Source organism: Rhea pennata, chromosome 1 (assembly GCF_028389875.1).
Source record: "Rhea pennata isolate bPtePen1 chromosome 1, bPtePen1.pri, whole genome shotgun sequence".
In the NCBI taxonomy this organism is placed as follows: domain Eukaryota; kingdom Metazoa; phylum Chordata; class Aves; order Rheiformes; family Rheidae; genus Rhea; species Rhea pennata.
The window spans coordinates 50,395,219-50,538,960 of NC_084663.1; the positions used below are offsets into that span (position 1 = coordinate 50,395,219).

General features: G+C 45.1%; 3 protein-coding genes, 1 long non-coding RNA gene and 2 other non-coding genes across 8 annotated transcripts in view; 3 read left to right on the plus strand and 3 right to left on the minus strand.

Moving 5' to 3' along the window:
• Nucleotides 1-579, minus strand: part of USP44 (ubiquitin specific peptidase 44) — a 19,282-nt gene extending 18,703 nt beyond the window's left edge. The window contains exon 1 of the mRNA XM_062585548.1: nucleotides 498-579. The gene's annotated coding sequence lies outside the window, so the exon portion shown is untranslated. The remainder of the gene's footprint in view (nucleotides 1-497) is intronic.
• A 4,531-nt stretch (nucleotides 580-5,110) lies between these two features.
• Nucleotides 5,111-5,182, plus strand: TRNAA-UGC (transfer RNA alanine (anticodon UGC)). Its single transcript has one exon. It is a non-coding gene; the product is annotated as a tRNA-Ala (tRNA).
• A 32,440-nt stretch (nucleotides 5,183-37,622) lies between these two features.
• On the minus strand, nucleotides 37,623-85,459 carry NTN4 (netrin 4). Of its 3 annotated transcripts, none has more exons than XM_062585571.1 (11): nucleotides 85,359-85,459; nucleotides 84,450-84,481; nucleotides 81,758-82,278; nucleotides 63,349-63,627; nucleotides 56,376-56,502; nucleotides 54,366-54,554; nucleotides 47,845-48,058; nucleotides 47,102-47,214; nucleotides 45,257-45,325; nucleotides 42,974-43,144; nucleotides 37,623-39,221 (listed from the first exon to the last, which is right to left on the minus strand). In XM_062585571.1, exons 1-11 carry the CDS (start codon nucleotides 85,436-85,438, stop codon nucleotides 39,085-39,087), a joined length of 1,932 nt encoding a protein of 643 aa, XP_062441555.1. In that variant the 5' UTR covers nucleotides 85,439-85,459; the 3' UTR covers nucleotides 37,623-39,084. The 3 variants fall into 3 exon arrangements, with proteins under 3 accessions (XP_062441555.1, XP_062441547.1, XP_062441565.1); XM_062585563.1 differs by having other exon boundaries at nucleotides 47,102-47,217; XM_062585581.1 differs by lacking the exon at nucleotides 84,450-84,481 and having other exon boundaries at nucleotides 47,102-47,217; nucleotides 85,359-85,457.
• On the minus strand, nucleotides 42,828-42,940 carry LOC134135767 (U5 spliceosomal RNA). The gene has a single exon (XR_009957355.1). It is a non-coding gene; the product is annotated as a U5 spliceosomal RNA (small nuclear RNA).
• Nucleotides 85,460-104,761: 19,302 nt separating the features above from the next.
• On the plus strand, nucleotides 104,762-108,800 carry LOC134145738 (uncharacterized). The gene is made up of 2 exons (XR_009959673.1): nucleotides 104,762-104,846; nucleotides 108,550-108,800. It is a non-coding gene; the product is annotated as an uncharacterized LOC134145738 (long non-coding RNA).
• Nucleotides 108,801-125,393: 16,593 nt separating this feature from the next.
• Nucleotides 125,394-126,845, plus strand: SNRPF (small nuclear ribonucleoprotein polypeptide F). The gene is made up of 4 exons (XM_062568329.1): nucleotides 125,394-125,537; nucleotides 125,663-125,788; nucleotides 126,082-126,146; nucleotides 126,725-126,845. Exons 1-4 carry the CDS (start codon nucleotides 125,535-125,537, stop codon nucleotides 126,789-126,791), a joined length of 261 nt encoding a protein of 86 aa, XP_062424313.1. The 5' UTR covers nucleotides 125,394-125,534; the 3' UTR covers nucleotides 126,792-126,845.
• Nucleotides 126,846-143,742: the final 16,897 nt, after the last annotated feature.

The window sequence follows — 143,742 nt, forward strand, 5'->3', positions numbered from 1 at the left end:
ACTCTTGCTTAGCCTGCATATACACCTGACAGCTCTGCTAACTTAGAAAACGCTGGACTATTCCGCCGGCTCTTCGGGCGGGGGCGGCTCCGGCCCAGCCGCTGCGGGATAAAGGCGGCCCGAGCCAGTCACCGCACCAGCTGCCGCTAGAAACCCCATTTTTCAGCCCAGGGGCGACACTACCCCCCCCCCCCGCCCAGCTCCCGCGGGGAACAACCGGCACTGAGCAGGCGCCCATGGGGCCGCTCCCCGGGGACGGGGGAGCCGCCGCGCCGGCTCTTCGCCCCGCGGGTGGCCGAGGGGGGCGGCAGAGCCGCCGCCGCCGCCCGCACCCGTCACCCGCCGCTGCCGCCATCTTGTGCGCCCCGCGCCGCCGCCGCCTCGGAGCGGCCCCTTGGCGACGTCAGCGCCGCCCGCGCGGGGACCCCCCTCGCCCCCTCCCCCAGCGGCGCCCAACGGCCGCGCGCGCCCCCAGGCCGCCGCCGCCCCGCACCCACCTGCCGCCGCGGCGCGGGCGGGAAGGGCCGAGCGCCATGTGCCGGGCGCGGCGGGTTGTCACCAGCTTTGTAGCAGCAATCAAAGTCCTCCCACGTCTCCTCCCACCTCCCCCTTCCCCGCCCGCGCCGCTCCCCGGGCCGGGCCGGGCAGGGGGCGGCGGAGGGCGGGGGCTGCCACGGCGGGCGGCGCCCCCCCCCCCCCCCCCCCGTATCCCCGGCGGAGCCCGCGGCTGGTGGGCGCGGGTGTCCCTGGCCGCTTCGTTCGGGCACCCCAAATCCCCTTCGCTCGTTTTGGAGCGGGCTCCCTCACCCTCCCACCCGAGACTCGTTTCTGATTTTGGGGGCGAGTGTCCCCCCCCCCTGCCCGCCATCGCGGCGGGACCCCCCGGCAGAGCCTGCGGCGCTCTGGCGGCCTCTCCGCCGGCTTCCCCGGCTTTCCGCGGCCACCTCGGCTGTGGGAAGTGCGGACCTGGACCTGGCGGGGGTGCTGGAAGTCCCGTCACGGAGAGCTGCCAAAACAAACGGCTCATGAATTATCGGCCAGATCTGTTAAATCCATTGGAATTTGGTGGCGACCGGGCTGTTATTTACAATATCGTTTTACCTTTTCTCCTGGTGGAACAGCGTAGGCTTTTAACACTTGGCTAATAACCTACAGAAAATACGTTTTGGCCGAGACAGGTCTGTACCATGCCAGGAAGCATTAGGGATCTTGGTCTTTTCCACGGTGGGTCTCCGTCTTCCCTACGTTTTGCTCCTGTTTTGTCTTTGATGGCATCGTGATTGCTCAGTGAGAACAAGCTCCCTCAAGCCAAAAAAGCGTTTTTGTATTTCCCCAAATTAACCGGAAAATGCAGCTCTGAGCTGAGGGGTAAGGGCCAAGCGAAATGCTGCACCCGTGGCCCTGAGCAGACTTCGGTCTCCGAAGCACTGCTGCGGCTCATGAACATTAACTTCCCAGCAGTCTGGGGTATTACCTGGTTAGACGTGACAAAAACACACTTGCTCAGCCTTCGGAATCACTTCACGTCGTTCTGCAGTTTTTTGCATGATTTGGCGAAACCTCTGTAAGCAAGCTCACACTAAAAAAAAAAAAAAAGAGAGCGAGAGCGAGCCTTAGCAGGCCTATATTGTGCATGGATTGAGTAATTCTTCAGTCCTCAGTTTCCATTAAACACAGAAAAACTTGTAAACTCACATGTAGGCATCCTAGCTTTTAAACTTTGATCACCTTTATGCTGTCCTTTTTAAACTGCAGTTCCTGAAATATTATCGGCTACTTTTAGCTGATTTCTAGTGCTGCATGTTCACGATTAACTTGAACTTGCAGATAACTTCTGCTGTGTCCTGGGATATACTGGGCAGTGGTACACAGTGTATGTGCGTGTGGCCAGGCGCTGAGCGGCTGCTAAGAATAGGTGTGTGGTGAAACTTGCTTTTGATGCTGGGCTGGTTTAATTTTTTGCATGCCTGCTCAGGCAGGCTTGCCTTTGTTTTATGCGAATATATCCTAAAAGGCAGCGCACTGCGCTGCTAAAGGCCTTCAGGACATGCTCGTGGTGTGTGTTCGCTGCTTATTAGCACCGATAAACAAGAGGTTGTTTGATTCAGAAGGTGAGGCCACGCTCTCCTTTTGAATCTGTTATCTGCCAGGATGTTTTCATGATGGCACTGAAGTCTCAGACATCTGTTTCTGTGTTTCTAATTGTGTCATCGCAGAAAATGTGTTTCAGTTTAAAACTTGAAATGAAATATATAAGGCCTGGTTGTCTCAGTTCTCCTCCAGTAGTGCTTTTCAGGGCTTGCTGTTTCTAATGAGACTGCTGAGACATAGCTAGCAGAATGTGGCCGAGAGAGACACAAACCAGGTTTTTCCTCAGGGTCATTTTATCTCGGTGCTTTCAGAAACTCACATAAAGGGTATATGGACAGGTAATCTCACTAGGTTTCTTTTTCACAGTTTCAGTCTGTTTCTAACTTGCAATTTTAAAATAAGGAGTGATGTTGCCTAATTAAAATATTTATGAAAATTAACTGTTCATGAACAGTAATTCCTTGCATTTACACATCCTTATTAGGTACTTTTAAAACACCTTTCACTATTTTCAAATAACTATCATTTATTTTTGCCAAGTTAGTACCTACATCTTTATTAGTGGCATTTTTTTCATAGTTGGGAGCTAAACTGTCCCATCATGGTGCATCACGGGTATCCTCGTACAATATTCGCTGTCTCCATATCTAAATGTTGTTCTGTGTGCATGTCTCTGTGTCAGCTAAGTGTATGCTGAATATACTCTTGAGACCAGACCTACCCACCATCCATCCTGTAACCTCTCAAGCTGTGCTGGTGGGCTGCTTTCATCAGCACTTATGACTCTATCCAGCGGGAGGATGCAGGAGTAGTCTCAGCACGCACTTGAGCTGTTGTCCACGGGGTCAAGGTGGACCACATCTAGGTGAGACTCAGGGTATTGCCGTTCGAGACATGGAAAGATATCCTGAGCCCTGCATTTCCTAAGCATCGCATGGAGACTTTGATGCTGAGCAGCTTATAGGCAGGTTTGAGCCAACAATGTAAGTGTAAAACAGTGGGTCTTAGCTGTGCATATACTTAACCCCGCTCCTGAGCCCTTTATTTGTTTGGCTGCAGCCTGACAGCCTGTCACCACCCCCCTCCCTCCTGCCCTAGATGGCCACTTTTACCAGCCATTCCCAAAGCGCTTTTGACCCCAACAAATTCCATTTTACTTATGCTATTTTCTGTATCTTGGCAGCCTATCACATCTCTGATGCACAGTGCTACCCCATTCTCCTTCACCAAAGAGTGGATATCTTCCAAAACCCTGTTGTAGTGATAACAGAGATTTGCCATGTATCTGATTTCACACAGAATTGATTAAGTTCCTCCTTTTCTCGTTTGTTTGCTTTCTTTTTTTGCCTAGATTTCCTAAACAACATTTTAGCTGATTTTCCCTAAGCACATGTCATACTATTACTGGATTACAGCAGTCTTCAATCTCCGTTCCTGCATGTCGGCTAATCCATTACAAAGTATTGATTTGGAATCAGGATTTGGCTCCGGCATAAGAGATAAATCATTGAATTGCTGTGTGCTACTCATACCATATCTCCTCCTGCTTTGTGTAAGCATTTAGTGATATCCCACTTATATTTTGTGGCCTTCCTTCAACCTTTCTCACAACCATACATTTGTTCTTCTAAGTAATGGTTACATTGAAAACAATCCAGGCTGGTAAGAAAATTCCTGAGCCTTAGGGACATATAAGATGCAGCTCCTTTCCACCATCCAGACATTATAGCTAGAATGTTTGTGATTTATGGAGACAGCCAGAAATTGATTTCCCAAATGTAATCTAATTTTAAATTCATTGAGAATTCATGAAAATGGTTCGCAGGTATGTAATATATTGTCAAGAAACAAGCAAATGTAATAAATTCTTGAAAGTAATGTAACCTTATATCTTCCTATTATATGTAAAAATATTCTCTGGAGAGGAAAATACCACCTCTGACTCAATGTTATAAACTTTCTAATATGGCAAAGCATTTTAATGTATTTTTAAATGGTCCCTAGCATTATATATATATCGTGCGCACTTACTGCATTACTAAAACTGATGAAATATTTACTTAGCCCATTTGATGGATGGAGACATCAAGAGCTGTTCTTTCAAAAGAGGCATCTGAACTCCTGAAAATGCTTGAAATTTCAAATTTCTGTCAAACGCAAGCATTATTATAAAACAACAATAGGTTTTCATACTTAAGAACCACAAAGAGGTAAGTTAAGCAAACCTTTTGAATGTATCTGAGAACAGAGTTGAAATGATAGAATGTATCAACAACGACTTGACACAGATGTGCATCTTTGTTTCCACAAGATTTACCTTGCTTTGGATCCATTTTTATATTTTGAATGTTCAAAAATAATGAAAAGGGAGGTGGAGACAAAGAGAAAGCTTCATATAAGCTAAAGAAGTGAAAAGCAGGCTTTAAAGAAGTGGGAGGCAACCTTTTGCTCTTGTTGAGATGAACGTTAATATTTGTTTGCACCATAGCAGCGCTCAGGCTCCACACTTAGGATCGGTGCCCCTATACATCAGGTGGTGCAATGCAAACACAGATGCAACCCACAGCCATGGTGTCTGCTAGTCAGGCAGTGCGGGAGGTGTCTCTGGCACCCACACAGCTTATAGGACTGTTGTGCCCTTCTGGATCAGCAGCTGGTGATGAGATGGGATAGCCTATGACCTCTCAAATGGCATGGGATATCAATGTGTAGACAGCTGAACTGAGCCTTGGAGATGCTCATCAGGCTGACCCTATGCAGATAGCATATATACTTATCTAAGTTGATTTCTAGACTCCTTTGAATGCACCAGCCGAGAGCTCAACCATTTTATAAACTTAAACATCTGATGTCATTTGAAAGGTGGTGGGGCAGCCTAGCTAACCTTGAGTTACACATCTGGAGAGGCGTGAGTTTTCATATCTCCTGGGTCATGTCTGCCAGCTCCAGGTAGAGGTCTCCCACACCTTAGGAGGATTTTTCTTGCTTTAGATGCCTATGTGGAGGCAACTGAATCAAGGGGGATGTAGCTCAGTGGGAGAGCGCTTGCTTTGCATGTAAGAGGCCCTGGGTTCAAGCCCCAGCATCTCCACATACCTTTTCTCCAGACTGCCATCCACTCACAGTGGTGGAAATGGCTGTGCCCTGGGAGGAAACTTCCCTTCTTCCCCCATCTAACATGCTCTAGGTGACCCTGCCTGAGCAGGGGGGTTGGACTAGATGATCTCCAGAAGTCCCTTCCAACCTTACTGTTTATGATAGCCTACTATATTCCCGGAGTGTTCACTCCATTCATTTGGGGGCAGGTGTAGCTCAGTTGATTAGAGCATGCTGCTGCTAAGGCCAAGGTTGTGGGTTCAAACCTCGTGCTATGCTGAGGGTTAGACTAGATGACCTCCAGAGGTCCCTTCCAACCTTACCATGCTATGATAAGCCCCGGATCTCTATTAGATTATAATAGGAAATGAAATACTTTGGGAAGCATCAGTTTTCCTGAATGCAGGCCCCTTGGGCCATGTGTACCCAAGGCACCTCAGAGGCTGGCAGCATGTTACAGGATCTGCAGAAAAAATGTGCTGTCCTGGGTCAGCCTGTGGGGCTGAGGTACACCATGACAGTGCTGGCAGGCGCCTCATGCTAAGGCAGCTGAATCCTGCCCCAAGCTCATGCATGGACACTTACGTTTAGAAATCTGACTCACACAATATATCCCACCCTGCTGACTTCAGTTGAACATGGATTGGGCCAGCAAGTGAAAGATGCTTTTGCAAATATGTATTTGTCACGAATGGGATAAATGTTTGGGAGAATTCCTGAGTGCCAAATAATCTGCAGGTTTAAAAACAGAAAAAAAAGAAATGCTGCCAGTCAGTCACTGAACATGTGTAAATATGAAATTATGAATCACTGGGTATTTTTCCAAGGGTTTCCTGAGTTTCTGCATTAGAACACAGAAAACAGCAGATACTCTTTCTAATGGTGATTTGAAGGAAATCTGTCATTGTCAAGGTTAATGCTATGCTTATTCCACTTCCCTTCTTCACATTCAACATCCCTTCACTTCTTCACACTTTTTCAGATAAATGAAGACAAACTCATTCCTGTGGCTAAAATGGTTTAACATTACAGAATTATTTAGGCCCAGGATTCTCAAGGCCTATTGGCAAGTGGTAGCTGCAATAAAATGCTTGACAAGACTTTGGGTTTTTTTCCTATTTTTTCTCATTTTTAAATAACTTGAAATAAAAGTGGAAATCAAACAAAACAGTTGTTTAGGAAGTTGTTACTGTTTTTAATGTAAAGGAATAAAGTTCTATGATTCTATTTCATTATTTCTCATTTGGGTTTCTGTCCTTGAGCTTACGCTAGGCTTCTCAGTAATGGTTCTAACACAAATACTTTTACTAACTATGCTCAAACAGATCTTCTTTTTTTATCAGTCATCCCTGTGAACAAAATAAACATGCTTTGGACAGTCCAGAGACAAAATTTAATGCAACAGGAATGAATCAGTCCATTCTTGCTCCTTGTAAGGACAACTGTACAGTGAAAAACACTTTTCCTTTTGAAAATCAGGAGCAGTCCTCTGATGTTTTTAATCCAATAAGAGTAATATTCAGCCACTCTGTAAATCAGCTTACTTTTGTCAGAGTCATTCAATGATTCTAGGCTGATTTTTTTCCTGAATGTTGTCTGCAATGAGAGAAGATAACTCTTTGCCTCTAACAGTTTCAGTGTGATTCATGACTGTAAAGAAAAAAAAAAAAAAAAAAAAAAAAAAAAAAAAAAAAGAAGAAGAAGACAAGCAAAAACATGCATACAACAACCAATACATCCTTCTGGTGAAAACCTGCTTGTCAGTATTTTATTGATCTTCTCTAGTAGGATCTGCCCTGCTATTCTGCACATGGGGTGCTGTGAAGGAAATGTAACATGATGGATATGTTATTTTATGTTGACATTGGAGCTGACATTCGCTCCAAATACCAGCATATGCAGATTGCTTAGTAATTTTGGAGTTGATATTGCTCTCAATTACCTTTTAATTCAAGGTCAGTTTTGCACTCCTGGTATCGTACCTGGTGGAAGGAAAGGTAAGTGCTCTTCTCTGCAGCCACCATCCATATGCCTCTTCATATTGAGTATCAGACTGCCAGATGAGATGGTGCTTATACTCTTTCCCATTTTGTTTTTCTCTAAATCCCATATTCTGCTGCATTTTCTCTGTGTGAGACTGGAGAGCCATCATCCCACATCCTCCCCAGAATACAAAGCCCTCCTAGTGCATGACCCCACTGCTTGGCCAAATGCTGAGTCCTTTTCTTCTGCACTCAGAGCTTGTTCTGCATGACAGTGCTTGTGCCTTAACAAGTCTTTTGTGTAGCAAGTTCTGCACTAAGATTTGCTGTGGATCTCCCATCGAGGTCAATGGATGTGGTAAGCACGTCTGTATAGTTCAGTGCTGCTTTACAGTAAGTGCAAAGAAAGCAAAGTGTTCAGATGTGATAAATGTGTCACTCTTTTGTGGAGGCTGGATATCACAGCTACTGTAGTTCACTGGCTCTTCAGTGGGAAGAAAGAGTGCACAGCTTGCCTTCCCTCCAGCCCTCCTCCTGGTCTCATCCTCCCAGGACTCCGACGGAGATACTGTGTGACTGTCACAAATGTCATTATTCCTTTTCCCAAATCAAACCAGATCCACTGGTGGGTTTGAAGTTACAGATATCACCTGAGGCCATAGAGTTTATTTCAGCTTCAGCTAAGCTGAAAATCCAGCTTCAGCTTCTTTTATCTGTAAGCATGTACGTCCATGGGCTTCAGTGAGAGCTGTGTCTGTGAGTAGATCTACCTGCAGTTTTTCAAACTTTCAAATGAAATTGGACTTGCTTTGGCCCCAAACACAATTTAATTGCATTTAAGAGTTAGAAGGGTGTGTTTATCTCTCCCGCCTTTTTTTTTTTTTTTTTTTTTTTTTTTTTTTTTTTTTGTTACTGAGTGCTTTTCTGTTGCTTTGTATCCACACATCTAGGAATTTTTTCCTTTATTTTGATCTGGTGCCTATCATCTTCATTGCACTGAACATGGACTGTACCCTTAAACACTTTTTTTAAGCTTTAATAAGCTTTTTTTTTAATAAGCTTTTTGTTACAAAGTATCTCTGGCTTTGCTTGCTATCTCAGTCAGAAGCAGCTCATTAAAATATCTCTGCAACTGGAAAAATAATATGTGCAAAAAAGTTATTTGGATTTTGGGGAATTATTGCTGCCATTACACTGCATGTTTCAATGACAGCATTTCTGCCTTCAGATGTAAATGTCTGTGCAAATGCTGCTTTTAAATTAAACTGTAGTACAATTCGTTGAAGTTTAGCCAAAGAATGTCTTTGAATGGAAGCACTTAAACGACACATTAGGATTTAGTTACAGACTTTGCATTTGTTTTCTCAACCAAATGTAAAACAATTGTGTAGTGGGTCCGTCGGAGAGAAGATTGGATTTGGTTTTTGTTTGAGCGGCTGTGTTAACGATTGGTGCTCAAGCGTTTTAGATTTCAATCTTAAATTAGCAATTTAAAGACAACAAAGCATGATTTTCATGCTTGTCAGCCCTGATTAATGTAACATTAACCCCTGGAGAACAGCACGTTGCTGCAGCACTTTATTTCCAGTTGCAGGAGACCAGCCCTGGGAAACAATGGAAGGCTGTTTCGGCCTTTTTTTTCTTTCTTTCTTCTTTTTTTTTCTTCTTTGAACTTGAATTGTAAACATACCTTTATCTACTGCTGCTATCACTTGTAGTTATTATGGGTCTTGTGGTTGCTATTTTCCAAGGCATGTGATAAGGAGAGATTTCCTAAATTCCACCTGTAACAAGTTAATGCAATTTCATTGCTTCCTACAGATTACGGCCGCTGATTTTGCTGCTCATGTGTTGATCCGAAGGAGCTCTGGTTTACTGCATTCTCATTGGATCTTTCCAGGGAAAACTGCTTGGAGCACGCACAGGAAATTTATACACGTCTCCCCTGCTGAGTAAATTACAGAGAGAGGAAGGAAAAACAGAATGTGCAAGTGGCACATAAAATAATAACTGTAATGTCACTGTAAAAATGTTTGCTTTTTGATAGCCAACTGTGAAATTAAATTTTCCTGTCGTTTTCCCAACTGTTGAACAGTAGTTTGCTTGGTCCCCGTTCGTTATGCCCAGTTTAGAGTTGGCGAGATGGGTGCGTGAGGAGGACGGCACAGCTGCATTTGTCATGTGCTGTGGATTATGGCATGAATGGGAACCCGCCACTTCCCTTTGTCCCTTGCTTGGGCAGGGCCAGACAGAAAGTCTAGATTAGATAGTGCGAGATGTGCCATTGGCATAGACGTTGTCACCCTGAACAGGCTGGTTGTCACCCTGAACAGGCTGTTACAAACCTAGAGCTCCATCTGCGGTGGCTCCTCCAGGTTCTGGAGAGGAAAGAGCTCTGCAGGCATGTCTAAATCATGACTTCAAGTTTGGAAAAAGCAGCTGCATAGGTGGTGGGGGGGGAAGCCCTGGAAAGTTTTAGCTTTCCAAATTGCTGCAATTAGATTAACAGTTTTGTATACAGACTTTGTATGTCTTCCAAATAGTTCAAATATGTCTTCTGGTGGCTGCAATATCTCACCCAGCAATCCCTCTGCTGAAGAAGCAAAGACCATAAAATCTCAGCTGGGTTATGGAAAAATGAGTTCTCTTCCATCCCAGCTGTTTGTATTGACTTGTGTGTTTTCAAGAGTTAGTCCCTAAACATTGTCAGTGGAAAGCCAACAACTGCCTCACCTGAGACCAACAAGCAAGACGCTGATGAAGATGAAGAAATATCTACAAGACAATGTGCATTTTTTGTGCTTGCTGGATTTCAACTGAATCCAGTGGGAGTTTGAAGAACTACAAGGATCCCAGAACTGATCTTTAAGGATGATTTATGCTTCATATCTTTATTTGGAAACATTCAGGTATTTTTATGTAGAATGGTTGCACGCTTATATACACACGCATGTGTGTATATTTAAGATGGTATGTAATCTATACAACGGATCATTATCATTTTTTATTTTTATCAGAACAACAGTTAAGAGCTCCAGATATTGGCCATGCATCTTCTGTGTGACCTGTCTGAGACCCCGTGTGGGCTGTACACCAGGAGTGGGCAACCAGCAGCAGAGCCTGGGGGAGGATGCCCCGAGGGGAGCACCTCCCCCGAGGATCTCTCATCCAGGCTCCTCCAAAGACACTGGCAAGGCCCATGAGAACTGCATATTCCCAGATGCTATTGGCTCAGCTTCTCCCCTTTCCATTTTGCCTTACCACCTTCAAGGTGTTGGCGTATCCCTGCCAAGAGTGGGCAGCTGGCTCCCTACAGGAATTTGTGGGGCGAGTGAGGAGCCACCGAGCAGCACTGCAGAAGTGTAAAAAGAGGGCAAAGAAGGAACCAGAGAAATTAAATCTCACACAAAATGCATGCAATGGGACAGACCAAAAGCAGCATCCTGCTCTATTAGACATTGTACAGATATGTAGAAAGAGGAAATTTCTACAGTGAAGAGGCTGCATTTTAAATTGGTGATATGGACACAAGAGATAGGAGAGGAAATGTATACTATTAATTTATTTTATTTGTCATGCTCCCTGGGCTGCTTCACCTGCATGGGGCTAAGCACTAGTAAAATTTTCTGGGTTGAAATTGACTTTCCAAAACTTGAAGTGCCTTTCAGAAAGCTCTCATAAAAACAAACAAACAAACAAAAAAAACCCAAAAAACAAATAAAAAATAAAAAAAAAGGAGAGAGAGAGAAAAGAAAAAAAGGAAAATAATGTTTCCAGCAATCTACTGGGAAGCTAATTATGTTTTCTCTATACAGAAGAACTTCCCTCTCCATATAAACCTGGTTTGGATGGCATGTTATATGAGGCAATGCCTTCTCAGGCTGCTTCCGTGCTGGGCCAGAGGAGTGGGAATGAAGCTGGGGATCCGACGCAGAAGGCATTCAGCAGGCTTCAGCCCATTGGCTCAAGGGAGCCCTGGCTGGCAATATGTTGGGAAGGGGGAAATAAAGGTGTGGACATTGCCAGAGCAGGAAAGCAGCTTGAAGGAGAAGGAATTTTAAGACTTGTCCCAGCAAGTCTTAAAGCCCAAGTAGTGGAACTGGCGGAGCAGTGACAGCCCGTGGCAGCCAACTCCACTAACTCCACAAGGTTCTCCTCTGTTCTCAGGGCTTTCTCAGGAACCTCTGTTGCAAAGACTACATCTGGGGCATAGAAAAGCAGAAAGCAGCTTTCCAAGAGTGGGATTCAGCCACACAGAAGGGAGGTATTTTTTCTGGCAACACTTTTCTCTGCCTTCCTAATTTTGACTTTGACAGGACTTGGGGACCATGTACATACACTGCACCTTTCTGGCTAGAGCCAGGAATGGGTATGATCCTTCACCTGGGTTCGAATGCCCCCATCACTGGAAGCAGAACACCTGTAGCTAAATGCAGTATTTCTGGTCTTAAGAAGGCAACCCCAGCACAACCATCTAGAAATCCCACCTGCCTTGCAGTGTACAACGTGAGACTTTCTGCAAAGCAGCCCACATCCACCTGGTCAGTCCAGTACCAAAATCACTGTAAAGATAGGTGAGACATGTATCTGCGAGCTGGTCATTTGCTAATGCACTGAAAAGGCTGTCAGGACCCTTCAGTGAGACATTCCCTCGCCAGTCTGGAAGGGACCTGGTAGGAGTTAATGGTGCTTGGAGCAGTGTTTATAATTCTTCCAAAATATCCTTCAGATGGTGCAATGGGCATCCTTGACCTCCATGCTGTGAAGTCCAGTCACTCTCTGGTCTCAGCTCATGAAACCTGTCCTTTGTAGGAATGTAGGAAGGGATTATAATCCTCCTTCCACTCTCTTGCCCGTGCATAAACACATATACACTCTTCTACTTACATCTACTTTCTCTACCCTTTAAATACATACCTGAAGCTATTTGAAGATTATTTTAAAACACTAACACTAGAGTATTTTATATCTATATTTCACTTCTAATAAACTGTTTAGAAGTTTCCCTCTCCTCCACCATCTGTTGTTCACAGGGAAAACATAAAATATTCACCTAACCTAGGATTTTGACAATTTCTGGTTATACAATGATGGCATTTGGCACAGTTTATTTTGTAGTCACTCAGTGGTACGGCTGAGAAGTTTTATAAAAGCTGCAATTACAAAACAAATGAGAAACTCTGGTTTACAAAAAGGTGGTAGTGGTATAACTTTCATGGACCTACTGCCACAATACTCAAGCACCAAAGCCTGTTGCAGACTGTTGTACTGTTTGTAGGCAGCAGCTGTGAGGTCTGAGATGTCACTTTAAGAAAAACCAGTTGAAAACTCGTTTCTGAAAATGTTTTACCTAATACAGGTACATCTACCTCTGCAGATTACTAGAACTTAAAGCAAGTCAAGAAAATGTCTTTCCTATTTGCTCACTTTAAACTTTCAACAATACGTTCAATATAATGAGATTCATTGCTCGTTTCCTCTCTTTAGTTGTTTAGCTTTTTGGTGCTTCATTGTATGAGTGAGTCTTTCATGTGATAAAAGTGAGAAAATAATGCAATAAAATGAGAGGAAAAGATTGTGAAACCACAGAAGGTGGCAAAGTGCATCCAGCAGGCAAGACCTTTGAAATCACTTTGATTTTTTTTAAAACTGGCTAGATTTCAAAGTGATTTTTTCTTTCTGACTTCCCAGGCTTTTCACGAAACTATTTTTTTGATAGATTTCTCCATGAAGCATACACTGATGGGGAAATAAAGTACTAAATTAATCCTCCTATGCCCTCATGAGCACTCTTGGCAAACATCTCTCTGCTTGAGATTTAAATGTATATTCTCTGAGAAGGAAAGCATATACAGCATATGCATTTGATTTTGTCATTGCTGTCATCCAGAGATCCCCAAATCACAGGTTAATTCAGTTGGAAGGGACCTCAGGAGATCTGCGGTCCAACCTCCTGCTCGAAGCAGGGTCAGCTCTGCTATCGCACCAGGCCGTTTAGGGCCTTGGCCAGTTGGATCTCAAAATTCTCCAAGGATGGAGACTGTTGAACCCCTCTGGGCCCTTGTCCCATTGCTAGACTGTCCCTATAACAGGGGAAAAGTTTCTTCTTATATTCAATCATAACCTTTCATATTTCAGCCTATGTCTGTTGAGTCTTGTCTTCCCACCACACACTGCTGTGAAGAGCCTGGCTCTCTCTCCTTGACACCCTCGTAGGCACTGGAGGGTTGCTGGTGGGTCCCCCCGAAGCTGTCTGTGCTCCAGGCTAGAGCAGCCCCGGTCCGTCAGTCTCTCCTCATGGAGCAGAGCTACCTGAGACTAATCAACGGGAGCTGATCAGGTGAGGTGAGGCGAGTCTTGTGTTCTCTGGTTGTCCTCACTGCCAGCCAGGGCCAGCAAGGGCTCAGCTACTGTGCCCAGTTCTGGGCACTGTAATGTCAGAAATATGGTGGGTGGGCTGAAAGAGTAAGAAAAACATTCGATCTGTTAGGAAAGGCTGAAGGAAAGGGATTCATTCACCCTAGAAATGAGTGGAGTGCATGTAGAGCAGGAGTGTGAGGAAAGGGTAGCAGAAGTCTTCTCATAGGCAAAGGTTTGTTATATAGCCAGTGGCAGTCACTGATACCCACTGGGAGCAGGAAAAAAAATTACACATTTTTCAACGTAGGTGGTGTAGGTTGGATATAGGGAAAAAACTTTCAAATGGACAAGCAGTCACGTGGTGCATGGTACTAACCAGCCTAGTCATGGACTTGCTGTCACTGACTTTTTTTAAAAAATAAATTAGATATTAATATATCAGAGCAGACCTGGTAATGATTTACTCCTATCTCTGAGCAGGATTTCCTTATAGTCCTACTGCTCTCCAATTCGCTGTAGGAGCACTAGGAGTCAGGAGTCTGGATATGGTTCTTGCCTCTGCTAGTAACTTATCTCCCCACTATAAAGGCCCCCTGTCTACAACGTCTACTCTACAACTGAGTTTTCTTCTGTGCAAGACGGGATCCTGCTCATGTAACCTAATGTTGCAGACTTGATGGTGGGATTTGGAGGTTGGAGACTCAGAAAAGGAGACAAGACTGTGCTACTTTTACACTGCAGGAGCTAAATCTTAACGAAATAGATGTATTTTGGGATATTAAAAAAACCCTATTTTTCTAAAAGTTAAACCAGGAGATAGAGAAATAGCTCTTATACTACTAGGCTTGAAGTACTCTTGTTTAATGCATTTCTTCTGTACCGTTGCAATCTTCTCAGACTCCAGCAACATATACTGGAGGCCTCTGTAGAAGTCGGTTTATAATTTGGATTACTGGCAAAGCCAGCCTGATGGTGATCAGATTTGCTGTGCTGTGTTGAATAATCAGTGCTTGCTCTTTGGTGCTACAGCCAGGACGGCAGTTATTAACCTGGAGTAGTTTTCTTGTGATTGTGCTAGCCAGGCCTGGGGCCTCTTTGTGCTGTGACCGTAGGACGAAGAAGTGGTCCCTCCACTGAGACACCTACAAGCTAAATGAAAAGTAAGAAATGAAACATCAGCACAGATGTACTACAGATGTCTAGTACAAAGAAAGAAAGAGAAAATTATGCTGCTCTTGCAACCCAACTAGGCTTGTAGAGGCAACGTAATTCCTTGAGTGAGGCAGCAGCAGCCTCTCTCAAGCAGCAGGAGAAAGGAAATTATTTGTAGTGTTTGCCATAGCAATGCCACAGGCATTTCCTGCTCTAATTATAGACAGTGTGGTATCTTGGGCATGATACTGGGAGCACCACACAGCCTTGCCAGTCTGCTCCCACACAGTGAGTTGCAGTGCACAGGCTGTAAATGGTGTGGCAACTGGTGCTGAGCGCTGGGGCTTTCCAGTAGTGACCACTGTAGCTTTTTGTGGTCGGAAGGATGATAACCACAATGAAGAGCTTCAAAACAAGATCATTTAAAGTGAAGCATAAACTATCAGGAGTTTCTGGGCATTAGCGAAGACCTCCAGGTCCTTCAATGGGAAACAAGGGTGTCACTGCTGCTGGACGGTGGGTGCGACTTCTTAGAAAGTGTCTGCGGTTAGCAGGACTATTTTTAAAAATGAATGTGATCATTCCTTTTGTTTTGTTTTGTTTTGCATACCATTTTGTTTAACACTAACTACCGTTATGAAATTCTGACTTTGTTTCTTTGGGTATAAACTGACCCCTATGGGTCCGCAACTGCAGCTACGGCTCCAGGTTACTGGCAAAAATGTCAGGGCAAGAGCAGTGTAGGCTCCCAGGTACACATGTCAAGCAGAGATTTTAACCTTAGTTCACTTTGTAAAGAAGAGATGATGTTTTCTCTTGCGTTTTTCATCCAGGGCTCTCAAAACACTTGAGAAACGTTAATGGCTGCAGCTTCATGGATGTTAAGGAGTACGAGAAAGTCCAACAGCTCCCAGCGTTCCCGGGCGATCTGGGCAGAGCCAGGTTTGTGTGTGGTGGATATCACATGGGAGGCTAGTCTAGAGCTTCATCCCTGGCGTGAGCTGCACCTCGCCCCACGCTGAATTGGTTTGCTCTGGATTTAGGAGTTACACATAGGGCTTTGCTGTTTGTCCCATATTTTCTTTATCCCTGGCATAGGTTTGGAACAGGCCTACTTGGAAATTTTCTCAGAAATGAAGAAATACCTTTTCTCTCGTGTGCACACTTTGCCAGTGTTGTGTTTCTTTTGAAACAGGAATGTAGGGTCAAAAGTGAGAGATTTGGGTCACCGAAGTCAGAAAGAGAATGGACATCGAAGAATCGTGTTGTGCAATTCATACTTCCAATCATTTAACAACCTTTTCCCAACTTTCTCTGCCCTGGGACCCCGTGGGCATAGATTTCCCCCAGTCCTACACAGAGGCAGCATATGATGCTGCCAGGCTGCTGCCCCTTGCCGGCCTCCCCAAAAGGCCATCAGAGCCTCTGAGCTGCTCCACTGAGAATGAAGATGAGGGCAGACACCACTCTGCTTGTGTCCAGCCCGGCTTGGTGGAAAAGAGCTTCGAAAAGCCAAAGCACATGAAAGCCAGATCTCTGCTACTTTGCCTGCAGGATCCCCAGGGCAGCAGTGAACCTCTTTAACGGGTAGGTGGGAAGAGAAGCCTGGCTTGTGGGCCGGAGCAAAACTGCGGGTCCTGTGTGCAAACACTCACCGTTCACTAGATCTCAGTTGGGGCGTTTGAGGACATGAGAAGCACCAGGAAATGAGCTACTCCCAGTGGCTTGATGAGGAAACAGCTGGAAGAAGGACTTGGGGGACCTCACAGAGCACCTGCTGCGTGACGGGGAGCCATGCTTTAATCCTTAATATTCAAACCTGCTGCTCTTTGGGGGAAGTGTGGTGGGGCTTGGAGTCTGGATTTAATGGGCTAAAGCTGACATTCTGCAAATGAAGGAATGTTATATTCCCTGCACGAGCAGCGTAGAACTGTAAAAGTTCCTAGGCTCATGGAATCCACCATGAACACAGATCAAAGCGATAAAGGTAATGACTATCATCTTTGATTTATATACAGGAAAACAGATCACTGAAGAAGAGAAATGACTTATTCAAAGCCCCTGCAGCCAGCACAGTGGTAGTACCTTGATATCCTAGCTGAGAATTTAGCATGTATTTAGCAAGTATCTCCTGGCAGCAATAGTTTTAGCAGCAGGGGCACCTGCTCATTAAAAAGAAACTAGATTTTTAATTACATTGCTTCCTCAGTGGTTTCATACTTTGAATGTTGGTGGCTTGGCAACTCAGTGCTTTCTTGTTTATATTCTGATTTCAAAGGAAGGTGTTTTGCTATCACTTATACGGTATAGCTGTTTCTCACACCAGATCCTCAGAATTGTTTTGAAGCTGTAGTTTGGTGATATGAATGTTCTCCCTCCTCACAGCAAGCAGGACTGTAATGTGTAAACCAGATGCTGCTCCTGATTTAGAAATAAAAAGTCAGTCTAGAGTATTGTTCTTCTAGACTGAACACCTAAATAAAAGAGGTCATGCAAAAGATCATAACCCAGGAAAGGTAACATACACTAAGAGCTGGGAGCCAAACGGGACTAAAAGAAATGTAGATGAGTCAAGTATGTATTTACCTTTTTGAGCTACCTTGCCATCAATAAATCAATTGTGAGAGAAGATAACTCTCCAGAGGGCTGTAGTGTCATGCAGGGAATACAAGTCCCTTCAGCAAGGTGTGAGTTGGTGCCATGAGGGGACTGCTCTGCCTCAGAAATGCAGATGCTGCTTGGAAGGATGTAAATATATCTATGGATTATATTATGCTCTGAATGGCTGATGAGAGTGAAAGGAAAGACTGAGTTTTTTCCCCGGGTCACCAGTTAGTACAATTAATGCTGCTACTATAATGTCCTTGCTCTACCTGGGCATTGGAGCACCCTGCAAGAGTCTGTAAAGGTACCGGTGAAGTCCTTGGCCTTCTTCATGGTCACACACCTAAGAGCCAGGCCACTATTCTCAAAGAAAAGAAGACTCAGGGCACTATTCTCAAAGAAACAAGCCGTGACTTGAGCTGGGACAACTTTGGGCAGAGGCTTTTTTTGGCTCCCTCCTTTACAAAGGAAGCCCAAAGACAGCAAAGGACTTCTGTCTTCTCATTGGGAAGCTCTGCCTGGGATCCCAAGACCAAAATGTCAAGCCAGCTTCCAGTTACTTGCAAACATCCACACGTATTTCGTTCTGCTGTTTTCAGTATGCTTATACATCTTTGGGCATGCATTAGCCATGTCTGTTTAGATGTGATGAAGAACTGGTTACATGACACACTCCTACTGTCCTCTAGTGGGCGGATTCAGAAGAGCTCAGATACATGCTACAAGATCTTAACACTGCTTTAAATTGAGAGTAACAGCTGTCATAGCTGTAGGACATGAGGCATTAAGAGTGTCACCATCAGAAGCCTCTGAATGTCCTGGCAGATATCACAGCACTGGCTGGAAAGGCCGGGATGGCTGTGAAAGTCTGAGCTCTGGCTCTCCCTCTCTCAGTCGTTATTTTAGATCGTGTGTTTAAAATGAGTGACTGCCATATTTTTAAATGTTTGCACACTGAATGGTCACCAGGAATCCTCAGGTTAGATAGACTTCTCCCCAACCTTGCATCAAAATGGTTAAAAAATTGTCCCTTTTGCACATAGCCATGCAAACATCCTGGGGCGCACAGAGCTCCTTGAGGAGGAGCAGCCATGACCAATATGGGCAGAGCAGTTTTGAGGGACTGGTTGCAGACTCCCTTGCTCAAAGATACCATCTCCGGCTGGTTGTTTCCGCTCGTGTTCGGGATCGCTAATGCTGTTGAGCTCTCCCCTGTTGGGGCACTTATTAGCAGCCAGACGAGAAGGGCTCTGGGATCATTTTGGTGGTCAGCAATTTGGCTGCCCTTGTTTTCCTGAGTTTTCTGCAGTAGGGTACAGCTCAGCTACTGGTCTGGCAAAACCTTGCCAGCATCTGTCCCAGACTTTGATAAACTCCTCCAGGATTTGGAGATCATTGGAAACCTCCATCCTAAATGAAAGACACATTTCTGTGGTCAGGCCTTTTCTGGCATATATAAAAAACAGTGGGTATGTGTGCATGTGTGCACTGCTGCATTGTGAAGTTTCCAAAACAAGTTCATCCCACCGGGCATACTTCTGCTGGAGGAGCAATGCTGGGACAACACATGTGTAGCAGATGGTGGCCAAACTGCTGAACACAACTTTGGTCGTACTTGGACACTGCAGAGATCAATCCATGGAAGAACATGTGCAGAACACAAATGAATCTGGCCAGTATGATTTCCACTGGCTCTTGGCTCAGTAATTTTTAAGACTAGAGTTTTCAACAGCTGAACTTAGAAATCTTTGAAAAACTAATGAACCCTACAGTTTTAAATTTTGCCGTAAGAGGGCAGTCTGAGATAACCACACAAGTATTTTATCTTGCACAGACTTAGTTTTTCTTAAAAAAAAAAAAAAAGACTCATAGGAATAAATGATTTGTTTCAAAAGTGAGTCTTCTGTTTAAACTCAAAAGGGTTTTTTGCAACTGGTTACACAGAATGGGTGTAAGTAGAACCCTTACAGTAAATACTGCCAAATTCCTAGCTTTCCTGTGAAAGAAATAAAATGGATGCTGCGTCTTGAGCTCAGAAGTCATGGGGATGAGATTCATCTGTGTTCTGACATCAGGAATAAGATGCCCACATTTTCTCTTCAAAGAAAGAGCTGGGTAGTCTAATGTGGCAATTGCACCACGGCAGCACGTGATCATTTTGCAATGGCAAAGCACAGAACTACTGTATGGCCAGAAACGGGGTGCTGCAGCATTTTTAGAGGAGTGTGTATCAGGAGATCCCAGGCCTGGCAAAGCAGTAAGATATCGCCGAAAGGGAACTGACACCCACCAGCCTCCCATCTCCTGCTGAGTGTTCCCCAGTGCACGTAGCCTCTAATGTAGGAAGAGAAAGACTGGCCTGGTGCAGGGCTTTGAAAGGTTGCCCACTGCTAGTCTGATTGCTTCAGTCTGGAAGAGAAAATCTAACCCTCTTTAACTCCAAACGTGTCTTCCTGCGGTGCTGGCCAAGTCCCTTGACTCCTCTATGCATAAGCCGCTAATAAATAGGCACAGGAATACTCCCCACAGTGCTGTTCATGCACGACCTCTTGCAGAGCGCTCTAAAACCCTGATGCTGCCCTTCCATGGCAGGTGCAGTCACTTCAGCCATTGCTGGCCATTCTTGCCCCATCTCCTGGCACGAAAGGGAGAAAAAGAGTTACTGCTGTGGAGGCTGCTGCCTTCTCAGGGACGATGGAGGGAGTGGTGGGGCAGTCCTGGAGCAGACAGCCCCGGAGGCAGCCACAAGCCAGCCCTGGCCCTGGAAGGCTCCAGGACAGGAAAGCTGCTATGATGGCACCTTGTCCTTCCTCCTCCACTTGGGCATCACAGCAGCTCAGCCACAACCCAAAACTGCTTCAGCAGCCAGAACAGCCTTTCGCTATGCTCTTTATCAAACACGGAGGACATTTCATGCTTTTATGAGCTCAGACAAATACATTTGCTTCATGACACAGCTCAAGGGCAGCTGTTCAGTCAGAACAGCTGTATATTTGACCCCTGAAGAGGGATCAAATGTTGTTTGTGTCCCAGTACCACACTGGAGGGTGAAGATAATCAATCATCTCAGTCTTTCCTGCAAGGAGAACCACGAAAGGAGCCAAATACTAGAGATGGCTGGTGACACAGCAACACTGGAGCACATGTGTTGGCTCACGGTCCAGCCACAGCAGCACTGACAGGTTTGAGACCTCAACACTGGTCTCCAGATGCAGTGTGCGAATTACTCATGCAGAAATTAAGGACCTGCACTCTCTAGGCTGGGCTATCAGAGCATCAGACTGAGAAAACTTCAGTAGGTCTTTCTGATACTATTGAAGCTAAATTGAATTGTTGAGCAGGGAAGTTTGAGCGTGCTCTGGGAGAACTTGTACTCTAATGTTGAAGAAAAATGTCCATATGCCTGTTATGCTGAAGAATCTCTTGGATACAATTTATCTTTAAGGAAATACAGCCCCGGTAAACCTGCCATGGTCGCCACAGCCTTAGGTGTTTGCTAGGTAAGTGCCACTGCTTAAATTAGAAGTGCTTCGGGTTAGAGTTTAGCCTGAGCGGTGAAGGCTGGCTCAGCACACCACGGAAGTCAGATGGGAGCTTGGGGTCAGGCCCAATTCTGGTTTAAGTTGCTCCTTCTGGGTTTGTCCTATTTCAGCAACGTTTGATGATGCAGATAGAGGCTGTGTGCGTTCACCCCCCATGCCCAGGCTCGGGGCGTGCATGAAGCACCCAGCACATGGTGGGTATCCCTGGGTGAGCGCCTTGCTCCCCACTGTGCCTTGACGTCATCAGCAGAGCCCATTGGAGTGGCTCTTTGCTGCAGTGACCAGATGACAAGAACTTGACCTCTGCTAATGTGCCCCAAGGGTCTCCTCATCTTCAGCGTCATCTCTCCGGCATAGCTCAGCCTAGGGCTGACTTTATCTGAGACGAGCTATTTACACAGAAATGGGCAGGGTTGTAGTGAACCAAAACTGGGCTCTGGCAAAACTTTCTGATGTGAAAAGAGCTCTGATTTGGTTAGTTCTAACTAAAGATCGTTTGCTGTGCCTTTTTCAAAGTTGGTTTTTGAGAAAGAAAACAGAAAATACCTAAAATATTTAATGTTCATCCTCAAGTCTACCTTTACCATCACGTATAATGAAATAACCTAAATCATTAAAGGTAAAACACCAGATACTCAGAAACAGCAGACTGTGGAAGGGAGCAAATTGAAAACTTCACAAATCATTCCAACATGAACAATCTGAAAAAAGGACTAATTTCAAGTTTTTGGAGGGGAGATAGAAGAAATGGGATATTTGACCCAAGCAATCAATGTAGTTTATTGTCTGTCATCACAAAAAAGAAAAAAAGAAGAAATAAAAATCCTTTTATTTTGAGTGGAAGGTCACTACATAGAGTATTTGATTAAGTTCTTCATGGGAATGAAGAATCAAACGTACATTCTCAGTCTTGCAATAATTATTGCTCATCTTAAATATAACTATTTAATCAATATTTAGAAATAGAGGTGATGTTGCTGTCCGACTTTTAATGACTGTGATATTTTGCCATCTCTTGAGCCATGAAGAGAGAGGGAAGGCAAATAGCCTCGCAGTTTGCTAGAAACGCAGGAGGTGGCTTCGTAAGAGCAAGCAGAATTCCTCAGCTGTATATGGAGAGATTCCTGAAATCAGTGCAGTCATGCTCACAGAAGTAAAAAATGGCTCTGTCATCTCTGAGGAGCAGTTAGTTCACTGGTTCACTCCCATGGGAAAGGGAAAAGCAACTTTCCCAACTGAAGGAATCGCTCCACAACATGAGAGACCATTGAAATGCGAGAAACAAACCAAGACAGAGGAAATATGCATAAAGCAAATAGATCAAAGCCACTGAGATAATTAATTGCCAGTGATCCAGTTCTCCAAGAAAGAATATCCACTCATGAAGCAGCCGCTGACCCCGACACTTCCTAATATTGATGTTAACATCACAGATTTGTTGCTGTTTGCTGAGGATTAAAACCAGAATTATTATGCCAGAAAACTGGCAGGTTTAAAAGTTTATATTCTGACCCAATAATGCCTTTGCCTACCAATAAACTTGATGGCATTCATAACATTTTCGTTAAAGAAAACGTGTCAACTCCATCTTTGTATTTACTAATGTCAAAGTTTTGATCTCTATCTGCTAACCACTTGTATGCTTATACAGCCGTTTCAAAAGCAAACGCGACTGCACGGCTTTCTGGAACACGATTCTCTTAATTCTTAGCCCCTGGTTACTGATCTTTTTAATCCCATTAGCACAGCAGGAACATTTCTGCCGTAATGACTGTGAGCGCGGAAAGGATGAAACACTGCATTAGCGCTGGGTCTTTCTCTGCCCGCACACCAAGGTGGGGGCATCTCCCGAGGAATCAAGAAAAGACGTGAAAAATGGGGCTGAACTTATTTTATCAGGCGTTGCATGCTTTAGTCTGACGGGCAGCCGAGCACCTTGAAGGCGCACGAGGATCTGTGGCCGGGAGGCTACTTCTGCGAGGGGCAGTGTGCTACGAGCCCGACACGAACAGTAATGTTTATTTACCTGCGTCTGCACCACAAGAGGTTTGCGAGACTGATTGACACACTGGGAGGAGGCACTAACCTGAGAAGCACCAGGATGGGAAGAGTGAAAGATGCTGACTGCTACAGCCCGCAGGCCCCCACCTCCCGCCAAAATAGCAAAGAGCCCGATTGAGGTACGAGGTGTCTAAACCTCTTTGGCCGCTGGCTTTTGAACGAGGCCGTGGATGTGGCACGTTCCTCAGAAGGTTTCCAAGGGGTGCTAGGCGGGAGTTGAGGGTGTTTGTTTCTCCCTTATCCTCAGTGCTGGCACCACTGTGCCCCTAATTTTTACTCCTGGGCACATTATGGGTGGCTGACAGCACTGTGCTGGAGCTCCTGCCTTTGCTCTTCGTCCTGCTCCCTGGAAGAAAGCAAAACAATCCCCTGGAGAGAGGGCTGGGACGGCACATTTCTTGTTGCAAAAGCTCACGAGGGTCCTTGCTGTGCTGCCCGGACTTGTAGCAGCCCCTGTGGTCACCGTGGACCGCTGCCCACAGGATGACCACCTCGGTGTTTCTGCGGCTTTGTGGCATCTGGTGATGGCAGCATGGACATTTGCCGGGGCAAAGGAGTTGGGACAAAGATGGGGCGACTGGGGCAAGGATGAGGCAGACAGGGTTCATAAATAGGCAAATCTTTGCTGTTTGGGACTTTGAATATTCCAGCTAAAACACCAAGGCCCTTGGAGGCTCAGGCTTGAGACCCCTGTGTTGTGCACCTGCCTGAAGAACATGTTTTGTCATGGATTAGAGCTTCACGGTCATTGGACAATAGGGTCCAGGTGAGCTTCAGACTACAGTGTGAAACCCAGAAACACCAGCCTCACAGCTGAAACCCCTGTAAACACAGAGCAGACCTGCAGGCCACTTAGCACGGCCCAATGGATCCCAGGCTTTCTCCAGTGCAGCTTTGGGACTGGCCATTTCAGACAGCTACAGGGAAGATGAAGGAGTGTGCCTCAGCAGCAAGGACAACTTCAGAAGAAAACATCCGTAACTGAGCTTCTTCTCCAGTGTCTGCAAGTGCAAGTCCACTGGCTTCAATGGAGTTTCTTCCACTTACATAACAGCTGTCTCCAATAATTTACGCATCTTCAGAAATGGGTCATTGAATGTGTAGTCATGGTTACATTCTCTTCTGAAGATGCTAACCATTAAAGTATTCAAGTTTACCAAATGCAGATTTTTGCTGTATTTCAATTATTGGCAGCCTTCAAGAGAGGCAGCACATCTCCCTTTGCTTACGGCTAAACTAAGTGTGGGTTTTCTGGACTACATCTCCTTTTGCTCTCCTCAGTCTGCCACCTAAATGCATTGTTTATAATTAGAGTCTGTATTCAGGTTTTAAATTCCTTACTAGGAAAAAAAATGAGGCTCTTTCTTTCCTGTGAGCCAGCTAAGGGGACAGACCATTTCTCTGCTCTACTACTATGGGACCTTACGTCTCCATGCAGAGGACTGTTGGTCTTGCCCACTCAGGCCTCCTGGTTATTCTGTCCTTCTCTTCTCCTCTTCTTTTTCATTTCTTTCTCTTTTTTCTTCCTTTCTTTCTTTTTCTTTTTTTTTTCCTTTTTTTCCTTTTTTTTTTTGCCAGAAATATGGCAGCCCTCACATGGATAGATGGGTATTTGGTCAAGGGTGAGTGGGTCTCTCTGTTTCAGGATTACCCCTAAAACAATTATATTGCAACCAAACATGTTGAAAAGAGAGGGATTTACAAGTGTTTTTCTATGAGAATTTGTCACAGATTCTCTCTCGTTTTTTATGGTATCTCGGCCGCTATAAGAAACAGGATAAAAGCGCTATCCATCTAATCGTATGAACACGGGGGCTGTAGCACCTCAGCTGGGAGGCCGTAGGCTTTCACCTGGGATAGGACCCTGCTGTTGGTGGCGCGTAACTGCAGCTCTAGTTTTAACACTCTCAAAATAGTGTTCTCCCACCTGGTTATACGCCTAAGCCAAGTGATTTAAGGAGCAGAAAGTGATAGGGGACAAGTGTGAAGGCTTAGTTTCCTTACGTTAGTACAGCTCTTTAATTTTAGCTACCACAAACATAATAAGGCCTTTACTCATGCAGCCGTGGAGCAGAAAGGGCAGAGAAGCTTAAAAGGCCTGCTCCTGCAAGCAGAGCTGGTGTGCTAAGTCAACTATTTACCCGCTGCAAATGTGTTTCTTTCCCATTAACGCAGCACAGGGTAAAAAGGATGCAAATCAGGTGTCTCCATCCCCGTGGCAGGGGGCCTAAAAGTACAAAGAAAGACCAGAAGTTTTTAGTTTGTATTCCTCAAAATGGAAGACTCACCTAGGCAATGAAGTAAATGGTTTTTCTAAACCACCACAACAGAACAAAATTTACACAAGGCCTCTGGATCAGAAAAGACTGCTAAAAAAACAATTCTCCATCATCTCTCTGCCCGCACTATTTTAAGCAGAATGATTTCCTAGCCAAAAGGGCGAAGATAGTTCGAGATATTATTAGCATTTGCAGGAATTCCTGCCTCCACTCTTCTGTTGTGCCAGGCAAATTTGTTTTGCTGACCTTCAGCGCAGTTTATACAGCATATTTAAAGGTGTTACCAACAGACGTTCCGGCTGTAGCGTGGGGAAATCTAGCTACAAGACCAGAATGAAAGCAAACTCCAAAATCTTCTTTGCAAGCTGTGCACCTGAAGCAGTTTAACTGCGCCAATGCACCTCCATCCCATTGGTATGGGCAAGCCCGAAAGGAAACGTGATTTCACGATTACACGAGTGCGAAAAATCCATCCCCTGAGCAAAGCCCTAAAAGGGTGCAAATACGCCGCCTGGGAAAGCACCCTGGGGATTCACCGTGAGCTGGAGGCGATGGCAGCGACGGGAAGGAGCCCGGAAAGGGGCCGGCGGAGCAGCTGGGGCACCGAGCCCTTCGCCGCCCTCGGCGCCCGGCAGCGCGGTGCCGCGCCGTCCGTCGGCTCCGATGCCGGCCTCCGCAGCGAGCCGAGCGCACCGTTGCACCGGCGGCTCTGTGGCTGCCATAAAAACGCCCGCCCGACCTTTCCGTCCTCTGCAAGCCGCTCGCTTAAAATGCAAGCGCTGTCCTCGAGCAGCGGTCGTTAATACGGGGCAGCAAATTCTTTTCTTTGTTCTTTATTGCTGATTTCCCCCCGCCGGGGAGCCGGGTGGCGGGAGAGCTGCATAGCTGCAGGAGCACGTTGCTAATTGCATACTTTGAAATACTAATTTGAACGGGTTGGTTTGGTCACAGAGGGAAAAAGAAACAAGCTGGGGGGGGGATAAAAAAAATGTCAAGGTTATAGACCTCACAGAAGCGCTCTGGCCTGGAATTTTTATTAATTCTTTAATTGCAAATTCCAGGGCAGCGGCTGCACATCCCGCACCTCCCGCGGAGCGCCAGGTAGCACGTCGCCCTTCGCCCCGCTGGCCTCCAGCGCCGCCCTGAGCACGAGGGGCCAAGCGCTGCCCTCAGCCTCCTGGGAGTGGGAGCTGCCAGGAGCCGCTGGCCAGGCTGCTGTTCCCGTTCGAGGAGTCGCTCCGAGCTGCCTGCGGGCATGAGCTGGACCTTGACCAAAGCAGGAAAAAAGCATTGCGGTGGGTGGAGAAGCCATTTCTGCCTTCAGACAGCTACAGTTTGGAGACTGCCCATCACGGCAATGTTGCATCTGTCAAAGCTTAAGCAAAGAGGTGAAATGAGGTGCATAGGAAGAGGCAATAATTTTTTATTAGGGCAAAAGACAGAGCTGAAAAAAAGATGAGTCTTTTGGCACTGGAGCTGGAGGTGGTGCAGTTCTCAGTTCCCATATATGCTGAGATCACGGCTCAGGATTTGCCCGGGCACGTGAGCCCCTCAGCCCGTGCAAGGCAACCACTTCCTGAACCTGAAGTGCAGGCCTTCAAGTCTCTGTAACACAAGTGAAAATTTATAATGGAAAGCCAAATAAGACTTACAGAAATTCAACTCTGTTAAATGTTCAGGCTCTTGGGTATCAGCTCTTGCTAGGTTCTTAGAGGTGTCTTTGAGTAGTTCTCCTTTATGCCCACTTCCAGTGGTTTTGCCATGTTTCATGTCTTTCTGTACGTTCTTCCTGACCACCAGCCTACCACATCTCTTCTCTCTTTTGAAAAGGACATTTTTACATGCTCTCTTCTGAGGAGCTTAGGATGCCCTGCATGGTTTGCATGCATGGTGGGGTGCCCTTGGGCCTGAGGCAATCAGCTCTGTCCGTCTGGAAGTCACCATCACCCTTGGCCTTCATCGCTTTCTCCATGGCTGCTGCTGGTGCTGGGCCTTAGCACTTCCCTCGCCACCTCAGATGGCAGCTGTGGGCACCCCTCGTTCCCAGGAAGAGCATGGTGGAAATGCTACAGAGAAGCAGAGCTTCAGCATTCAGTGTGAGGGACATGCCGAGGGCCAGCAGGGCCCTCCCTGGGGCAGCAAGGGCCAACGGGAAGAGCAGAGCGCCTGATCCAGCAGGCAGGATCCACCGCTGGCTCGCCCCGAGCAGCCACATATCAGCAGCTAAAGATACCAGAGGGCTTCAAGGCTGTGAACTCGAGGGAGGCAAAGTCAAGGAGAGGTTTTATTATCTGTGTTGTTCTGTGTGTGTTTGCGCTGGGAGGGTAGCTACTCCTGGCCTGTTCAGCCTTTTATTGTCACATAATACATGATACAGAGTCAAAAATGGATTTTAATTGGTGCCCCTTACATTTTTTTTTTTTTTAAAAAAAGCTTTTCCTGGAACACAACACAATGGACCGCTGTTGTCGTTTCCCCTTGGGCTTAATAAAGTAGCCATGGTTGCATGACAGCACCAAGGAAAAAAAAAGCATGCAGATACACAAGCTCTCTCAAAAATAACTTATATTGTATTTCATTGATGAGAGAAGGTCAAAGCCGCTGTCTAAGTCACATGGCTTGAGTGAGTTTCCAGTATAGCTGCAGGACTGCACGGCAGCAAAAACAAGGCGCTGGTTATAACACATACAAATACAAATACTGTTGCACTGTCTGGGAACTCACACCTGAAGGTGGTTTCTCAGTTTACAGTGGGTAACACAGCGGATCCCTTGACAGGAATCTTTATTTTTCTGAGTTATGTGATGGTAAGATAATTGACCACTTCATTTTCTTAACTGGAAGAGAGAGGATGAGTTACTAGCCTTTATGGCTCTTTATTACTAAGTTAGTACTTACTCAAGTAGCAGTAAGGAGAGAATTGGACTAGAAGTCAGTGCTCAGCAGCTTGCCAGTCATTAGGACAAAATCACCCAACCTCAGCAAGTAAGGTCCACTGCGTCTCCAGTTTTTAGTAGGTGACCTCTACTGGTTTCAAACCTTTGCACTCCTTCAGTAGAAGGTTCAGTCCCTTCCCTAAGCCTATAAGAAGCGGACTGCAGCAGACTTTGGACCCACACTTTAAATTTTATTGTGGCTTTCATATGTTCTAGAAAATAGAAAGTGGATGGATTTAAAAGCCATCCAGGGTTTGAACTGCCTTACTGCAATATTTCCCTGGTTCTTATCAGCCTGCTAACACAAGTGCTCCCTGAGACCTGGGTTTCTGCTGTCACTCAGTGGGCTTCACATCTGTCAGAGTGGCGTTTCCTACCAGTTGGGTGGCCTACGGGTGGCAGGGAAACATTGTCCTACCTTCTGGAAAAGCTGTGTCACTGCTGCAACAAGTAAGAGTGCTGCCTGCCATGAAACCTCACTGCTGTTCCTTTCCTGAGCCCTTACTCCTTACTCCCTGCCGAGGGAGTAATACAAGATCCTCCTAGTACGACCAAGGAGATGGTGTTTCTTCTCCCCAGCCCTGATCTCCCCAGAGCCTTCAGGCTCTGCAGTCTTTGAGGAATGAACTCTCTGGGCAGGACCCAGCAGAGACTGGATGCAATTGCTGTTCAGCCTGGGGGGAAGGAACTGGGAGAAGAAGGGCTGCTACAGCTTTGCTAGTCCCCAGCCTTTTCCCATGAATGCATCCCCATTGACTACAAATAGTAATAATGAACAATGAAGAAACTCTATGGAAATCACAGTCCCTCTGAGTTATCAGCAAAGCAACTGGCTATCTTCATTGCAATTCACTCAGAAAAGCCTTCCTTAACATAAAGAAGCCAGACTGAATGCAAAATCATGTCTTTTCCCAGGTGAGGGAAGCTCAGGGATTTGCCATACAGGTTCATTTTTCAGAATACCTTCATACAAATTGTGCTGCAGAATACATTGCGTTGCTACTCCAGACAACAGCATTAGCAGGAAAAAGAATAGTGCAGAAATTGCAGAATGAAGCAAAAGGTTGTATCAGCTGTGGATTTGAGCTAGAAATTGGCATCAAGCTCACAGAAACTGGATGGCTGTTAAATATGTTGAAAGCCACAGATAAATGCCGGGATAGCCCTCCGGACAGGAACTCCTTATGGTATTATCTATTATATTGCCATTATTTTAGTTCTATTTCAGTTCTTTTTTCTGTTTTGGACATAGTATGGCACAGCTATAGGTACTAAAGGTAGAGGAATAAGTATGCATGCAGATCATTCCTTCCTTGCTCCTGGGTAATATACTTGACTCTTTCCAAATCACAGTGGGTTTAAATGGCAGGTATGGTATGTCTTCAGTGTATGTCATCATCTACCGGGTATTCAAGGATTTCTAAGGATTTAAGCTTGCTTGCTGTCCGAATACACAACAAACACTGATCCATATTCTCCGGAATGTACAGAGCTTCCCTGAGGGTGGAAAGGGGGGCTGGAATTTAGGGTGACTCTGAGTTACTTAGTATTTCCCTGTACAAAAGCTGGGAGTTTTCCAAAGCTGTTGCAACCTAACTGGAGTGCAGTCAGTTGTGGAGAACAACCCGTGGCTGCTACCTGGGTTATATTGGCATGTAACAATACCTGTCTGACTCACGAACGTCAGACAAAGCTGTCATAAATCTTTAAGCCCAGCATTAAAATTAATGGGAATTGCAGAGAGCAGGACCTTGTCTGCTTCATAATAGGTCTGTGGGTGGAAGAAAAATTCTCGTGCTTTCCTTCAGGCATTAGGCAACCCAGCAACTGATGCTCTGTGGCCATTATCCAATTATAAGTGCTTTTTGCACAGAAGAATTCAGCAGTTATTACCTTTAATGTGTCAAAGTTAAACAGTCACTAGCACAGAGTGAGGCTGAAGAAGCAGAGCCTGCTGCAGTCTGGCTGTGGCTGAAGTCACCCATGCCATTCCTCCCATCCTTAGATCTTGAAGCTCATTGCAGCATTGGTCATATTTTATTCTCCCCCTCTCCCCAGTAGATAAGAAAAAGGAGGAACAGTCTGCAGACACTACCCACGCCTGTGGATGTGTCTGAGGAAACCGCTGGCTGCTCCCCCGTGTCATTGCCGTGCTCCATAGCCATTGAGGGGACCAGCCCGGCCTATGAGATGACCGTGTTTGGAGTCATCTCCAGCAGAGCGATGCAGGGCCACCCAGCATCGAGGGTGCAGGTGGAAATCCAGCCTTTTCCCCCTCTGGTTTGGCAGCATCCCGCTGATTTTTATCGACCTAGGGAGAGGCATCCCCTTCGCACCGGGATGCAGAAAACTGGAAGTGCTCAGGCCTCGCGGATAAAGAGCGCCGCGGGCAGCGGCACCGACGGATGCGGCGAGGGGAGGTTCGGGCTGTAAGTTACAGGCAGCCCCCACAGTAGGTTTCACAGAGTGCCTTTGGCACCTTTTTGGTTCAAGCACTTTTCTACTGAGGAGACCGGACTGGTTATGGGCAGCCGTGCCGGGGAATGACATTTGCAGCGTGCGTCAAGGTTTCTGCCGGTCACCAGCAGCGAGCAGGAAAATGTTTTTTTCCCCTCTGCTGCATAACTTGGCTTCTGTTTTCTTGTTGTTGTTTTTCTCCTGCCTTAGTGGCTATTGGCTGCAGCCGGAGCCAAGTCACGGGGCAGGATGTGCCGCCCCTCCAGAGCAGGGCCACGCTAATAAATTAAATAGCTTTCAGGGATGTTCCCGGGCGCGGGAACAGGATCGTCTATACCGTTAAATTGCTCGCGTGGTTCCTGGCTCTGGCCTGTGTCGCCTCCTGCTCTGCCCAGCAGTGGCCGGGCACGGCTTGGGGGTGACTGAGGGCCGGGGACGTAGCCAAGCCGTCCTGCGAGCAGCCAAGCTAGCCCGTTTCGGAGGCTGAGAGCATTTAATAGTGCAGGCGAGGGTTGCTTTGTGCCCTTTCAGCTGCAGCCTGAGGGCACTTTCAAACTTCTTCAGTGGCTACCTGCTGCACATATTTTGATTATCCACTAGCCCCTGCCAGCAGCACCTCACTGTAGGTAGGGTGATCCTCCAGCCTCTGTTTGTGTCCCTGAAATCATGTCTCCCTATGTCCGACTGCTACTCAAAAAAGCCCTGGTAAAGCCTGTGCAGCAGCTGTGGCTGCACTGGGGCTGTACAAATGCTAGAGACCCAACTGATGTGTTACAGCTCGTACAAACAAGAGAGAACCAGGTCCTACAAAGAGCAGAGACAGAGAGCAACTGCATTTTAAGGTTATAATGTCAAAATATCTCCCACTGAACTATATCGGGGCGATGGGCATGAACTGAGCATGCACCGGAGAGGCAGTAATGGCAAGGTCTTTGCTCCAGTCCTTAAAGTTCGAAGCTAGCTTAATGAACGGCTGCTTGACTTTGACCTGTTTTGCCTTTGCTTCAGTCCTTCAGCAAGTGCTCCAAGCCAGGACACAGGAGCTGTTGGGATTTTGCATCTGCTGGAAGGAGCCCACAGCAAAGCAGTTCAGGGAAGCTTTGCTCATGTTAGTTTTAGGAAGCAATTTAATTCTTCGCATCTATTTTCATACAGGTCTGAGGGCCTTTTGCCAGCCCTACTTTCCAGATGATTTAAAATACAGGTCTTGTGCTTTGCAAGTGTATTTGAATTCTATATATAACACTGAAAGAACAGACCAAAGAAAGAAATGCTGTCAGTGGGAGCAACCAGCCAGGCCACAGGGAGCTTAGAGGCATGAACAGAGAAAACAGTTAGGGAAATGAGGCAGCAAGAAGTCCCATGGGGATGCGCACACTAACCCCCCACCCCCCCACCCCCCCACTCCAGCACACTGACAACTTTCCTTTATGCCTTTTCCCTTGCTAAGAAAGTGTCCAGGCAGAGCCTGGAGATGCCTTGAACTGCAGATTACATTGCAAGGAACAAAACTTGAGCCTCACCAAGTCTTCCCCGGCCTACGTGCGTCAGCCTGGCCTCACAACACATCTGTGAGCACAACGTGTCCGTGAGCACAACACATCTGTGAGCAGCCCAGCTTGATGTTGGCTGCAAACAAGCCACTGGAGTGACAGAAGCAAGGAGATGGACGTATTTTGGAGCCCAGCTGGGCACACAGAGCCCCTCTCTCAATGCCTTGTGTGGCATATTAGCCTCCTAACCCTGCTAACGTTTTCAATGTACCAGCAAGTTTCCCATATATAGTATATTTCCCAGCCTGTGAGCCTTGCTGAGGCCTCATTGCCTTCACTTCGAGCAATAAAATGCATTCACAATATTTCCGTGCTGAACTGTGGGAAAAGAGCGGCAAGAAGCTGTGACCTCTGGGCAAGGGCATGCTTTGGAAACACCGTCATCGAAAAACCAACACATCAGCCCAGAAGGTCCACAGACAGCTGATCTCCTCCTGCCTTATCGGAGACATTGCTCTTCTGGATGCTGGGGTGGCAGCCACCGGACATTTTTGAGATGTTTATTCTATCCACTGTTGATACTGAAGTGAATACGACAACTAAAAATAAATATTAAAAAAAATACACTGTAGCTATTTGTTCCAGAGTTGTTATGTTTACCCATACCAGCCCAGCTTTCCATTTCGGCAGTCCGGTAGTACCAGATGTTCAGTCATTTTCAGTAACGTAGTCATATCCCAGAAGATTTAGCCCACTGCAGCAACTATATTAAACATGCCTGTAATTTTCCACTGGAAAAGAAAGATCGCATTCCCCCACAACCAGCGATGGATGGCAGGGACAAGCACCAAGCACATGCAAAGAGCTCTGTGCAGGCTGTTTTGTAGTGCTCCAGAGGCAGGAAGGGGTTTTGCCAGGAGTTGGAGCCAGGGCTCATTTGGGAGGTGTCGTGGAGGGGGGACTGCAGCATCTGCCCCTCTCTGCCCATCTGCAAGCTGGCCAGGCCTTGTGATCCCAGCAAGGGGGGTCATTGATCTCTGAGCAACTGGGGTACACCGAGGACCTTGGCTCCTGCCCCCTGGAGCCCGCAGGAGCTTTCCCAGCAGGAACGAGTTTGACCTATACATTGGGAAGTGTGATTTGGTCTTACGAGAAGGTCATCTGCAAAGTGTCATTGGCAGGCTGAAGGCTGCTGACCTGAGCAGGGGCCCACAGCTAGCCTGGTTCAAGGGTCCCTGTGCCTCCAACATTTGTCTGGTCAGAGATGTAAGGGCAAAACACTGCCTGGGGTTCAAGACGAGATCTGGAGCTTCTTTGGTTAAAAGCAAAGCAAATCACATCAGGCTCAGGTGTTCCTGAGCTGAAATCAGCCAGGGGCTGGGAAAGCATGTTTGGCTCTACCTGAGCCCTTTGTGGGCATCCTGTTGTGTCCACAGAAGCACTGGCTCCTGGGCCAGTCCGAAACTCTGTGCAGGCGATGTAGCTCCCTAGCGGCGTGGAGATGTGCTGCTGGGGTCCGTGGGCTGCACAGTCCCTCCTACAGCTACTGCAGGCAAGAACGTGGCCAGGGCTGGAGACAGTTTCTCCATGGTCCCTCTTTGCACTTACAGCTTGTAGACAGGTTTGAGGGGGTGTCTGTTGAGGAGGTCCAAAGAGAAAAATGCTCTTTAGCAGAACAAAACTGGAGAGGTTAAAGTGAGATGAGCTCTTGCCTATTATGCAGCCCCTCAGCTCCTTGCAGAATGGGCTGCACAGGAGGGTCTGGCCCAAGGGCCCCTTTCAAGCTGAAGGGGAGAAGCTGACCATATTTGCACTTTGCAAGTATTTGGGTCTAAAGGGTGGTCTATCTGAGAGATGATGTTGGATCACCTTTGGGAAAGGGGAAGTACCACCTTCTCCAAGCACTGGGCTTAAGGCTGGTGAAAAGTTGGGTATGGGTATGGGTAGCTCAGACTGCTTTCTTCCACAGGTATCAAGCATGGCAGAGGAGAGTGGAGAAAGAGCGTGGAGAGGCTGAGTTTGGTTCCTGGTCCTGACAGCCCTCATGACACAAAGTGCAGGCTCAGAAACATGCCCTGTGGAAGAGGGTATAGAAAACTTGTTAATACATTTTGTCAGGGGTGGATGTTCCCGTTCCTTTGCACTGAAGTATCTGCTGAGACTTTGTGTGTGAACCCACCACAAAGAGCTGAAAAGGTCTCCTATTTGTGCATAGATCCAGCCTCATGAGTTGGAAATGGAGATGCTCAGAGCCTACGCAGAGCTCAAGGGCAAAGCAATGGTGCTCAAAGACTACATGCGGCAGGAAAGCACTTGCCATCTAGGTGCAGCTCTCAGAACCACTGCCACCACTTTGGCCACTGAAGCCTCAATGCTCAATTCTCTCTTTTTGCTGGGAGCAGCACTGGCTGCAGAGGGGCAGCCCAGCTTGTGGGAAGTCATGAGCTTTGCCTTCTTCAGCCACTGCTGACTGTAAGGCTGCAGGTGTATTTTTGGAAGAAAAGACCCCCTTTGTGGATGCTGTGTGCCTTGTTGCTGATGATGATTATGATGGGGTTGGTTTTCCTGCCATTGATTTTTGCCACACAGGAGGACTGGCCAAGGCACCACAACTCCTAGAGCTACTGAGCAGTAAATCTGCTGTTCAGGTAGGTAGGAAAACATGTTGTATTCTTATATACATAAAACATAGAATTAAAAAGATAAATCAGGCCAGCTACTCCCATGAACTCACTCAGTTACAAATACTTAGCTATCCAAACATGCTTTTCAAGCTGTGAAAGGGCTTGGCGAGCTGTCCTGCTGCTGTGAGGTGATCTCATGCGAACAGAGGGGTTATGTGAAGTCAGATTGCTTTCCCACTTTGCTGATGGATGGCCTGCTCACTCTGCCCTTCACTGCAGGCACAATTAATCCTTCAGGCAGTAGTGTGCAAAGTCCCTGGTTTCATCGCATTGTAATGCATTGCAGTTACATAGTTTACTGCTTTTTAATTCTTTCAGCATGGGCTTGCAAAACAGCTCGTTTATCTTTAAATCAATCCTGTTTACTCTCAAATAAGCAAGGAGCAAAGAAGATGTGATTTGAACTGTTTGAGAAAACTTCATGCCATGGGACATATGAGCTGAGGTTACAGCCCAGTTTAGTCAGCTTCAGAGTCCACATCCACAAATCAAGGTTTCTAGCTTGCTTAAAACTCGAGTTGTTGTGGCTGAGCTCTGGCCTCTGAGACCCCTGGGCCAGCACTCAAACCTGAGGCCTGCTACTCTGTACCTTGCAACAGGGACAAAAAATCAGTCAAGATTCAGGTCTGGAGTAAGAGCATCTCCTGGTCATGCTGAGTTCATGTGCAAGTCAGGTCTAGCAACTGAAGTCCCTGGAGAGTGACTGTCCCACCAAACTCTAGCTCTCCCAGCCTCGTAGGTGATCTACATCCCCTTTTCACTTCTAGAGCTCTGACTTACTTGTTCTCATCTTGCTCAGTTTGGATGTGCACTCACTCACACCCACTTTCTCCTGTTGTCCCCATTCAGAGAGGAAGCTAAAGCTGCTTCTAACATGTTCTCTCCACAACCAACCTCACAAGGCCTTGTGATAAGCTGTAGCTCACCATCCATTTTCACAGTGCTGCTGGTAAATCCAAGTAGGATGTCCAGTGAAAAGCATTTTGCTTTATAGCATTCCCAGGGCACCTGCCAGAGGTGATCTAACCACCCTGATCTAACCCTAGCTAAGACATAAGACAAGGGACAGAGAGGCGAGGATGCATTTTTTTGTACTGTTACTGGGAAAAACACTGTGGAAGACGTGTGGCTACAAAAGCTGAATGTGTCTCGCAGCCTCACTGCTGGTGTCTTGCTCTGCAGGGGAGACAGTTTTGACTGATCAGGGCTTGTTATAGCCCTGTGTGTGTCAGCTAGGTACAAAATTGCTGTACTCTCTGGCAAATTACCAGCTCTGGATGGGTAGTATGATAAAGCTGTCTCACTGGTTGTATAGAGAGAGAGTGTCTCAAAACTGAACATGTGCTCAGGGGATTTTTGCCACACAGGAGGACTGGCCAAGGCAGCGCAACTCCTGGAGCTACTGGTCAGTCCAGCCATTATGGCTCGGGCTATCTGGTATTTCCAGCCATGTGAATCCCAGTGGAAGGGAGCTAGGAAACACCTGTAATCCTGCCAAAAGCAAAATCCAAAGAGCCCTTGGCAGGTCTGAAGATGAGAGATATTCCCACTTGCCTGTTTATAGTAAAGGGACATTTCTCCTTTCAGCAAAAGTTCTGTGGTAGAAATCTCCCATGGGCAGGTTTTCTGGGTAAAAAGCAAGCCCTGACAGAAGCAAATTCATTTCCTTTGTAAAATTGGCCCTGACCAAGTCTAAGACGGGGTCAGAGAAGGTGCTGTAAGCAAACTCCGCTTTTTCCCACTGCAGCCACCAGGGCTGGTGGGGGGGGGCCTAGATCCAGCTGGGGATTATACCCCCTCTGCTCACATCCCTCAGCTTTAACGTCACCTTATTAATCAAGAGATCACTGCAAAGGTTTTTTTAATGACATTGAAAGAAAATAAAATTAAGAATACATTAAGCATGTTAAATTGAAAAGTTTTAAATCAAAAGGGAGATGCTGAAGACTGGCAGTCAGCACTGCTGAGGGCTGGTGGCACTGGTCTGAGAAGTTGCCCTTCTTCATCTCAGCCCACCTTGCCTTGTCCAGTGTCCACAGAGCCAGCAGGCTGGGAGTGCATGCTGCTCCGAATGCTGCAGAGGAGCAGAGATGAAGATGAGGCTGCAGTCCTGTCCCGATGGGGCAGGAAGGGCCAGGACAGTGAAGGGAAAGACCCTGTAGATGCATATAGACCCACACAGATCTGAAGGGATGCGAGACTTCCCAAAACCATGTTCTTCCATGAAGAAGTGAACTTGTTTGCATGCTGGAAGACCTTGCAGGAGAAGCCTTTCCTGGTCTCTCCTCTGCATTTCCTCAGCCGATGGGAAACCAGCACCGCCGCGAGCTGATTCCTGCGGTGGTCACTCATTAACAGCCCACCTAGCTAGCCAAGGAGGTGCTGCCATGCTGCACGTTACATCTGTACCCTCTGGCCGCTCGTTTCTGATGCTTGATTTCACTTTGTGGCGTTTTTATAGACCTTTTGCCACAGTGTTCATTTCCCACAGCCTTTTTTCTTTTCCCTTTACAGTTTCAAACGTAAACTGCGAGTGTGAGTTAAACCATCCCTGACTTACTCTCTGTCAGAAACTGCTCTGTAGCTCAGCCATGAGGTTTGTATGGATGCAAGGATCTAATTAGCTTTAAAAATTTTAGGTAGAAATCTCCCCTCTTCTGAGAAGGGTCTATTAAGTCTCCCAAAATAGACCTGAAACTGGAGCCATCTGTGAGCCATCCATGCTGCCTTGGCCTTTTTCCTTATAGTGAGTTTTACCCTGCAGAGGCGAAATTATGCCCCGTGACAACTTCCCCTCATCCAGTTCTGCTTTATCCTATGCTCTTTTGTGCAGGCATGAAGACCACCACATTGCCAGTGGCGTAGGCAGTAACCAGAGATGAAAATGTTGAAATCATATTATATTTATTACATACATGAGATATAAAAACAAATTACCAAAATAGTATCATTTTCTGTGAGTCCACAGGACCTTGAAAGAAAAATACATATGCAAAGTGGATTGGTAGACTTGTGGCTTTTATGGTGTTGCACATTTTCCTTTTCTTTCTCCTCTCATTCATGAACAAAATACACTCTATGCAATGTGTTTAAAGATGCTTTACAGAAAAGATATACTTTAGTGCTGAAAACTGCAGTAAACTGTGCTATATTCCATACTGGTGTTAATGAGGAAGTATAATGGCCATAGATACTGCAAACAAAAACACAGAAGAAAACAAATCAAATGTTCAGTTTTAAATACTAACATAAAAATAAAATAAACTCCAGGCCCACCATGAATCACTGTCTTGTAGTACGCGAATAAGAGTCCTTTCTATTCTCATAATCCATTCCTTTTCCTGCAGGCAGAGTTTTCTCCCCTGGCAATTTTATTTTTTATTTCAAAGTCTCTTCTTCGTTTTATACTGTTTGTGAAGTCTCGTTGGAGTCCTGCCCATGGAGTCCAAGTGCTGGTCTGAAGTTGGGACTTCAGTGCAAATATATTATCTTTCAAATTGCATCCTCAGATACGCTGAGAGGCCAGTGCCAGGCTGGCCGTTCCCTTTATACCATTAACGCTGTCCACACTGGGGGTCTTCAGGAGTGCTTCTGTTTTAATGAGTTCTTCTCTTGTGCCATCTTCAACAAATTCTTTCCCCAACACGGTTAGACTTTCCACACCATGAAGTGGCAGGTAGTAAAGTGCTTTATACAACGACATATTTACATTGGGATAGGTTCATTTTTTTAACCCTTCATGGACAAAACCTCAGAGACATTACACCCTCTAGAGTCGGCTTTTCTCTAACACAACGCGGTGGATGGGATCTGCCCTTCGCCACGCTTCTGCAGAGGCAGAGTAATTCAATTCACTCCTGCCTGCTACTGCAGACCTCCCCTGCAGCCCCCAGCAAGGTGTGCAGTGACGGGGGACTTTGGCCCTCTCTTCCCCACAGCACACCGGCATAAATTCAGGGGGCATCTCCCTGCTCTGGAAGCTGCTCAGGATTTATCCTGGTGACAGTGGAGCCTGCTTTGCCTCTCTAGGGTGACAACTGAGTCTGGGGTGGCTTCATAGGAGTTATTCCAGAATTGCACCGGAGTGGGACAAGAGCCCACCCTTGTTTTGATTTCCCTCAGCATAACTATGGCCTCGGGCTCACACAAGCACCCTTGCAAAGAAGCTACAGGAGCGTAAATGAAAATTGACAGGGAAGGGTTAAATCAGACAGCGCCTACAAATTAGAACATCTCACTACACGTTTTGGAACTATTTTCTTACATTCCAGTTTTCATCCAAGAGGTCTTCTCTCCATGAAGGTTGCATTTTGTGCATAAAGAAATGCCTTAGGTGGCTGTGCACTTTTAATTGCAGTCTCGTTTCAAAATCTCTAGGACCTTTCTTCCGAGGGCCGACTTCCACTGCTGGACAAAGCTTTTCATGTTGACCACGAGTCTGCCAGTCCGCACATCCTCATGTCCTGCTACCAGGTATTCCAAGCCTGCAAATCAGCAAAGTGGTCAAGCGCTGCACAGCACAACTCTTTAGAGGTCTATTAGTGCAGCAAAGTTAGCAAAATGCTGAAGATCTACTGGGCAAAGAGCGATTACATGGAGAAATATTTAAATATACGGATTTCTTTATATATCTGTATATCTTTAACTATATTTATACTTATGCAAAAACAATCCCTGGGGCTTAGCTGTCAGTGAGATGCAGTACACAAACTTGGATTTTGCTAGCTTCTACGTACAAACTGAAGTTGAGGTCTGGGAGCTGGCAGTACAAATTCTTCTATCTTGTTTATGAACCGATATTACATTCATTTGGCAGCCACCTGTCTCCCTCTTCCCCTAGTGTATCTGGGCCTCAAAATTGGTTTGTCCAGTTCATTCCAGCGATGACTATGCAGGCTGGTACACTGCTCATGTCTTACCCAAAATCTTACTGACATGATGAGGTAAGTAAGATACAGAGAGTAGACAAACTTCCTTTTCAATCTCTTTATAAAGGCAAATCTCATTTTCTCAGAAATGACATTTCCAGTGATTTACATAGCGGTGATTTGGAGCATGAGCGTATATGTAAATTCTTACAAGGCAAGTGGCACTCCAGGGGAAAAATATGAGACTATCCAAGAGAAACACAGCAAGAGTGATCACAGAAGCACTCCAGATTTAGGTCGAGCTGTAAGTTTTACCGTGTGCAGCTTGCAGGAACTCTCTGTGCCTGTGCTTGGCAGAGTTGAGATTACTACGAGGGGAGCTTGTTCCCTAGAAGGCAGCTGGGACATTGAGAGCTCTCCGGTCTACTGTCCTCCTGGAAGTTCATCATGCATCTCTGCATATATATGTGCGCTTGTAGTAAACATTCCCTCATGGGGATACTTAAGCACATTCATCATCTGAGCAACAGCCTGCAGGGATTTGATAAATGTTTGGAGTCTTTATTTCTTGCCAGAACTGCACACAGTTGATACTTTGAAGTTTCCCGTTAGGGCCAAGAGATTTTAGAAACTCCATTACTTCTTTTTAACATGAAAGCTGAGAGTAATGCGTGAGTGTAAACTCAGGAGACTCCAGCCGCTGCACTTCAAGGAAACACCAAGCTTTGCAGCGTAAATCGTAAGAGCAAATACCTGCCCTGACCAACCTGTCCAGGCTTGAAAGACAGTGGAGAAGCACTTGCACAAGAGAATTGTGGAGTTAAAGGCTGTTCCACTAAAATGTAGCAAATCTGAGCAAGGAGCCCACTTGGCTTTTTGGTAGACACTTTTCAGCAGCTTAAAATACCAGGCAACTGATGGCTGGGTTGTATGACAGCAAACTGGCAAGTGGCCAAGAAGAGGGGGGGAGTAACACCCAGGGTGCCAAATGCTGCATAACATTTGCACCTTCACTCTTTCACCGATGTTCAAATGACAGTGATCTTAATTGCTTATGCTCTCTTACCCTCTGTTGGGGAAACCCAGGGAAGCTCCGCTGGTTAGTGGAGTCTCAGAGCTTTATGTCAGGTGAGGGGCTGCCCCATATATCTGACAGCTTCCATGACATTTCTTTAGGTTTATACTAGGGCAACTGTGTCTGGATTTTCTTGCATTTGTATTGCATATGGAAAAATTAAGCAGCTGTATCTATTTAATTATGGATTTATGGTGTTTTACCACTATCCAAAGATCCTACTGTTTTTAAATGGAAAAGTCCTGCCTAACACTGATTCATCTGACCCTTGCACCTGACAGGACTTCCTGATTACAGCTGTGCTATTGCCTTCAAAGTCAGATTCAGTCACTCCAGTGGAGATGAAAGAGTGCAAATATCTCTTCAATGAATAACCTTTCTGCATGATTCAACCTCATAGACAGCCCTTTCCTCCCAAAAGAAGTTCTTAATGCTGCACATCTAAAGAAAATCTCAGTACTTAAGTCTATATTTTGATAGGATGATTTCCAAGTGAAATGTTTACAGTATAGAAAGAAAACTCTTTATCTGAATTAGTAACTTGGTTTATCTTAGAGTCATAAAAAAGGTGTGTCAGCTGGATCTTAGTTTTGCTCTACTGAAGGAAACCCCGAGTCTGCATTTCCCAGTCCCTATAAGAGGGGACTATTTAATCAGCGTTGATTATACTTCATTTCAGTTAAAGATGAGAAAAAAAATGAGAAGCTGAAGCTCTCCTCTCACTGCAGAAGGTAGAATACAGTTTCTTCTCTACCTCATGGATGCAAATTAATATTACTGTCAAAGGGACATCTTCCCTTGAGATTAGATAATAACTTCAGAACAGCAGTATGACTTAGATCAGATCTGAATGTTTATACAGATTCAGATAAGCTCCAGTTTTGAAAAGATATGTCATACAGTTATGATGTGATATGTATCTGCCTCCCTCTGGAGATACACTGAGACTAGTAAACCTGTAATACTGTTATTACGCTTCATGAAGAGCAATTTCACTTTGAAAGTCTAGAGAATGAAAAAAGCTTTCCTATAGAAAATCCATATTTGACAGAGATTGCTTCTGGAATCCAAATGATGTAAAAGCCAGTGATTTAATCAACATTGGGCTATAATTTAAGCTCATCAGTATGAGGGGATGGAGGGATGAGAATGAAATCTGTATAAATATGGTGGGGATGTACTTTTCACAGAATCACACACAGAATCACAGAGTGGTTGAGGTTGGAAGGGACCCCTGGAGATCATCCTGTCTAAACCCCTGCTCAAGCAAGGTCACCTAGAACACTTTGCACAGGATCACATCCAGGCGAGTTTTGAACATCTCCAGAGGAGACTCCACAACCTCTCTAGGCCACCTCTTCCAGTACTCTGTCACTCTCACAGTAAAGACTTTTTTCCTCATGTTCAGGCAGATCTTCCTGTGTTTCAGTTTGTGCCTGTTGCCTCTTGTCCTGTTGCTAAGCACCACTGGAAAGAGTCCGGCCCCATCCTCTTGACAGCCTCCCTTAAGATATTTGTAGACATTGATAAGATCCCCTCTCGGCCTTCTCTTCTCCAGGCCCTTCTCTCGCAGCCATTCCTCATGGGGCAGGTGCTCCAGTCCCCTAATCATCTTCATAGCCCTATGCTGGACTCTCTCCAGTAGCTCCATGTCTCTCTTGTACTTGGGAGCCTAGAACTGGACACAGTACTTGAGGTGTGGCCTCACTGGGGCTGAGCAGAGGGGCAGGATCACCTCCCTCAACCTGCTGGCAACACTCTTCCTCATGCACCCATTGGCCTTCCTGGCCACAAAGGCACTTGCCCTTGTGAACCTCATGAGGTTCCTCTCTGCCCAGCTCTCCAGCCTGTCCAGATCTCTCTAAATGGCAGCACAGCCCTCAGGTGTATCAGCCACTCCTCCCAGCTTGGTATCATCTGCAAACTTGCTGAGGAGGCACTCAGTCCCCTCATCCAGGTCATTGATAAATAAGTTGAACAAGACCCAGTACTGACCCCTGGGGACACCGCTAGCTACAGGCCTCCAGCTAGACTCTGCACCACTGATCACAACCCTCTGAGCTCTGCCTTGCAGCCAATTCTCAGTCCACCTCGCTGTCCACTCACCTAACCCACACACACACAAAAAAAAAAAAAAAAAAAAAAAAAGAAAAGAAATGGAGCCTCAGAAAATTCCTCAACACTCATGTCTGTTCTTCTCCATGGAAATCTTTAGTAAAAAGTGAAAGATTTATATGATCCAAAGAAAAAAACAGAGTATTTTGTTTTCATAGTGTCAAAACTAAACACCTACCAGGATTAAGGATTGGGCAAGTGCAGCCTCTATTAGTCCAGGATTCAGGATAGAGAGTCCTCTTGCCCCGGAGAATCTTAAGCTTTGTAGATTTCAAGACTTTCTTGATCTTCACATTGACTTCTGCATGGGAGCCTTTATCATGAGCTGATAAGATTTTTGTCTTTATCACTAGGAAGATATGAATTCAAAACAAAGAAAGTATAAACCATTCACAATAGTCTTTTTGTGTATAATGTGATTATAGTGGAATTAGCCTGATGGTCCTTGATGAACAATTGAGGGTTGGCTCAGCACAGCAATAGGTAGTAGCAGTTGTTGGCCATGGTTTAGCCTGGCCTTGACCCTTGGACTTGCCAACCAGAGAGCAGGAGATGACCAATGACCTGATTTCCAAAACCTCTGAGGGCCCTGTTTTCCTCTGGAGCCCAGCAAAGACTTCTGCTTCCTTAGCACTTTTGGAAATCAGGCTGAAAGCCTTGGGTTTAGGGATGGACCCTGAGGCTTTGCAAACTGTGGCCCTCATGCAAAAAGCAGTATGGCAGGGAGGTGAACAGCTGCCCCAGTGAGTGTTCCTGCTGTCAGCCCTCCAGTTTTTGCAGACCTAGCACAACCCAAAGCAATGGCAGAAACTGACATGTTGGTATGGACTGAGGCAAATTGTGGGTACTTTTGAGCTCACAGATACCCATAGACACACTCCAAACTTTTGGTTTCCCACATATGATGGGCTAGAATTGGGAGACTCAGTGACTGCCGGCAATCACCTTCCTGTGCCCCCACGTGGTGTAGGCTCAGGACCCAGGGCCTGTGCATGGGCAACTTCCAGACTGTGCTGATGCCAGCAGTGGTAGGCACTATGCATGGTGGTGCTTTATTTGGAGTGTGTATTATGAAACACTGGAAACCCTTTCCTCCCACAGTATGGCCTCTTGAAACTCATGATGAGCCCTATAACTCATCTGTCTTTCCTGTTTAGCAGATAACTTTGCATGTTGAGTGATGAAAGGGTGGGAAGCCTAAGTGCACTTTAGATAAGATTTATGAACTTGGCATTTTTGTAACTTTTTAAAAAAATTTCTTATCTTCTGCAAGATTAAACACGGTCACTATCACATTCGGGAAGGAAAGCAAAGCAGAATCAGATTTTTTTCCTAGTATCACTAAGCCAGGGCTATATTTCAATGACTCGCGGCACCTTGAACTTCCCTTTGTGGGTTGCTCTGCAGCCTGCAGAGGTATGGATTATCTCTCTGTGCATTTGCAACTTTAGCACGAGACAGAACAGGTGCAAAAGACCTCTGGAAGATTACGAAGGAAGGGAGTGTTAGAAAAACATTCCTTGCTCTGCAGTGGTCTGAAGGATGGTTCACTAGTACAAGCCTGAGGGGTTTTTGCACACAAAGCTCCTAACGGCTGCCGAGCAGTTTTCTCAGTGAAGTGTCTTGTGCAGTGATCACAGGCCCTCACTGAGTTCGGTATAATTCTGTTTTAGTAACTTCTAGACAATGCTTGGGGCACCTGGTCTACAGATACAGTTTCAGCAATCCGTTTTTAATAATAATGCTTTCCAGTCTGTCTCAGACCTAGACAGCCTCTCAGGGACCCTTCAATCTCTGTTTTCCTGCAATTTCCTGAAATTTTAACAGAGCGTATTTTGCTAACAAGAGTGGTAGGTAATAGAGTAAGATGCTTCCCCAAGCTTGATGGGGCACCAAAATGTCTATTTGACACTGAAATACATTTGAGGACTTTTGAAAAAGGCCTAAAATCTGTCTCAAGACTAAGCAGCCCATGGGTTTGCATGGTTGAAGCTCTCCAGAGCCTGTTACTGAGCATAGGCAGTGGTGGGATAGGATGCGCCCTCGCCACTGTGGGCTCTGGACGCTGCCTCCAGGAGCAGCAGCTGGCACCAGGGAAAGCTCTTATGCAGCCAGACTCCCTGGGGAGCCTTGGGAGGGCAGGAAAGACCAGCCAAAGCTTCACATCTGCAAATAAACCTATATTTCTCTTTATAATTTCCCCTTGAAAACGATCTCTGAAATAGTGAAGATGAAGACAGAGTGTTTATCTGTCCTGTGAAATACCTAGTGAGCTTTCATGGGATACCTATCTTCTCTTGCATGCTGTAGTAGAAGACTTAACCTGCATTATACCCCTTCTTCAGCCCTTGCTGATTTAAGACAGCTCAGAGAGACAAGCAGCAGCTCTGATGTTCCTCTGCTCTTAAGCAGACTTGTAACTCCTTCCTTTACTCTCCAACAACCTCACACAGCAACTCACCATAGGTGTACTTCATTCCACAGAAGACCTTGGGATTCCCTAAAACTTGTTCTTTACATTCGCATTTACCTGTGGAAAGAAAATGAAGCAAACGTCTATGTGTTGCACTCAACAGATGGGCGTCTTCACAAAAGCTTGGGAATAGACAGAGTGAAAAGATGCGTAATCTTTGCCTTCACCTTTGGTGAGTTAGATCAGTCTGGCTGGGGAGAAAACAGAGCATCTGAGGGGGCATCTTGGCTCCTCTGACATCGGTGGGAAGTTGCTAGTATTGCCCTTCTGGCAGGCTCCCTGCCCACCTGCAGCCAGCATGTTTTAGAAAGCTGGGAAATGGTCAAAATCTCCCCGTGAAGGCCTCGGGAGAGGCGGCCCCTGCACAGTCCTGGAGGTCTGATTCTTCTCTAACTTGCTCAGCCATAATCAATAATAATTGATTATGCCAAATTATGCTCATTTACTCCACAGCTGGGCAGCGAAACCTCACCAACTTTCTAGCTAATTCCACTCCCCAGCTTAATATCTCCTTTGCAGCCAGAACCCAAGGGCTTCCCAGTCAAGGACACGATATTCTGTATCAGGGCCCACCGAGTCTCAGGGCTACAGGGGGTTTTAGCTGCATCACTAGGGTTGAGCTGTCTCAACCCCTTGCCTGGCTCGGCAGGGTGTATTCATCCAGTGCAAATGCAAGCATGGTGCGAAAAGCCCTGCTTTTTGGATCCAGGTTGAATATACAGTCTTAGTCCAAGGGCAATTATTTTTTGTTTACTGATTAAAGAGAAAGAAAACAAAGGCCTTATTATTTTGTGTGTGGATGCAAATAATAAGCAGGACTTTCCCTGGGGTATTTTCCTCATCGTAGTGTTCCAGACAAAATTTTGAAAGGAAATGTTGTAGAGGATAATGATTAGTAGATTAATGACTTCAGTGATCTTAGAACAAAGAATAACATGTTATACTTGCTTATGTTTAAAATGAAGTTGCCCAGACAAATGATGGCGTTTTCCCTTCAATTAACTCAATTATTGTATCTTCAAGATTTTATCATAGAGCTTTCTGAAAATGCAGGAAATTACACTTGCCTGCTTGTATGTAATGGTTTTGGGGGAGGATGGACACTGTCGTCCCTCTGCACTCACCAGCAGAGGGGCCAGACTGCCTGCCAACAACCACACGCGGCACCTAGAGTGTCCATACTATGAGAACGGGAGGAAAACAATTTCTCTAACTGAAATTGTGCCTGAAATATGAGGCAGTCTGTAGCTACATTGTAAGCTATAATCAACGTCAAAATTGTTGTGGGCTCTGGGTGCAAAAATTCTGATTTAGAAAATTTCTAATTCTCTGTCCATTAGGTGGCAAGCATTATGCTTTAAATAACATTTTTGGGTTGTCCAACAAAACGGATTAGGTCTGGTAAATGTAAGGACACATTTGAAACATTGTGGACAAAACAAACAAAAAGAGTCTTAAAAAACTTACACAGCAGAATTACTGAATGATCTAATTTAAGCTTACAGCAAAGCCTTCAAACTCAGAGCCTGGGCTGAAAATGCAGGCAGGTAATGCTTGTCTCACCGGCACCTAAACATCAAGTCCAGATTTTGAGCCTGGAAATCTGCCTAGATTTTGTATGTCTTAATATCTGTTGTCTGAATGAGCCTGAAGGGTCTTCAGGCTGGTGAAGGGGATGGAGGTGGCCGAGCAGAAGGCGATACAGGAATGCATATTCCCTCCTGCAACTAACGGTGAAGGCATTAATTACCAACCAGCGCAAGAGACTGCTGCCGCGTGGGCTCCTAGCAGGAGGGCAGGGGCAGAGAAGCACGTGTGAAGCAGCAGCCTTACCGGAGTGTCGCAGAGCCGAAAATCCCTGCTCGTCCTCCCAGCCCCAGGCTGGCTCGCTGTCGTTGAGCGCCGGCTGGAAGGGAGGCACTTCGTGATGCCAGTCTACGTCTGCGCTGCTGGAGGGAGAGGGACGCGGTAAGCCTTCCTTCCTGCCCACCCCGCCACAAATCCCCTCCGTCCACCACTAAGGGCCCCGTTCTCCACTTTCTCCGCACGTCCTGATTTTATTAAACACTCCCCCCAGAAGGAACAGTCTGGTCGTTGTTCGAGCACGCTACGAATCCATCTTTAAAACGCACTAGAGGAATTTCCGCGCTATGAGTATCACCAGTACAGAAAAAGCGGGAGATGCAGGATCTGGGCAGCAGGCTCTTCCGAAGACGAGCGGTGGAGACCTCGACGTGCGGCCGCCGAGCGCGGCGCGGCCGGTGCCGGCTGAGTCGCAGCAGCGGCACCGCTACGCCGCTGCTCTCCGCCAGGCTCGCGTGCCACCCCGGGGTGGGAGAGGGAAGCGGCCGCCGGGGATACGAAAGACGCTAGCCCCAAACGCCGTCGCAGCGGCCCCGAGGACGACCGACCCGAACGCGCCGGCCCGCTGGCCGTTTATAGACGGTGCGCGGCCTCCGCTCCCGCTTCCGCCCTCCAGTTCCCGACGGGGGGCCCCTACGCCCGGGCGCTTCCCGCGGCGCCTCCCTCCCGCCCTGCCGCCGCGGCCCGTGGGGGGCGAGGGCGGCCCGACTCACCCGCCCAGGCAGCCGCCGGTGAGCGGGTCGCAGCGGCGGGCGCAGTCGCAGGGCCGGCAGCCGTCGGGGCCGAAGCCCCAGTAGCCGAGGAGGCAGCGGTCGCAGCGGGGCCCCGCCACGCCGGGCTTGCAGGGGCAGTCGCCGTTGCTGGGGTCGCAGAAGGTGCCGGGGCCCAGCGGCAGCGTGGCCGAGCCCAGGGGGTGGCAGGCGCAGGCTGCGGGCACGGGGGAGAGAGAGGCAACGTCAGGGCAGCGCGGTCCCAGCGCGGTCCGGCTACGTACGCGATAAAACAGCCGCGCAGGCAGGAGCCCGGTGCCTCGTCGCGAGAGAAAAGCGTCCGAGCACAATCGCCTTGCAAAGTAATCGCAACTCTCTTGCTGCCGGGAGGCTACAGACCCCCTCAAAACGGTCATTTTAATTAAAATAAAGGCTGGCCGAAGCTTGCCGTTGATTTCTCTCTTTGCTTGAGGAGCGGCTGCCCCTGCCCCTGAGAGATTAGCTTCCGCCTCTGCTGCCAGGGCTGGGGCGCGCTTTCTGCCCCTCTCGCAAGCCCCTCGCGGCCCGCCGATGCCCGGGAAGAGCATCGGGACGCGGCAGGAGAAACGGCCACGCTCACGAATCGGGAAGGAAACCAGTCCCCTCAGTCGGCTTCCCGAGCCGGTATTACGGGAAAGTGCCCAGCTGAAAAGCCGGCACCAGAAAGGGAGATGCCCGTCAAAAACAAACAAAATATAACTCCTGTGAAATCCTCCAGCATCACTCTGCTTTCCTATTTAGTTCGATTTCTGGGATCTGGCTGATGAAAAAAAAAATACGAATTTCCCTGGAATACTTTTGTCTAAGTTCCCATTTACTTAAAGAATGGATTTCCTGTGAAAAATTTATTTGGAAGGAAAAATTTCACCAAGTTCTAATCCATGTATTTATTTTGCAGCTGTGAAGGCAATAGGAAGAAAAGCCACTGCGTGTAACACAGCCGGGCTTTGTCTTAAAATACTTACTGCTGCGCACATGTATTTAAATCTGACATTTTTGTGGTTTCAGGGATTTGGCATACCTGAACTGTAGTTCTAAAATATTAAAGGATGAATTAATATTGGCAGCCAATTTACAGAGGAGACTGTGATTCCAGAATCCTTGTCAAAAAGTAATCCATACGCTTTCCCCACCCCCTCCGAATATAATTATATAAAATTAAAAGATTAGAAAACCTCTCCACCAACTGCGTAACTAGCTGCAGGCAGTGAACTCCAGCACCTCTAATAGCATAGTTTTCAGCAGTGCTCACCGAGACTTGCATACCTTTCTCCTGAAGGCTGTGAAGTGTTTTACACCTGACACAGGTATCCGAATGCTCTGTTTTCCTACGAGGTGCAGGGGATATTTATGGCATTCCTCAGCCCCTTCAGGGGAGATACCAAGCACTTAACACCGTGCTGTTCTCATGCTCCCAGTGAGCTAAATCCATCGGTCAGAGATAGAGACTCACTTCGCTTCAGCTGAGTTTCGTTCCCAAGCCTGGTGGAATCTGGAGCAGCTTTTTGCATCTTATTCAATATTTTCTCACTTTTTTTTTGGTTTTTGTTTTTTTGGTCTAACAGGAAATTCAGTGGCGACAACAACACGACGGTGACAAAAGAAAATTAAACTTTCAAAGCCTATCGTGAAAAGCACATCATCAAACTCATAGGGACTGAGGGCACTTAAAAACAAGAATGTAGCTGGTTGTATTTTTAAATTAAAGCTGTAAAGAGATGAGTTTCTAAAGGTTTGTCATTTGCATGCATGCTCTTCCCTCTTCATCACATCTGTGGTAATTTTTTCTGAGACTTGGAAATAGTTCCTCCCTGAAGAAGTCTTAAAGCACTCTAGAAACTGCAACATGTGTGAAATAGCAGCTCGTGGCTATGAAACAATTCTGAACTGAAATTCGGAATTTTGCCATATTTGTCTGGAGTGGAGTTCGCTTAAGAGAGGCTTTTGAATTAGCTACAGTAGCCCATAGAGGTGAGGCTGCTTTTGCAGCTAGGCTAGCAGAAGAAGGAGTGCGGGTTGGGGTGTCAATCAATTAAAGCTGTCAAATTAAAGTTTTCTTGGTCTTGCATCTTGGGGTGGAGCCCCAGCCATTTTATGACACTGACTGGCGTTAATCTGGATACCGTTGGTGTAGATTTATAATATGGTTCAGTATTGGTGATGTGCTGTGGTGGGAACACGTGGAGCTATGCAGAGAAGTAAAATGCTCCCCGTCACTGTGCGCCATGCACAGAAATGATACTCCGGCACTCAAAAGTGGACGTGTTATACAAACTGTAAAAGAATCGCATGAAAATAGGGCCAAGTGCCTCCATCCTCAGTCAGGAAGAAGATGTTCAAGGAGAGACGGTGTGAAATCTGGCACCTGCAGTTACTATCTCATGGTCTGCCGCACACAGAGTTGATTTTAGAGCCTGTTTTCCTCCTTTTCCTCGATCTGCAACTCACTGTAGTATTCGTAGTGTGAGATGCAACCCCAAGGAGGCTGCGAAAAACAGCAAAGCAGCAGGTAGAGCATCTACCGACGGTTTTTGGCTGGTACGTCGTGGAGGATGCCCTCGCGAGGAGAGCGGGGCTCGTAGCATGAGGTGTGGGGATGACCTCGTCTCACGGGTGTCGCAGCTAACACATTATAAAAAATACCAGTTTACATCACTGTATAGCAATATTTTGTGCGCAGCTTCCATGGACATATGAAGGAATAACTGTCCCAGGCACAGATTGGAAGTGAAATCCAGTGCACAGGATGCCAAAGGGGCTGAATTTCTCCCCCCCCCCGGATTGGCAACATTGTTGTGGTTTCCCGAGCTGTCAGTTAATCTTTGGAAATGACAAATATTTACCCTAAAAACCCTACAGTTTAACAGCAAAAATAAACTCAGCAATTATAGAACCTGATTTATTGTCTGCAATTGTACTGCAGCTGAGGCTTAGAAATTCATGAGGGATATAAAGAAAAGGACCAGTAGGTATGGTGGGGGGAAAGAGTCATCAGATTGCCATTTCAAATGGCAAATGTCTTGTTTTATCTGGTACACACCTACTCCTGAGCAAATATTATACACTCTTTGCCTAAAAGAATCTTTAAAGTATGCTTAAAGATTATGGCTTAACAACTCTTTTATTTACTTTGACCTTGGTATTTTAAAATTTTCATTGCTGCTCTGCAGTTGAGCAATAACGGTGACTTGAGCCAGAAGAAAGTAGGCAATTCTGTGGCTTTCCCTGACAAAATAACAGGGCATCATACATGTCCCTCATTAGCGCAAACCATGACACAGTCCTTGGAAGTGTTCCAGGCGTAGACTGCAATCAGTCTTATATAATTTAATTTAACAGTCATTAGTCTTTCGCTGTTCAGTTGGAGCTATGTCAAATAGCCCTAACCTGCTACGAGGAGCAGAGTCCGGAAAATGCTGAGATACGAGCAAAAATGTCTCTTGCCTGCAGCTCTGCAAGCTGCCCCGCTCGGCTCCTCCACGAGTGGCAGAAAGGGCAGCCTGTGAGGCCAGAAAGGGCTTGTGGAAAACGCACAGGGCATTTATTAATGTGTTCTTAATGCATTAATACAGAGTGTATTAATACGTTGTGGTCCCTACAGAGATTGGATAGCTACATGTAAAAAAAGAATGGAAACAAAATTATAGTCTTTATGCCAGACATGTGGCATTTTGAAAAAAGAAGTGTGGAAGGGAGAATGCCATGGGTCAGTGATTTAGAAATGAATGCAGAAAACTGAGACAACTTTACACCAGTATTTATGTCCAACATTATGTCAATAAAAGTATCCATTAATCATCTCATCTCCACAGCTTCCTCCTGCCAATAAAGGCCAAGATAATCTTTTTAATCAAGTCCCTTGGGGTTTGGCTAATGTATAGCTAATGATGTGATGTAATGCCTGATTTAATTAGCATTAGTTTAATCCCTGGTGAGGTGACATCTGGAGTACTGTGTCCAGTTCTGGGCTTCCCAATACAAGAGAGACGTGGAGCTACCGGAGAGAGACCAGCGAAGGGCCACAAAGACAACTAATGGACTGGAGTGTCTCTCATATGAGGAGAGACAGAGAGCTAGGACTGCTCAGCCTGGTGAAGAGAAGGCTCAGGGAGATCTTATCAAGGTGTAAAAATGTCTGATAGGATGGTGTCAAGAGGTTGGGGCCAGAATATTTTCAGTGGTGCCCTGCAATAGGATGAGAGGCACTGGGTACAAACTGAAGTACAGGATGCTCCATCTGAACATGAGGGAAAAATTCTTTACTGTTAGGGTGACAGAGCCCTGGAACAGGTTGCTCAGAGAAGTTGTGGAGTCTCCTTCCTTGGAGATATTCAAAAGTCATCTGGACATGGTCCTGTGCAATGTGCTCTGGTGACACTGCTTGAGCAGGGGGGTTGGACTAGAAGATCTCCAGAGGTCCCTTCCAACCTCAACCATTCTGTGATTCTTTAAGTTGTACAGAGACACTGTTGGTAGCCTTCCCTTTGGCTGTTTTGCAGCAATGCATTCCAGTACCTCTGCTGGTTATCTGGTTTGGCAAGGAAGGTGACACTGTGCTGAATGCAAGCCGAGGAGGGGCAGCTTGACTTCCCTTAGGACTCTCCAGACATCTGCAGGATTTACATAGGAAGTTTTGGCACTTGGAAAACTGTACGGCAGTCCTTGTAAAACTTCTTTTCCTCAATGGGCTGTGTTGGTAGGAGACTGGCCACTCCTCTCAGCCCCAAGGTGAAGGAAGTTATTTGTCGATGTTCAGAAGACCACATTCAAATCAGTGGCAACATTTAATTTGCCTTCAATGACCTAGAAAAAGCGTGTGCCCATCCCTGACATGAGCTGTCAGGTAAAAATCATCATGAATTAAAAGCCTAGTGAAGGCAGCACAGCCACAGTAAAAGTACGTTTCAGAGGTTGAAGAGATACGGGTAGAGTTTAGTTCAATTTTTTATCCTGTGTTATCTACCAGAAGTCAACTAATCCAATATGGGATCTCTTTTCTTCTTCTTCTTCTTCTTCTTTTGGTTTACTAAGGCTGAATCTATGGGAGTTAGAAAAAAATCCCCCAAACCTGTCCTTTAGGTCCAAATCCAAGAGTCAAATGTATTTTTTTTGTTAATGAGAGTCCAAAACAAAATACTCCTGTATAAGTTTGGGCAATAATTTGGCAAAGTATCTGATATTTCAGATAAGGAGACTTGGGATTTCAGCATACATAAGCAGGTAAAGGGACTTTGAAAAGTAATTAAAGTAACTTTAAAAAACAAATTTGTGTACATACTACAGCAATAAACAAATTATTTACACAAGGAATGGAGAACTGTGGTCAATTCTGTTTCTGTGCAGAGAGTCAGGTTTGTAAAATACGCAGTTCAGATGCTACTGCTCATCTTTTGCATGAGTCAAGAAGAGGAAGATTTCTCCAGCATGTTGGCTGTGCCTCAGAAAGCCTCAAGAGGATAATTCGTGGAGCAGGAGCCGGATGAAAGAAGTAATTCCTGCCCTGGGCCCAAGACGAAAGTGAAACTGCACACATGATCCAAGCCCAGAGAGCAGCTCCCCAGCATCAAAAGGGGCTGCCAGCTTCTTGTTTCGTCCAGGTTTTCTCTTTTGGAAGAGGCTGATGCACTCAGTTTCCTCTCAAATGATATAAATGGGGCATGAGCGGGATTTTTTTTTTTTTTTTTTTTTTTTTTGCCTGCCACTGATGAAGATCCTGCTCCAGATTGGGTCAGTCAGAAAAAATCCAGTGAGTCAGTGGGTGGCCATGTGCTGCATAGCAGCGAGTATGACGGGCCCCTATATTTAGCTCCCCTGAGTAATGTCCTCAGAGTGGTTTGGGGATCTGGAGTCCCCTGCAGTGAGTCACCATGGCTCACACAGGTCCCTGGAGAGCTTTGTTCGTGGATTGCTGCTTTTGCTTGGGAAATATTTGATTTCACATGTGGCCAAATCATCCCGCCTGGCCTAACCTCCCTGGTGTCATGCCTTCTGGCATATCACTTAGCTCGTGTTCCCGCTTCTCCTTCCATATCCACCTGCTGCTGCCAACACGTGCTGGTGGGCGATGCTATTTATTGATAGCACCCTGCTTGGCCAAGGCACCCTGCTTCTGGGGTCTTAGCCATCACCAAACAAGGACACACGCAGATAGGTTTTGCTTTCCATAAATAGCTGGAGAATGTCAATGAATCCTCTCTTCCCCCAACCCAAAGCTACAGGGATCCTCAGGAAAGACTTGTCAGCAGCCGCTGCAGGCTTTCATCCCGCAAACCTCACTGTTGCCTTTTGCAAACGGCATCAATAAGGGAATTCAGTCAATATATTGCTGAGAGCTCCTGTCCTTTGCTGAAGCAGTAAGCTGGAGTAGGAAGATTTCACCTTTCAGTCTGACACCTTTCTATCCAACTAGTATTTATTTAACTTGTTTACTTAGTACCTAGTATTTATTTGACTAGTATATTACTAGTAAAAGGATATTGACTTACGTTTGCAGGCATCCGGGGCAGAGAAAGGCTTTCTGAGGTCTCGGTAGAAACCTGGCTTGCAGCGCTGGCAGTGCTGCCCTTCAGTGTTGTGTTGACAGTTGTCGCAGACGCCACCACTGCGGTTCCCTGATGCCAGCCACGCATCCATGTCAAAATGACAAGTGTCGGCATGCCCATTACACTTGCATGCTGCCATGAAGCCAAAGGGAACATAAGGACTTACTGAGGCAGTGAAAGATGTTGATTTATATAAAAGATAAATGAAAATCCAAGTCACATTTTGGAGTGGTGGACCTGACTTACGAACATGCTGTTTATTCAAATGTCTGAGGTATCTCAACATTTTCATCCATGTTTCCCACTCCCTAGGAATGACATTAAGAAAAGATAGTTTCTCTTTTATTGGCTTCTGAAAAATAAAAATATTTCTATGCCATGCTTCATACTCCAGTAACTCATTTTCGATATGGCAAAACAAAAGTGTTATCAGACCTTATGCAAGGGATCATCTGAATTACCTGCACCTCTGTTCCTGCGCAGAGAGCGGGTTACCTCAAAGGCCCTGGAGACACTAAGGTCTCGAAAGTCACTGTTACGGCCAGGTGAGCATTGCAGCCCTCAGGCTGCTCCGAGTAGCAGCAGCACCAGCATCTGGACCCACGCCACAGCCTCCCTCTGCTGCCTCCACAGGATGAGGCAGCGGGAGACCCCGGCCTCACCGGTCTCTGTTGGCGGGAGCTGCTGTCCCCCGCTAGCAACCACCCATGCTGCTCAGGGCAGCAGCAGCATGGGTGCCACCAGGTTGCTCCTTGCACCCCATGGAGGGAAAAGGGGCTTCGAGGGTGGCTAGCCCCCTGTCCCTGCACGGGCAGTGGAAGAAGCCTGTACGCCTGCACTCCTAATGTCTAGTGAGATACATTGCAGCCCCTATGCGTCACACATTGCCAGTGGATGTGCAGATTCACTGTCACTCCCTTGGAAAATACCCTTACCGAAGCCCATATAGACAGGCCAAGGCTAGCTTAAGTGCTAGTAGCAAGACACCCACGGCAGAAAAGTGCTCAGTGTGCCTGCGACCCTTCCCAGGGTGATGCAGCAAACCCTTGGGAGCTCAGCGCTGCCCTGGCTGCAGCTACCGCCAAAACGCTCGGTGATGTCTGGGCTACCCCACAGCCTGCCCTTACACCGGGGCAGCACCCTGCAGCACCACGAAGGTTATCCTCCCACCTCCACATAGCCCAGGGCTCTTTCGGATTCAAGCACAACCTGCAAGTGCTTGGTCAGCTCAGCCCCAGTGCCAAGGGGATGAGAGGAGCTCACACCTGATGGTCAGAGTGGGCAGGACATCACCAAAAGGCCAGACCTCCTGCAAAAGTATTTGCTGGCTTTGCCCATGGTGGGGACAACGTAAGCAGGGTGGGTGAACTTAGAGGGCTGGCTGGACAGCAAACTGTCTGCCTGGGGATTTTTAAACTCTGATTTCAGTTTGGACCACAGCTCACAGAGCTGAACAGTTGAAATCTTAACAGCATAGCAAAATAAGCAAGTCCTCAGCCCGCCTGCAGCCTCTCAAGCTACTCTTGGCTTGACATGAGAGTGAAAAATGCCTGAAGAGAAGGTGCACATGCTCCGTATCTACAGCTGTATCCCACCCCTGCCATCTCCAAGTCACTACAGTGAGCTGCAGCCTGCCAGCGACAGAAGACCACATCTCCAGGGGATGTGCTTGGATCCCACAGGAAGGCCAAATAAACAGATAACCTGCTCCCAGGAGAACTTCCAAGAGAGCAGCTTTCCAGACGGGGCCATCCCCACCAGGCAAACACATGGTAGGTGATGGGCAGGAATGTGACATTATGTCTCCACTTGTTGAGGTATTTCACCAACAGCTGCTTGCCACCTGAACATTTGCTGTCTTTTGGAAACAAAAACCTTTGGAAAGGTGTGGAAGGAGAAAGAGTTTCACCCTTGCAGCTGCTCTGGAGACACTTTTTCCAGCTGGCTACTTACACTGGCACTCTTTGGGGGCTCCAGTTTTGCCATCTGCAGCCTGCCAAGGCTGGTCATTGTAGAGCGGAGCGCAGTGCTGGCAGTGGGATCCTGCTGTGTTGTGCTTGCACATGCATTTTCCGTGGACCTAGTAAGGGGAAACAGAGCAAGGATCACTCACAGCACAGCCTGAGGAATCTCTGGGACATGAGCAATGCCCAGGTACAGCAGGTACTGTGATAGCCAAACACGGTTAAATAAACTAGAGGGAGGGCTAGCTCAACACCTATCTTGCTGTCTGGTTCAGCCAATGGCAAATACTCTGTAGCCATAGTTTCAAATAGATGTCTGTGTGTGGGTGTGTATATCATAGCATTGTACAAATCACCCTTCTTTCTTTCTCTTTTTTTCCTGAGATCTCAAAAGCATCTTTAGCCAAGAGGTTTCAGCTACGGTCTGAATTTCCAGGAGCGATTACAAGAAGATGTAAACAAGAAGATGTGGCCAAGATCGACCCCATCCTCGGAAAAACCTTTCTCTAATTCTCCCTTCCCCACCCCAGGACACCTTTACATCACCCCCAGGAGTGGTACGCGCAGACTCAGCACCCCACGCAAACTGCCCAGCCATCACCCAGATAAATACGTACAGGAATAAAGGAATTAAAAACCCTGAGATGTACATAGGCACTCGTCCCAGGCAGAGGTTTTGCCTCCCAAAGGAAGAAGAACCAGGGGCAGCACATACACCTTGAGGATCTAGCTGCAGATGCCCTGGGGATGGGCAGTAATTTAACAGCTAGTGCAAGGGCACTAATCGGAGACGGAGAGCCAGCTGCCGCCCCAGCTGGGGCCTGGAGCAGAGGAGGACGCTCGCCTGCGGGTTTGCCCTTGGCAAAAGCCCCCAGGTACCGTTCGGGCTCTGAAAACATGTGGCCCGCAGGCAAGGCCGAGCCAGGTGGGTCCAGCCTGGCATTGGGACGTGCCCCAGCTCCTGCTACATGACGCCAGTTTCATCTGTGGTTTCGTGAGTGTGTTTTTCCTAAATACATGGCTCGCTGCTGAGACCTGCTGGGAGAAAGGCTCCTGTGGGAAACCGGGAAGAAAGAAGCTAAATAGCTTGTGTTAGCTAAAAGCTAATAGCTGAACAGAGAGGCTAAACAGCGGATGGGAGGGAAACGGCTCCTCAGTAACTTCTCAGTGCAACTGTTTAGTTAATATCGTTCTTTTCTTGTTCCCTTTTTTCCAGAAACTTAATGAAAGTTGGACCTAAGTACTTCAAAACCCTTGCCTCCGGCTCATGTATTCATTCTCTTTCAGTAGCATTATAATGATTACCTCCCAAAACAGTTCTGCTTTAAAAATCTCTCCATCCCAGCTTTACCCTATTGAAGGAAAATCTCTTTCTTCTTCTGCATAATTCCAGTATGACAGAAAGGATTTTTATGCGGTGCAAACAACAAAAGAACTAAGTATTTGCAAGCCCTTTCTTGTAGCCCATAAGCAGACAGGTATTTCTGTTCGTTGGGAAGAAATACGGTGGCAACTAAAAATAGGAGATGGAAAGCACAAGAAGAAGTCATCGAAGGAAAAGGGAAGCAGTGGCAGGCGAGGAACAACTAACGGACTGCCTGCACCGGGGAGAAATTCACGGTGGAAAGAGCTGTACGAGGCTGGGTGCAAGACGGCGGTGCCCCGTGGATGCCACGTCTCGTCGGAGAGCAGGGACGGCTGCGCTGTGAGGGCCCAAGGCACAGCTGGAAAACGTGCACCCGGCCCCAGCGATTTCTCCGGCAGCTCTGCATCTTTCCGAAGGTAGAATTTGACCCGCGCATATTGGCAATGGAAAGAGCACTTTTCCCCTCCCTTTTCATTCACCTCAATTTGCATTTAGCTGTAAGGCATATCCTTTGGGGGTCATTATGGAGCATTGCTAAGTACACAAACACAGCTCCCAGTACGGCTCGCCGCTGTAAGCATTCACACGGCTCTTGACTCATTTAAGCAGAAAACCCTCTCCGTACCATTTTTCATTTTGTCACGGGGACTTTACATCGCAATTCACTTTCACACTGCCTCCCTTTGGAGCTTGACAGCCCAGTCGCAACGTCAGTCATTAGAGGACACAATGCAAACAGTGTTACAGAAGTTGACTTGGGTAAGATAAATGAGCGACTGATTTCTATATACAAAGACAGTTGCTAGGGCATGCTTCCTTCCATAGCCTTTTGTTGCTGAATTATTACCTTCCAATGCTTCCTTTCAGATTGCAAATACATGTGTTTTCTTGGTCAAATCTCAGAAAACACTTTCTCCCCTATTTATCAAGTTCCAAAACATAGCACAGTGAGAAGGAAATGCTGCACTGAAGAAGAAATGCATTCAGTCACCTGTTATTTATTAATTCATATTACAAGAGCTCACTCATTGTATAGAGGGTCCAACACAAGTGCACAGTAAAAGAAAGTCACTGTCCCAAGGACCTTATGGTCTAAACAGACAGGCTAAATAGCTGTGAGGAGCAATTGTTTTTAATAGACTTTCTCAGAACTGCCAAAATTGTATTTTTTCTATTTTTCTTTCCTTTCTTGGAAAATGGGCATGATACTAGTCCAAAGGAATATCATGTCATTCATGCTGAGTCTCTAATGATAGCTTTTAAATTATCTTGCACTCAAAGCACAGGATCAGTTTTAGAAACTGCGCTAAGTGGCTGTTGTTACTATGCAGTAAGGTATTCTGTCCCTAAGTACCAGGCAACCAAATTCATGCATGAGAAAATTCTCATCTCCTATCTTGTTCTTGCGAAAGAATACAGAGTTTTGTTGTTTCTTGGCTGGGGTGGGGGAGTATCTATTTTTTTTCATTCCTGGTACAACGGGCATCTTGTCAGTCGTTCTGGGGAGACTTTCAGGGTCTTTTGATGTCAGTAGCACCATACCAATTTATAACAGCCACGGAATCAGCCATGTGGGAAGGGGGAGGAATACTCACGCTGCCTAATGGTAGAGAAGTGCTTTTTCTTCCATAAGTTCTGGTTACCTATTTCCTCTCCTGAGAGCAAAGATAAAATGACCGTATCATATTATTAAAACTGTCATTGAGGAAAAAGAGAACAAGAGAAAGAACAAAACCAGGCCATAATTTGTTCCTGCTCCCTGTGCAAGGCAGGTAAGAGATGTGCGAAACAGCAGCAAGGGTGCTTTAGCTGGGCACATGCTGCAGTGCTGAGGTACCAGCACAGAGGTACCAGCGAGGGGTAAGAACCCCATGCGCTAGGGATCAGCCCCCAAAAAACATCTTCTCGTGGCCCCTGAGGATCCGGAGGGATCTCCTGTGTTTGCGAATCCATTTCTCTACTCGCACTCATGCTTTGCCATTTAACCCAGCTCGCAAACTGATTTGACTGCTCTGCATGGTCCGGTGTGAGGTTCATTTGTCCATGCACACTTTTTCTTCTGGGCATGCCTTGGGTAGTGACCCTTTGACTAAGTGGTTTGAAAGGAGGGGGGAAGAGAAGGAAGAGTAACTATATCGCCCTGACAGCTCTCTTTTGCACACAAATATTTAACCGGGCACAGTCAGTTTTACTCTACCCACACGTAGCACCGTGGCCATCACTGGAAGGTAGCCACGTCCTCTCTGTGGACTTCCTCTGCAGCTCATGAAGAGGGAAACCTCCCTAGTGCAAGAGTCCAACTAATATGTTTATGAATCACCTAGATGTTGACACTGCATTTCTCCCGTGAACCCAGAACTGTCATATATAAATTCCTTTCTCGTTTATTTAGAACTAGTCGACCTATAAATATCTCCACCTAAGCCCTTCTTCCTACCTTCCCCCACTCCAGAAGCTGAAACTGTATATCTCATTAAGAGCCTTAAGACTTCCTCTGGCGTTGCCATCCACTTTCACGCAGAAACACACAAATGCAGAACGAAAGCTGCCGCGAGCCCCTTGGCTGTCAGAGAAGTCAGGCTATGAAACGATCGGTGGGGAGACCCCCGTGAACCAAACGGTGCCCAACCAAGGAAACTGCACAGCAGGGAGGAGCACAAGGAGTTTTGCAGCTAGACAACAGAGAGGGTGTAGGAAGAAGCCTCTTATCAGGTTCCTGGCTGTTGCTTTTTGCTGCTGAGCCTAACAACATTTTTCTCCAAAAGAGTCAGGTTCCCAGTGCATGAGGACCATACCATCAAGAAAAGCTCATATCATGGAAGGAACCTTTGCAGCAGCAGCAGCTGATGTCTTGAGCTGACCAGGGCCTGCTGGTCCCGTGGTTCATTCCTCCTATACCAAATCCCCGTCCAGGTGGCAGCCACCAGCTTCCACCCATCCGCACTTAGCTTTGCCGAACCATCTCTGAGTGAAATGACTGAGATACTTCAGCTTGCTCTGTGAGGGCTGTCTGAGACCTGACAGCTGCTCCCAGGGCTACCAGGACACCCTTGCTTTCTCCCCAGACCAACCAAAGAAATATATCACATCTGGTTCTTTCACTGGCCAGGCAGGAGCTGAAAACAAGCCAGTAGTTAGGATTTTGCCTCTGGGCTGAGACTAAGTAGGGGTTTAAGGAAACCTGCACAAACTTTTTTTGGAAAAAGTGTTTTTGGGAAGATTCAGAAACTATTTTGAAACATGATGTTAACTCCCTAACTTTGGTAGTATCCTTCAGGAATACTCTGGTCAAAACAAGCACAAAAACGCTGTCAAATTTTATAACAATATTGGGAAATGTAAATGCATTTCCCAGCTTTTGCTGTCCTCAATTTTGCAATGAGGTTTCTGCTGTAAGCCCACATGGATATAGGTACATTAAAATTAACACTGAAGACTGAAGTCCCCATATCAAACCAGAATGATTGACCATAATTCTTCAGAATTATCTTTTAAGTAAATGACTTTTTCAGGTGAAACTTACAGAAACGCTCCCTCTCTGAAATGTTCCTTTCTTCTCAGAAATTTCTTTGACGTCTCCTACCTAAGCAGCCCCAGTTCTCACCATCTTCTGCCCCCTTCCTGCTCTTTTGAACACATCTTTGTTTTGATACCATCCGGGAAATGAAAAAAAGATGTGATAATGGAAGAGGAAACACCACTTTCCTGACCCTACAGCAGGGTCCTGCCGCAAACCGTGGGGCTATGTGACCTTTATGCTGGCTGATCTCTTATGGGACACACAGAGAAAGCTCTAAGAGAGGGTAAGATGAGTTAATTTCGCTGCAGAAACTTCACCTTTGGGCCTCTTGCCACATAAATATTTATAACTAGAGTTTAATTCCTCAGTCCCCTAGGGGCTAGAGCAGGGGCTTGCTGCTATTTCTTGCTTTGTTTTTTCAGTATAATCTTGGGCTTTGGTTCCTTCCCACACCATTCCCTGTTACCTATGCACTATTATTTTTACGGTCTACGGTCGTCCCAGAAGTATATTTGGCTGCAGGCTCTGCTGTAACTCTCAGGGGTGCTCTGGGGCACACTGCCATGCAATTGTATCACACTGAAATAATCCCAAGTAAACAGCTCCTTTCAAAGACTTTTGCTGAGGGAACATCTGTGAAAACCAGACTAGTGCTACTTGAAACAGGCTTATCAATCATAGCTCTGCATGCTTCAAATTTGTATATTTTCAAGATGTTGCAAGACTAGCTCTATTAGAAGAGAAACATGCTGTCTGCTTCATGTTTAAGACCATAATTTAACTCACATGAGAGTTCCCTGAAGAGCTGGATAGATGCCAGACTTCTTACCTCTAGTAATTGGCTTACGTTTTTATGATCTTCCCCTTTTTAACCTTATTCAATGCAATATGTTTAACTGCCCTGACCTTCCCTACCTCTCTTATGCCAAGAAAGCTAATACTTTCAGAGCCAGCCAAGACGGGCAGAGAGGCCAACCTGAAGAGGGCCCAGCCCAGAGACTACAGCAATTTTCTGCTGGTTTTCAGCTAGTATTAGATCAAACTCCAACTACCTACAAGCAAGGTTTAGACCCTGCTCTGAGTGGAGTACCTAAGTGCATAGGTTTGAAAACATCATTTCCAAAAGCTACTCAGCAGTGCTGCCCAGCTGGTGGTGAGAGCAGACAGCCCTGCCTGCATGGGACGGCCACGTCCCCAGGTGCGGGCATGCCGCTGCTCCTCGTGGCTCGGCACCTGGGCAAGGAGGTATCTGCACCCGGCTGGGGCACCACCACAACCTGCTACGCCAGGCATGTCCTACACAGCCAGCCAGGCCACAATGCTGGTACCGAACCTGGCAGTGCCGACCAGTGTGGTGGCAAACACTTAATCTGCTGCCATGCCTGTCTTATCTCCAATATGTTAGTGGCTATAGGGCACATCTTCAGGACGTGGGAGACCTGGATTTGGGGTCTCTGTCGGTCCCAAAGGATTTGAACTCGCAGCTCTTGTGATGAGAGCTCCCTTGCAATCAGAGCCCAGGGTTTTTATCCAGAGATGTGTAAGGCAAACCAGAACAGAGAGCCCTGCTGAGAGCCAGCTCTCCTGCCTCTCAGCTCAGGATCCAGCGCAGTACTCGAGGAGCCCCCAGAAGCAATGGCAATCACAAAATCCCTATGGCCTTCAGGAAAGTATCTCCCTCTCTGTCAACAAAATGCCTTGTATTTATCATCTTCTAGATATTTTGCTATTGCTGGTTAGGGTTTGAGGAAAGAAGGGAATCAGTGATTTTAATTTTCTTTAAGGAACCACTTGAATAAATGAGTTTAACTAAACTACGGAGTAGCTATTTCTGCAGCCTTGAAGGAAGGGGGTCCTGGTGGACTCTACTGCATTTTAAACCAAGATGCAAGAGAAGCATGGCTCCTCAACTCCAGCTGGGGACTACCTCCTGCTTAAAGATTGCTTTCGCTTACTTTGCTTTGAATTTAAGGCATCACATGACAAACATTGCATACTTGGATCAAGAAACCACACAGTTTTCTGTTTCAAGTCTCAAGCCCCTTGCAGCGCCGACGCTGTTGAGCTTCTACCTACCACGTGGAAGACGCCGGCTGCCTTGACGGGTCTGAAGCCAGCGACGGGCACGCAGTGGTCCGCGTGGCCGTTGCAGAAGCAGCTGCCTTTCACGATGAAGTCGTAGACGGCGAAGTGCAGGAGCTGCGGGGGCTTCGCCGCCAGGCCCTCGGCGTGGCAGGGGCAGCCCTGCCGCTTCAGCAGCCGCACGCGCAGGTTGGTGATCTTCAGCTGCTCCTGGGCCTCGGCGCTGTAGGGATCCTCGGCCGCGTAGGGCGGCGCCAGAGCTCGGTATATCACCTGCGCGGGGAGACACCGGGGAAGCAAACATGAAAAAAAAAAAAAAAAAAAAAAAGTGGAAATAAGGGTGTCGGTGGCAGCGCTGGGTGCATGAAGCCCTACCGATGCCCGCGGAAATTTCGCCGTTAACTCATGGCTTCGCTGCCACCCATCGCGCCTTGCCACCGTGAGCAGCCGCTGCGAGAGCGGCTGGGGCTCCTTCCGCCAGCAATAACGCGGCAGCTAAACGTTTAGCAACCTGCTTCTTTCCCTCTTCCCCCCGACAAAGTGGGGGCATTTCTTTTTAACAAATAAAGCTCAGATTTCTAAATATTTGGCGCATATCAGTCCCAGGCTGCTTTCTCGTGGAAAAGTGATTAGGTGTGGCAATTAGCGACGGCAAGCCGATAGTCGAGAAAGCCTAGATAAGAAAGAAAGAAAAGGTGGGGCTTCCTAAGTTTAAATAAATACTTATCAGCCAGCCTTTATTTTAACTTCAGCTGGATGGAATAGGTAAATATTGGCTCAAACTGAAAATTGAGAGCACTAGATAAAAATAACTAATTTTCTTTAAGAGGTTTATTTAAAACTTATTGGCCTAGGTGCCTACAGCATGAAACCACGAACAGCATATAAGTCATTTATCCACCATCCGCAAAAAAATGACATTTCTATGACACACACATTAGTCACTGGTACATTTAATTTACGGTCCACACTTTTTAAATAGTTAGATGGTTCTTCACTGAATAGTTTCTAAACGCTTGATGCATTTGTAATATTATAACTGAGTTCCCACGCCCGTGGTGCCGAGTGGGGCACGTTGCGGAGAGGAGCCGGGGGGCTCCAGGGGACCCAGAGGCTTTCCTGTAATTTTACCGGGATTAACACCCCTGGCTCTGGGTGCACCCGCTCGCCCGACTGCCGGCGTTGCCTGCCGGCTGCCGTCTCTCCCGGCCCGCGGCTGCTGGCAGAGCTCCTGGCCGGGACCTGGCTGTTCTCCAGAGCTGCCAAGTCCCAGCCAGAGGAAGTTTTGTGAAGGCCTGGAAGGAGATTTAGAGCTTTTCACATTGCTGAGCTGAGCGGTGGCAGCGCGCTTTTGTGCGCCCTTGTCAGCCCGCCAAGCGCGGCAGCGATCAGCGGGCCGCCGGCAGCAGGGCTTGGACATCCCGGTGCCCGGCACGGTGCCTTTAGCACGCACGTAAGGGCGCAGCGGCGGGCGCAAGCTCAACAGCTCCTGCGAGCCATCCCCAGGCTGCCCGCGCCAAGGCACTGCTGCGGTGCCAGCGGCAGAGCCCGGAGATACGCGAGCGCTTGGCTGCTTTGCCCCAAAAGCCGTGCGAAAGGGAGGAGGTAAGCTGGAAACGGTGCTCAGAGGACAAGGCAGGCGGCAGTGAGCCCCTTGTGTAGATGTGCTGAGTCTGGTGAGGATACGAACGGAGAGCAACGCATTTCGAAAGGTCTTTTTTCCTCTTTTCCAGGAACATAGACAGTCTTTTCTACTTTCCTAAAATCAAAAATACCAAGCAGATACGAACAGAAACCCCCAAGAATCCAAACATCAGGTCCTCCACATCTCCCCAAGGCTTCTTATTTACCCAAATTTAAATCAATGCAATTCTGATCACATTTACTTATTAGTGGCTTTGTGAACACAAGATGCTTTCAGATATGAAAAGAAAATTCCCTGGAAAACATCCAAATTTGAGACATTCATTTCATTTTAGCGGAGATGATGGAAAATGCAGGGTTGAGAATTTGCAGTAAAAAACTAGCACTTTGGATTCCTTGTGATTACATAAATCACTTCTCAGAGAAGTCTTTGTTCTTCCTGATTCAGGTCAGAGTGGTGAAATAAATAAATAAATGGGAACAACTAATACTAGATGCAGTTACAGCCTTTCTTCTCATCGTTTTCAGTTAGTCTTATTTATCCATGCATACACATCCCATGCATGTGACTGATGTTTATAACTAGCAAAGACAGCTGTGGTGGGCAAATCAATAATTTTGAGCGCCTTTGCACTTGGAGAGTTAAATCTTGGCTGTGTGGAACTGAGGGGGAGTTATGCTACTGGTTTCAATGGAGCCAGTATTCCAGCTCAAGTCCTAAAATGTTGCAAACATTTCTTTTTATGGCTACTTGAAAACAGCGATGCTAAACAGGATCCCTGCCTGTAATTCCCAGTGGACTGCAAAGACCAGCCTCTCCGCAGCTCGTTGTGGCTGCCCTTCAGCGATGCGCAGCCGTCCTGAACTCAACTTGGTGGGTCGGCAGCCCCAGCATCGGAGCCCCTTTGCAAACTGAAGTAGTGCAGAGTTACAGAAGGAGTCTGGTCCCAGTGTTGCCAGTACAGTCAACACCCCTCCAAATACCGGTAGATCTATTTTCATAAACTACAAACCAGCCATAGCAACATGTAAGGCACTGTCCAAATAGCAGTTCTCTGCACTGTCCCAGTTGGTTGAGCTGGAACCTCCAGAGGCTGCTTAACAAGATCAAGAAACATGTTTCTCAGCAAGATTTCCCTGTTAACCCTGATGATTTATCCAATCCCAACTCAGGAATAACCCTAACACAGCAGCTGGGTCACACTGTCCTTATACATGAAGCAGCTGTTACAGCTCTGCACCTCTGTCCCACCCAGGACCCATAACCCCCCGTATACAGACGCTCGAATGTCAGCTTTAGTACTTTTATCTCTCCTAGGACCAGACCATGCAATTCTCCTATTGATAGGACAGGCCCTGGGCTACCTCATCCTGCCATGAACGAACCATGGTTTTGCACAGCAACTCTGACTGTGTTTCATACCTTCTGCTGCAGCCCCCGAGCACAGTAACGGGCAGCTTCTGAACCAAAATACTGTTTGACTGCACAGAAGAAGCACTGAGGCAGGATTTGAGAAGCACTTACAGCCTATATACATGTTTATCTTGCCTATCTTGTGTATCTGACAATATGGCTTTTGCAACCTTCCTCGCACTGCTGACAGATGCCCAAGTGGCCAGAGCAGCTCCCCGGCATTGGGTCTGTGCCCGAGGGAGCCAGTAGCCCCATACGCCTCCTGCATGGCCACCAGGTCCCTGTCCCTTTTCCCCAGGCTAGTTCAGCTGGCTCCATGGGAGGCTCAGACAAGCACCTTAGAGCCATCAAAACAAGGTCCTGCCACAGAGTCCTACTAAAGAGAGCTCTACAGTGATTACACAAGGAAGATACATAGTGCAACGAGGTAGAAGAGCACATCCTTCCTGATCATCCTTAAGACTTGCATCCAGCGAGCCTCACCGGAAACCATCATACAGCATCTGTCTCTGTGTACACACCATACAGACACTATGTCAAAAATCAGCATTATAATGTTAGGAAGATGACCTGGCTTCCCCTGGTAGTAAGCAGGCAGAAGAAGCTGAGAGGACTGGATCTTTACACTAGCAGCTCTTCTGTGAATGCATTAGTACACACTTGTGTTTTGTAGAACTAGAAAGCAATAAATTAAAACCCCCCAACACTCCCATGCTAGACAGGCCAAAATGTATCCTATCAAAAGCATATCTGCACTCCCAGCCCTGCCAGCTCTGTTCTCAGTCCTGGTCTCCCTTCCCTGTTGCACCTGCGGCATTTCGGTGGAAATCAGGTAATCTTGCGTACTTTTCTCTTCCACATCGATGTTTCCTTTTACCCTGCAAGAGACACGTTCCTTCCACACCACGCGGAATTTTATTCTGTTGGTTCCCATCTCCTACAAATGAGATGTTCGTATGAATCAATGTCAATACAGGAGTGATTTAAAACTTCCACAAGGATTTTCTTCTCAGGAAAAGTCTATCTACATAGCCAAATACCCTGCAGTGGTGCCGGAGAGAATTTTGTCCCCACAAAAGATGTCCAAGAAACATAACAGTTTTAGTATACGCACACAAAAAACCCTCCGGGAACACGGCTGCTGCCCCCATGGACTGGCTCTGCCCCGTGGAGAGAGGCACCCGGTGCACCTGAGCCAGGCACCCCGGGGACGGACACCGCTTGCCGCTGCCCTTCTGCCTCGCGGCAGTGACGGGAGGTGGTCGAGACCGGCCGCAGAGAGCGGGAGAAGACCAAGCACTACCTCCCCCTCCGTAGCACCCCTGTGCACCCTGTGGAGTAAAAACACTCTGGTTTTCAGCCAGGCTGCTCCAGCTGTCTGTGTTTTGGGCACGTCATAACATGGACGCCCTCCCATAAATTTTCACAGCATTTCCTTTTCCTTGTGTGCAGCCACAAGCAGCTCTTGATCTGTTGATTACTTCACTTTTTTTTTTTTTTTTTTTTTTTTTGGTCTTCATGGCACAAGAAGCCTTAGCTACTCGTCACTCCCCAGACACAAAAATGTAGCCCAGAATATAAATAAAACAACGTCCATGAATGTGGTGCACTCAAGTAATTGCTTGCACTATAGTGACCTCGATTTATAAATACATAGAAGTCCCTTTGCAAGAAGCGCCCTAGTATGTTTACACTCGAAAGGCAATGAAAGGACAGCTTTATATATATTTCCACAGTGGGAAGGAAAATGCTAATGAACGAGGCTGAGAACACGACAAAATAAGCTCCGAGGTCAACGTTGCCTGAGGAAGTCAACAAAACCAATGAAAGATTTGCCACTAGCAGAGCTTTCTGGGTGAGTCGTAGGTGCATCCCAGACTGCCGAGCTTCCACCAGCCAGGGCTGCGGAAGGCATCAAAGATGGTTCGCAAAATGACAGCAACTATCGAAAGACTGAATAAACGCGTGGGTAAATGGATAAGCACACACACACGGAAACAAGGCAGCAAACGGGCAAAATGTCAGAAACAAAAGTAATAAGCAAGTGTGAAAAGCATAGCCACACTTCTGTTTGTTTGCAAATGAAAGCCAAAATGGAAACACTGCGGGAAGCGGTCCACGGCTTCTTTCCAAAGGAGCACCAGACTAAAGGGAGTGACAGACTCTGCCCTGTGTCGTCGCACCCACAGCCGTGGAAGCGCACCTGTAGGCCCTCTGTAACTGTGAGCTATCTGCAACAGGGACTCAGCTATTTGGCTTCCTGGGCATTTGCTAAACTCAGTACGGCTTTATCTGACTTTTGCAAGTGTTTTTATTCCTTTTCATGTATTTTACAGAGACACGGAAAAAAACTCTAATAAAAGAGAAAGAATGCAAGGTTTGCTGTTTTCTGCAAAGACAAGGTGAACTAAAAAATGAGAGATATGCATCAGCTTATAAGAGGGAATGCGACGTCTAGGTGAGCGTTTTACAGAAATGTTAAGGCTTGCATTAGGAGCCTGCAGTGTTTGTTGGTATGCGGGCGCTAAATAAATATCGCTAAATGGCCTGTGTTATTAGGCTGTTGAATTTCCCTGTTATTGAAATCTATCTGGTTTATTTAGTACTTGTACAATACTTTGAAAATGCAGGCAGTAAAGCCCATGGTGGAGCTCTGCCAATACATTTGTCCCCCAAAATATTTCCCTCGAGTCCTCAAGCCTGCACCCAGTCGAGGCTACACACCCCCTGCCGCAAGCTGGGGGGTGGCCATGGCAAAGCAGGGGCCAGGAGCCTTCTCCTCCCACCTCCCAGCCACGAGGTGTCCAGCTGTGTGCACACATCTGCTCATCTCCCTCGTTGGCAGACACTCGTAACTGCAAAGCAAAGCTCGGCCGAGCTATCAGCGTAAGGTGAAGTACTTCATGCTGTACTTTCTGCTTTTACCTCTCTGCCATCCCTCAGTGGCTGTGTGCCCATCACCACCACCACCTTCACCCACGGATTTGCCTGCAGGTGTGCTCAAGACCTTTTCTTTTCTCAAAGTTGAAGCTATCTCTGTAGATTCTCTTGGTTAAAAAAAAAAAAAAAAAAAAAAAGGAGTGTATAATTTTGGGGCCCTGCCTGCTGACCGGTGCTTTTTCTGCCACACAGTTTCCACCGCTCCTTGGAAATAGGGTGCTGCAAGAAGACCGTTTCCCCAGCTGAGGCCCTCCACGCTGCAGGTGTGCTTGGGGGTCACCTTGCTCTGAGTGGGGATAAAATCATGGCTGCTGTCTTGTCACTCTCCCTGCTAACGTCCCTGCTCAGTGGAGCAGCGAGGTTAGCCCTCTGTGGCCAGCAGCCCCCAACGTACACGGCACAAACACCTCCCCACGTCTGCACTGCTCCCGGGCACGCAGCTACCTGCTGGGGATATGGCTAGCTGGCTTTGCCTTGGGGATTTTCCCTGCCCCTAAAAGCATGCCCAGATAACTCACACTAAGTATCCTGGGGTAAAGCAGAGGCTATTATGCATTTGGAAAAAATCAGAAATTGCATCCAGGAGCAATTTGACGACTCTGGATTGTTTTCCAGAATTTCCGGTCCGCAGATAGCCGGGGAGGACTGGTGTGTCTGCGTGCGAGCACGTGGTGGTTGGGCTGCATGCGCAGGGTGCCTGGCGTGCCGGCAACCCTGCTCACGTCCCGCTCGGGTGAGCTTTCCACATGCGGCAAAACCTAGCAGGTGTCGCTGCCCATGCCCGGGCCACGAACGCAGGCAGCGAACGCGCAGCAGACCCATAGCAGAGCCTGCTGGCTGCGTTCCCGGGTATCTGCTACCCGGCGCACGTGGATGAGCTTCTATCCAGGAAACTTGGCCTGAATACAACGGTGCTAGTTTTTGGGTCGGCATTCTTGGTTCCTGCCCTTCTCCCCGGAGCGTAGCCTGGGCTCTCATGTCACCCTTCCCCGCTCGCTGGCCCAAGCCCTGCCTGCCCACGGAGCGCAGTGGACACCGGCTGATGCTGGAGCAGCGGGTGCTCAGCAACCTCAAGGGACCCTGGTGCTCTGCCGACCACCTACGGTGCCACTGCAGCTCTTCGAGGCGGCCACTTCCTCCCTCCCACTGCGGCAAAACCAGGCGTTCTCGCAGAGGAGTTACCCCCAAGTGGCGACTGCTTTCAGCTCTTGCTCTTCTTGTTTGGAGAAGCTTAACGGGGAAATTTTATTGAGCCAATTAAGCTTGCTTTCTAAGTAGATGTAAAAGTTAAAAGCAATCATTTGCCTTGCTGAGCATTATGGAAAGCTCACAGGGGGCAATTAGGCTGATTTGTAGAAATGGGTGGTTTAAAAATAATAGTAATGATGCAACATGTGTGTGCCCACTGGGGTTTTCTGTAATGTCAATCTGCCACAATGTCTGCTTTCAACTTCCATCCAAAAAACTGCATTAAGAGGAATAAACTCATCATCGTCATGAAACCCTGATTAGGCTTTTCTTTTTTTTTCTTTTTTTTTTCTTTTTCACTCGCAGAGGGAGTCAAATCTAAATTTAGCTGTTGGAAATTCAGCACCATCCAGGCACTCCCACTTCACGGAGGGTGCCTCCACATGTCCCACTCACACCCTCTTTCAACAGGGCTTGTGTGCTGGGCCCCTACCTGCCCCTCTGTCAGTCCTCAGGGGTGCAGAAGAGCCTCGGAGCTGAGACTGTTCCCTGCTCCTTTCCATTAAAGAGTAATTAAGCCTAACACCCAACAACACACGAAGGAAAGTCTTGTTGTACACTTGAGGATGGTAAAACTCAATAACTATGGCCACTTTGGCTTAGTGCCTGCAATTTGGACCATGAGTGAGGTTGGGATAAAGTACATGTGTGGGATTACACATATGATATTATCAGCTGTGCTTCTTACCAGCATCTTACCAACTACGTACACATCAACCAGTGCCGTAAACGAAATGTATTTCAAGATTTGCTGTGCCAAGCGGTCAGACCCAGGCTGCAGTAATAAATCATATTTGTTACATACAGGGAGCACTGGCAGTCCTACCTGCACTGACATCGGGGGTGACCCTTTTTTACATAGGGAAACCACAAGCACCAAATTTATATACTTTAACCGGAATTGCATGGCACTGTCAGTAGCCGACCTCCCCATCTGTCATACTCATGGTCTAACCACTAGACCTAGTGCTGATAATAACCCACATACTTCCTGCCAACATACATCCTCTGGAAGACAGAGACAGAGATATTCTACAGATAGATTTTCTGTGCCCATGTGGCTAACATCAGTCACATTCTCTCCTTGGCTCTTCCCAGATGGGAGAATAGTGTCTGCAGAGGAGTGTTTCATTTTGGTAAGGTGCTCGTACTTTATAGGTTAGTGTCCCACTGAAATATGACATGCAATTACACTGTGTGCGTATCTGTGGGTCTGTCGGTTGGTCCCTTCTAAAAGCTTTTGAACCACTGGCTAACTTTAACCACATTTGATAGATATATCTTTAAGATACTAAGCTCTTAAATTTTTAATAAAAAGTCTTGTTCCTCACCAAAATCAAACCCAGTGAACTTCTCCCTCTATGCAGAAGGATGCTAGAACCACAGTGCCAGTACATTTTACTGCCAAATGGCTACTCAGTTCATTTGATGCATTACCCCAGAGATAGAGCAGAAGAGCTATTAAGAGATAAATCCCTCAGTAGCTATAGGCAAGGTTAGTTGTCATGACCTTTGGCAAAAAAAAAAAAAAAGGCTCTTTGGCAGATGCTGTAAATAATTGGCATGGTGTGGGAAGTTCGGGGCAGGCATCACCTACAAGCTCCTCTAAGTTATTTTTTTTAATCTGCTTTTGAGATGAAGTAGACTTTAGGGAAGGATCCCACTTTTCCTTGGGGAGAGACCTGACCTGTATATGCGCATTCACAGAGTGCACTTCAGCATCATCCGGATGAGATGAAACAGCAAGAGAAATAGGGAAACCTGACCTGTTACTGCAGAGAGTAACTTAGACTTAATGACTCAGACATAGACTTAGAGACAGCTCTAAAGTCATGGTGAGCAAATGTAGCTTGTCTTTCTGGCTGCAATGTGAAGCACCCTATCCATACCCTCAAGCAAGGCAATAGAAACCTGCTATAGACGAGCAACAGCCGTCCACTGAGATCACTAAGACGTTGCAGAAGTGGTGCTGCTGTGGCTGTTATGGCTACTTAATATCATTTGACAAAGGACACCATTTGGGCACATTTGGCTTGTGCCTACAGCCCTTCTGCTAGCTTTTACAGTACATAAAATACGGCAAATAATGTCTCGTCTCACCATCCAAGAGCTACACAAACTTACAAAGATTTAAAAAAGAAAAACCAGCTGTTTCAAATAACTGGCCTCTATGCAGGCCTTGACAAGTTAATTGATACCAATACAACTTACATCTTTTGGGAAACTCAAGGCAATGTTCTGCCCTTCACCAAAGCAACAAACTGTAGCGGAGAAATTGTTACTCACACGCAGAAGCCAGCAGGTGAGCGGCTGAATGAGGCACGAGGAAAACCTGGGCAAGCGCCGCAGGATCTCCCCAGGAGGCCTGGTACCTCTGGCCAGAAGGTATCAGATGCAAGCCATCTTCTCAACTGCCTTTCAAGAGCACGCTGCACAATTTCATTGGATGAAAATGAAGCACTGCTAGGTCATGCCTGTTTTCATTCAGATGATGATTGCAGAAGTAATATTCTTATCACAAAAATCTCTCTCCAGTGCAGATAGCTCAAAGCATTTGGATTTCTTTACCTCAGACTAACAGTGCTGTTCCAAAAACTGGAAGTTTATTCCCACAACAGCTTTATTTTGCCTAATCAATATTTTCTCTCATCAAGCACAGACAGAAATACTCAGTTTGTTGGTTCACAAAACCCTTCAGATGAGTAATGCCATTGGATATTCACTGTTAAAGATAAAAATCTTTACAATGTTCTCATCTTCAAAATCTCTTCTTTAAAACCACTGTTTTCAAGGCTATACTATCCTGCGTAGGAAAATGAACCAGCACATTTCAGCTGACAATGTGAAGAAGTCCTGTGGCCTATCAGCAAGAAAGACGATATTTAAATGCTCTTCCCTCCAGCAATTCCCCTCCCTTCCCCATCCCCACAAAGATTTATGGGCTCAGCCGTGGCCTGCCAGCAGTACCTGCTTTGTATAGGAATAACGAGAAAAACCTGGAGCTACATCCAAAGAGCCAGGCAGAGAATTGGACTTGCTTGTTCGGTAGACAGTGCTGTGAGAAAAGCTGGCTCACTCCCCAGAGCCGCAGAATAACCCCTTTAATAGCTTCTGAGCAGGGCACGCCACTGCAAAAGCCTGCGAGGCAGCAGGCTAGCGTTTTGGCAAGAGCACCTGCAGGAGTCCTGCAGCATCAGGGGGATTTCTTTCAGCCAAAGAGTAATTCATTTTGAAGAACATTTTGCAACCGTTCTTGTCTACAATGAAAAGGCTTTGTGTCTATGCATCTGGCTGCTTACTGCTAGAGTGGAAACCATTCATTTACCATGTGCTACACTTAATTTGGGGAAAATAAACACCTGTCTGACTTACATGCAAATATGCACAGTCAAAGAGGCCATGAGAATCAGCACTCCTCACCTTTCAGCCTACTGCTATAGATTTCAAGCCATGCCATACATCTATGGTAATTTTGTTTTGGACATTAATACCTTTTCTTCCTGGAAATGTGGCCCAGGTAGAATTTGAGGCTTTTCCATTTGTCTAGCATTTTAGATCTCAATAGGCAGGAAATCTCATGCAAATACATCCACTGTGCATGCGCAGATTAAGTCTACAGAGCATGAAGTTTTGTTCCAAAACTTCTGAGGTGCATCAGATTTACCATGCTTCCCATGTATACGTTTGTATCCAGAGCAATATGGCAGCCCTACCTTACAGCCAGCAGACAGGGCTGAATAAGCATGCCAGTCTTTCCTTCATGCCAAAAAGGAACAGTGAAATGAAGCAGTGGGGTGCAGTGCTGGAAGAGAGGCTCTGGCTTCACCACTAAAACCCCGTGGCACTTTTCTCAGCGGAAGCAATAGTCCTGCTAACAAGGCCAGATGCCAATTCAGGGAATTAAATTCTGCCTACCCAAATTCCTCTTGTTTCATCTGGGTACAGTGCTCTTCACTTCCTACATAAGGACATGAGTTTGAAAAGGATCTCCTGGAGTTGTGGAACCTATTCCCTCCTATTGTAGGCGGCCTACAATATATCCCCTTTCATAGACTGGGCAAGCTCCCTCTTAGGAATAATTTGTTTTAGCCGTAGTTGGAGGCTGATACAGCATTTCCAATCTGCAATAGTTAGAAACTTGCTGTTCTAAACAGGGGACTGTCAAAACGTGTTATTAAGCATTGGCCATTCTCCGTGCCAGACGTGGCAGCACTTCAGTAGCTGACCAAGCGGAGGGCCATATTCCAAGTGCCATAACAGTAGGAAAGGCAGAGAGAAAAGGAGACGGCAAGACCTTTTTGTCATCTAGTTGCAAAAGGGTAATTGTGTGGAGGATCACTTTACACGGCGGGGAGAAGGGGGTAAAGGAAGCATTTCATGCGTGCCCTGGTCCTTCAGAGATGCTGAGTACCTGGCAAGCACAGCAAAGGGACACGCCAGTGCTCCAGGACTGCTGGGGGGACAGAGAGACTTGTCACAGCCTGGCCCAAAGTGCTTGCTGGCAGCATCACCTTTGCTGCTCCATGTACAGAAAACCTAAGACGAAGGCAGGTGTCTGTGCCCAGAAAATACCATGCCTGACACTCAGCCCTGGTGGTGCCCAGACTCTAAAGGCAAGGCACCTTTTATGGCAATATTCTCCAGATACTAAAGCTTCACCTCTGCATGTGCCCAGAACTGCCCTTGTCTTGTGTCCTCTCAGGTGAAGCCATGACCCGGAGCCTCTTCCCGCTGCCGTGCCCGCAGAGCAGTCACAGGCACCGAATGCCGTGCCGTGCCGGCTAACGGGCACCCATCCCACCCAGCTCTCATGATCCCACTCCAGGGACCCTGCACTTACTCACCAGGTGTCACAGCCCTCCTTTTCTAGGTTCCTACATCATTTCCTTGACTCTAGCCTTAGTCTGCTTACATCATCCCATTAACTATTCCATTAGAAATCATCTTTCTTGTCCTTTTGCTTAGGAAATAGGGGCCCCACATTTAGCTAAATTCACTGAGATATTGCAAAGCATGGTTATGTCTCTAGCTATGACCCCCCCTCACCACCAGCCCCATCTGATTAGGAAGCTCCTTTGCATGCAGTGCTTTTGTACAAGACCCAACAGGGAGCATTTTCCCAAAGACAGAATGATCAGGAAGATGCTGTAAAAGAGGTTTCTCTCTACAAAATGCACTTCTACAAAGTATAGAGTTGTTATCTGAAAACATACCATCTTTGCTGTATCCTTATGTGTCCTGTGCATGGCTAATGTCAGCCATTAGCCACCAGCAGCCATTAGCAGGACCTCGCTTTTCTTGTGGCTGGTTTGGGCTCTGATTTTCTCCTTGTTCAGATGCCAGTGGCACAGAACCATTGACAAAACAGTTTGTAGCCCTCTAAAGGTCTGAAATCTAAGTCTAAGTCTATTTTGAGGCTATTCTTTCATATCTGCACAGTTCATTTGTGGAGTGCAAGTGACTGAACTCAAACCTCCCATGCCCAAGTGATCCTTGGAGCTCAGGGCACTAGAGATGCAGCTTCAGTTAAGGATACTGAAGAGGTAGTAAATAAACTTGAAGTCAAACTTACTTAGGCCTAAAAGATGAGCAGAAGTTATATAATCCAAAATTAAGGCCCCCAAAGTAAAAACCCTAAGTACCTTTAACTCCCGTTTGTGACAGCGAGTGTTAAGATTGCTCTATGTCTATTAGGGCCAAACTCCTGATTAGCAGGACACAATTTACTTCTGCTCTACAGAGTTTTTTTCAGGTAAAACCTGTAGGACTCGTGTGCAAATCCTTAAGGAACGGATGCAGGCTGCACACAGCAGCAGTACAAGGCAGAAAATTTGAAGGTTTTTCTGCTGCAGGAGACATATGAGGTCAATAAAATGCTCAGTAAAACACACACACCGCAATAAAACAGCAGCATGTGATGTTTAAAAAGCTGGAAGCACGTTAGAGTTTGTTGCTGGAATATTGTCAAGCTACAAATATGCTTCTCCTATTAATAGAAAATAACAACAATGGTTAAAGTCTCGAAGTGATTTATTAGCAGTATTCTGAATTGATGAACACTCAAACAAGTTAGTAATTTACTAAAATCTTGTCAAGGAGACTCTGCTTCAGTAAGTTCTTTTGTCATGGAGCTTGTCTAAATGGGGACACTCAGGCGAGCTAATCTGAATTGACCACAGATGGGAATTTAAAGTGAATGAGATAATTGCATTGCAGAGTGGACAGTCACTCTCACTCATAGTTAAAGAATTAACATCTGCTCAGGCCCCCATGTAGACGAGTCTTTAACAGTGACATCTAGTCAAAGATAATTTTAAGATTAGCCTGTAAAGGAAGAAATATTAATATGATCCAAAATATGGGAGGGAAGATAGCCTTTTATGCATACTAACAAAAAAGGCATTCTTATCTGAGCATGAACCTGAAAGAGTTTATTTCTGCATCGTATTTACTTAGATCAGATTATGTTTGGCTGGTGAATCCAGTTCTGATTTTCTTTGCAGTAATGTGGCTCAGGGGTAACACCCTGGAAAACAGTGAAAGTATTCTGAATTTGTAGCACACCCATATGACACAGGCTAAAACTTGGCTTTAGCCTTTCTCTTAAAACACTGATAATATAAGGTCCAGCCTTTAGAGGTTTCTACCTAGGCTAAACAAACTGTTGTCATGAACAATTAATTCACTATATTAAGCACAAGAAAAGTCTTCAATGATCCCTTTGCACACAGCTGATCCTAAACTGTTTCCTGACAGGGAAGAAATGCGTTCTCCACAGTGTTGCAAGATCTCTCCCACTGGCAGATCTTTGAAGTTTGCTGGAAATCTAATCAGCTGTACTGGTGTTTCCTCTTCCTTCCTGCTTCTCCTTTGCCCCCTCCTGAAGAGCCCTATGGCAGGGACAGTCTGACCCTAAATGTTTAACCGTGGGAGCTCCCGAAAGCAGAGCCAGACTAGAGATGGGTTTCTGAACAGGACACGCGGACTATCTGGGGATGCCTGGGCAGGTGACGCCCATCATCTGGCTCTTCGCTTCCAAGCAACGAGGGGTTCAGATGCTTTGCTCAGCTCCTGGATACTTACAGAAAAATCACTGGTCCTACATGGAGTTCAGCTCAGCAAAGTCTCTAAGTACATGCTTACCTGTAAGCATGTGCTTAATTCCCCCAACAAAACCTTTAAGACTAGAGCATTAGTGTATTATTCTTGAAAGCCAGCACATGGCTGTGATTAGAATCTCCCGTTGACCCCCTACATTACAATTCATAGTAATTTTATGTGAAAAACAAATCTCAAACTTTTCCTTCCAATGGTCACATTTCATGTTTCTGTCATATCTCTTGGGACACATGCTTTCACACACATTTTGAGCACTAGCCATACATCGATTAATCAGGTACATGCTGCTGCCCATCGTTAAGAAATATCCTTGCTTCCACTTTCTTACTGGATGAACGTGAACATTGGATGAACACTGTGTTAAGCACCAGGCATTCCTCGCCTCCCACATTATGCTTGTAGGATTTGATCTTCCCCCAGGCAACTTTGATGTATAACAGGAATAACACAAGAGGAGGAGAAGATACCAATTCTGTGCTACGCAGCCTTCAACCCCCATGCTCTGCATGGTGGGCAGCTGCTGAAGAAATTTGCTCTGGATTTTCCCTTCCCAGCCTCACCATTAATCTGTTTATCCTCCAGCTCACACTCACTTCAGGGTGGACAGCTCAACCACATCCAAAGAGGATAACTAGGTCCAAAGGTGCTGCAGCATCAGGGAAAAGCTGTGAGGAAGGGTAGAGACCTGCCAAATCCCTGTAGAGACCCTGTGCTGCTAAATCAAGGGGCTGAAACTGAAAAAAAGGAACGCTACCAAGACGTAGCCCCCTTTTCTTCGGTGGTAGGTCCCACACAGATCGCTTTGTCAACATCCTCTGGCTCAGCTGCCAGGCCAGCAGCAGAAAGGAAAACACAGAGCTGGTCTATTAAAGAAAAAAGATGAAAAGCAGCTCCTGGAGCTAATTCAACATCTCTTGTTTCTCCATGAACATTGAGCTCCGGGTCTTTAAAATGAACCTAGAGGCTTGGCATCTTGCTTTTTGTGGTATCATAAATCTCTTCAAAATCAACATCATAGCAAAGCTGTAACGAGGGAGGGATTTTGTCATAAGAATTAGACGAGGCATCTAAGGAATGACTCATGATAATAAGAGCAAAAGAAACACAAAGAGATCATTTTTTTCTTTTCTTAAAAAAGCAAACAATAAAAAGTGAAGTGGATGCTCATTTGATCCAAACTAACACATATGACTTGTTAAAAAGAGGCCACAGACCCCTGTGCACTAAGAGCTTCTGCACGCCGCTGCCCTTGAACAGGGCTTGCTGCCAACCCTAACGTGTGGCAGAAACACAGGTCGATGAGCACTGCCATCCCTTTGCAGCCTGGGAAAACAAGGAACTGGCAGCCCAGATATTTACAGCTCTCATCTGGGCTCTAGTGCCATTAGGGATGAGCAGCCACCTCTGGAGGCCTCCCCTGAGCTTTTCAGATGGCTCATCCTGGGTGCCCACAGTCCAGCTGCCAGCAGCGTGCAGAGACCCGCCGTTCAAAGTCCCGCGAGCCCTGACTCTGTGCCTAGAAACGCCCATGTGGAGTTGAAATGTTTACAGTGGGAGAAAGTGGAATATAGACAGAGTAATACACAGTTTGGAGCACAGGTTATACTTGTAACATCGCAGGAAAAAAAAATTCAAAAGGTTAAAAAAGAAATCCACTAGCACTTGCAGAATTTATGTTAGCATTAAAGAAAACAGGGGCATCTGAGCTGCAATTAAATAACACTCTTCAGGCTTGGATGCTTTGAGAGGACTGCATATTTGAAACCACTGTTTAAAGTGAAATCACTGTTTCCATATGTCTGAAATTAGGTGCTACCAGAAGTGGGAGTAAAGCACTGCATAACTCCAAACAGAACACAAAACTCTGATGTTTCTTTAGGTGAGATACATGTTGCTATTGGCAGTTACAAGTAGTTGCTGGAATGTAGCACACTGTAATAAATTAAATGTGATATTTGCTAAGCATGCATGCTTGCCATCTGGTCACCAGAAAGTTGCTGTTATTACTTTGCAGGTAAATACAAGTAGTGTTTAAGTGTAGGGAACTGAAGTGTGCCATATTCTTAAAACTTTATAAGCCTCAGCCCCTTGTACTCAACATTTGTTTAAAGTCTAGAATAATTAAATGATCTTGACTTTTATGGCTTCTTTGCCATAATACAAACTAAAATGAAGCCAAAAGAAGGGATTCTGCAGGAGCAAGGTCTGTAAATAGCCTGTTTAGCAGCATGCTACTGCAGATACAATACCAAACTCCTTTCCCTCTTGAAATAAACACTTTTTTACACAAAAGAGTCTCATTCCTACTGTTCGCGCACATAGCACCAACCTGTACATGAGCCAGCTCAAGGATGGCATTTGCACAGGTTCTCTCCAGACACAGCCCTCATCCTGGTCTGAGCACACTTCGCAGAGGTGGTTTCAGCAAAACCTGCACTGGGGTGTTAACTATATGGGAAAAAAGATAACTGCCCTGACTTACCCTCTGCATTCTTGTCTTTAAGAATGATCCTGGGAAAGCTGAAAAAGGAGTGCACAAGTCGGTGTCCCCCAAACATCCCCTGCTTGTTGGCCCCAGCAGGTCAAAATTAAAAAGCGGCGGGGAGCAATTCTCCGATGCCGATAGCTACAAATTTCAGTCCCTGCACTGAACCGGTAGAGCCTTATGATTTAGGCGGTGGGAGTCAGTGACTGGTGGAAATGCTGAGGGTCTTGGAAAATTCCTGGTGGGGCATGTTTTTTAGTCTTTTGGTAGGACTCACTTTTTAGCAGGACCTGATTTCACTGTGAAGGGAAGTTTAGTCGGCTTTTCTGGGTCATGAGAGGACAGAGAGTGGAGAAGAGGAGAAGAAACTACTTTGTCCTGCCAATCACCTTACTTAAACCCTTCGCTGGGCTAATGAAATACCAATCCTGGACCTGTCTGACAGGTCTGGAGATCTCTGTTTGAGCCAATAGGGGCATGGGTCAGCTTCTCCTAGAGCAGGACGTCGGCTGCCTCCCCATGACTCTTCTCCGAAGAGATGCAATTCAGGAGACAGCTATTTCTGCAGCGACTGTCTTCCGAACCAAACGACAGGTAAGGGTGACTCCGCATCACAAACTGAGGTTGGGAAACCGCAAAATGGTTTTAACAGGTGATTTTCCTGGGACATGAATACCGGTCTCCAAGAACAGGCCCTTCATCTCAAAGTAAGCAGTCAGCAGGAACTGACAGTATAGAGCTGAGCCCCTAACTCACCATTTAAACTTGCCCATTTCTCTGCATTACATCAGAGGGGAATTTCGAGTTTGGAGTTAACTTTCAGCTACAGTTCGTTAGATCAGGCCACCAGAGGGAGCAGCCTTTAAAACCCAGAGCTGGTCACTGGCGATGCCTCCCCGCGAGCGGGGATGCCTGCGCCCAGGGAGCCCCTCTAGGGCCACTGCTCCGGGGAGAGGGCCTCCGGCACGGGGAGGGGAGGGCAGCCTGCTTCAGACGGAGAAGGAAAGCTGTAAAACCTCCAAGTATATAACTGATTTGCTGTTGTTTCCAATCCTGAAAACAAGCTGATTTTCCACACTGGCTTCTACTTGCCCTCTCGGCAAGTGTGATTTCTCTTCCTTTTGCACGCTGTTGCCATGCAAGTGCAGGCAGAAGAAAAAACCCAAAGGTATAAGGTCCCTTAATTATCTGGTTAATCTGCTTTATGCAGAACTGTGTATCAGTGTAGCCAATTTTTTTGGCTGGTTACCCTCTTACTTCCGGGTGATGCTCATCTTTATTTCAAGAGAATTTGGGCACCTTTAATTTTCAAAGAGCTACGTCTTTGCTCCACCTGATACGGACTTGCACTACAACAAGAAACCACAGCATTGCCACGGCTGGAGAAGACGGCCAAGGGCCACGTTCGCCGTGGCTGCCCTGAGCTAGCAACCTCATCCGTGCTGCTGGCAGCTGGGGGTATTTCCCCGTCCCCCAAACCCGCGCAGGTTGCCCGCCAGCCGCTGGGAGAGCTTTCTCAGACGAGCGCGGGGGGCTCGCGGGAGAGGGCTTACCTCTCCTCCCGTACAGGGGAAGGGACTGGAGTATCGGGAAGTGCAGGCAGCTCCTTTCCGCGCCACGTCGTCCTCTAGCCCGAAGGTGGCAGAGCAGTTGGCGGCGAAGTACTTGTAGGGCCTCCAGGTCTTCCCGAAGTCCTGCGAGCGCTCCAGCACCATGGCGGCAGGCCGCGGCGACTTGAACACCAGGATCAGGTGGGTGAAGTAGAAGGCGGCCTCCAAGTCGAGCCGGATGGTCTCCCGGGGGGCGTTTCGGGCCGACTGCCACCAGGTGCGGGGCCGGCGGAAAGGGGAATCGGCCATGGCGGCGGGCGGGTGGGCCAGGGCCGCCCGGGCGTCGCTGCAGCGGCCGCAGGCCGGCGGCTCGCAGCGCCGGTCGGCCGCCTCGGAGTAGGCGCAGTAGGGCTCGGGGGCGCCGGCGCCGCACGCCGTCTCCGTCCGCAGCGCCCGCCCGTGCGCCAGGTTGCCCAGCCGGGGGTTGCAGGCTTTTTCGCAGCGGGCGCCCCCGCCGCCGGCACCTGCGAGGGAGGTCAAGCAGCGTTTGGTGCCATTTTCGAGGCCGTCCCGAAAATCCCCCCTCGCTCCCCATGTCCCCCCATCCCACCACTCCGTGAAACCTCTCTTTCCACAGATCCTCACCTCTTTTCCCAGCCCACCCTTTCCACCCCAAACCTCGCCGCAGCCCCAAGCTGCAGCAGAGGCCAGGATTTAACTAATGGAAGAGCCGCTTCATTTCTTTTTTTAGGGAGGAGAAACTTGCTGCCAATGCGTGTAAATGGGGGGAAAAAAAGGGAGAGAAAAAGAAAAAAATCCTCAGCTGAATTCGTGCTGGCACACCACCCTGCGACTGAGCCTCGGCCGTTTCTGCTACAGTTTCTCCAGAAGCCTCGCCGGTTTTAAAACTCACATTTAAAGCATCAAAGAAAACTCAAAAGTCGCCGTGGGGCTCATGGCAAAGCTCCCTGCAGCGCACCTAACCCTCGTGGCTCAGGAAGTGCCCGACGAGGGGCTCTCCGCACCTCCTGATTGCTGCATGTAGCCGGGGCTCAAGGCTCTACTCAGGCACCATCACCGCTTAGCACAGAAAAAGGTGCTGAGGACCCGGGGATGCCCAAGGAAGGCCAATGCATCTGAGATGCACAATGCCGTCTTTCAGGCCGACAGTCAGCTTCGAGCACCAACTATTAGGGCTTCTTCGCAGCATTTTTCTTATGCTCAAAGGTTGTTTCAGTCTAGCATCCAATAAATGCCTTATTGGGGCTTTACCCATCTTTTGTCTACAGTGTCAGAGTTGCAATTAAGTGATATTATGCACTAGCGGAGACTAAGCCTTCCGCATTGGACAGATTTCCCTGCTCCTTCCTCTTCTTGAAGAAAACCACACTGGAAAACAAAATGTTTCTACCCCCAGCGACCTGTACAGGTTTTCTAAACTGATTACTCAGAACAGATGTGGACCACTGCTTGTTATGCCCTCATTAGAAAACATTTCTAAACCCAGGCTCTGGATTTCATTGGGGGAAATGACAACCTAGGGAAGTTTTTAGCAAACACAAATACTCAGTGAAATTAGTTTCCTATGGATACAAAAACATCACGGTCTGTACCAACTGTGCAGAATACTTTAGAAAAGTAAACAAATATAACTGTAAAGTTTATATAATATCACTTCTATCTCCTGAAGATCCTTTCCAAAGCATTGTATAAACATTAACTAACCTACACAGCTCTCCTGAGGGGTAGCTAAGTAAGTGCTATTATCGTATTATCAGTTCGGCTTGCCACAAGTTGGCCTAATTTATGTATTTGGCCGCTTTCCTGGATTCTTTGGCTACATGTAACACAGCGCAGTTAGCCGCGAAACAAGTAAGTGAACATTTATTGTGCTTCCCTCCCTTACTGAACTGTAAAGCATATTTTGGAAGAGGTAAATAAATACAGCAGGGCTCAGCCAGGACCCTGAGACAGCTCAAGATTATTATTTGCATTTGTTGCACCCTTTGCTTTCTGCCCACTGCAGATGATTGCCCACAGGGAGGCAGCAGCTAGGCCCACGGTCAGCGGGGTTTTTCCTTGGGACAGCAGCGGTGCCGGGTTCGTGGTTGCTGTCCCCAGAGGCCAGCCCCTCGGGGGCTCTGCTGCAAGGCTCGCAGCCCTGCCAGGAGGTGCTGGCTACCAAAGTGCCATCCAAGTCCCTGGGAGCTGAGGGTATTCAACCACCCTGGCAGCATCCAGCTCCTGGTACCATCCGGCCTCGGCCATGCACGCCCACTGACGCAGCCGTCCTGCCGGGGCCGGGTTTTGGGCTGGCATCACTGAGAACTGGAGAAGGCTGCAGGCACGCAGACCCCACGTCCCGTTGCAGTGCTGGGAAGGGGAGGGAGGGAAACCCCTTTGCTTCCACTTGAATTCGAGAGGGCAGCACGACGGACGCAGAGTGATGCATGTTATGAAAGGTGATAGCTTTCTCATGTTCTGCTGTCTGCAGAGGGCAGATCAGAGCCCAAGGGTTTCCACACAGCGAGCCACAAGCTCCTGACTCCTCTCCCACAGCCCCAGAAAATGTGCTTTTCCCTACTTGCACCTAATGATTATGCCTAAGTACTTGCTCCCAGTCAGTATACTGTACATGCCACTGAATGGGACCTTTAGTAATGAGCAAGAGCATGCAGTGAACACCATGACTCACCTGTAAAACATCCATGGAAAATCATATGCTTCCTGCTTAAGCATTTTTGTAACACTTGCCTTGTGATGTTTCATTTCTATCTTGCGCCCGATTATGTGTTTGTTTCCTCTCCGTCCACTCCCCCCCCTTCTTTTTAAAGGAGAAAATTGGCACTTGGCACGCGAGTGGCGGCGGAAGCGTCTCGCAGACTGTGCCCGGTCTGTCCGCGGTGCTGCGGGACCCCGCTGCGGGGGGACCGGAGCGCGAAGCGTTTATGGCAGCGCTGCCTTTTAACGGGGAGAGCGGGAAGCGGGTTCGGGAAACCGTGCACGGCTGGCGCAGCGCTTCGCACACCCCGACGGCAAGGGCCGCGGGCGGCACCGCACCCACAGAAAACACAAGCAGCGCTTTACGGAGCCCGGCGCCGCGGCCGCCGCCGCTCCGCAGCCCGCTCCCCGCCTCGCCGGGAGCCCCCGGCCGAGCCGCAGCCCCGCTCGCCCCCCGCCGCCCCTCGCTGCGCCCCCCGCGCCGCGCCGCGCCCGCCCCGCGCCGGCTTTGTCTGCTCCGAGGGGGCACCCGCCTGCGAGCGCGGCGCTGGCCGCCGGCGAAGCCCCCGGCCCTTGCAAACGCGTGTGCAAACGCCCAGCACGCATGCACGTGTATATATATGTATATAGTATATATACACACACACACGTATCTATAGAAATACATATATATTTATATGCACACCGCTATGTGCACACATCTGAGATCGGCGTCTCCGCACGTCTGCGCACACATGTATCTATCTATCCATCTATATACATATATATATATACTATATACATATATATACACATATATATATAGGTATGCAGACACCGCTGCGTGTACCTCGTACGCCGGCCGCGGACGGGAAACGCGGAGCGCCGGACGGTCGCGACCCACCTGCGGCGGCGGCGCAGCCCAGCAGCAGCGCCAGCCACATCCCGCCGAGCCCCATGGCCGAGCCCCCGGCCGCCGCGCATGGAGCCGCCGCGCAGCGCCCCGCCGCCCGCGCCGCGCCGCCCCGCGCCGCGCAGCGCCCCGCCGCCCGCCCGCCCCGCGCCGCGCCGCGCAACGCAGCGCAGCGCCGCGCCGCGCCGCGCAGCGCCGCGCAGCGCCCGGCCCCGCGCGGCATCAGCGCCCCGCGCGGCGCGGCGCGGCAGGGCGCGCACCTCCCCGCCGCCGCGCAGCGCCGCGCAGCGCCGCCGCGCAGCGCCCCGCCTCCCCGCCCTCCCCTCCGCGGCGGTGCGCGGCCCAGCGCGGTACTGTGGCCGGCCGGCCGCCCCTCTGCGGGGCACGGGCAGCCGAGGGTGTCCCCCCCCGCCCCGCCCCCGCGGCCGGCTCCGCGGAGCGCTGCGCCCCCCGGGGGCTCGGGCCCTGGGCAGGTGCGGGGGGCTTTGCCCCCTCCTCGCTCCTGGTTTCCCGGCGTCGGGCGAGGTGCGCGCGCGGGTCCCGCACCACGCAGCCGACCCCGCGTTAAACTTTCCTGCCAGGAAAAGAGAAGGGCATTTCCCACGCGGGGGACGCCTGTGGCCCCGCCGGCCAGGGCCCCGCTCCCGTGCCAGCTCCTGCATCCAGTCATGCTGTTGTGCACAAGGAGAATGGAAGTTAACCTTTGAAATGTATATTTTCGGAGATCTAGCTCAGTTTTGGAAGAGCGACTTAACCAGCAGCTAACTGAAAGCAGTTATTTAAACTTTGATGCTGTTTCTGGTTTCATCGACTGCTTTCTAGTAACTCTGAAAGACCGAGCAACAGAACGGGATAGACGTCAAGGCTTTTCCCTTCATTTTCCAGACTAGTCCGGCAGTGGCTTAGTTCACACGTTTTAGGGACAGAAGGCAGCACACGCTCTGCTGTGTCGTACAGCGCCGGCCACAATGCCTCAGACAGTGGTTTCTGCGGCAGGGCTTTGAAGAGTAAAAGGCACAGCTCTGGCCAGTTTTCACCCCCAGACCCTGACCGTTTTAGGTCTCAGCACAGGGATGTTAGGAGGAGAGCTTCTTTGCAGTCGCTTTTTTTAATCTGAATCTAGCCTGGAAGGTGAGCATGTTGCAAGCGTTATGAAATTTTTCATACTTCTTCCTCTGCACTTTGAACATGGATAACTTAACAACAGCTTTCTTTCAGAAGCAGCATGATCCCAGCTTAGGACCACCGTGCTGCGTTCTGCAATGCATTTAAAAAATGCTGCGCAGTCGGGGCCGCTCGGGGTTACATAATCACCAACGTGCTCCCTGGGAGGTATTTAGTATATAATCTACTGATAGCGGTAGAACATTTGTCTCACAGGCCTGTGTTATCTCTGTATCTGTAACTTAAAAGATACAGGTAGACTCATCCTTGTCAACCTTCTCATTTTTCAGCGCTAACTTACATATGACAGCAGAGCATTTAGTTCGCGTTGCCGCTGCCTTTTCCCTGCTCTCCAGACAAACACAGAACGTGTGCGTGTCCAGACAGGGGCTTGCAGCCCCTTTAACCTCCCACAGCCAATTGCTGGGTAATGCGAGCCTCGTCCTGCAGGCTGCCTGGTACGAGGGGCCTGGACCCATGCTCCTGGGTCTCCTCACATCAGTGGCTGTGGGGCAAAAGGATGTCCTGGGGGGGGGGGGTCTCTGCATCACACCTGGTGAAAGGGAAGTGCATTGCAGAAGACTCGCATGCGGGTGCAGTATGATGAGTGCTGGTTTGGGTCATTACTGCCAGGTTGCAGCCGTCACATCCAGCAGGGCTGGGGAAGAGAAAACGTAAATGCCAGGCAAGTGCTTTGATTATAACTCACTTCTGAGGCAAAACTGCTGGAGTATTTAGGATGGTAAGCCTGAGAAAACCTGAGCAAGCGCTCTCACTGCTGCTTGAGCTCACCTGACATCAGGAACATATGGAAGACATTAGTCTGGAAGAGAAGAGCAAGAGTGAATGAGAAGGGATGGAGTAGAGGATGGCTGGTCTGCAGAAATCACTGAGGAAGAAGGGAAGATGATCCAGACTGAAAAACTGCAGAAAAAAATCCTCAGACAAGAGATGGATGGTGGTATCAGTGTCTGGGGAGGAAGAGTGCATGCAGACTTGGGCTAGACCTAAAAATGGATATCTTAGAAAGGATATGTGTTAAGGACATACAGCAATGGCAGGGGCAGGAAATCTGATGTTGACATGGGCACAATGCATAGGAAAGCTGGAAAGAATAAAGAAAAATTGCCAGACATCCCAGTAAGGATGCCTGAAAGTTAGCCTGACTATGCGGAGATGGAGAGAGCTGGTGAACTGTCCTCACCTTCCCAGCATCAGGCTGCTCCTTTGAGGTGCCACTGGCACAAGTGCCTTGGTGCTCACAAGCCAAATAACTGGGTTGCACATTCTTTCCTGCCTAGCAACTGGGCGACTGATAAAACCCTTTGGCTCCGTCTAACTTTCTGAGTTACTTGCTGCAGGCTGTGCAGTCTGCAGCATAGGCCATGGGCAGCTCAGATCCTCCTGGTGCACCCTCCTGCATCTTCATGGCAAGCGAAGAGAGCAGGTCTCGTGGGACCTGTACAAGAGCACAGTAGCAAGTTCACCAAAGGTGGGGGCTCAGAAGTATCTGGTGCTGAGCTGTGCAAGGCTACAAGCTGTGGGCATCTTCCCAGGGTAGCCATGGTTGGCTGCTGTTTTGCAGTGTTCGTGGGGGTCGATAGTGGGTAGGAAGAGGAACACACACGAAAGATGTTATTCTATTTTCTTTATCCATCAGTGATGCCTCTTGAGCTGCTGGAATAGAAAATCGCATGGTTATGACTAAGAGAGCGATCATCTTTTCCCAAACTTTCTTCATTTCATAGAAACATAGGTTTGTACTGTATTACTGGTGAGTAAAAACAAGAGATTTTTCTAGTTGTCATTTCCTGCAGTATAGTTAGAGGTAGACAGATGGACAAAACTACCCAGAAATCTGAAGGTCCCCTGTCTCTGTCTGGGGTTTCCATTGCCAGTTTACACTTAGGAACTTGTTTAAAGAGCAATGGTGTTCCCTGAACATATGTGTTCCTGGCTCAGGCCCAGCTTGCATCTCGCTGCAGCAGGGTGAGAGAAACCTAGTGCATGAAAGTCTCATGCCGTGGAAGGACAGGGGGCAAATCCTGGACATGAGTCCCAGTAGATTACATTGGAAAAAGCAGGTGTCACAGGGCGTGGAGGATGTGCTCTGCATCCTCAGAGACACTGTGGAGGTGACCAGAGGGTTGAGTACAGCCCGCTGCTTTGGTAGAGGTCTCCAGGGCGTCACAGTGCCCCTGGGGAGAGGATTTGGGGTACTGCGCCTCAAAAAGAGCAAAAAGCAAAACCGCTCAGGGACTGGGCTCAGGCAGCTCAGACCTTGTATGGGTTCCCTTGGAGATCATTTGGTGTCCCTCACATCTAAAGCAAGTCTTTCGGCCTTTTCCTTCAGGATGAAATGCTGACCCCCTAAATCAGGTGATGTGAGGATTCGCTGTGCATTTCTTTGCCTGAGCCCCCTGCCAAGGGTCAGGATGAGCTGGGATTAACATTTTAAAGCAAGCATGTGAAGCTAATTTTAGAAGCAAAACGGTGGTGGGAAACCTCACCTCCTGCCCAGTCAGATCAGTCTGGCCTAGATTTTTGTCATAAAAATCTCAAAAATTCAAAAGATCAGATTTACTTTTTAACTAGAGGCCTGTTCAAAGATCACCATTTTCTATATTGGCATCTATATAAGCATGCTGGATTCCTGTTAGTTTAACAGGAGGCCCTTGAGGCAGATGGAGTCCTTCAGCTATGTCTGCCTATTTTCAGTGCTGTCACATGTGCCATCTTGCATCTGCCAGTGCCTTCAAAGCTCCCTCAAGGATCAGGAAAGGCAAGCTCCGCTCTGCGCAGGGAGCAGAGGTCTTATCCAGCTGGAGCATTGCCCTTCAGTATGTAAGACGAGAGCCCAGACTGGAGCATTTTCTGCCAATGAACATAACTACAAGATACCAATTCTAGATTAAACAATTAATTACATGCTTTAGCTCTAGCAATGCTTATTTTTGTCTTTTTAGGGGGGAGGGGTTGTCCTCTGTACAGGACTGATTTTATCACACCCATTGCTCAGGAGCAGATTACAGCCAGGAGAGAGAGGGGCAAAAGGGGTATGGATCACACCTGGTATTGGTGCAAAATGTGTTGTGAAAGAAGAATTGCCACAGTCTGCAAAGATTCATTCCCCAGGGCAGCTACATCTCACTCCATATAGATTTCACTCATCTGTTTTGCCTTTTCGCAGTGTTTCTGGTGACTAACATAAAATATCAGGAAAGGTGGAGAGAGCAGCATCACTGTCTCACATGTGGCAGAGTGAAGGGTCAGTGCAAGGCATCTGCTGGATGAGCAGAAAGTGCCCTTTCTGCTTCAGGGAAAATTTGGCTGGTTCAGATCTGGTGGCCATCACTGCTTGGGGGAGAGGATCTGCTCCTCCAGCCATGAACAGACATTGATGTACCAGATATGTAATTTAGAAATAATATAAAAACTTGCTAAACAGCAATAGAAATTTGTTTGTTTTAAGAAAAAAAACAGAGTTGTGATTCAAATTCCACTGAAGTCAATGGAAGTTGATGTCTGATGACTATTGGTGGGTTTTGGACAAGGTCTGATTTCACCCTCCTCTCGTCTGTTTTGATACCATGTCTTTAATCTTTTCCGTTAAAACCCTTTGTTAAGTCTCATGCTTTTCCACTTTCTGTAAACCACAGAAAATCTTCCAACCATCATGAAGTGAGCAGTGAAAGCATTTCACTGAGTCATCATATTGTGAAATAGCTTTATTCCTAGGTTTTCTCTATGAAAATAAATTGAATGATAATCCAGGGCTGTAAATACTGATTAAAGCTTCGTATTTCTGTGCCTAAGTTACTTTTAAAGCTGGGTTCTGATGGAAGGCAGCACCCAGTGGACAAATGAAGAAAATGAGGGAGCCAAAGTGCCCTTACTTTTCACTGTACTCATTGATCGACTTTTTTGAGCCAAGTATTTTGCATGCTGGACCCGTGTGCGTGCAGGAATGAAAGCACATTCATGGGATTTAGTGTAATTGGAAGTCAAGTCACAGAGGCATTATGGCAATGATAGCGCTATTCTTCAGGAGTCGGTAATGAGGAGGGAACGCGCCCTACTTCTGCCTGCCACGGGGGAAAATGCAAAGGTTCAATAGGCACCTTGAAAAAGAGAGGAAAAAAAAGTTCTGGAGTTATTCACTGAAATCTTAGTGCATTATACGTGGGACCAAAGCTGAGACAGTCCCAGTCGCTTGGGTATACTTCTGCACATTGTATGTAACGATAAATCCCTTTAGTGAGCACAAACCCATTTACTATATAGTCTATCAAAGAGCTGACCCGTTTTTCCCTCTGGTTATAGCATCAGTCCTTTTAATGCAGGGAAGGGTCTCGCTGCACCAGTCAAAGGGACCTCTGCATCCAGCAAAGATTCATCACCCGGTCGCGGCAGCAGGTGTCGTTTCCATTTACTGCCCTCTCCTCTGGTTCATGGTAGGGAAAGGTGGGGTTACGGTTTATTCCCGGTGTCTAGAAGAACTGCTAGCTGCTCCGCTTCTCCGACTAACAGCACCAAAATGCCCTCTGAGAGGTGGGTTTTTTATAGCAAGGAGGTTACAGCCCTGGACCTCAGCACAGGAGGGCAGTGCGTGCCGTGTCGGATCCAGGCACGTTAGGTCCTGTGCATCTATCGCTTAAAAAAAATTTTTTTTTCAACAATACTTCTTTTGGGCTCTGTCCTCTTTCTGGAAGTAAGGGTTGAGTCGGTGTTTTATTCTCCAAGCTGTAGTTTGAAATCCTCATCAATTATTTTTCACATGCAGCTGTTTTCTGTCCACAAGCTATGGCTCCAGGCATTTTAAGAGCTACTTTTTCTTTTTTTTTCTTTCTCTCCCTCTCTTCTTAGCACATGTTTTGCACAAGCAGGAATGAAGGGGAACCAGCTAATCTGCACACGTCTCATTTACAGGGAACCAGGAGAGAAAAACGCAAAGAAAAAAGAGAGAAAGAGGCGGGGAGGACTCGTTAAAGCAAGAAAACGGTTGGTAGGCGGTCGGCGTAATTTTTGCAACCGAACCTGCCGCTCGCTGGATTATTGCTGCCTGCATTTTTTCAGCTCTGGCATAACCTCTGCCCCATGTCGTCCCCTGCATTTCTGGGTTATTGATACGCAGATGTCAAGACAGTGATGAAATTAAGGTGCCGTGGAAACCTGAAGCCCCGATGCTTTCTACGTCCGTCTTGCGTGCTACGCACGATTACGGGCATTAACCTGCCGGCTGCTTCGCCAGCGCCACCACTGCCAGCTTCGGCCTCCAGCCGGCAGAGAGCCCACGAAACGCTCCCCGCGGCCAGGGAAAGCACCCGCAGCTGGGACAGGCAACCCGGCCGAGCGGCGCGGGACTGCACCTGACCTTCCCTGGGGTTTCCCGTGCCGACCCTGTTGAGACCCGTCTTTCTTGGCGCGAGCAGGTCCCACCGCGGAGCAGAGCCCTGCTTTGTGCTGGAGGGCAGGCGGCAGCGGTGTGAGCGGGTGGGCTGGCCCTGGCCCACCATGGCATCATTCTCAACCTCTGGTGAGACAAGACTAACGCTCAGCCTTATGAAATGAACTAAATCTCACCAGGCTGCGTGAGATTTAACTGTGCCCGAAGGAGGTGCCCTCTGCCAGCTGGCGTTGGGAGAAAGAAGCCACTGTACAGTGCTGCTGTCTCTGTGGCTTCTCCTGTGAGACAGGAGGGCGTTCACCGCTGCCTCTGATCCAGGGGATCTGCTGGCAGGAGTTTTTTGCAGGAGCCAGTGGGTACAGGAGTGCAGATGTTGCCAAGGCCATGCCATCCCCTTTGGCCTGTTTGCTTTGCCTTTTGGTGCTGCTCCTCAGTGTCACTCTTCTGTAATCACAGAATTGCGGAGTGGTTGAGGTTGGAAGGGACCTCTGGAGATCATCTAGTTCAACCCCTCTGCTCAAGTAGAGTCACCTAGAGCATGTTGCACATGATTGCATCCAGGCGGGTTTTGAATATCTCCAGAGAAGGAGACTCCACAGCCTCTATGGGCAACCTGTTCCAGTGCTCCGTTGCTCTCACAGTAAAGAAATTCCTCCTCATATTCAGGTGGAACTTCTGTGTTTCAGTTTGTGCCTGTTGCCTCTTGTCCTGTCACTGGGCACCACTGAAAAAGAATATGGTCCCATCCCCTTGACACCCCCCCCCTCCCTTAAGGTATTTGTAGACATTGATAAGATCCCCTCTCGGCCTTCTCTTCTCCAGGCCCTTCTCTTGCAGCCATTCCTCATGGGGCAGGTGCTCCAGTCCCCTAACCATCTTCATAGCCCTATGCTGGACTCTCTCCAGTAGCTCCATGTCTCTCTTGTACTGGGGAGCCCACAACTGGACACAGTACTCTAGGCCCAAATGTCCATGCAGTAATGCCTGAAACACCTGTACGACTGAGGGAGCCGGGCACCCCAGGGAGCATAGCTGCTCCACAAAGCAGCTAGTGGTTTTACACTACTTGCTTCAAATGTAGTGGGTCAACTTAAATAATGAAATCATACTAAACAGTGGTACAGGCAGCATTTGAAGGAAGAAGTTCTCATTTTGTGATTTCATTGGACTTCATTAAAACAGCAACAGAAATGATAGACAAAATGTAGAGAAACATTGACTTAATGAATGCAGTTGAACTGAATGGCTACTGGAGTAGGAGATCTCCCCTGGTCTAAGCGATGCTGTAAGCATTGCTCCCCACTTCCTCAGGAGCCCTGTTGGGGAGCAGCACAAGGTCCCTGTCCCATGTGCCCAGCAACCTGGTCCCTGGGAATGCAGTACAGCCACAAGAGAGTTTGTGCCAATGGATGGAAAGAGCCACCGCTCTGGGAGTGATTGCACGAGAAAGAGACCAACATTGCCCGGTAGGGCATGGGACACGGCTGCCTTGTGTCCTCATTCCTCTGTCTGCAGCAGAGATCCTGTGAAGCTATGACAGAAATGATGCTTATCCTGTGGTGGAAAAGGCTTTTTTCTGGTGGGAAAGCCTCCTTGATGAAGAAGAAAGAATGTCACAGGTCTATTTTGTTTCCTCATTGGAAAATAAAGAATATGCAGCTATAGCATTAGAAGGACCCCAAGGAAGTCAGTGACTTTGGAGACTCAAACTACTCTTTTGGATGTGACTCTTGGCCTGGCAATAAGAGCGGTTATAGCACTTAAATGGCTGATTTCAGTATACCAGGAACAGCAGAAAGTTTCGCCAGTGGTTGCTTGCACCTTGCCACCAAGGCTTTCTGACATATGACACTGTCCACATTTTCAGGCAGCCAAAACAAGTCTATACACACATTGCAACGTGTGAATACCCACAATCTGCCTATCCACCCTCCTGGTGCCTCTGGTGGGGCATTCAAAAACCAGGCACTTAAAATCACTTGCTGAGCTGGAAAACCTTGGTCTCGGTCCTTCCCACTCCTTGCTTGCTGTGCTCTATAGCTATTGAAAACTGTGTGATGATCAATGCCTATTGTTAGGAAGTTTTCCTGCTAATGCAGCTTCTTTCCAAGAAACTTGAGAAAAGCCCTGCAATCTCCACATGCACACAAAGTCTTAATTCAGTGTTGTGTGGTTTGGTCCTTTAGTCCATTTGGGAGTAGCAATGTCCTGTGGCATTGGTTAAGAGAGAGGGGCCGTGGCAGCATAGCTGTGGAGGAGCACCAGGTATCGCAAGATAATTTGTCATATTTGTGGCATAATATGTCCTGCTGGCTCAGTATCATCTTGTATCCTATTAATTTGGGGTCTGAAGTTTTGCTTTCACAGCAGCCCTTATGGATTTGGTATGCAGAGTGGGCATACTGGGGACCAGAAAATTACAGCCTGGAGACATACTAGAACCTCTCAGTTGCAAAGTAGGATATCCAAGTTGGCCCATAGGTGCTACAGAGCAAACAGAAGTCCTGGTATGCTGGGCATGCCTTGTTGCGGGCTCAGGTAAGCCATTTTACATATCTGGAAAGCTAAAGCTCTTATGAAGTAGACTTGTGTTGAATTTGACTTTGCATCAGTTTCTCCCTATGCAAACTTACTATCATTTGTGCAGTTATTGTAAAAAGTAATGCATGTGGTACAGTAGTGTTATTAGTGCTCCCTATGTTCTTTATACCAGAGGGAACTAAAGTATCCCACCAGAAGAGGTACTATGCTTATACTAAGGAGAATGTGAATAATGTGCAGGGTAAAGAGATCTCACCACAAGGCTATCTTTAAAACCTTGCACTCCCAGATGTTGTACCAGCTAGTCTATCCCCATATGCCTTTTCTTAGTATCAAAATCTCAGTTCAGCTGCTGCTTTTACTATGGGTCTTGGCAGCCCTTCCACTGCATTTGAGACTTGTTTTGCTTTCTGTTGGGCGAACAGGCAGCATGACATCATGGCTATTTCTGGTCTGTGACAGTAATCTCCTTTCTTTTGATAGAGAGAGGACAAAGCCAATTCGTATTTAAGATTCTTTAGCCTTATGAGAATGATAGACAGGAAAATGGGTACAGTACCACCCATTGCATTGGGATGCAATAGAAGGATTTGATGCCAGAAAGGGCTCGTGCTAGCCTAACTGTGCTTATTGTAGTCAGACTTCATGGTAGAGATTATTGAGTGTAAGTATCACCAGGTGCTGGCATAGTTCATAGCAGAAAAAACATCTACAGAGGAAAATTTTGTCTCCTATACACTTTCATAAACATATCTGGAGTGCACCTGATAGCCAAATGAATTACCTTCTGGTAAGTGGAAATGGAAGACTTTTGAGTTCTTTATGCCAAATGTGGAATTATTCCATAAATGCGGAAAGTGCTGTGTCTTTATTGTTATGGCAGCATAATGTAGCAGAGCTGTGACTATGGGTGGCTTATGCATATGAGTCTGCATTTAGCCTAGTCACTCTTTGGCTGTTTTCAAGCTTGGATTGTTAGGGAGATTGTAAACATCATATTTCATAGATTCTTATATATGACGACCTTGGTTATTCAGCATGTGCATGGACACAAGACACGTACGGAGTGGGAAGACAGCCATGGAGCCAGCCAGGGTAACACTATTCCCAGCTGCCTTGCTCCAGCATATGTGAAAGCTGCTGGGGGCCGCCTGACTTCTGCTCTGCTTGAAAGCTGAGCAGTTAAGTTAAATTAGCCTGTATTAAGCTCTTGCTTGCATGTAGTTCTGATATCTGTAAACCATGCCACAGGCAGCAGCATAGATGTATCTTTCAGACATTCTCTGTATTGGGAGGAAATACCAGCACTGCCAGGAGCAAGCCTGATCTCCTTCAAGGGAACTCTCCGGAGGAGACCTCCATCTTCTTTAAAGCAGCTCAGACTTTTGGAGATGAATATATGTGTCTCAAATCCACATCATCCAGCAGGATCATGAGGGTCAGGTGACACTTTGCAGTACTGACCAGTAAAATGACAGACTGCTACCGGAAGGCACAGTAGCCACATGCCTTTACCCAGAAGGTTTAGAAGAGAGATCCTAGAAGGTCCTAAAGGAGAAGGAGACTCTACTCTACTCAGCTGAATTTACTCAGCTTCATCCTGAGCAGCCACTTTTCAACCAGAATAGACCCCAGTCCCTGGCATCCTGAAGGATGCACCCTGGGTGCAATGCAGTTACCACAGAGGTGACACCAATAGCAGTCATTGCTGAGCTGCTGTTACTGCTTGAATTTAAATTTTTGCCTTTGTTACGAATGACTGATTTTTTCCCCCTGTACTGAGCTGATCAGGCAAAACATTATATCTCTTCACCACCAACACCAAGGAGAAAACATTTGGTTTATTTCAGCAGAAAAATAAACATAAATGAGCTCTCATTTCTATTGTATCTTTTTGTGGTTTCCCCATCTTGTTTTCGCTATCAGTTCTTCTGAACTCTCAAACTTACATTATTCACATTGCAGCCTAAATCCATCCTTTATTTCCTGACTTTACAGTCTTCAATGCCCTCTTGTTCACAAAACCATTTCTACTCCTCTAGCTCACACCTGATTTCTGACTGTTTTTTGTTCCTTACCTTTCATCTACTCTCTCACTCTTCATCTATTTCTCTTCTCTGATCCCCCTCTGCTGTTTTTTTTTTTTTTTTTTTTTTTTTTTTTTTTTTTTTTACCAAATTAGTGTAAGATTGTGCGTGAGAAATTACCTCTGAAGAATACAGGACAATCAAATAATAAAGGAAATGCTAAAGCATGACAGACTAGACCTTTCTAAGTCATTATAACATCCCTCACTTTGTGCTATAAGCCATAAGTCCAGAAGCCAAATTATTTCTGGAACTCAAAAAATGTGGAACAATCACTTGTTGTGACTTTGATCTTTAACAAAATGAGTCTAGACCTTCTAGGAAGTGTCCTATGGAGAACCTTTAAATCTTTCCTTCACAAGACAAGGTCAGTATTGCAGTGACAGAATCATTTTCCAAACTGTCTGGGGCAGATCCTCGCTCTACAAACCTCACCTGCATACTTAGCTTGAACCACTGAGCCAAGGTGGAACCTTGTGCCTAAAGGTTTGCTTGTGAAGAGGTGCTGGAGAGACCACTGCTCCTGCCTTTCTATCCAGATTTAGACGTAGCATCTGAAAATTGTGAAGTCAAGCAGTACAGTGGCATGTTTCCACCATTACACATATAAAAATTCTGAATGATGAGCCTGGAGGTAGTAGTCTGCAAGGGGAATAGTGTATTTTTTAAGCAAATTCCCCAATAATTCCTACTTTTTGTACATTGTTTTGATTTGCAGAGCCGTTTTGGTACAAGAGAACTAGACTTCCTTTACAGAGCACTAAACTGGAAGCTCTGCTCCAGAGGAGCATCAGCAACACCTCAGCACCCAGGGAGATGCACAGGTTTGCACTAATAATTGGTAATTCCAGCAGAGTGAAATCACATGCATGACAGGGATGTCACAGTCTAAAGTAAAACCCTTGGACACATGTAGGACAGATGCTGCTTGACCTACTGATCTGTCTTATTATGATGAATTAGCTGCTCATGTAGACATCCCTCTAATGTCCTAAGCCCTACGGCCCCACTCCTGGGCACCTAGCACACCCCACCGATATTACAGGGAGTGTAGACAGCCAACTCAGGGCTATACGGGCTAGATGGTGGCAAGATGCCTAAAAAGCAGATGATATGGCACTCAGATTTGCAACGCTTAGGTCTATTTGTGGCCCTAGTTCCAGTAGAAATTGCATTCCTACTTTCTGAAGTACCGCTAAGCCTTTCAGCTCTAGTCCTTTAGCTTAAGTTTTATGATGCCAGGGAAACTGGGCTCACTGCCCACTGACAACATAGACAGTGAATTAATCTTCCTTATCCCTTAGACCTACTCTACAGCAAAAAAGCTCTCTAGACAGTACCTAAAGGAGTGAGCACTGTCTGGGGAACCCCATTACTGGAAAGATGCTGACAAGCTCGAGGCAATCAATAAAAGAACAGGAAAAATGAGAGGGGGAAAGAGGCCTCTGCAAGGTGTACAAAGAACTAAAATTGATCTGTGTAAACAACAGCCAAAGAGAAACTCTCTGCACAGAACTGGTGTTACACGAGTCATGGCACAGCTGTTCAGGACCGTATAGTGCCCAATGCAACTGAGCAAAAGATACCGTAACTGAGTACTAGTGAAACGTCCTAAGTGAAACGAGAGAAGTAGCACAGTTTAGGGGATTTCCGACTCCACTAAAGGACATAATAATGGATAATACAGCACTGTCACAGCACTGAGGGAGAGAGAGATGAGAGGCTTCCTTTTCCATTTCCAATTTCTGTATCTTGAGATACCATAAGGCAGCATGTGCTGACCTGCAAACTGAGATCTTTAATAGAAGCAAAAAAGTCCATACTGGCATATGAATGAACTGCCTATAGGAAAAGGTAGACAAAAGCATTTTTAAGACACAGAACAGCCCCTAAACTCTGGGGAATCTCTCTAACTATGGGCAAATTATTCCATAGTTTTCCATTCCAGATTTACTTGACTCTACCATGTCCTAACCATTCTCAGAGGTGGGGCACTAAATGACTGAATTAGGACTGAGATAATGTTCTTCATCAGTTTAAAAACAGAAAGCATCAGAAAATCATGAAGAAATCTTAAGTAACATGTAAGAGGAACATTCAGAATGATCCAGGAATTAGAAAGGCTGGGAATATTTTTTATAGCTTTGTAATCTTGGCATTAGACAAAATTCTGAATACATTCCTGACAGATGGGATCACCAAACATCTGGAGAGACAGCAGCTGATAAGAAGCCACTTATTAGTGTTTCATAAAGGATAAATTTAGCATTTTCTAACAGCTGGACTAACTGAAAGACTTGGACAGAGTTGTGGACGTAAGCTGTCAGCATTTCAGAAAGAAAACAGTCCCACAGTCAGACGAGAGACCGGGGCTTTACTGTGAGAGCCACCTCATAACCGAAGGCAAGGATTTGACCATGTCCAACTGGTTCAAGCTGTGTGAGGAGGTAACAAAATTCCCGCATGTCCCATATCGGCCACTGTGTCTAGGGAATGAGTGCCTGGAGGCCAATGATATCATAAAATCTCTACTGAATAATTTTCCATAAGCCTTATTTCTCTATTTCTCCTAGTGGTGAGGTTAGCATTGGAAAAAATGAGCCAAATGTATCCAGTGCGGACGTTTCTACAGAGAGCTTGAAACTGGCTCTGAAACACATCAGCCCCAGATGCCCCTGACTGCACTGCCCGGAGAAACCCCCTGCCCAGGGGACCTGATTTCGGATGACACTCGCAAGGGAACGGAGTGTCCGGGGTCTTCCTCACGGACTGACCCCCAGGTTTCCTGGGAGGCTCACGCTGGGCTTGGGCAACCGCAGCTCTTGGGCGCTATGAGGAGGTGCCACACCGTGGCACTGCCTCCTGCGCGTGCAGGAACGGCCAGGACGGCTTCACACCACCACCTCAAGGGGCTTTTGGCACCTGCCTGCCATTGCTGAAGTACGCTGGTGCTTTTGGAAAGCAAGCAGGAATGGGGATACGCAGGACAAATAACTCAGATTTTTAACGGGTTTAAAAGAGGATTGAAATCAAAGAAGGTGAGATCCACTGATCCAGCGTCAACCAATGCTCCTGAGAGCCAGCCAAGAAAAACAAGCTGCCGTTCACAGCCCCTCTGCCGAACAAAGACAAGAAGGAGCAGATGAAAGCGAGAATGGAAAAAAAGCATGAAGCCACTAGTTCAATACATAGATCTGAGCAGAGGATTACCATGTCAGCACTAGGGTGTCTAAGGAGCTTAGATGAAAAATGATTTTATAGTTGACACAAATGTGTTCAGGTGCTTGAAATTTCTCTGATTTTAATAAGAAAATAATTTGAAATGCAAATGTGTTCAAATGCATTTTAAACTCTGAATTCCTTTTCCAAATTGGATGGAAGTAGAACAAATTTTGTGGTTGGATAAGATTTATATTGAATTATAGGGCCATATCTCTTTCTCCTCCCAGCCTCTAATGTACACAGCAATATTCCTGTCACATTTGGCAATCTAAGCAGAGGCGTATCCCCTGCCCTGTATTCTTTATTTCTTCTTTCTAGTGTAAAAATATCAGAAGCAAAAATGAAAGTTGTTTGTTTTTACATCATTCTATATGGGCTGAAATAAAGAAAGTTTTCCATTTGTCTGAAACTGTGCTTTTCAGTTTGAGCCATTTCACTAGAAACTCTCTTGTGAAATGTTCCAATAAGAAGTAATACCTGTTTTGATCAACCGTTTTAATTAACATACACTCACACACTCCATTGCTGCAGTGATATATCACTAAATATCAGCAGGTAGATGTGGAACATGTTATTTCTACATTTTATGAATGGCAACCAAGACACAAAAAAATGTAATCAAAGGATCCCAGCCGAGGCAGGAGGATGAGGCAGAGGCAAGAGCGTAGGAGGAAAGCTAACCTCTGTGAGGTCTGTTAGGTTGCAATATGAGAGAGGTTAGTTCCCAGCCTTCAGCTCAGTGAGTTGCCTTTTCTTTCCCAGGACAATGTTTTTTTTTTTAATGACTAAGACTAACGCTTGAGTATTATGATCTGAAGAAACACATGGGTTGATTCTGGCCTCCTACGCACAGAAGCTCGGAATTTTGTGAAAAGCCCGTTGCGATCTGACATGGGACTGTACAACAGCAGATTTTACAGTGTTCAGTGGGTAGCAATGATTGCTTATATTTTTTGAAAGCAAGAATGGATACGAAACTCAATTTGCTTTTTTTTCCCCTTATTCATTTTCAAAACGATTTTACAGGGAAAGACAGGAGCCAATAAAAACAATCTCTCAAACGCAGCAACAGTTTTGAGTATTTCCGTAACAACAGTAACATTCATGATGCTGCTGGGACATGCGGTGTCTTTACGATATCATGGGCTCTTCGTGTAAGAATTTTAATGTATCTTAAGTTAAAAATTTAAAGCTTGTGCTAGCTTGTTCCAAAGACCTTTTGTAATATTAACCGAATTATGTCAAGCATTTTCTGTCAGCTATGAGATTTGTCGTAAATCACATGAAATCTTGTAATAATGTAGTTCTGAGCATTATGTCTCCAAAAAGCCCCTTTCATAATGGGAAATACTGTCTCATGCTTTTTTAATGTCTTTCTTTCCTCCCTTCCCTTGGGCAGTTCTTTTTTTTTTTTTTTTTTTTCCTTTTTTTTTTTGTCCTTTTAGGGAAATTAAAGCTTTCCTTTTGAATGACTGGAGAAAACCAGCCATTTAGTTAAATTCCATGTTTGTACCTTTATCTCCCTGTAATAGAGACAATTTCCTTTCATCTGCACAAATATTTAGTAGTCTGGATTCCATTTTTACAATTCAGGTTCTCCTCAGTAATTTTCCATTTGAGATCTTTTCGCAGTGAAAGATGGGCATGAGTGAAAGCTATGGAAAAGAACTTTTCTAGGTGCTGGTGACATGCAGTCCGGAGCTGAACCCAGATTTTGTAAATGAACATCTTCATTGGCCCAAACTAAAACACCAGAACCTGATAACGTTGCGTGTTGAAGCACAGTCTTCTAACCTAGAGATTTCTCAGATGTCACCTCCTCATTTCTATATTCTCAGGAGTCCCGCTGGCACAAGGATGCTCAGAAAAAAAGGGAAGGAAGCTAAACAGGGCAATGTGCTCATCTGCAAAATTTATTCCCCTGGGCAGTGCCTGAGTGTGCTCAGCAGTAAGTCAGAGCTGGCAGCTCAGCCCGTAATGCTGAGGGGCATGTGCAATGGAATAAAGGAGACACAGGCCCTGAAGACAGACAAGGGAAGGACTGTCTTCCAGGAGAGATCTTGGCCAGGACCAGCCGACAGGAGGGGAAGCCATGTCCCATTTGATGTTTTCACTTTGTGGTGACTCAAGGCAGATGGCAGATTTGGCCAAGCTTCACATACCAGAGACATTGAGATATGTCCATTTACTAGTTTCACATTCAAGCAGAAAAGGAGTGGCTGCTGCAGCATCCTCAGTTTCAAGAAAAGCCTCGGAGGAGTGTGTAAGTCTTGGGGACTCTGTCTGCGCAAGGCTTGTATGTGTCCCATATTGGAGGCCTTGATGTGCTTCTGTGTCAGAAGTGGCTGTCATGCTCAGATGGGAGCTCTCGCTGGCAAGTAGCTGGCTCCTGCTCAGGGTCACCTCGATCGTCGGGCTGATCTTCAAAGAGAGACAAGTAAGCCGTGGTGAGCCATTGGAGCACCTCATGAGACAGCCCCACATGGCAGCAGTGCAGTGAAGCATGAGCCAGTTCAGGGACTCTGCTTCAGAGCCTTGTTGAACATGGACTTTGGTCCCTGGAGTGCCGCTGAAATGCCGTGTAGCTACTCAAGAAGGTCTTGAGTGGCAAGTGGGCAACAGGGTGAGCCCAGTGCCAGTCCTCTGCACACTGCTGGTCAGAGCCACTCAGGCCTGGCCACACAACAGACAGGGTCTGTTATTTGGGGAAACGGTTCTGGTGTGTATGTTTTTAAACATTAGCTGACTATCTGGGCAAATCATTTTCCAGCTATGGGTGTCTCACAAAATGTTTGCTCCCATCTTTTATTAATGGCTCTTTGTGACTCGGGATGCCTGGCTGCTCACCCAATGTTGCTGCTGATCCCCTAAGCAAACGACGGCGTTTCCTGGCTTGCGTGAGTTGAATGGCGAGCGGTGACTAATGAACAGCTGGTATGAATTCCTGACGCTCCTGGAATCCAGAAATATTTTGATGAATTCTGGCAGTAGTCCAAATATTTGCAAGTAATGACTAAGGTGGTAATGAACCAGAGCTGAATGGCTTATTCATGTTCAGAGGTTCAGAAGTTTATTCCTGCGTATAGTCAGCGTCTCTGGCCCAGTTCTGGTCCCCTCCTGGGGTCTGGAAGGCAGCAGGTGGCTGGGCATGCTACAAGTGCTGCCGTGGGATAGCAATCCCCCATAGGACCAGCGCTCTGCTGTGCCACAGGCTTACTCCATCTCAAGGCAGCCAAGACTTTTGACACATGTAGGGGCTTCAAGTCCTTTCCTAGCTGTATGGCAAAGCATGTAAACAGCTTTACAGAGCTGACCCAAGGAGTATAGGTCCCTACTTGAGGCAGAAGCTGAACCTCAAATTAGGAAACATGGGGGATATCAACTCGTTAAAGGAGCAGCGCAGGGAAGACTCTCTGACTCTTCTGGATGAACGAGACGAAGAAACTGTCAGGCCAGCCGGGACTAGAAAATTTTGGCTTAGGTAATTTCAAACTGGAAAGAGGATTATTCTCTGGAAATACATCATATGGATAAACAACAGAGAAGGAAAGGAAAAATCTATCAGCCATGCTGAGTACAGAAAGTAATATATTAAGTATTAAGCTACTGAAAATTTCAGGCCATCAGAGTTATATCCTGGACCAATTCTTCAATAGATGCAGTGGGATAAAATTTTATCCAAGGTTAAGTGAAAACTTGGCATGTTTCTGAAGTGATTTCATATAGCTGCTTGTGATAGCAGAAAGTATATAGAACAGGACCCTCTTGTCCTAGCTCCTATTTTTATAAATGGTAAATTGATGTGTTTACAGATGCTGATAGACACCAAAAGATCTTGGCCTATTCTACTGGGTCTTCTTCAGAAATTGGATGTAGGGTCTTTTAAGCATATTTGAATCTGTTACCTCTTAATGAGGCATACGCTAGATTTATGTCAATGCCATGCACTGATTTCATCAGGGTTTCTCTTGATTTGCACAAACAGAAATACGATTAGCACATCCCTCAGGCAGTCTTCCTGTATGGCTAGGTAAGTATCTGGCTTGTCTTCCAGTCCTCCTGGGAAGGCAGATGCATTTAATATCTCTGAAGAGAGGTATATAGCCCAGGATGGGCTAGGAATGCTTACTCACACATTTTCTTCGGTAAATTCATGCAGGCATCTCAAATTAAAGTAAGTGCAGCCCAACAAATGGCCTTGCTTTCCCTTTCCTTTCTTTGAAAGGGATTTATTCTAATCATAAATGAATTTAATTGACAGGCAAAACCACAGATGGACGAACATGAAAGATTGATGTAGCCAGATGGAATTGTGTTTGTTTTAATCCACAATCAGTAGGCACAGCAGCGACAGCCTTTTCATGCTGCTTTACAGGAATCAAGCGCTCTGAAACTTGATTAGAATTATGTCATGAGAAATAAATAACCCAGGCAGAGCCAAAGATAAGAGAGTGCGAAGCAATGGCAGTGAAGCACTGCTTCAGGGGAAAACATGCTTCTAGAAGTTGTTGAATACAGCAAACCCAAAAGCTGAGAGGAATAAATTCAGACGGGGGAGCTTGCTGGCTGCTGTTGACCCCCCCAGCAGTCAGTGGGGAAGGTCTCCGAAGCATGCAGGGGTAGCGAGTAGGTCTGTGCACACCAGCACACATGTATTTGCACACATAGCATGTGCAAGAAAGGATCTTTAGATACCTTAGTAAAGCAGTCTGGGACATCCATGACGAAAGTAGGGAAAGTGGAGGAGGTTCGGGGCTTTTTCCTAGAAATCAAAGCCCAGAGAGGGTAAAGTCTGAGCTGAGCAGTGATCTGTGCCGGGCTCTGCTCATGTCCCAGTGCTGCTTATGGCCACAGAGCTGTCTGCTGGAGGAAAACGCAGGCCTGAAATAGCAACAGGTATTTCCTGACGAGTGCCATTTCTTCTGCTGCTATGATGGCTAGCCCCCCCCTCTTTGCCCCGTGTGCAAGAGCCTGTCCTGGCAAGCAGCACCAAACACGTGGCCCTGATGGCTTCAGACGGACGCAGACCCCGCGGGCCCTGGGACTTCTCCAAAGCAGGTTAGCAGGGCCGGGGGCAGATTTCCATCTCCATTCAGAGATTTGGGGTCAGGCCACAGTTTGCTTGTGTGAACCCCTTTTTTGTTTGTTCACCGCTAGATGTGGAAAAAGAAATCCCAGTGGCTGATGAAGTTCTCTCTCCCCTCTGGAGCCCCTGAGGCTTTTGTCCCGAGCAGGCTATAGCTGTTAGCGCTTTCCAAGAAAAGCAGCAGTGTTTTGCTAAAAGTGCCGGCTGGCAGCAGGTTGGCATTGGATTTCTTTGTTAAATGATGACAGAGCTTACGTTTTTTGGGAGAAAGAAAAGTCCTATTGATATAATAATATCATGCCAGGCAGACAGCCCTGCTTGTGTAATCCCTTTGGAGCACAATGACGTGTTGCAGCTTTAGCATTGTTTCCAGCTGAAAAGTGGCTGCGATTTGCCTGGTCAAGGAAGTTATCCTGATTGACAGGTCTACAAAAGGAGACGGTCCGTGCTGCAGGCTGTGAGGCCCAGGGAGCCCACCTGAGGTCTGGAGGGGTGGCACAGGGCTGGAGGGAAGGGTCATCCTGCGCCCACCTCTCCCTCGCGTGGGTCGACAGGGTGCCGGGCTCCCACTCCCCCCACGCAGTGATGGGAGGAAAATCAGTTTTGCAAGCTTGAGACTTGCTGAGTGACTTCAGTATAATCAAAGGTGGGTGTTCGGGGGGGGTCTGAACAGAAATGGAGCTGCCTGCAGACTCCTGTGTGACTGCCAGGCACCCACGACCTTCCTGCAAACCTGCCTTATGTGCAGATTACAGGTGTAATGGATGCAGGAGCAGCAATGAAATATTGCACTCCTGGTGCTGCTCAGCTGCATAAAAAGAGTAAGGATGCAGGAAGGATTCGCAGCAAGGCTCTCTGGATTAAGCGATTTTTGCTGAAGGCCACACGGGCAGAGCGCAGAAGGAATCCACCCCAGAAAGGTGTTCCCAACCCCTCCAAGCCCAACCCTCTTTAAGGCTGATACTTTGATACATTTTCAGAAGCATGAGAATGCCTCTGCTTGAAAATGCTGTTTAGAAAGTGAAGTGCCTGCCGCAGCCAAGAGGGTCTCAGCCTGCAGCAGCTACGCTTTTCCATACATGCTTTGGCTCAGCCAGGATTATTGTTGAAATCCTGGTATTCTCATGAAATAGCAAAGCTAGTTTATAATTACAATAACAAACTCTTAATACCACTGAGACCATTTTTCCTTTTTTTTTTCATTCTCAGTGAGGCAATAGAAACACTCACTGACAATGAGATGTCCCTTTGCCTGGAGAGTTGTAACAGCTGAGAAAAGCTGTGCATTTTACAATACAATACACAGACAATTGCCAAAGTATTTGACAAGCATTTTCTTACTGGTGAGAAGTAGATATGGAAATAATAAGTAAATATTAGAATACTGCATATTAGACATCTCTGTCATTACAGTTTTCTGTCCTTATGCTAGTACACTGCCTCGTTCAATCAGATATCCTAGAAACCATAGCAAATGACAGAAAATGTGAGCAATGCTGTGCTAATTATGTACATTACTAACAAAGAAGAGCAAGCTTTTTTATGTTCAAATGAAAACACATTGATAGTTTCTGCTTATCTAGTATTAGCTATTAGCTGTAAGAGGAACTCTGATATTACTAAATCTGACAGCATTCCGCAAGCAGAATCAGACATTGCTTGCAAAAGCTTGATTTTCACTTTGGGTTTTTTAACAAATGGCTCTTGCTGTTTACTGGTTATTAAAAAGCCAAGTAGACTGACACTTAAAAGCGTGATGAATGTGATGATATTTCTTTGCAAAGAGTTAACAGATAGTAGTAGGCACCATGCTGTAGGCAGGAATTTGCCTTTGGTGTAGATCTGTAAATTGGCCCTTTACCTCTTCTCGCTCTTTTTCACTTTAGTACGAGCTTAAGTGAAGTTCAGCTGAAATAGGGAGGGGGTTGGGATTTCGAGACATTGACCACAGCTTGCTTTATGCTAGACACTGATTTGCTAGAAAAGATCATGGTCCTTGTGGATATTTTTGTCACTTGATGGTCTGAACCTCACAACAAATCAGGGAGTTTTGGAGTTGATAAACTTGGTAGCTGAAAATCTGCTGCAAAGTTTTATGTGGATATGTACTAAGTTTTCTCTAATTTTAGAGCATTTACTTTTGAGCAAAATATCATCTTCTATGTAAAGCGATTTATTACAACCACTTCTGTTGTAATGAAGTGGTTCTAATGAAGTCACCATCACTAAGGTGACTGCAAAACTTCTTCAGGGCTCAACTGAGCTACCAGCTAGGTGGTGATAGATCCAGCTCATCCTGAGATCTTATTGAAGCAGTTCACGAGTCTCATGCCAGCCCTTTTCAGAGAGTGAATTTCACCCAGATATGAGAAGTGGAATAGCACAAATGTGTGCAGGCATCAGCTGGTGAAGTAGGACAAAGTTTATGGGAAGGAAGAGAATAGCTCTCCTCTTGGGAACCTGACACCTTCAATCAACATCCTTCTCCAGCAAAAAGAGAGTTAGTATTTTAATGATCATAAATGAACAAAACGCACATTTCCCATCTGATTAAAAGATCATTTGCAGCAGCCCAGCCTGAACTACCAGCATTTGCTGTATGTGTTCAGGGGATGCTATTAGGAATTAGCGCTGTGCAGAGAGTCACCATAGATGTTCTGTAGCATCAAAGCCTCTCTCTGTCCCCTGAATAAGAATTTGGGGACCTAAATGCCAAGAAGTCCTATGCTACTCTTCAAAACCAGGGTGACTTTCCTCCTCCAAACTGAAAATGAGTGCAAAGCGTTCTGGAAATAATTAAATCCACTACTGCTCCAGATGGTCAGAGCTGCCAGACTCTGACCTGGCTGGGGCAGTCGCTGGTTACTGGGAGAAGTGCATGACCTGCAGTCTCTGACACAGCTCCTAGCTAAGACAGAGAAATTTTGGACAACTTTCCACCCAGTTACTGACCAGGCCTGAACACACTTAATTAGTGAGATCTGATGAGTACAAGCCTTCAGGTTGTGTTAGTCTTGCTTCTAAATTTGGACACACACATTGAACTAGTGATACAGGATTTACAAGCACCATGTAAACAGGATTAGACTTGGCTTGCAAAACGTTGACTTATTCCTTGTCTAAGGGAAGAAGAGAGAGCAGGGAAACATATGATATAGCAGATACTGCTTACAAAAATGGCTAGTAACACTAAAAACACACCTTTCAACATACATCTCTGAGCATGTAAAGACATAGTGTGCCTGGGGTCAGCACTTGCAGGTGAGACAAGGCACCTAGGAGGTCAGGGGTGCTCAGCCCCTGCTGGAGAAGGAGCCTGCTGATGGCCTATGCCCAGCACAGACCTGAGACAGGTCAGGAAACCCAGCACCAATAGGGGAGTTGGTAAAATCCACCTAGGCAAAACCTCCATGTGGAAGAAAAAAAAAAAAAAGGATGAGTCCAGGGCTCTGGCTGTTCTCAAGATCTAGATCTCCTGTCACTGGATGTTGGTGGTGATGGACCAAGCAGATTAGGTGCGTCTGGCCCCAGGGGTCACAGCAGCCCTGGTGCTGCCCTGCTGCAGCCCACAATACAAGCACATTGGTGGAGGAGCTCTGGAGGAAAGAAAATACAGGAGTCTTCTACTCAGTGATGTGATACAGCATTTTATCTAAGTGTTTTCTATCTCAGCAGGAGTGCAGAGAGAATGCATGAAACTTGATGGGTCTGCAGATACATCAGCACTCACACCTATGCACTGATGGATGTCCACAACTTCTTATGTTGCATGTGTCTCAAGTATGGTTTCATGAGAGAGATTGAAGCTTTGGGGAGTTTGTGTAAAGTTCAATCTAGCACATGGGAATCCAGATTCTGATCTGATCTCTTGGCACTTTTCTGTATAAATATTAAATAATAATGATTTGTTGTGCCTCTGAATGTAATCATGGATGTCTCCCCAGTTGTGCAGTATGGTGACATGGATGTGCTCATAAATATGTGTTCACATCATTGCTGTCCTCAGCAGTAACCTCCCTGAGCTAGCCAGAATTCCTTCGTCTGTATTTCTTTGTGTTTTAAAAATCCCTTATGTACTGTTTTATCCTCCTTTCTTTTTCTCTTGTATCTGAAGGCATTTTGGGACTGGAGTAGGGTGCTTAGAAGAAACCTTCCAGCTGATGAAAAAAAAGACAGTATTTAATTTAGTTACTTTCAAGCAATCCGGTAAAGCCATCCAGACTTTTGTTGCCAAATAGGATCATTAAGGCTAGAAAGCTTTCATATACTAGTCCCATTGTTCCGCTGAGTTATTTGCTATGCACTTAGAGCAGCCTGTAAAGTGTTTCTGCCTATATATAATGAGAAGGAATTTTACACATGTAAAGAATTCCCCATGCTGCAGTTTACAGATATGATTCAACAGTTCTTGCCTCAGAGAACTTAACAGAGAAATATCTTAATCCTGAAAGGTATCTAAGATATTATAAAAGGGGTTAGCAATGACAATGAGAACTTAGGGCTGGCCCACTTTTGAGGACTCATTCAGCCTGCTACAATGAAAGAAGAGCTTTAACTTTGGGAACGAGTGCTCAACAGTCTTGGAACAAAGTGCACAAAAGCCAAAACATCTCCTGGAGAGTCTGAAAAACATCCTCTTGTTCTCTTTACATGTTTTTTCCTCATTCAAAAGTGATTCCAGAGGAACTTGTTGAAGTGGCTTGCTGTGAAGGCTTTTCATACATAATTAAAAAAAGATTTTTATGGACCTCCATATCATAAAATGGGAAGGCCCATCATCTGAAATGTTTTTTTCTTAGTTTGATATATATGTCCATATAAACACAGACCTCTCTGTTTTTGGGGGGCATTTTTCTGCCGCTTTTGCCCAGTCAAGTTTTGTATTTCCTTGTTGTCAGTCTTTCTGAATCCATTTCAAATTCAGTCCTGAAAATGAATAAGACACTTGGAAGCAAATCATCCTTATTCTGGTTACTGCTGCAGTGTCAGAAGATGCAGCACCATCAGCTACAGTACATTCGTGCACAAGTGCAGTAACCACTCCAAACAATAGCTTTTAGCAGCAGTCAACCAGCTTTCAAATTTAAAGGCAATTCAAAATTACAAAGGCATCTCCAGGAAGATCAGTATTTTCCATCCTGGAAGAAATTTCTATAGCCTATCTTAAACTACAAAATAGTTGAAGAAAAATAAATTGAACAGATTGTGCATTTTCACTGTCGTGCTTTTTTTTTTCTTTCTGTACATTTTTCGTACTTGAAGAACACTCCCTTGATAATAGTTTCGTAAGCCCGGGTCCTTGGAAACAGGCAGTAAAGCTTGTTCTCTGCTCTGCACTGCATGGTTAAAGGCAATTCCTGAATATAAGCTCGCGCCTGAGACCTGGACACTGGCATCCCTGGTGAAACTCCTGGAGGAATGTTTCCCAGGGAAAGACGGTCGGCTGCATGTGATTACCTCTGTTTCAAGACTGTCAAAATGTTTAAAAAACCTGAGGTGCACTTCTGCCTCCATCACTGATTGCAATCCCTTCTGCACAAAGTTTCCATTTCTCCTTCTAGTAACTAACTTCGTTGATGGGGAGGGAAGAGCTGGGGCCGCTGTTTAATTCCAACTGCAGATTCTGATTTTCCTTGCCTTTGACAAAGCACACATCCTCAAAATAAATAGGGTTATTAAGTGATTTACTGATTTTACATACTCTCTTGAAGTTTTCAGACTATAGCTTTGCTGTTCAAATGCAGATATTTTGCAGGTGGGAATTGTGGGCAGATCAGCAATGACAGTCACTTCTTTGCTTCACTTCCTACTTGAGTCTCCCATCAAGGGCTGCATCTGTTTTTTCTTTTTTTTTTTTTTTTTTTTTGTCTTTATCAAGCTGGGCACAGGCTGGGGAACAACATGTGTCTTGCTCACTTACCCCAGACTTCAAACCATGTCAGCCAGCCATTTCATTTACATTCATTTAGTTTCTTTCTCTCTCTGCAACTTTTTCCATGAGCAGCTAGCTGCTTTCTGGGTCAGTGGGATGGTACCATCTGTCACTTGCCAATAGGTGAGCACACCTGGATGTAAGTCTTTTAGGCCTCAATTTTAGCAAGAGGTCAGTTCCTCCAGCTCCCTGGACAGACTGCATATGTTATAGGGAGCAATGTAAAACCTAGATCAATATTTTTGGCTTCCTTTTCTCCAGTTATACTTTCCAGAAGTGAATGGCAGAATGAATTCTGCCTGATCATTTAAATCTCCACATTAGCTTTATGCAATTTTCTGTTGGTAACACGTCCAAACTTAGAATTTTCTGATGAATTCATTGCCATCCTCCTCTATTTCCTGTTCATTAATGAAGTCCTTAAAAACTTTTCATTGGCTTTCAATATGATTTACTGCTTTCATGACTAAGGGAGACTATTGGTGGGTCAGGTATATCTTCACTGTGGCCTGGAACATCTTTTCATCCCCATAGTTTAAGTCCTGCCTACAAGTTAGACTACTTACTAGGGCAAAAGAATACAACAATGCAGCTTTAGACATCCATGTGTTGATATACTCCTTCTTACTTCCCTTCCTGCTGAAACAAAGGTTATTTCTTTGTGACTGTACATCTCCAAAACACTTTAGCCAGAGCCATGAGTCATTTTGCCCTTTCTGATCCTAAAGACTAAATGTGAATAAGTCAATTAGAGGGAATGCAATTCAAGCTTCCAGGTTGTATAAAAATTCTAATATCAAGACATAGGTAGCAAAGACAAAATACATAAGCTCCTTAAAGATTTCCTATGTCTTGCACCCGTCTCATTAGAAGCAAGAATGCCTCTTGCCTGTGGTGACAAATTTATTCAGCATTGCCCTTGTTGGGTGCTTTGTGTGAAAATCTATCCGTTCTCCAAGCTGTACATACGGTAACAACATTCAATGGCAGTCAGAAAAATGGCTCTTGGTAAACACGAAAACCTAACCTTGGAGTTAGGTTTAGTTCAGTTGGTTAGAGCATGGTGCTAATAATGCCGAGGTTGTGGGTTCAATCCCTGTGTGGGCCACTTGTTTGAGGGCTGGACTAGATGATCTCCAGAGGTCCCTTCCAACCCTACCAATTCTATGATACTCTGTTCTATGAAACAGCACTTCATATCCTTTCTTGCTGAACTAGCCTAGGGAAATTTCAAGAGGCATATTACATCCAAAGAGCAGGGTGAGGAGCAGAAGCTAGACTAGGAAACGCAGGGAGTGTTCAGAAGGATTCAGAAATGCCCTGTGCATCACTCCAGCAATGCAAAGGAACAGGCAGGATCTCATGCTGGGCTATGCCAAATATAATCACAGTGTATCTCAATGCACCTGGATTTTGAAAGGCAAAATGCAGAACAGTGAAATGCCTTTATTAAAGCAAAGATTAATGTCTGTTTCCTTAATTTTTGTTTTCACACAAATACCTTGATGAGGATTGCCTGGTCAAGCCAAAAGAGAAAGAGGAGAATCACTCTGAAGATTAGACCCTGAATCCTAAAACTGGATAGTCAGCTTCTTGGTAGACAAAGCGTGTGTGCGCTATGTTGATAGCCGCCTTGCATCCTTTCGAGCAACTGCGGTTTCATTATAGTATCATACGACCCCCTACTGGCCTCATTTTTTTCCTGAGCATTTCTCGTGCTGCCAATCATTCTGTTTCGCCCCCTCGGCATTCTTTACCCAGTCACCCCTCACAAGCTCTCCTTCCTGAGGAAAAAAGCAACCGTTTCAGGAAAAGCTGGTTGTGCGTCAACTGGAGGCGCCCGGCATTATTCAAGCCCCGTTACACGGGCGGCGGTGATCGCCGGCAGAAATTGACTGTATCTCAGGCTAATGAGTTGTCAGAAATTCGGCTCCGTCCCTCGCCTCCCAGGCAGGTTATTATTATGAGGGCTGTCAGTGGTGGGCGAGGATGGGGTAAGCAATACATTCTGCAGCCAGCGGGGAGCTGCGAATGTGTTCGCCCAGGATCAGCGGGGTGCTGTGGGAACATGCCTGCCCTGTGAGCATCCACCAGGGACTACCATTCAAGCGAGCGCTGTGGGTTCATGGCGAGCGCGGGGAGCTTGCCGCTAATGTATGCCCTAATGAGTCGGCCGAGGGTGTTCTGCCTGCCTGAATGTCTTTAGTGTGGCAAAGCGGAGTGGACATTCCCATACAATAGTGGGCTTAAATTCAGCTTCTCACCGACGTCTAATTCATGGGCGGAACGGCTTTTGTGATACCTATAGAACAGAAGTACAGTAGGTCACTTCACTGACTAATTGGAGCTGACAATTGCATATCTATCCATACCTCAGACCCATTTGCACGCATTTTGAAACAGAGGCATTTCTTCTTTCCATATGTGGCCAGCCATTGAGAAGACCAAAAAGATGTGTATCTTTTTTGCACTTTAGACACTCACAGAGCGTTGCAACTAAAGCTGATATATCCTGGCAGTGACTTTTTCACTTCCTGAGTGGCAGGTAGAGCAGTAAACATTATCTTTCTGGCTTGCATCTTCCACCCTTTAAACGATGCCTCCTTTCCCCCACCAATTGTTTCATATCTCTGCAGGGAACAGACTGGCACCCTCTTCTTGTTTGCAAGGCGCCCCACAAAGCAGACCCTCAACCTTGCGTAAGTCTTCCAGGTGCCATCATAACACCAAAAAAATAGTAACAACAATGGTCATAATAATCAAAAATATTCCTGCTTTAGAAATGAGAACAAATAAGTTGCACAACTTGCTGAAGGCCACTTACTTGATCAGTAGCAAGGGAAGGCCAGAACCTAACCCCATACCTACAATGACAGATTACGTCCAAACTGCCATGTGTTTTAGTCTATTGGGGCATAGTGTGAACATCTGTTATTATCAACAGTTTATCTACTGGCTGGTGCAGCTGCAGTGGTTGCCTTTGAATATATACCAAGTCAGTACTAATTCTTCCACTTTAATTAGGCGCATAGCATCTGAAAAAGAAAAGTCTCCAAATTCTCAGTGGAAAACAAACAGGTACTTTGGAGCACTGTGCTGAGTAAAACTGGAGCTTTCTCTTTCTTCAGGACACCATTTTCTCCTCAAGAACATCAGCCACAGAGCTAAACACCATTCCCACATATGGCGTGCTCTGGGAAGAATTAGCTGTGACTTGTGATACCTTGGGGGAATTATATTTTTAATAAATGCTTGTTTTTATCCCTTTGTCATGCTGAAACCTTCAGGCTTTCTCAGTGCAGCCTTCATCTCAGTTAACAGTCTATTATGGAATTATATAACTAAATTATTGGCTTTTTTCCATTCACTGAAGGTTTATTCCACATGGAATCAGAAATGTAGAACATGATAGAATTGCCTGATCAGTACTTTATACTAGGAGTGAAGGAGAATGCAAATGCCACTTGGATTGAGACAAACATACTTTATGCATTGACCCTACTGGCCCAGAGCAACTTAGTTGTTCTCGATTTGATATGGAAATTTTCTAAGATGCTGTAGTAATAGAAAGCAGTGTAAAACCACATGGAAATAAAACAAAGACGAGGCAAATTACTATGATTTTTTTCTAAACATGTTAATTAAGGATATTATTTTGCTTGGGACACAAAAATCTACTGTCTTTTTGCTCTTAAAAAGAACAATGGCCCACTGGAAGTGTGGGAAATATGTTTTAAAAAACGCAGTAAATGGAACACACGTCAGTAAAGACAGCTCAATTTCGTTCCGGTGGTGTGATCACAAAAACATTTTCTACCATGCAACTTTTAATTAGTCTCGCAAAAAATTATTCTGCTTCACTTATACAGAGTACAGTAAATGGCTACGTAAATGCATAAGGAATTAAATAAATATGCTTTGTTCAGATGTGGTGACCTTTGGGAGAAAAAGATGATAAGAGAATGAAGTTTCTTTCTGTTACCCCTTGTATTTATCGTGTAGCAAGTCAATGTTCCCTCATGAAATACAGTAATTATGATAAAAAATAAACTCAAGTGAACTTCTTCACTTCACACTTCAACAATCTTCTGGCCATACAGACGCATTCATGCATGTATGGCTGTCATTTCCAATCCAGACAATTTTTGATAAGCTTTAGCTATTTTGAGGTGCTGCCAGTTTGAGTGACAACCTTGATACCTGCAACTAAATGGTTAATCTGTTCACCATTGTGAACGTAATCAGTGGTCTCAGACACAGAAGAATCCCACATTTTTCTGAAATAAAATGGTTGTTAGTAAATATAAAGTATATTTACACATATATGTGGCACTTAAAAATATCTGTCCACATGTAGTGTATTGTCTTCACTGTTCTGTGGCATCACATACATTTGTAATACATATATTAAATAAAGAAAATATGGAAAATATAACATATTCTAAAAATTATATCAAATGGATTTGCCTTTTCTATAAAAACAAAAAATATTAAGTGATGCTTTTCATTACAAACAATATATTACATTACATTTCAGATGTACAATGCAAGGCTTAGTCATTTTTGCAGTATGAAATTGTAATATAATTTCGCATACAATTCCCATGGAGTGTGCTTAGGGGCATTCCATCCTTGCAAATGCAGTGATTACTCCCATCCTGCTGTTATTTAAATATACTTGGAGATGATGTGTACTTCCAAATGTGAATGAAGCAAAAATAGTGAAACCAAGCAAAGGTATTTTGTTTCCCTCATTTGCTAAAGACATTACAGCTCTGATCAATATGTGCTTAACTTGCACCTTTTAGCCCATTATCTGAGGTTGGAGTCAACTTGGCAACATCACAAATGTCGCATTTTTTTTAATTTGTAAGAGCTATTGTAAGCCCATATATTTCCTCAGCATCAAAACCGTAGTATTTTCCATTTATTTGTAATTTCCTAATGTTTACCGTTCAATTAAAAAAAGTCCAATTTCACACAAATAAACTTTTTATATTCAGAATAAACTCACTGAAATTCTGCCCAAATATGGGGCTGCAAATAATGGACCCATAAAGATATCATACGAATGCCACATCAGAAGAACACAAGATACCTCCAAAGATGACTCAGGAAATAAAGGTTCTTAGGTCTGGTAGGTGTCACTCACTTAACCTACAAAAAGCAGAGAGAAAAATCATTAAGGACTTCACCAACATGGCCTGTGGGAAAACTCCTCCCCAGGTAACTTCAGCCATTTACTAAATGATGAAGAAGTATCACAGCAGCCAGGTATCTGAGCACCCTGCTCTGCAGATGGGTGCCATGTGTGCAGGGAGCTGAGGCCGTGCGCTGCGTTTTTTTTCCCCCACCACGACCAGGGCCCTCAGAGCAAACTCTGGCAGCCCATGTTGGGTGGCGTAGGGCCTGGTGCGCCCAGACCCTGCCACCAGGACCTTTGCCATGAAACGGGCACTTGCTGGTGGGAGGAGACCCATCTCTGAAGGCAGCATAGCCCACAGTCCTCCTTGTCCCAAGGCAACGACTGTGGCCACCTTCCCCTTGGTGTGGGCCTGCACTGGGCAGACAGAGACCTGCCTTTGCAGCTGCACAGCGTGCACTGCAAATTTCAGAATTTTGCACTAATAAAATGCTGTGTTTTTCCCCTGATAGTGCAGTCTGGAGGGGCATATGAATTGTCATGCAGTTGAATGTACCTTGAATTATGTTATAAACTACTTAATGTAAAATAATACTTCCATTAAAGTTCTTGGGGTCACAACACAGTAGTACTGCAAATTAAACAAGATTGTTTCTCTTGTTTCTCTGCAGATTTGACATCTATTGTGAAATAAATCTTTAATTGTATCATTTAACCCTGTAAATCCCCTTTCCCAGAGATAAAACATGGTAAGAGGCTCTTCTTGGAGCATTTAAAGCAAGAACCCACAAAGCCACAGATGAGCTGAAGTGTTTTGTGTCCCATGCACAGAAGCATGTAAATCCATAAAGTGTCACAGGTATGAACTAGTCTTTTCCCCCTTCTAATTATGTATCTTTAACAGCTGTCAAAACAAGTAGTCACTTGCCATATATAAAGTGATCAGAAATACGGTATCAGTTCATTGCAATCTACAACTGATCAAAACATTAAGGATAATTTTAGAAACATAACACCTGCCAGAAAATATTCAAAATTATGCATGGATATTCTGAATGTTTATTGACTGTATAGCAAAAACTCCAGTATTTCCATATCTAAGCCCGCATATGTTATATAGAATCTATATTAAATGTATCTGTTTATTAATGAGGAAGGTAATACCAGTATTAAGGTTACGCATTTTCCATTCTAAGCTCTTTTTCTTTAGCTGCTTATAACTTTGGCAAACTTTAACTGTTTGTGTAAACATTTACAGGAGGCAGATCTCTAGAAAAGCTTTCCTGGAAGCAGGAAATATCTGCACCAAGCTGATATTTTTCAAGAAAATTTCATCCAAGGTCACATCCCAGAGTGGTGCTTGGGAAAACATAGGTTACTTTTCCCTTGTTTAAAACAAACATAGCATGTTTCTTCAGGAAAAACTATAATGAGCTCTGGAGCAAAGACTTGAATGTAGTAATAAATGTTAAGGGTTATACTTTCGCTATACTCATGAAAATCGGCTGAAATAATGCTGTATGCTAATCCTTGAGTATAGCCTAATCCTCCAAAAAATCACAAATTGCATGTGCTGTTTGGAACGAGCTGGATCAGATACCAGAATCTGTTTGTTGGCAGGGAAGCAGGCTTATTTCAATTGTTTTTATTACTCAGACTAACTTAAGTATCTCTATCCTGCATTTCAGTAAACAGTATGGTCAGGGCCTAAGGTCTTCTTGACTCACCTGGTCAGTACCTACACTTACAAGTATATTTGTCACTGCATTCCTGCACAGAATTGTAGAACAGCTGTTGTTCATCTCTAGGCCCTATTACAAACACACGTTTCTGCTTAGCTGTTTGGCCCTCCCCGTTACCTGCGGAGTAATTTGCCATTGTAGAAATCATCAGACAGTGGCTGGAAAGAAACCGAGCAATGGGCTGAAAATGCCTTGTACGTACCAAAAAGAAACAAGAAGCAACATGAGAAGGATGCCCAGTCAAGCACTGCTCTGGAAAAGAAAGGTACCAAATGGCAGCAAACGGATCTGAGACTCTTCAATGCTGCTGAGGCCACCCATGCCCCAGGGTATGCAGACAACAGCGGATGCTGTCAAACACCGTAAAGCACTTGAAGGGAGCAGTATGGCAGTGGGGTCAAGTGGGTATGCAAGGAGCACCAGAACTTGCTAGCACGTCGGGAGTGCAAAGACCACTCATTGCAACTCTCCAGGCTCTCAGTGCCCAAGTAAGGTAGCAAATGGCATCTCAGCTGCCTCCTCAAAAACATCTGCCAGGCAAAGAGAGGCCAAGTGCTATCTTCTGTGCATTTAGGAAGAAAAATATTTGTTACATAAATGAACTAAGATAGAGCACCTATCAAAACAAAAGCAGAAATAGCCAACTAAATAACACTCTAAAACATTACAGAAAGTACTTACGTGACAAAGCAAGATCAATGTCTAATTATTCTTATGGCTAGAAATGAATCATGTACAGCAGGTTTCAGTGAGCATCACTGCTATTAACACAATGCAGTGGATACTTGACAGACTAAATATCCAAGATACTGATGATCTCTTGGAGCATCCTACCTTGCATTTTGAAAAAAAAAGGCATTTCTGTGGTGACACACTACACCTAGCACATACAGCTGGGCACTACCCTAAGAAATATGCAAGGTAAGGCACTAATGATTTAGGGAAGATTGACATAAAATCAGCTTATACAGCTACAGCAAAGCAGGATTTGTATCAGATGACAAGTTTGGGTTCTAGAGCCATGTTGAACCATGAGATTTTGAGTTACTTTTGCTCTGAGCATGCGGCCATCTGTTGTGCTGTCTGCACTGCACATTCAGTCCTAATTCACTGACCACCCACACCTTAATTCCTAGTTCCTTCCTATCTTGAGCATGTTAAGCCTATTGGGGTTCTAGAGTCTTGCCCACTTACACAAGCTTTGAACTCCCGCCTATGTTTTAGGTGGGCAATGGGACACTCAGAAGTTCTGGCAGCTAATTGTTGAAAGTTGGCTGCATTAATTTTTTTCTTCCACTCTGCTCGATGGGGAAAGTTTATACCAATATGTTTGACTTTACAGTGGACCCTAGCTTTGGACAAGCCCTCACAAAAGCGTGACCATTTTAGCTGAGAGGCAGAAGTCAGTGGTCTCAGATGCAAGGTGGTGTTTGCTGTACCCCAACTGGCACATGGGTCCCAGGCTCAGGTTCAAGTCAAACATGAAATACAGACATAGCCTCTGGAACATTTTCAGGGTACAAAGGATTTGGGTTTTTTTTATCTTCAGCCCCTTCACGCAAAAGAGATTTCCTTACCCTGCTGCCCCAGGATCAACACTGGCTCGCCAGGGAGAGATCTGTAAAGAGCAAACAGCCAGACAGACTTTGCGGAGGCTCCAAACACAAATCACCCTTCACTTCAGCTACCACAAGAATAGATATATTTGGTCAAAATAATAGAACTACAACACACTCCAAGCTTCATTATTTAACAGAGGGAGTATAGGATATAATTGTCCATACAGCAGCCATTTAGCCTTGATGACTCAAGACTTTCTTTAGGGCCTGTGTTCCTATTTCTCTGCCTCATCTCTCCAAAACATTGCTTCAGCTCAGAGAGAGGTTTTGTTAGAAGTTGAAAATTTCTGGATTTGGCTTTTTCTTTTAATCCAGAAGGGTTTCTTTCTCTTTCTTTCCCCTCCACTGGTAATTTCCTTCTGCTATTTCTTCAAATAGCAAGTACATCTCTTGTACGTCTAGTCTCTCTTGACTGTGATCCCTTGGTGATCGATGTTGGATGGGTACCCAACTGCCCTGTAGCTTAGCCACTGCTTCCTTCCCCCCCCTCTCCCCAAGGTACACTGTTAAAAATGAGGTTACTCTCTTTGCCAGGATACCTGTTTGTCCAAGATTTCAGAGCATGAATAACAGATAATTAAGGCTTAGAATATTGTCAGGTCTGTAACTCCACCATCGAAATTTCAGCCACAGATAGAGGTTAAAAAAAAATAATAAAAAAATAAACAAGAAGGATATAAACCTCATAGCTGAAATGGAGTTCGCTATCTAACACAGAGTGTCTCCAACATCAGCCAGATTTTCTGAGCTCTGCTCAGACGGATTTCTCAAAACACAGACTCTTGAACCACTTCTGTGATTTGAAGCCAGCTATTAGTTTCTATTGAGATGTTTGTGTGAAAGCACAGTTTCCAAATTCCTTCTGCACAATGCTTGATTCCCCCCTTCTTTGACACACACAAGAATTCCACTTTATTATTTATACAGATCACTTTGTTTTCCTCAGTACATAATTTCAATTCCAATTCATTAATGTCAAAACACAAAGAAAAAACAGCACATAAAGCAACAAAAGTTTGCCAAAACCAGAAGATAACAGCTGATAATTAAGGAAGTCCCATTATTTCTTGGCAGAGGAGTCTGTGTTTTCAGAGACACATTTTTAAAGGGCCTCCCTTCAGTGTAGCTGCATAACTCACATGAATACTATTTGTACAAACAAATAAAGGTTTTCAATATCCATAAAAGAAGGCACTAATGTTCTCATAATTTCTATATAATACCCATTAAATAGCATCAGAACACTCCTCCTTCTCATCAGCACAGCTCAGTCCGGTGAAAGGTTCACCACAGAGCTGCCGGAGAAAACCTTCTTGTGGGGAGCACAAGATTTTAATAAATCCATCAAGACACGAGCCTTTGTTAGCATAGCACTACTGCTTCCCAAATCTCTTTTCATACCAACATCACTATGTGGGAAAAAGGCTCTGTTGCCTGTGTTGATCTGAAACCAGGCCATGTCCATCTTCACAGTTCACCTCTGCCGCCCGCACTGGAAGGAGTCCTTTAGAGCACAATCTTCACTCACTGTGCAAGTCCACTCCAAAGGGATGTTTGCATCCCCCTTGTGTTTCCTCAGATTCATATACTAGCCGTTGCTGGGCACACAGGGCTCATTGCAAGTCTCTCTTTGTGTTTATGGTTCACCCACGTATTTCCCTTCAGTTGGTGCCAAGTGCTACTGTAGCCCTGTTCAGCTAGAGTTTGATCTCACTATCTTCTAGATCATAGTCCTGATCCATAGTGAAGGCCTGTGATGGATAGTTGTTGCCTCATATATGGAGACTAGATCAAAGACAGAATTATTAAAAAGAAAAGAAAACAAGAGAAAATATGTTTTACTGGCAGTGATCTCTATGTAAGTCAGCTGCTTGAAGAAAAACTTTTCATTCTGGCAAAGCCCCAAAAGGTCAGGTGTATTTGTCATGGGAGAATGGTGGACAGCACACACATTCTATCACATCAGTGTCCTGAGTAATCAAGAGCTGACAACTGATCCAGATTTTTCATATATATGCAAAATCTGCATTTCTTATAGAAAAAATATATTTTTAGACAAAAGTTTAATTTTCTCATTCTCATCAGATACGTTTTACAGAAAAATTGTATACAAGAGTCAATTTTATCTTTCGCTATGATTTATAATGGTAATTCGTCCATTATGCCTATTGCTGAAGAAAAACATTAATTTATTTCATTGCAAGATTAGTCCTGAGATTTAGATTCTCTTCATATTTTAGCACAGTTGCTACGGTAGCAAAACTCTCCCAGTGGTGCACACATCTTCAAAATTCTTCCAAGTCCATGAAAGTCTTAACCACTGTGTCCTCAAGAAATCAGAATAGAAAGACTGCCAGAAATCATCCCCCAGCCAGCACGACTGTAGAAAGTGTCTAGCTTAGGTTGAGGTGCCATACCACCTAGCATCTTCAAGATGCAGACACTGAGATCTGGGAGATCTGCAAGAGACAGGAAGGAGAATGGTATACTGCCAAGTTATCTTCACCTGGGAAAGGTTAGCATGGGAAGAGCAGTGAGTCTTTATACAGCTTTGTCAAGTACAAACCCAACAGAACCAGAGAGTGAAGTTCATCCTGTTGCGTACCACAGCTAATTCAGCACTGCTGCACTGGACTGACTTTCATGTAAACCTCTCGTCTGAAGGTGCAGTCTCCTGGTAGAGCTTCTTTTTCAGTAACACAGCTCTATCCACCTTAATTCATGGCTGTACCTTCATATCTTTTTTAAGTTCTCCGATTGCAACTGTCCACCTCTGTGGTGTCCGTGTAACGGCAAAGTTTGTGCTGCTACAGCTCCAGCAGAGATGAACTGTGTGATATCAACAGTAACTTGTTTGATGTAGTAGAACAGTACAGCAGAGCAGAACCCCATTTACACTGGTATATCATCAGGAAAAGGTGTAGGATGTTCAATATATCTGCAGTCCAAAAGTTGACACACTGGTAGCTCTAAAAGTTTTTCTAAGAAATGTGTTTATGACAGGCAAAATTAGGTTACTGCATGGAGGTCCCGTCTCAGCAAATTCAGCTCAACCAGGAAATATTTCTGAACAGCTCAGCTTTCTCTCAGCAATGAGAGCTGAACAGGAGCTAGCCTTCTCTGCTCAGTATTAGTGACACGGTGTGTTAATGATGCCAGTGAGCATTTGCACTTATACAGATAACACTGTCTAATGCATCCCTTCATCAGAAATGCTGCTGCCTTCGGATGTCCAGCTGCTTAATGTGTTTCCTTAAAAGCAAAGTGTAGGCAGTTGTGCTAAATTCCCACCCCTGAGCTGTAAAAGAAAATACTATCCATCCACCCAAGATTTAAGGTTTGTATTAATCTATGACAAAAACTCTTTCCTGTTCATTTCCTGTTGAGCAATAGTCTAAATATCCTGACTCAAAGGCAGAAAAGAATGCAAACTATTACTCGGCATGGGAAAATACAAAGAAAACAAATGGGGAAATGTGCTCCTGTGCTGAAGGTCAGGAGAAGACCCACGTAAGCAGACTGAGTCAAAATGATTTAGTCAGCAAAGTAAACAGCAAATTCCTTAAGGGGGGGGGGAGAAAAAGCTATTCAGTCTCCTGATTTACCAAGTTATCCAGTTATCTACATGAGATGTAGTCATGCATTCTATGCTTCCAGCAAAGTACTTCTTCCTGCCCTACCAACACACAAAACTGCTGCAGACGCAATATACAGTCAACAAGATCACTGATATGTGAATTCATGCACTGGTTATGAAACTAGAAGTCAAGCATTCCTGCTCTGTACTCTGGCTCCAAAATTGATGTCTATGGCCCTGCAAATTTGCTGTTTTTTTAATGATGATGATAGTTTTGTAAAAACTGTACTGAAATATTTATTCATCTGACAAAAGAACAGAGTGAATTAAAAACTGAATGTAATTTCTTCTGTATTACTTTGTACCTAGAACATTTTCCCAATATGGGTTGGAGACACTGTGACCAAAATTGGCTAAGTATAAAAAATAAGAAATGTTGTTTACAGATAACACATCGAAACTGTTATTTTGGCATTCACACACATACACACATATATACATGTGTATACACACACACACACACACACACACACACACACACGTATTATATATATATATTTATCCTTGTCAGAAAAATGCAAAAATTACTTCCACAGTGCATTTTTATCCAGGAGACTCACTCTAAACTCATTGGCATTCTGTCACATTGTACATGTCATTACTGGAAATCACCTGTTCTTTGCTCCAAATGGCTGGTATAATTTTGCTATATATATCATTTCTGATAGTGTTCATGCTTTTCTTATGTATTGTTTCTTCTCAACCCAGACTTTCCTACAGAAAGCTCATAATATGATTAGAATTACTCTCTCAGCTGGCCCACAATGAATCTTGCCACAAGAAAGACTATTAGCTTAATTCTGATGCTGTCTCTTTTGTGAACAATAAGCTCCAAAGGAAAATCACACTCATTTCTGAAGATGATGGAAATAAACATCTAGGACTGTTTTTGATATATGATAGTTAAAAAGAATCATCCCAGTCTTACTCACGCCAACCCAGTAATGCATGTGAAAGTAGCATGGATCAGAAGAAAGACTCTTCGACTCAACAGCATTAAAGACTCCGATTTAAGCAGGTAATAATATTTTTGCTTTCAACTGCAGGAAGCTGGACTATCCTCTGGAAGGTAGAGTGCACAAAAGAAATGGTAACTCTGTTACAGAAAGGTTAGCTATTGAGTATGTGTGTTTTCCAAAGAAAGCAACCAGTACAATAAATATGAAGGGAATATTCCATATGCAGGTACATAAGTTCACATTGCTGCATACAATAACATAAGACATGGATTAGCAGAGACAATGTAGACATTAGTGTAAATGTGACAGATTAGTAAACCGTATACCGTTAGACTGCTTCATCTATCAAAGATTAAAACTTAGGGAATTATAGCCAGAGCAGCAGGACTGAAGCTTCATGCATGTGAATAGGTTGATGCTCTCTACAGCCAAGAGAGGCTGTGGTAGCTTTGCCTGGGAGTCAAATGAGATCGAGCAGATCACTAGCACTACGGCAAGGACATATTTTATTTGTCTTTTAAACTCTCAGGCTTTCCACCTTTGTGTATGGAGGAATAAAAGCATATTAGTTTGCAAAATTATTTTTATACAGGAATTGATTTCACCATGCTTTGAACTGCAGCACTTGCTGGTAACATTAGAAGGAAAGTTTCTCAGCAGCAGTCTCCCAGCAGATGCCACGGTCATCATACAAGTTAAACACTGCCATCTCGTGGAGATGTATCTATATAGACACACAGGTACAAGATAGGTACATAGTCCTGAGCTGGAAACAGTCCTCAGTGCTGTCAGTTCTCAAAACCAAAATTATAATGTACTGGAAAGGTGCCCTTCGACTCCAGTGGAGTTATTTTCGCAAACTCGTAGGTGTGTACATATGATTTACACACAGACAGCCTTGATCGCTAAACTGTGACAGATTCATGCCCGGCTGCGAGAGGATGTGTTACTGTTGTGGTACAATTTTGAAGGCGAAAGACGGTTTCAGACAGTTTGAGGGGAAAAGAGCACGAAATCAGCTCCTCGGGGCTCTGCGGGACCGGGGTGATGAGGCGGCCAAAGCAGAGACAGAGCGGAAGGCGCTCACCCAGCCCCTGGGGTCCTGAGGCAGCGGCCGAGGAGGTGGGAGACGGCTCCACCGGGAAGGTGCCCCGGGGCGGCCCCGCGCGCGGGACCGCTGAAAGCCCGCCCGCCGCGCGGCACCACCAACTGCCGCCCCGGCCCCGCCCCGCCCCCAACGGCCGCCCCGGCCCCGCCTCCTCCCCCTCCCCCTCCCCCTCCCCCTCCCCCTCCCAGCGCCGTACTGCGGGAAGCGCAGCACAATAACGTCGCCGGGGGCCACGGCACCGCTGGTGGGACCGACCATTGGCTGGAAAAGCGGCTGAGCCGCGGCAGCCCGACCAATGAGGGAGGCTCATAGCTCCGCCTCGGCGGCGGCCAGCCAATGGGCAGCGCCGCTTTTCTCTTGGCGCGCAGGGGTGTGAGAGGTCGGAGGGCGAGGCGCTGCCCCGGAAGCGAAAGCCGGAGCGGGCCTGCCTTCGCCTCGGTGCCGGGCCGCAGCGGGCGCACGTGCGGCGCGGGAGGAGCCTTTGTGCGGCCTGCGCGTCCCCCTCGGTCGCTGCGTCGCCATGGTGAGGGCGGCGCGCGCGGGCCGCGCCGCGGGGCGGCGGGCGCGGCGGCCGTTGTGAACGGTCTCGAGGCAGCGGGGTGGGCAGGCGGGAATCCAGCGCGCTAACGGGGTCGCTGTCGCCGGCAGAGCCTGCCCCTGAACCCCAAGCCCTTCCTGAACGGGCTGACGGGGAAGCCGGTGATGGTGAAGCTGAAGTGGGGAATGGAGTACAAGGGCTACCTCGTGTCCGTGGACGGTTACATGAACATGCAGGTGAGGAGCGGGGGGTGAGTGTGTGTTGGGGGGGCGCCTCCAGGGCGCGCTGAGCGCCTTCGGGCTGGGACAGCCCCGGGCCTCGACTCGGCACTTGGCCCGCTCGGGGGGCGGGGGAAACGGGCACTTGTAAAGCATCTGCGGTGTCCGTGCTGCGAGACCCCGACGGGAGCCAGAGGGGAGCCGCGCTCGGCTCCCTGCGGTCAGGGTAGCTGGGCTGTGGGCAAAACGCGGAGCGTTCCGTGAAATTTTCTGTTATAATCACTCTAATACTTGTTGGTTGTCTTCTTAAGCTTGCAAACACAGAAGAGTATATAGATGGTGCGCTGTCTGGACACCTTGGTGAAGTTTTGATAAGGTAATTAGACCCTGTCTCCCCCGTAAATACAAAAAGTTTAGAAGGAGTATCACTTGCACTAAAACTAGGTGCTGTGTCTCTTGTTTAAATGCATTTCAAAATGATAAATATTAATGTAATTCTTCGGTGAAGATTACAAACGCTAACTCTTCTTCCCTTCAGGAGGAATCCCCACATAAAACTGGATTTTGTTAAGAAATACTTACGATGCTTCAGTAATTAAATGCCTTAGTTATCCAGAATACTGTAGAATTATTAATTGCTCGGCATTAATAGGGTATATTAGCATATTGCTAATTTTAAATGGTTATTAACCTTGATTGTAACTGTTAATCCAAAATTAAAGTAGTCTTGTATGGCATTGTTAATCAGTTTATGCATTTTAAAACATGGAGTCTTTTAATTACAATGAGCTTCAGAAAAGCTGTACAAGGTCAACAGCAACAATTTACTGCACAGAACTTAGCTGTGGCCAGGCTACAGTGAAACAGGAAAATACTTAAAGCAATGTATGCATGGGGAAGATTAAAACAACAATGTATTTAAAGCTAAGAGGAAATTTTTTATTCTGTTCGCAGATGCAATAATGTTTTGTACATCAGAGGTGTGGAAGAAGAGGAAGAAGACGGGGAAATGAGGGAATAGGTGTTTGTATATCTGGAAATAAACATTTTTTTTTCTTTTTTTTATTTTCCACAACTTTGTAATAAGGTCCTTACTTCTTGTTTTACGTATTTTAATATGGGGAAGGTAACATTTAAATAATTTCTAATATTTTAATGGAGTCTGAAAAACTAGTGCTGGGAGTAGGGTAAACTATTGCAATTCAAAACTGGGAAAACTAGCATATAATGCAAGATACAGAACTCCCCGTCTTGCGTACATGGTTCTTTTCTGCTGTTCTAAGCTGAGTGGGTGAGTAGACTGAAAGAGTTGCAGGAATAGCCTTTTCGGTAATGGTGATAAAACAGACTGTAGAATGAGCAGCAGAACAAACTTTAAAAATATCCTCATGTGCCTACTGCAGATTGATTTCATAATGATTCCTTTTGCTCTCAACTGGTTGACTGCTATAATGCTAAACTGCTATAATGCTGTGTTAACCCTATCTTAAGTAGAATGTAAGTTCAACTTCTAAGTGAAAAACTCTAAGCCATCTTCAGTATTTGCAGGGACCTCATCTTTAGCTACCTTCTTTGCTTTAATGGCTAAGGGCTGTGAACGAAATACCAGTCGTCTTCCCACCTGAAACACAGGAAAACAAAGCAGTGTATATACCTTACAGTATGTACATAGTTGCTATTAAAATATGATTAATATTTAAATTTTCTATAAACTATTTGGAAGCAGTGGCAAAGATTCCACAATAGATGAGATTTGGAGATCTGTTATACCACAGTGTCTGTAAGAAACACTCTGCTTCTTTGAGTCATGAAGCAAGCTTGAAGTGTGATTGTAGAATCATTGTTAAAGAAATACGCATTTGTACTGACTTTGTCACTAATACCCACACAAACAGAAGACTGTAGCTCCTATAAACATCTGTAAATTTCAATTGCATTAGTAGTTAACACAATACAATACAAATAGCAGTGTACTTTCTGAGCTTCTGTCATAAAGAAGACTTCTCTTTGTCACCAGGCATTTGAAATACTATGGTTTTGCAGAAGTGTGTAACCTTGGTTTTTAACTTTTGAGAGTAAGCATGGAGGTTAACTAAATCTTTCTATCAGCGTTTGTTAATGAAAGTAGAAAATTGCTGTGGCCAGACTGACAGTCAAATTTCCTGTTTGAGGCTCTGATGAGGTCTTAGTAGAGCTAAGAGTGTCTCTAACTGTAGATTTAGTTTGGAAAAGCATTCTGCAAATCAGAACCCAGACAGCTAGTGGAGTAGTTTATGAATGTAAGTTAGAACCATTGTGTGCAGAGTGAACACTTACTGTACTTCTGCTGTGAAATACAGAAATATCACCCCTGTTTTACAGATGGGGAATGGAGCAGAAGTGGTCAATGATGTGCTGCAGAAACAGGCATGGAACTTAGAGTCAGAACCCTGCCCTGCATCAGAGGCATGCTAAACTGCTGGCAAGCCACTACAACCTCTGTACTTTAGTTTCTGTCTGGGGAGGAAAAAAAAGCGGGGGGGGGGGGGGGGGGGGGCAAAGGACAATAGGATATTAATCTCCTTTCTCAGAGTATTTTGAAAAAAGTGATGGACAAAAGCTAAATAGATAGTAATTGTTGTGGAGCACAAAAATAATACAAGTCTCCTTATCCTTAGGTTAGGATAATGCATCCTTAGAGATGATTGCAATGAAAGACAGGTGGGTACTTTGGGCTATATTAGGATATAATAGTGGTTATATGAATTAGAGAAGAAACTCTGTTGGGACAGCTACTATGGGAGATGCATTGCCTTGTTTCTCATTTTAGAAGTCATCTCTGTTGCTATATGTGCATTCTTTTAATGTAGCACTCGTATGTTGCCATAAAAGGTGAAAAATCACAAAGGATGTACTTGGGAAGAACTTTTCTGCTTAAACCAGTCCCTTCCTTTTCCCACTTTAAAGGCTTACTTCACCACTCTGTTGAAGAAATACCTTATGATCCCATCAGGAAAAAGAACTATTTAACCTAAAAATCAGTGTCAACACAACAATAATCCAGTACTTTTAAACTGGCTATGAATTTAGGAGACTTCTCAAAACATTTAGAGTAAATGTGTTCTAGAATGTTTTCAGTGGCAAGAATGAGAGGCAAGATAGTCTGCTTTGTAAGATGTAGCATGCCCATTTAATATATCCCTAATGCAGAGTAGCACTCTTTCCATGTGGTTATTTTAGTATGTTACTAGCTGTGATAACTACAGTGATATTGATACTGGAAAAAGGAGGAGGAGATTGGGACTGTCATCTTTGTAGTAAACTGCCACTGTGTCTGAAAGCTGCCTCTCCAAGTGAAAAGGAAGTAGGACTGAGTAGAAGTGAGCTGTGTAATGCATGATCTTAACACTGAAGTAGTAGATGGTACCTTCACTCCTTTAAGACACATGGATTTTAATCTTGTGGCTTTTCCCAAAAGAACAGTTTGGGAAGCCCTAATGATCCTAAAGGACTTAAACATACATGGTTGACAGATGCTCCAATTAAGAGTGTGTAGGCTCATAGAAGCTTTTCTGCCAACACAGCTGTATGCTTCTTCAGATAATATTAACCAAGCCAACATGTGCTTCTTGTCAATGTATAGCTGTTATTTCACAGGGGATTTTGTTTTTCCACATGGTTATGTCCACTAAGGGAAGTCATGCCTTATTTTGTATTTTCACACAAGCAGATGAGCAAATCTCTAGGTTAGACTAAGCTTTCATAAGCTTTCATTTTTTTTTTGTAAAAGGTTTCCCCTAACTTGCCATTAGCGTTTTTTTAGTCAAATAATCTAACTAGTAAGCATCTTTTGTAGAAATTAGGAAGTATAATATTAATCTTTTAATGATTGCTTCAAGTGTACTCCTCTAAGGGCTGAAATTGACAATCAGAAATTTTAACTAGTAAGTAGTTAAATAGTAAGAAACAGTAGCCTTGATACTTTCTGTAAGATCAACAATAAATATTTGCATATTGTAAGTTAACCCAGAAGCAGAGAAAACTAAATTACATATAACTTGTATTACTATACTATATTTCCTTCATTATTATACCCTTGCTTGGAGAATTAAAAAAAAAAGTAAAGGTGGATTGTTAGAGTGACAACATATTCACAGTGCTGAACAGCTGTTCTTCCTGGGCTTCCTCAAACTTCATTGAAAAAGAAGAGTACCTCCCAAAGCTAACTTGTGCTTTCCCTCTGGAAGTGCTCCCCCTGTTCTCTTTCTGTATGTGGTAGCATAGAGGGACTTAAATTCCTATGTCCTCCTTCCAAGCGGTTGGCAATATGCTATATTGAAATTGAAGGCTTATACAAAGTATTCTCCATCTATGTAAATTTAGGATTAATTGTTCGTGTGGTTTATGATTCTCCAGAGTAGTAGAGGCATATATTACCAGAAAAGACTGCTTAGGTTACATTATATTGATAGCAAATATTTTGAATGCCTGAAACTGTCAGCCCCTTAAAAGCTGCAAACTCAGCTATCAGTTACTTCTCAGTTAAAAGGATTTTGAGCTATGTTTGCAGGGTGAAAATACTTTTGTACATTGTACAGTTTCCCCAGAACTTACCTTATGGATAGTAAGAAGGTACTTATAGTTGTGTTAACAACTGCTTTGTCAACTGCTTTTTAAGGTAAAGACTACAGATGAATTCTGTTCTTCATCTACTATTGCTGCATTTACTGAAAAAGGACACACTAGTGAGTAATTCTGGGAAAAGGTAATGGGTCATTCTTATGTGTGTGCCTTCCATACATGAAAGAGCTCATCTTGGTAATTAGGATTGAAAGTACTAGAGATGAATTTCCATGAGGAGAATGTTTTTGGGTGGCATTACAAAGCACAGAATAGGTTAAGAACAGAAGGACTAAGAACAAACCTTTTTCTTTGGTTCTGAAATAGCTCTTTGTAGAGAAGACTTCAGACGTTCTGTCTGAAGCTCCTTTTCTTGTTTCAATCTTTCTTCACGTAACCTGTAGTGGACATGGAAGAGGAAATGCCTGCATAAGGAAGAGGTAAGATGGAAAAAGCTTGCAATTTTAAAAAAGAAGAAATTGTGTTAATTTGAGAGGCAATAAGCATTATTTTTGAAGTGGGGGTTACTCGGGAACGGTTGGCTTCTTTTTGCCAACACCTTAGGAAAAACCAGCAAACAGTGGCCTATAAGGAAACCAGTGAACTGGGGCTACTAATTGTGCAGCAGGCTGTCATACAGTAATCGAAACTGAAGCTTTGTTTAGACTGTGAGTACATAAACTGTCAATGTGACTAGTTCTTCAGGTAAACAGGCACATATGTACATGTCTATAGAAGGACGTTTCTTGGGTCATGCTGTACAGGCAAGCATGCTCAAACCCTTCAATGAGGGTAAAGAAAATATTTCTACCTTGCAGAAAGTGCTAAAGCCCTCCTGTGATTCATAACAAACCTGCTTCCTCCGATTCCCTCCTTTTGGGGCAGAGAATTCTTAAATGTTGAACAATGATGCTTGTTAGAGAAATAGCTTTTTTTTGGGGGGGGGGGAGGGGGAGAATAGAAGAAATCTTAGGAAGATCCACAGCAATTTAAAATGAGTAGAAACCTCTGTTTGAAGGAAACCCCTAGCAGCAAAAAAGGGGAAAAAAAAGAGGGGAGTGTTTTGTGCATGCTGTTCTGAATGTGGCCAAGTCTCCCCTACTTTAAATGGGCTGCTGATATTCCAAAATGGGCATCCTGTATCCTTCAGCTGGAAAACAGCGACCTCTTCTTTGTTTCTGTTTGCAAGGGACTATTGAGGAATGAATCAGAATACTGAAATGTTTACACATGACCTTTCAAAAGACACATCTGATGTACGTTATAAAAAGCAGAACTTAATTTTTTGTCACTTAGATTTGCAAAGAATTATAATAGTAAATATTGCAAACTAAAAACTGGTAGTGTGAAACTATGATACAGAACAAATTGACACGAATAAAGCTTTATTATTTTTGTAGAATACAATAATATAGTTGGAGCCACTTAATCCCAGTATGGTATTAAAACAATACTTCTGCATTTGTTTAGTACATGGAAAAGTGTACACTATTTCTTCAAAATCAACTCAGTGACCATCATTATTAAATTATTTGTTTTTCTGGCCAATTCTAAACTCAAATTTGGAGTACTATGCAAGCATGGAGTCTTTGGCTTTTTTTTTTTTTTTTTTTTTTTTTTTAGAAAATTCCAACTGTGTGATACCTAACTGGTAGTATTTGTATCAAGTATAGTGTGTATAAGATGCTATCTTTTTAACAAAAGAAGCACAAGAGGGAAAGAAAAATGTTCCACTCATTCACTTTCATTATCACAGTTATGCAGAGAATTTCCAGCACGTTTTTGTAGGTTGATCTGATGCTCCTGCCTATGGAACGACCAAAGCAGAAGTCATCTTTAAAGAAAACGTATTTCAGCAGTCATCTCTATGAACTTATATGCTGATTCTTTGTATATATTGTATAGTTTAGGATGTACTCCTATTGCTCCTATTGACTTCACTGGCTAAAGTCCTACTGATTTACAGTGAGTATAATCAAGCCTACAGTCTATCCTGATTATGTTTGTTTCCTGCCTGGACTGCAGAGTAAACTAACGTTTGTTTGTTACTATGAATAGAGCTTACTAGCTGACATAGGAACATCATCTACCTTATAATATATGTATCAGAATTTCATAGTACTTATGTATGAAGAAATACTGATACCACTTGTAACAGTATTATCATGTACAACTCAAGCTCTGTAAGAATCTATGAAGGAACACCTGCATGAGAAAGGATGTGCAGGCACATTTTTCCCATCATCCTCCTTTGGATTTCTTTGAGAAAGCATAGCACAAAATTAAATTAACTTGTAATATGTAAGTAGAGAGGATTATTCTTTAAGCAAATGTAAAGTACAATTTGAACACATTTTAGCACATATACAGTACCATTCAAGATTTTTTAAACAGATACTAAAAAAAAAAAAAAATACCATTAGTATATGTCATCATTACCTAGTACCATTGTGCTTAGAGAGCTTGGAACCCAACTGTATGAAAATGACAATGAAATTTCTACTTGCCCTGAAGTACTTAGTCAACCAATGAAGTCTAAAAACCATAGGTATATTACTTTCAAATTTACACTAGCTAACAGTCAGGAGTATGGCATATAAACAGTTTATGCTATACTAAGGGGAAAAAAAGTGGTTTACAGGACAGGAAAAAAACAACCATCAGCTTTCAGTGGGGAACTTAATGAGACTATGAACAAATTAGACAAGGCCATCCAAATTTCATGCAGATTAGATATTTTACCTTTTCCTTCTCTCATTCATCTTTCTTTTCTCAGCTCCTTCAATAATTTCACTTGGGATTGTTTCTATCAAGTCACACAGTTGTTCTATTCGATCCTCAATTTTTTTCAACATTTGAATTGAGCTAAGATTTGATGCCTCTTCTCTTCCAACACTAAATTTATATACTTCTGCAATTTTTTTATTAAGCATATTCAGCATTCTGTCCTTAAAGTAAACACAAACTCATGAAAAAGCCATAAAAATACAGTAAAAGTATTTTACTTATTTGTGAAACTGCTGTGAAAATGGCAGTATATAGTTTTGATGTGCATTTAGCATCAGTGTTATAAACATCTGTCATCCCATCAGTAACAGCAGAATCTTTGTGTGTTATATGAACTGTTAAATAAACAGGAAAATATTCTTTATAATCTTTCTTCTTTGCTAACTGGAGTTCTTTGAGATGGCAGGCAGCTGTCTGTTTGTGCAGTCTTGGAGACCCTTTGCAGGCAACAGCAATTTAGCCAATATAGGGGTCCTTCTTCTGATAGCTTAATGGTAAATTAAAAAGCAGGTAAATTTATCTGTTTGGCAAATAAAATGTGGTTATCCTTCTTGTTCAGTGTTCCAGGCACTCAATGGGAAAATCATTCTGTATTATGAACAAGAAAGCTCATGACTGCACTATCGCCTCCTGCCCCCAAGTGAACAAAGTTTGGGGACAGCAGCCATTCAGTGCTTTCTCAGCTGAAGAAATAATAGGATGCAGAGAGTAAAGAATGTAGGTCATGGAACACATGACTGGGTAAGTAGTTTTTTGGGTTTTGGAGGATGCATATGTGTGGTGGCACTTTATACTAATAAACAGCAGTTCCCTCTACACTAAACAGCTGACAAGGAGAGGCTATGATACTTCATCTAAAATGAAACTGCAAAGTTTGCCTGGCTAAAAGGAGCTTGCTCACTGGATGTTTCTTCTAATAGAATATGCAGAATGTTCAAATATCAAACATCAGAATAGTTCTCAGAGAACCAGTTGAGCAATGCCTGTGCACAAAGAAAATAAACAATCTCTGATATCCGTTCCAACTAAGCCAGTGAACTTAACGTATTAAATCTACTGATCCACATATTAGACACTCTAAAGAAGAATCACTTCATCTTTAGGCAGAAGGCTAAAGAGCTTTGGACATTTGAGGCAATTAGCTTAGTTTCACCATAATTAGAATGAAGCTTGTTGAAGAAGAAAATTTGATTTTGATAAAAATCTGGTATGTGAGACCTGAACTTTTTATGACTCAAAAGGCTGAAAAATTGTATGGCAGTACAAGCAAAGAGGGCCAGGGCAAGCCCTATACTTCCCATTACTCTTAACTGATGTGATGGTTGTTACACGACCACCTTCAGGCCAAGGCCCGTGAATAACAGAAAAATGTCCTGGAGGGACTTCCAAGTTTTTTCTAAAGACTACCTTTGACAAGCCAACTTTCTAGTCAATTCGTTTTGATTCCCTTATACTGCTAGAATTTCCTTAAATTTCCTTGGTGCTATTACGTAGCTGCTGAAATTGGTATAGGAAGTGTTACTGTGGCCTGCCAAAACATATAGGAGTGTTCTGTGAACTAGGTGTTTGGTGATATGAAAATTAATTATCCAGGAAGGTGGAAGTTATAACCCAGCTGTCTGGGTTAAGTGAAAGTTGTGGGAGCCCAGGTGACCATTCTGAACTTTATGCAGTGGATCTAAACAAGGAAAAAATTGAACAAGCTTCCCATATCTTATATTCTACAGAGAAACTATGAAAATAAAACTTTCTATGTATTGCTAAAGAACTTCTAAACACCAGAGAGATAAACCATGTATTCAGCAAATAGCCCATTGTGGAAGAAAACTTAATAGAGATAGGACAAGTCAGAGTTTTAGATTTAATTTGGAATTAAAACATGTCATTATTTTTGGATTCACTTCCTTTTCAATAAAGTTGCATACCACTTGGAGGAAGCAATTTTCCCAGAGGTGATGAAGTAAGATCCAGAGAATGGGATGCTTCTGAGTGCTAGACAATCCTCTCAAAATATGGAACATGGTTACGTTGATGGAAAATTGTAATATTTTTTTTTCCCTCTCCTGAAACCCTTTTAGAAGTGTGTCTGGATCTGTAGTAGGAGTAAGTTTGTAAAACTGTGTTCAATCTTTTAGACTGTGCTTTTTGGTATGCCTTTTCTCATTATTGTAGACTACTACAGTATAGTGTGCAATATTAGAATTCTTAGATGTCTGAAGGGTATCATCATCTGATTTCTCAGTCAAGACCATCACCTCATTGTCTTTGGTGAGGATGAATACTGCATTATTACTTTGCAATGGAAGATGAGATCTCGATACTCATAATGTTGAGAGGTGTTTACCAGAAGCAACTGTCATGCTTTGACTTTTTCAACTTTATGTGACAGGGAAGATACATCATTACAAATACAAGATTTTTTTCTAAGGTCAAAGTGGTTTCAGGCAAAGAAGTGCGTTTTTTTTTCTAAAAAGAATAAAAAAAGATTTCTAGTATTTGTATTACTCTCCTAAAGTTAATTGCTCTATATGAGGTCACTTCCTAAAATCAGACTAGGAATTGACTAGATTCAAGTCGCCAGATACAATTCTGGCTCACACTGAGAGCAGAGCAAAAGTATCCATTATGTCCACATCAACTCAGTGTATTTTCCTTAAACAAACCCATATGATTCCTAAACTATAGTCTCAGATACCAATCCCTATTCAGCCTCTCTCATCTACATTTTTCAAATATGTCTCTTATTGTACAACTGCACAAGGATATACTACACAATTTGTGTTATACTAACATGCTCCACAGACCAGTTTTCAAAGTGTATACTCTAAGGGCAAAAGAAGTCCTCTCAAGTTACCTTGTTTATCTGTTTCCCTAACATCACTAACCAGCAGATTTATTGTACCCTAGCTGCAAAGGAGAACGATCTGGCTTCTGTTTCAGTGACTTGTGTGGCCAGACAGCAATGAGGTAACAGTAATAATAATGACAATAATATCTTACTCATGGAGCAGAAAAAGATCTTTGGAGTACCACAATGTCTATGTGAATTCCTATCCCTTAGGACTATCATTGATATTTTTTTTTTGTGGATACAAGTAAGAATTGTTTCTAAACTTGTGAACCTAATATTTGTTGTTTTGAAATGCGCTTTACAAAAAAAGATACCTGGATTTCTGAACTAAACTCTCCAACAGAAAATATCTTAGTTTTTAGCGCCAGCTGTGTGCTTTTTTCTTCTTCTCTGACACAAGCTGCTTCTAGTACCTCTTTGTGTCTAGCCAGGATCCTTATTTTGTCAGCTCTGTGGTAAAAACAAATGGAAGTCTCAGTCTTCACATTGGCAGATCCATTCATGCAGTAAGATCAATCAGTTTACCCAGCTCTTTCAGAAAGCCACTAAAATATTAGAAACCAGCGATTACAGTAGCTTCTTAGCACTCCTGAATCTAGTTATCAGATATACTGCATTATGCACCTTAATGTGGTGTGGAAAATTTTAAGCTAATATTAACAGCTATCTTCTGAACCAGTATGTGCTACGTCAGCTAGACTGCTTCCTATACGCAGTCTAGCTTATTAGAGCTAATTGGGTATCTCTACTTTGTAATATGTAGTACGGAATCTAGTTTAACCTTCAAGACAAAATACAGAAGGCTTTTTTTGTTTGCTTGTCTTCCGAAACAAGCTCACAATTAGATACCAATCCATGTAGCTGGAATAAAACTGAATTTCGCTGGAGTAATTGTCTGCAGTCATTGCTGGCAAATACAGTAACACAAAGCAAGTCTGCAGAATATAAACAATAAACAGAAAATGAAGATGGATTATAAATTTTGAACTATTTAAACATTACGAAAAAAAATTGTATACTCATACAGCTATATTAATACAGCTCAAATATGCTGGCAGACAAAAGGTCTGGATACATTACATTTTATACACACCAAAACAAACATACATATTCGTATGCATCATGTCATTATACTTTGAAATGCAGTCACCTTTGTGTTACAGCATACTAGCTCTTTAAGGCAGGAAGCAAACAAGGATCTCCTGGCTTGAGAAAAATCAAAAAAGTGTAAACACACTTCTACTAAAATGTATTAGGAAATTGTAGATCAGTCCCCAACCCCTGAGATTCTCAGCTGACAATAAGCTGGGCTGTTGATAATTTAGATAGCGAGATCTTCCTTCTCTACTTTGCTACAACACGATCAAGAACTTGTGGACATTATGACTTACAACTGAGATGCATACAGAACATAGATAAGGTTCATTTCCTATCTACCATGAACCCAAAAGACAATATACACTTCCAATATGCAGACAACTCTTACATTTTTTCCTTTATAGCACTGGTTGTGCATTCAATTTCATCCACTGTTTCTCCTAAGTCTTGAATAGTTTGAATCAACGCAAGGTTTTGTTCCTCTAGATCACTGAAAATCTGAAGTAACTGTTTTGGATCAGTGAAATATATCTCTGGCACCTACAACCAAGGGAGGAAAGATGAATAGTATCTGTTGGTCAGAAAGTAACATATTACATACATACCCTCAGATTCATTGTAATATCTTTCTTAAAAAGTTTAAAACATTATACAAACATTAATGTCAAATGTATGTGATGGAAATCAAGAAACAGGCTGTGATTTGTGGCCCTTCTACTAGGGCAATACAGAGCAGCTGCAGCTGTGCATCCTAGCCTGAGGCTGAATATATGCTCCCTCCTCCAGACTGTTTCTGCCCCAAGCTGCCGCAATATGCATGTAATAAAAGCAATACTGATCTCATCTTCCAGAAAACAACTATTATATGAAGAAGTAAATTTCATCATTTCATTACCACATCATAGTCCACGTCTTCTATTGGAAAGTCATATGTGACACTGTCCATCCTATTTTCCCACCTACTAAAAAGAGAAAAAATAATAGTTCTTGGATTAAGTCTCAAATACCAATTCTACAAGACAGAATGGTCTTTAGAGTGGTCTTTATTCCAAAGGAAGCTGAGTAGTTTCATCATCATAAAAGATGTTGTCAACTCAACTCAGTGTACCTCTTGATCTCTTTACACACATATGATGTGTCCAAAAGAGCCTTGACTTCCTAGACAATGAAAGCTGACAGCAAAGAGAGGAGCTGAAGATTTTAACCAACAGAATTTAATAGTGACCTTATTTCTTCAGTAAAATTATTGTGTTATGTATTTTCTGAAATCTTCAGGCCTCTACATATACTTCCAGGAACAGATTTTGCCCTGACCTTTAAAATAACTGTATATAACAATGAATAAGCATTATACAGATATTACCATGTAGGTAAACCAAGCAATCATTTTGATCTCAGTAGTTCATATATAGCCTTAGAGACAAGAGAGTCTTTCAAATAGGGTTCAGCACATAATTAAGAGCAAAACCACAGTATAGATAAGGCTTCCATCTCCAGATGTAAAATTTGGCTACAATTGTTATATCATAGCTCCAACAACAACTAGTAAGTACATAGTAAAACTGGACAGGTAAGAAGCAACCTTCAGTACAATGGCTGGGTAGAACGGTGGCATCTGCTACTTCAAAGATAGTATGAAAAGACAAAACCAAAAAACGTACTTAACAACAGTGCTGCAGTTTCTTTACACTCTTTTACTCATTGTTCCTCCTACCATCTCTTCATTTACTCCTTGACTTTGTAACCATCGCTCTGCCTCCTTTGGAACGCCTAGAGCCCTAACTATGAATGGCAGCTATAAGGTAGCCGTTTAACCGATCCAACTCCAGTCTCTCTCTGGTGATCATTTTCATTCAGGTCTACTTTTATTGTAAATAACCATAGTAAGACACACCTTTCTTCTGCAAGACAACTTAATCTGAAATGCAGCTGTAGGTAATGATAGCTAATTGTTTTCTTCTAATTGATGTTAATGCTCAGAACTTAAGGAAACTTAAGGCAGAAGAATGCCTAAGTATGTACCCTTCCCATGGGTGGCTTTGACTCACCAACCAGACTCTTGTAAGAATTTCTGATATACCACTGATCTTACTACTGCAAAGAGGGGAAATTAAGAAAAATGCATTTGTTGGGGGGGGGGTTGCTCCCTTTAAAATCTGATTTTTTTCCTTTGTATACATCGATGAAGAAGGCAAACTGGAAACGGAAAAGATTGTTCCTCGTGTTGTACCTTGGTGATGATGCTCTGCTATCAGTTGTTCCTGATCTGAATTCAGTCTGTGCTTCGACTCCTTCTTCTAGTCCTAGTTTAAAACAGTTTGAGTCATCTTATTCAAAACAGGAAGAGATCAGAGAATACATTTCTAAGCAAATACTCACTATTTAGCTGAGCACTGCACTGTCTCCCTTTTCTTTGAAACACTGGGAGATAGGTTTTTCATGCATAGAGGCACACACTTTCAATTCTTCTATAACTTTAATTCATTCAGTACACATACATTCAACAAACAGAAGTACTTCATGATTTGCCAATAAATGTTGTTGTAAGACATAGACATATAGTAAGGTTTGTCTTTCTCAATGAAGTGGAATATATTTGCTAACTTAGTATCCACAGTTCATACCTCTGATAACAGGGAAAACTGTCTTTTCCGGACCAGTCTCACAGGTAGTGAGCATTTTCTTTTTGTATCCTGCACTCTTCTCTGTAATTGCCACAGGTTTGTCTTTCTGCTTTGATGTTTGCACTCTGGCTGAAGATAAAAACAGAACTGCAACATCTTCCCATAATAAAGGTGTCCAGACTGACAACAAAAGTAGCTGTACTTTTTGTTCTACTCTTTATAAAGTATGTGCAAAATATAAAAGTAGAATCTTTATGCAGAACAAATCAACTTAACTTATGAGGTACAAGTAGTGTAAAAAATAATACGTATGGGAAATGATCTTTAACTACAGACATTATGTGCACAAGAATCTTGCAGTGGTCTAGCTAAACTCAATCTTAAATTTTATTTGGGTAACACTGTCATCTCATTAGTCAATCTGATCTAACTTTTGTGAATATTGTTCTTCATCTCACAAAAATCTCTTTATTCAGTTAAACCACACTGTGTGGTTACAGAGATAAGCATAAATGAATTTAAAACACATCTTTAATTTAACTAGCATGACTTAAATATGGGCAAAACTTACCTGAAAAGAGACTTGTAAGAAAAAGATACCTAGTGTTAGTGGACTAGGTTAAATATCAGGGTTCGGAATAACAACTGGGATGGGGGAAAGAGAGAGTGAATGAGCACAATAGAGTGGATGGAGGAAAAGGAGATATTTTGGCTACATTCATTACCTAGAACTGTAAAGAATATACTTAAAAATCTCAAGCAAACTCAAAAATATCACAACTTAGGTTGAAACTTGTTATTAAAAAAAATCATGACAGTGCATTCCTGTCTTCTGCTTTCTGGATTCTTAGAATTTACTGGTTAAATTTTTAAGTTTTCCTCCTCATCCCCCCCCCCAAAAAAAGATGAGATTTTCATAAATCCTTTTGACAGAAGCATCCTTCAGAAGCAGCTGAATTGAGAAATATCAAAATGCACAGCTCAAAATAAAATCACTTTTGACAAAGGGGCATTGATGTGAAAGAACTGAATCTGAGCCTCATTTTTTCCCCAAATTTTGGGGGTCTATATAGGTTTAAATTCTGCATCTTAGTCACTTTTGTAGATCTTGCTTACATTTTCAGGACATATTTGTCTAAACAAAGGAGAGGAAACATACATTGTAGTTGGCTTTGCCCAGCATGGAAGAGGTTGGGAGTTTTGTGCATCTTTCTTTTCTTGTAGATTGACATGATACGTAATTAGTTCCTTCTGGATGTTCTCTTCTTCCTTGAGCTTTTCTCCTCTTGCTTCCATCCTTTTTGCTTTTTGCTGTTCTTGCCATTCTTTTGGAGAAAGTTCCATCAAAAAAGCTTCATAGTGTAAGGACTCTTGGAGGAGAAACTCAGCATCTGAGATTTCACTGCAGAAATAAAATGTTAGAGCTTACAGTTAATATATAAACAGCATGGTCACACTACGATAACATGATTAAGATGTAGTAATCAAGATTCAAATTATTTTAGTAATGTTTTATAATAAGAAACTTGTTAGCATGGATTACTGAAAAAGCCTCTCACCAGTAGACCAGCAGATTATAGGTTCCAGTGCAGCTCAGGCTTTATAGTGAAGTGAATGTGAAGTTTCTTATTTGATTCCCCCTCTCCTCCTGCTTTTTTTTAAATCAATTTATCACTTCTACCCTCCTATATCACTCATGTTACACTCTACACAGCAGAACTCAGACCTGGACTGAGTTTATGCATGTTAGAGGGCTAACACTAGATTAAACGAAGCTTTAAACCTTTGCAAGTCTTTCCCATGATTATGTTCCTTGGAGGAACAATTCTCCACACAATTTTGAAAACTGTACTGGATTTTGGATCCACTACAGCTGCTGTCCTGTTTCTCAGTATAGGAAATCAAATAGCCTATTAATGAATCTCAGTGCATATCTTGCAACTTTTGCTTCGCTGCAGCCATTACCAGCTGTTTCTCATGCTAGATGCAGAAAGTGGATCCAAATACAGTCCTTAGATATACGGACTTCTACTAATCAATAATGCTCTGGGAGCAGCTTGTTCTACTTGGGAACCTACTTTAGAAAGCAAAATTCCATTTGAGCAAACAAAAGAATTCTTCATATATCTCCCTGTGGCCTCGTAATAGTGGAACCTCACAAAGGATAAAATTCTTTTGGTCTTCTGATGTGGTCCTTAGCCTGCCTTAAACACGGTAATAAGGTATAAAAGGGAGAGGCAGAAACTCTCTTCTGCTTTTTGCAGATTGCAAGCCCCTTTTCCCAACAGGACGGGTACAGACACACTACACTGAAGCCTGAGACTAGGCTATGGACACAATAAGTTTTCGAGAAGCCTTGGACATGCTACAGGTTGTGTCACTAGCTTACTTGGTTTGACTAAGGAGAGGTTTTGTGTTAGTGGAAGGTAACTAGGAAATAAAACCAGCACCATGGCTGACATCCCATCCTGGGTTCAAACACTTGCACCAAAAGCTTACCATGAGCTTTTGGTCATTTGCTCAAACCCAAGTCTGACTGTGGTCCTATAACAGGTCTCTAGGTAGGCACCATGGAGAGCTCAGCACCAGTGTCTGTCTGCCTGATCTGTGCATCACCAACAATAGTTCAATGCAAAGATGGCTAAAGGAATGTATTCAACACAAGAAAAAAAGACCTAAAAACTCAATTTCATACCTCAACTTATTTACAAGTGTGTTTTAAGTGTTAAATACTTCATTAGTTGCCTATACAAGGTAATCAGTGTTTTGATCTACTTCAAATGAAAATCTGAGAGACAAATTAGCCATGAGTGTAATTCCAAAAATATTCAGCTAGTGCTGGTTATTTAACCATAAACAATGACATACAAGTCACTTTGCTCACAGATTTCAGTTCTGCTACTTGGCCACCAAATGTGGTAGAGTCCTGCATGCATTCTGTTTTTCATTCATTTTGTTCATACTAAAACTGAAGGTTTCCCTAAGTAAAAACACTCTGATAAAAAACATAAGAGCGAAGCCACAAACTACACCAGAACCCAGCTTATAATAAATTTTCTAGTAAAAGAAAACAATTTGCTTTTTGCTCCTCACATACCCCTCAAAACTTTTCCTATTACCTCTGTATTTTTCTAGAAAGGCACAATGAAAGGGGTTATCCATAAAAATAAAATTGTATTAAGACACTACAGTCTAGCAAAACAGCATCTGGGACACTGGGAGAACAGGGAACGCTCTCTTCCACTTACAGTCTTGACCATTTCAAATGCTGGTACAGAACACAGCCATCTGACCCTGGCCTGATCTAAAGCAAAGAGTTCACTTTCAAATACTGAGAGAGAGAAGATGGTATGCACAAGTTCAGAAAGCACTTTGCAAGAAAAGGCAGGGGGCTTACGTTTAATGAAAAAATGTTTAATGGGGAAGCCAGTAATGCAATGGATGAAGAGATCCAATATAAAATTATGATGAAGAGAACTGGTTGTCATAGTGTTTGGGCTCAATATCAGCAAGGCAAAATTCACTTCCTGGGCTTCCATCCAGACCCTAGAATTACTGCTATATATGAGTTTGGTTCATCAACATTAGATCATTCTTTGCACTGTTCAGCTAAGTTTGTAAAATTATCAAATTCATTTAACACTCTTAATGATAATTCACACATTTGAAAACAAACAAAGCATGTGCTTATTCAAATGTAGTTGCAGAACTGCTTTCCCAGGATTGTTTTTTTAGAAGATCAAGGCCACATAAAAAAATACCATAAAAATAAGAACACATAGGATTACCTCACCTTCTAAGCATACAAATTTCTTTAACAGCTGACCTTACATATGTTGCCACTTTCAGTTTGGACTTTTTTTCTTTACTTGCGCTACAGAAAAATACAGAAATGTGTGAGAATCACATCTGCACCATTTTTCAATGTATCAAAACTAAAAGGAACTGTAACAGTAACAGAGACTAACTTTCTAAATGCATTGATGGCACTTATACTATTTCGTCCAAGAAAT

Excerpts from the sequence above, each read along its gene's own strand:
- NTN4 (XM_062585563.1), bottom strand. The coding sequence starts at position 85,438 with ATGCGCGGCGGCCGGGGGCTCGGCCATGGGGCTCGGCGGGATGTGGCT. Across the intron at positions 63,628-81,757 it reads TCCCCTGTACGGGAGGAGAG|GTGATATACCGAGCTCTGGC; the intron begins GTAAGCCCTCTC and ends CTCCCCGCGCAG. Across the intron at positions 54,555-56,375 it reads AGCCCCCAAAGAGTGCCAGT|CATGCAAGTGTAATGGGCAT; the intron begins GTAAGTAGCCAG and ends GCTTCATGGCAG.
- SNRPF (XM_062568329.1), top strand. Across the intron at positions 125,789-126,081 it reads ACGGTTACATGAACATGCAG|CTTGCAAACACAGAAGAGTA; the intron begins GTGAGGAGCGGG and ends TGTCTTCTTAAG. Across the intron at positions 126,147-126,724 it reads CTTGGTGAAGTTTTGATAAG|ATGCAATAATGTTTTGTACA; the intron begins GTAATTAGACCC and ends TTCTGTTCGCAG.